This window comes from Carcharhinus amblyrhynchos, chromosome 30 (genome assembly GCF_965287045.1).
Source record: "Carcharhinus amblyrhynchos chromosome 30, sCarAmb.v2.hapA, whole genome shotgun sequence".
NCBI classification, from domain to species: domain Eukaryota; kingdom Metazoa; phylum Chordata; class Chondrichthyes; order Carcharhiniformes; family Carcharhinidae; genus Carcharhinus; species Carcharhinus amblyrhynchos.
Genome location: NC_137353.1, coordinates 22,166,007 through 22,269,289, shown reverse-complemented (window position 1 = coordinate 22,269,289; position 103,283 = coordinate 22,166,007). Strand labels below are relative to the sequence as shown.

General features: G+C 42.9%; 3 protein-coding genes across 6 annotated transcripts; 1 reads left to right on the top strand and 2 right to left on the bottom strand.

The window, feature by feature from the left end:
- Positions 1-824: 824 nt before the first annotated feature.
- Positions 825-21,818, bottom strand: LOC145360141 (adaptin ear-binding coat-associated protein 2-like). The gene is made up of 8 exons (XM_080215118.1): positions 21,600-21,818; positions 10,791-10,891; positions 9,803-9,907; positions 6,513-6,594; positions 5,434-5,542; positions 4,027-4,183; positions 3,388-3,484; positions 825-1,751 (listed from the first exon to the last, which is right to left on the bottom strand). Exons 1-8 carry the CDS (start codon positions 21,689-21,691, stop codon positions 1,703-1,705), a joined length of 792 nt encoding a protein of 263 aa, XP_080071244.1. The 5' UTR covers positions 21,692-21,818; the 3' UTR covers positions 825-1,702.
- A 2,176-nt stretch (positions 21,819-23,994) lies between these two features.
- On the bottom strand, positions 23,995-48,578 carry szrd1 (SUZ RNA binding domain containing 1). Its single transcript, XM_080215425.1, has 4 exons — positions 48,005-48,578; positions 41,225-41,274; positions 35,936-36,187; positions 23,995-31,436 (listed from the first exon to the last, which is right to left on the bottom strand). The coding sequence occupies exons 1-4, from the start codon at positions 48,194-48,196 to the stop codon at positions 31,334-31,336; spliced, it is 597 nt and encodes a 198-aa protein (XP_080071551.1). The 5' UTR covers positions 48,197-48,578; the 3' UTR covers positions 23,995-31,333.
- zbtb17 (zinc finger and BTB domain containing 17) lies at positions 48,333-84,860 on the top strand. Of its 4 annotated transcripts, none has more exons than XM_080215423.1 (15): positions 48,333-48,445; positions 58,235-58,441; positions 59,404-59,538; positions 59,734-59,913; positions 61,939-62,055; positions 63,581-63,846; positions 65,027-65,169; positions 66,716-67,016; positions 71,837-71,924; positions 73,142-73,258; positions 74,507-74,627; positions 75,316-75,446; positions 76,851-77,084; positions 78,127-78,216; positions 81,896-84,860. In XM_080215423.1, the coding sequence occupies exons 2-15, from the start codon at positions 58,237-58,239 to the stop codon at positions 82,171-82,173; spliced, it is 2,406 nt and encodes an 801-aa protein (XP_080071549.1). In that variant the 5' UTR covers positions 48,333-48,445; positions 58,235-58,236; the 3' UTR covers positions 82,174-84,860. The 4 variants fall into 4 exon arrangements, with proteins under 4 accessions (XP_080071549.1, XP_080071547.1, XP_080071550.1 ...); XM_080215421.1 differs by having other exon boundaries at positions 59,404-59,598; XM_080215422.1 differs by lacking the exon at positions 48,333-48,445 and adding an exon at positions 56,628-56,691 and having other exon boundaries at positions 59,404-59,598.
- Positions 84,861-103,283: the final 18,423 nt, after the last annotated feature.

The following is a 103,283-nucleotide window of genomic DNA, read 5'->3' as shown; positions in this document are numbered from 1 at the left end:
AAACTGGATATCTGAGCCAGTGCGGGGGACAGACCTAGCCAGAGACAGAGTCTTTGTTCTGCAGTTGTGATGGCAGGTAACCAATAGCAAACTCCTCCCCTAGACGCTAACAAACCATAATTCAGTTCCAGCTTAAACAACATTCTTGAGATTTGGGAACAATATGTTTTAATATGCACCTCTCTTCAATATACTAGTAAACAAATGCTCGTAAGAGGCTCGTCACCAAGGTAATAGCTGAATTCCTCCTTTCAGCAGTGTGCACATTATTGTACCTCTTTTCATTAATGAAATCACAGGTGTCATCTGTTCCTCTGGAGTACTGCTTTTCTGTATGTTGGCCCGGCCAAATTAATAACACATTTGGCTTGTCATTAGACAACGGGTCCAAACTCCACTCCTGATCTCAAGCACAATTTAGGTTGACCTGCCACTGCAGTAGTGATGGGAGTGCTGCACTTTTGGAGGTGCAGCCTTCTAGAGTTGCCTGTTGCACTGGGCACAAAAGGTCCCATTGTATCATTCGATGAGGAGCATGGAGTTCTCTAGATTCCTGAGCAATGTTCCAGCCCACAACCAACAGTCCAAAAAAAGTTGTTGGTCATTAAATTCCCTGTGGGATCCATACATGTACAAATCAGCTACCGTGCTTATCAATGTTACAGAAGTTGAGTAGTAGCCGATTAGTTAGGAGGCACATTGGAACATCAGAAAAACTCAACATTTCCAAATGGACATAATTTCAATAAACATTTTTATTTGGAACACTCTTCCCAACTCTAAAGAAATTCCCTGATTTGAACCCAGAGTTAACATTAACAGCTCCCAATTTCCAATCCCACCCCCCCCCCCCATTGCAGATTGCAGGATTTCCTCCCTCCAACCAATCTGTATAAATACTGAAATAGACAAACTCTTATTTACAGAAACTAATAGTTCACAGGTCAGCCCAAAAGTTAAATGTCACTGGCCAAAGCAGACAAAATTTGTGGAAAAGAAAAAGCAGATAGTACTTAAAGGCCTAGTATTCTGCTATCATACAACACATCCATCACCAGCCACATCAGTCTGTCACTGATTACAAAACCACCACTTAGAAGGAGTATGATGCAGACCTGTTTCCTCGTGTGGCACGTGATTCTGCAGAACTTCAGTGAATCATAGTGCTTTTGTTCTTTAAGTACAAATCAGTTCTTCACAGCACCCTCCCCCACCCCACTAGCTGTTACAATGGAAGATTATCACACATGGAATGGAAATCTACTGAACACAAGTGCCTGTGTGAAACAGTGTGATGTGATGTATTTAAGGAACGCTTTAGTGAGGACCATTATTACACATTACGCTCTTGTGTAAAAAAAATTCAATAAAACATGGTAACTCCTTTTTGATTTACATTTGTGTCCCATTGACCTTTACGAAATGGAGTCCAATCACTTGTGAAGCAAAAGCACTGCTACATGGCGATGCATGTCTGGGCTCCTGCGAACACCGTGGTTACATGGATGGGACAGATGTTCTGGTAGAGACGCACTATTAATGGAAATGAAAATTCCATGGCAGCAGCCTGAGAGTCCAGAATCCTGCTGGCTCTGGCACCATGGACTCCCAGCAGCATCGCACCTCCAGGAATCCATTCAAAAAAGAAGTGTCAGTCATGGTCTCTCAGGATCACAATTTCAAAGGAGAAGGATGCCCCACGTCAAAACTGAACCCAATTGGTGCTCTGGGCCACTTGATTTGTCGCAGAGCTGGAGGACAAAAAAGTTAAGAGTTATCAGAAGGCGTTTTGTGCATGTTTTTAATTATGAAGGTAGCAATTCCTGTACTATCCCAGAAATATTTTATCTTAAGTCTGGGATAAGTTCAGACCCAGTTTTCAGAGTGAAAAGACAGAATCCAATAACCCACTCAACAACAGAATCCTGAAATGAATTGTATTCAAATTATATAAAGCATAGAACAAGACAGAACCATTTAGCCTGACAAGCTGACTTCACCCAGAGTCAATGCATTCCATCACCTTCTCTCCCTGCCACCAACAGATTCAAGTCCTTTTGTATCTACACACCGACAAAACTAATACAAAAAAAATCTCATTGTTAATTTCTCTTTAAAACAGACTTCCCCACCTTTAATATAATTGATTCAGGTTTGTTGAAAAGTAAAGATTCACCCAGTTGCCCACTGTCATTTAGAAACAAAAGCTTTTCCTAATCCTTCAATTAGATGAGGTTTGTAACTCCAATTGTTTTTCAAAAGCTTTTGTTCAGTAACTATTTAGCAGAATGTGTAAAACCTTTTGAAAAGAGCAAAAAAATGTAAATAACGAACGTAATAAAAATAGGTTTGTCTAACAGCTTTGACTCACACTAACAGTAATAGATCTATTAGCATTCTAGAATGTTTCTTTACCAGTATATTGTGACTCCCTGTAAATTACTTCATTAATTATTTATTGTAAAACTCTTGGTAACTGCTGGCTATTTCATGCACTAAGTAAATGCAACCATAGTTGTTCTGATTTGACAAACATTATAATGCACATATCATATACACCTTTCTCTCAAGTAGTATGCCAGTGTTCCTGAAAAACAACATGCTAAACAAAAATATGTCAAACAAAAATAAATTTCCCATAATAAAAAATGTAATAAGGCTGGGTTACATTCCTAACCTGTAATCTTTGGGTTAAGCTTTGACCAAGCCTGTCGGACACAGGGAATCTGGTCTGTTCACTTGCTGGTGAAGAGTGGGATACAGTCGAAAACATTGATTGGCAGCAACGTGGGTGCAGAAAAAGTGAGGATTAAGCATCAGGCCTGGAATTCTAGATTGCTACTGGGCCCAGAATCTGGGCATCTTAACCGGCTGTGATCAAGCAAAGTCCCAGGAAGGCTGGAAATCCAGCTGTGGCTGGAGTTACTGCTGGTAGAGCCCAGAGTGGCAGCAGGCACAGCTCAAGCAGGGGGGGGGACAGGAACAGAAAGAGGCCAGAAGGTGGTCCTTTTCCCATCTGGAGTGTCAGGGGATCATTCCCGTTCCATTAGCAGGGACAGTGAATTCATCTTTGTACCATCATCAGAGGCTAGGAGGATGAGTCACCACTCACCAGGAGAGGCTGAAATATTTCATTGCTCACCAAGACAGACTGAAACGGAGAGATATATAATTAACAGGAGCTGTCCATTCAGTCCCTCAAGACTTGCCAAGTGCACTAAGCTGAAAATTGAGCTTGTGGCTGGCAGCATTAAATGAAAAGATTCCCTTATTTGAAAACTGTCCAAACCAAAAAACCAAACTGTTCTAAATGGGGGAATTACTGTAATTTGCTTTTATGCATTTTATCTGCGCTGATGTAAAGTTTAAAATGGATGTGTCACAAACCTGGTTGCCGTTGCAAACTCTCCCCACAGATCAGTTGAGGCAGTATGAGAAGCCAAAGGGGGACACGATTTAGGGGCATCAAAATCTGCCAGAATTTCTGCAAAAAAATTATAATAAAAAATCATAACTAATATGAAACCAGCAGGCACAGCCCAAAATGAAATGAACCAGCTCATCAGTGAAATCTGTATTTGCAGAGGCAGTATGCACCATAGAGATCAGGATTAATATGCAAAACCAGTCATAAAATTAATCAGATAACTAATTCAGCTTTTGCAATACAACTGTCTCCATCTTCTGATTATGAATACTACAATCATTGTCTGTAATGCATTTGTGATGTTCAGCTGCTAAGACAGAACTATGCTTAACCTGGTTAATTCCTTTAAATCTACTATTCAAGCAATCTCTTTGAGGAAGTGGTCTGAATAGACAAATTCAAGCATTTCTAGCTGCTCATAGACTCAAGAGGTCAATTGCAGCTGCTCAGATTATACCCGCAAGCAAAAAGAACCCAGCGTGAAATAACCAGATCTCTCCTTTTCAGATTATTATATCCAGAGAGAAAATGAATATCAGCCAGGATACCGGTTAACAAGGCCACAGTGAAACTCTCATCTTTCAATTGGAGTTCTATACCTGCAGAAGGCGATTGCGTAGGCTGCTGCATCACACCCTGTGACCCTGGCGGTGGGAGCAGGAATGGTGTTTTAGCTCCTGGAGGTGGCGGGAGGAGGCCTATTCCAGTACCTGGTAAACGAGGTTTGGTCGATGAGTTTTCCTTCTTCCGTACATTCTGAAAATGAAAACGTGTTGGGAATGGTTTCCGTTAAGCTAAAATTACATAAACAACATAAAATATTATCAAGTTCCAATTTTCACCCTTTAACCTTGCATGCAAATTCTGGCTTAAACTGCAGTATTGTAACATTATTGCCAGATGTCTTTTCATATCTGGTCCATTCAAACAATGTCTGCTATTTGTCTAATTCTACCCTCATCGATATTGATGCATTTATTTTTCAGAAGTCTCTTTGGACAGCAATCAACAGTAGGATTGCTGGTTAATATTTCTTTTCCTTAACTCAAGGAACAGTGAAACACCCCTATTAATAGCTCCACTAACAGCAGTTAACTGAGCACAGATCAGGGATCAAATCTGGTACCCTTCTTATTGGAAGATTTTATGAGGTGTATCTGTTCCCCACCCCAATTCCCCTTGCCTCAAGTGAAAACAGTTCATACTTTAGCACATCTATACTTGCAGTTGCCAACCATACCACAGAAATATTGCCAGAATTCTACTTACTGAACACTCTTGCCCTACCATATTGCTGCAACATAATTTGTGCATTTCAGAGTTCTTACTCGTATTAGAGCCACTGTTCATGGTTGCATGAATTTTCCAATCTCTCTCCATACCCAAGTTACCAACAAAACCCAGAAACTCTCCCACTGAAGGATCTATCCACCCTATACTTACTTGTTATACAGTGGCACAGTGGTTAGCACTGTTGCCTTACAGCAGCAGGGACCTGGGTTCGATTCCGGCTTTGGGTGACTATGTGGAGTTTGCACATTCTCCATGTGTCTGTGTGGGTTTCTTCCGGTGCTCCGGTTTCCTCTCTCAGTTTAGAGATATGCAGGTTAGATTGATTGGCGGTGATAAAATACCCCATGGTGTCAGCGGGATTAACAAGGTTACAGGAATAGGGCCTGGATAGGATTGTTGTTGGTGCAGGCTCGAAGGGCCGCCTTCTGCACTGCAGGGATTCTACGATTTCTATGAAAAGCATCTCCTCAGTACTCAGATTCTCCATCTTCCCAATTTCTCGAGCTCTTCCAACTGAATGTCTCCAGTATCCAAGTTTGCTCTGAATATTCCTAAAACCGGGCGTGTCTGATATCCCATGCATTTATCATGTGTGCGTGTGTGAAGAAGCTGCTTCTTTTGTCTGATTTAAATTTACTTTTTGCTGTTTTTTTTAACCTCTGATAACACAATTGTGTCTTATTTTGATTAACAGATAATCTGTTGTGCCTCACCCCAATATTTAGCTTGATGGTCTGTCCCTCTTTGAATCCCAAGTCCAATTTGGGTCCGGAGTCTGGATTTTGAGCTTGTTTGGCGAGTTCACTCTGTTGCTTAACCCATCTACAAAACAAAAGAAAAATGCACCTGTTTATTGGGAATTGCTGAAGTTTTGTAAATCACAATTTACAATTAAAATTGGAACCACGGAATCCTACAGGAGGCCATTCGGCCCATCAAGTCTGCACAGACCACAATCCCACCCAAGCCTTATCCCCATAACCCCACTCAAGCCTTATCCCCATTACCCCATCCAGGCCTTAACCCCATGCATTTACCCTAGCTAGTCTCCCAGACACTAAGGGGCAATTTAGAACGGCCAATCCACCCAACCCGCACATCTTTGGACTGTTGGATGAAACTGGAGCACCCGAAGGAAACCCACACAGACACGGGAAGAATTAGCTCTTAAATAAAAAGAAGAAAAAGAAATCTGGATGTTTAAAGTTTATTTATTAGTATCACAAGTAGACATTAACACTGCAATGAAGTTACAGTTAAAATCCCCTAGTCGCCACACTCTGGTGCTTGTTTGGGTACATTGAGGAAGAATTTAGCATGGCTAATGCACCTAACCAGAACATTTTTCAGACTGTGGGAGAAAACCAGAGCACTTGGAGGAAACCCACGCATACACAGGGAGAACAGGCAGACTCTGCACAGACAGTGACCCAAGCCAGGGATTAAACTCGGGTCTCTGGCGCTGTGAGGCAGTAGTGCTAACCAGTGGGCCACTCAACAGTCTTCATCAGTGATTTGAGCCATATGATTCATTCCAGGGTGTTCAAGTGTTAGGTTTACAGCATTTTGTAAGATTCCAAAATTGAACTATAATAGTGTGGTAGCTTCTGCCACTAGAGCTGAAAGATGGAAATGTGATCTTTCTTTAGTGGTTAAAAATAAGTTAAAATCCTACTACAATTTACTCCACGGACTTTAGATAAGTCTTGCAATCTCTTGATCTCAACATTTGATCCGTCTGTTCAGGAGCCATCAATCAAATTTGTCAGGACTATGACGCTAAGCAACTTACTTGAAGTGATCCTGGAGACCGACATTAAAATCAAAAGCATCGCCCCGGTCAACAAATCCAATGCCAATGAATGCGCGGCGCCCTGGAAAGTGAAATAGCTTTTGTCAAACGATACAGTATTTACAATTTCACATTCTACACATCCTCCTTCCAGCCAGCAGAGAGTGAACTATATCAGTGTTTTAAAGTTTTTTTTAAAAGTTTATTTATTAGTGTCACAAGTAGGCTTACATTAACACCACAATGAAGTTACTGTGAAAATCCCCCAGTTGCCACACGCTGGCACTTGTTTATGTACACCGAGGGAGAATTTAGCATAGTCAATTCACCTAACCAGAGTGTCTGTCAGACTATGGGAGGAAATTGGAACACCCGGAGGAAACCCACGCAGAAATAGGGAGAACATTCAAGCTAGGAATCGAACCTGAGTTCCTGGCACTGTGAGGTAACAATGTTAACCACTGCGCTGCCGTGCAATGTCAAAAGTAGGCTTACATTGACACTGCAGTGAAGTACTGTGAAAATCCTCTAGTCACCACACTCCAGCATCTGTTCAAGTACACCGAGGGAGAATTTAGCATGGCCAATGCACCTATCCAATGTTAAAGTGCCACCCATAACATGTTGACTCATAAGAATCTACAGCGAGCCAACCAGCCCCTTCAGTTTTTAGTCAGATCTTAGCTGATCTGTATTTCAACTTCATTTATCATACTTTGTTCCTGGTTAATTGACCCAGAATTCACAAGCTTTTGCGACTGAGTGTTCAGATTGCCATTACCCTTTGAGTGAGAAAATATTGCTTTATTTCACCCCTTAATAGACTAGTACTAATTTAATGATTATGTTCTCTTAATCTAGATTCACTCATCAACTCTCAATTCCTTAACCATTTTAAATGTCTCGATTAGACCATCCCTCAACTGTAAGAGCTTGCTGATATAAACCTAGAGGTTGTTGCTTTTGTGAAGTCACCAGTTACACAATACAAACTGAAGTATATATGCAGATATAACGTGTAGATAACTCTGTATTTAACATTCATATTTTACATGTGCGTATAAAGGACTGTAAGTTTCACGAATTTAAACTGGCCCAACATAGTTACACACTGACTTTACCAGAAGGTCTGAAGAAAACCCACTTTACCGTAGGTTTGACCACTTTTAGCTATCAAATTGGTTGATCTCCGCCTGGGAGGAGACATAGGAAAAAGAGACCCAGTGTATGCAGGCCTATTCACTACTCACTGATAAATGGAAAAGGAGGGAAATGTGTGAAATTATTTTGTTCCCCCAACGCCACATTACTCAATGATTTGAAGTAACAATGAAAGCTCTGCTTATAATGCTTTATCATGACAACCATCAACGTACTTTAAAATTGTCTTTAACATATTATTTGTTTCCTCTCTTTTGAAGCTCATGGGCTTGTAATCTCACTCCAGGGGTGGGGTTTTCCAGCCGCACTCGCCCCAAAACTGGAAAATCCTGCCCGAGGTCAACAGACCTGTGCATAGCCCTCCCGTCCACCCATTACGATTCCCATGGGGGACGGGATGCAAAAACACCCCCTCGGATCTTGGATACACATTCTAGGCTAAGGTAGGGCCACAGTATTGTAGAAACCCCTCTTCAGTTGATGCGTTCTTTCTGTCCATTTAGGTGGCATTAAGAAACTCATGGCACTATTCAAAAAAGTGTAGTAAGTCCCAGAGTCAAATCAGATTAACCAATCTATGAGTTATTATCTTTACATACAAATAGCAATGCACATCAGCGTTTCTAATTGCATGAGAATGCAGCAATTGCAACTGTGTGTGGAGTTTGCACATTCTACTCGTGTCTCCGGGTGCTCCAGTTTCCTCCCACAGTCCAAAGATGCATGGGTCAGGTTGATTGGCCATGCTAAAAATTGCCCCTTAATGTCCTGAGATGCGTAGGTTAGAGGGATAAGCGGGTAAAATATGTAGGGATAAGGGGGTAAGGCCTAGGTGGGATTGTGGTCGGTGCAGACTTGATGGGCTGAATGGCCTCTTTCTGCATTGTAGGGTTCTATGATTCTATGAAATGGGTTTTGTTGGAGTCAAACTGGAAAAGCCAGTGGTCCCTTTAATCTTAAAGCTAAAGTAAAGTTTATCTATTAGTCACAATTACGCTTACATTCACACTGCAGTTAAGGCACTGTGAAAATCTCCTAGTCGTCACACTCCGGTGCCTGTTCGGGTACACTGAGGGAGAATTTAGCATGGCCAATGCACCTAACAGTCATAGCTTTGGACTATGAGAGGAAACCTGAGCACCCAGAGGAAATCCACGCAGACACAGGGAGGACATTTAAACTCCACACAGTGACCCAAGCCAGGAATCGAACCCAGATCCCTGGCACTGTGAGGCAGCGACGTCACCATGCCGCCAATCTAAAGGTCTGTATAGCCATATGGTAAGTTAAAGCGACTGTGCAGTTCATAGAATCATAAAAACCCTACAGTGCAAAAAGTGGCCATCTGGCCCATCGAGTCTGCACCGACCACAATCCCACCCAAGCCTTATCCCCATATCCCTATATATTTACCCGCTAATCCCTCTAATCTACACATCTCAGGACACTTAGGGGCAATTTTAGAATGGCCAATCAACATAACCTGCACATCGTTGGACTGTGGAAGAAAACCGGAGCACCCGGAGGAAACCCATGAAGACAAGAGGAGAATGTGCAAACTCCACACAGACAGTGACCCAAGCTGGGAATCGAATCCAGGCCCCTGGAGCTGTGAAGCAGCAGTGCTAATCACTGTGCTACGGTGCTACCCAGCTTAGTCAACAAATGAACTGCACAAAATGGAGGGTTTTTGAATGCCCTAAAAAGTAACAATATTATTTTAAAGGTGATATAAATATATGATGTTTTTGAAATTAGAGGGAACACTGGGGCACATCAGGAAAGAAAACAATTCATTTTGTGAACCATTCAGCGATGCTCAGGCAGTCAATAAGGCACATTATAAATATAACGTTATTCTTTATGCTTGGCCTCTTTAGCCCTTACGTGATTTCCTACATGTAATCACACTTTAGACAGTCTTATAATGGAAGATAGAAGTATAAATTAATTGACATGCTGCTAAAGATGCCGTGAATCACCTACAGCCACATAATCAACAAAAACATTCACAGGTTATCCTGAATGTCAAAATCATGCAAAAATCCATGTATTTCAATACATTAGTGAAATGACAAAGAGTTTCAGACACCAGCCCTGAAAACCACCCCCCTCCCAGATAAAATTACCATTTCCATCTTCGATGCGAATTACAAAGTATCTACTTGAGTCAATAACACTTTCCACTGCAATCCCAGGAAACTGGTCCACTGGGGACTGTGCAAACAACTCTCCTGAGGACAAAACAAGCCAACAAAACATGGTTAAAATAAAAGCAAAATACTACATGCTGAGAATCTGAAATGAAAGCAGAAAGTGCTGGAAAATGCAGCAGGTCTGGCAGCATCTGTCAAGAGAGAACAGAGCGAAGATTTTGAGTGCTTATGACTTTTTTAGAGCTGAAGAGAGGTAGAGACGTGATGGATTTTATTCTGTTGAAGAAAGTATAACAGTATAAAATGCATCACAATTATTCTTCTCTTCAACTCTGATAACAGACATATGGACATGGGAAGTTAACTCTGTTTCTCGCTCCACAGATACTGTCAGACTTGCTGAGTTTCTCCAACATTTTCTGTTTTTAATACAGGGGTTAAACACCATTTCACGTAGCATTAGAGCAGCAACTGTGTCAGCCACAAGCCAACTTTCCACGGTGGTTAGTGTGGCCTCAAGAGCTCACCACAGAGCATGCTTGCTAAACACACCCATCCGGAAACAAATACTTTCCCCATACCCTGTTAGAGCAGGCATCTTTAATCATTGCATTATAAAAAATATTTTGATGTCAGGAACTTTGGCACTATCATTTCATTTGATGGTATTATGGGACAAGCATTACAATAGGAAGCACGTTTTCCTTTACAGCATGCTAAAATCACAGTCGCAATCAGCGATCTCTGCTGCCTATTCAGAAAATTTAATGTGGATGGGGGTGTTCACACCTTTGAGTGTCATGTGAACAGGGGGCTTCATTTGGCCTGAACAGTATGTATACCTTTTTTTAGGGTGGTGGGAGAAAACTTTCTGCACAGGATTCAAAATTATAACTGGGCTCTCTGAGTTGAACACTGTTCACCTCGCAAGCAATTTGAATGGCTGGGTTGAAGCAAATACCTGAAATCCGATCCTCCAACTTAATGTAGGCAATATTTCCTTTTGCTGTTATCCGTAGTCTCCCAGTCCAGTCAGGTTGGTCCAACTTCCAATCTGCAGCTCTGAGCAGGAAAAAGGGACAGTCTTATAACAGAGTTACTTAGAAACAAAACATGCTGTGCTCATCAGTGCTACTGCGCACTCCAACATTGATTTTCATACATCGAATGGCAAATATCACTGACTCTAGTCATAGTCAGTGGTCGAGGCATTCACATTAGTCAGCCCTTCACGTTTCTGACACACAAGGACACTCGTAGGTTTACATCTGAAATATTTTGCAACTTATATTGTTCTTCTTAGGCATGTTTGTGTAACAAGCAATCATCTGAGGCCAGTAGCTACACCATTACTCAGGGTCAATCTAGGCTGCTGGAGTTTATTCTTTAGTTAGTAATAAAAGCACATCATTCTCCCATCATGTGATGTGATAGTTTCCAAAACAGGCAGATTGACCCAGATATAATTCTGTGCATGGACTTATAGATAGGCCTATATCTGAACACGTCAGCACCCCATTATGCAGTCCATGATCTTAATGAGCACTGATGTTCATTTAAGGGTGGCACAATAGCACGGTGGTTAGCACTGCTGCTTCGCAGCTCCAGGGGCCTGGGTTCGATTCCCAGCTTGGGTCACTGTCTGTGTGGAGTTTGCACATTTTCCTCGTGTCAACATGGGTTTCCTCCGGGTGCTCCAGTTTCCTCCCACAGTCCAAAGATGTGCGGGGTAGGTTGATTGGCTATGCTAAAATTGCCCATTAGTGTCCTGAGATGCGTCAGTTAGAGGGATTAGTGGGTAAATACGTAGGGATATAGGGTTAGGGCCTGGGTGGGATTGTGATCAGTGCAGACTCGATGGGCTGAATGGCCCCTTCCTACACTGCAGGATTTCTATGATTCTATGATGATTACTGTAGGAGATCAATTCACATTATAATATTTCTTCCGCCCCAAAACTAGTTTAATAGTAACTTCATGTACTTGATTTGATCACCCAGAGCAAAGCACTGGAAAACATTGAACTTCCAGTGTGAACATCCTCTCTGACTGCATGCTCCTGATCTAGAGACATTGTCAGGGCCAGGGCACAGGACGCACAGTCTCTAGAGATCTCAGACAAGCAGCCATTATTCATGTACAACTCTAAATAACGCTACCAGTTTATTCCAACAACAGAGGCCGACACAGCCGAGTTTCACTCAGTCCTTCTCCAATGTCCACATGGATGCATTTTCCAGGAACCTTCATTAGTTAGTGATTAGAAATCCTAGCTAGTTTATTGTCTTCCTTAAGCTAGGGACGTCAAATGGCTGTCTTGGTCCTGATCAGATCACTAAGCAATGACCAGGGATCAAACCTGGGAGCTTGTGACTCTGACTCAATTTCTTATGAAATGTGCATAATAGAGTTTGAAAAATCCCCTGGTTGCTTCTCTAAACAATGTAGTTTGGGTACTTTGAGACCGATGTGTTTGTGTGTTTCAGTTATTGAAGACAAAGACAGAAACATAAGAAGATTTGGCAGTATGCCTGGATGATTAATTTTCAGGAGCTTGCACGGTTAAATAATTCGATTGTTCTATGGCACTGCTATCTATGCTTAGTTTTGTATTCTACACACAAAATTGAGTACAAAGACATTGAAAAAGCAAGATACAATCCTCTCCAGGGGCAAATAGGACATAATGAAACACGACCCAAGCACAACGGCTTTCAGTTTCTCTTCCTCCTTTTGCCACCGAGAACTTGTGATTCTTGAGTAAAAAGGACCTAGTCCAAAGGTCTGAACAAAATCTGACAGTGCTGTACCGTTGAAGATAGTGTTATTTAGATGACTACACTTCAAAAGAACTTAATTGGCTGTAAAGTGCTTCAGGATGTCCTGAGGGAATTTTTTTTTTAAATTTTAGAATTTGCAGTTATTAAAAATGTATGTTTCACACATGAGTAATACAAGAGATATCCCCAACATCTGTAGACAAAAACTCTGCCCACAGCTCATGCGGATGCTGACTTAGGACTCAACATTTCAGTGCTTTGAACCAATCTTTTCTTTTAATTAAAATGTCCCATCTCTTCTAAAGACATATTTAAATGACTTGGAAGAAAATGTAACTGGTTTGAATAAGTTTGCGGATGACTTAAAGGTTGGTGGATTTGCGAATAGTGATGAGGACTATCAGAGGATACAGATCGATTGGAGGCTTGGGCGGAGAAATGGTAGGTGGAGTTTAATCCGGACAAATGAGGTAATGTATTTTGGAAGGTCTAATAAAGATACAATATATACAGTAAATGCCAGAATCCTTAACAGTATTCATAGGCAGAGGGATCTGAGTGTAGACGTACACAAGTCACAAAGTGGCAATGCAGGTGGAGAAGGTAGTCAAGAAGGCATATGGCATGTTTGCCTTCATCAGCTAGGGCACTGAGTTTAAAAACTGGCAAGTCACGTTGCAGCTTTATAGAATCTTAGTTAGGCCGCTATTGGGATACAGTGTTCAGTTCTGGTCACCACACTACCAGAAAGATGTGGAGGCTTTGGAGAGAGTACGGAAGAGATTTACCAGGATGCCATTGTTTAAGAAGGGGAACAGAGACTTTGCCGGGAATTATAGACCGGTGAGTCTTACTTCTGTTGTGGGCAAGGTTTTAGAAAAAATTATTAGGGATAGGATTTATAGTTATTTGGAGTGTAATGAATTGATTAGAAATAGTCAGCATGGTTTTGTAGCAGGTAGGTCGTGCCTTACTAACCTTATTGAGTTTTTTGAGAAGGTGACCAAAGAGGTGGATGGGGGCAAGGCAGTTGACGTGGTATACATGGATTTTAGTAAGGCGTTCGATAAGGTTCACCATGGTAGGCTTCTGCAGAAAATGCAGATGTATGGGATTGTGGGTAATCTAGGAAGTTGGATCAGGAATTGGCTATCAGATAGGAGACAGAGGGTGGTGGTGGATGGTAAATATTCATCATGGAGTACAGTTACGAGTGGTGTGCCTCAGGGATCTGTTTTGGGGCCACTGTTGTTTGTAATTTTTATTAATGATCTGGATGAGGGTATAGTTGGGTGGATTAGTAAATTTGCTGATGACACCAAAATTGGAGGAGTGGTAGATTGTGAGGAAGGGTGTCATAGTCTGCAGGGAGACTTAGATAGGTTGCAGAGCTGGGCCGAGAGGTGGCGGATGGAATTTAATGCGGAGAAGTGTGAGGTAATTCACTTTGGTAGGAGCAACAGATGTGTCGAGTATAGGGCTAACGGGAGGACTTTGAATAGTGTGGATGAACAGAGGGATCTAGGTGTGTGTGTACATAGATCCCTGAAAGTTGGGAATCAAGTAGATAAGGTTGTTAAGAAGGCGTACGGTGTCTTGGCGTTTATTGGTAGGGGGATTGAATTTAGGAGTCGCAGTGTAATGTTGCAACTGTACACTACTCTAGTGCGGCCGCACTTGGAGTACTGTGTGCAGTTCTGGTCCCCGCATTACAAGAAGGATGTGGAGGCGTTGGAGAGGGTGCAGAGGAGGTTTACTAGGATGTTGCCTGGTATGGTGGGGAGGTCCTATGAGGAGAGACTGAGGGATTTAGGGTTGTTTTCGTTGGAAAGAAGGCGGCTAAGAGGGGATCTTATTGAAACATATAAGATGATTAGAGGTTTAGATAGGGTGGATAGTGATAGCCTTTTTCCTCGGATGGAGAAAGCTAGCACGAGGGGGCATGGCTTTAAATTAAGGGGGGGTAGCTACAGGACGGATGTCAGGGGTAGGTTCTTTACCCAGCGGGTGGTGAGGGATTGGAATGCCCTGCCTGCTGCAGTTGTAAATGCGTCTAGTTTGGGGGCGTTTAAGAGATCTCTGGATAGGTTTATGGACGAAAAGGGATTGGTATAGGCTAGTGGGTCATTGTTTTTGTAACTGGTCGGCGCAACATCGTGGGCCGAAGGGCCTGTTCTGCGCTGTAATGTTCTATGTTCTATGTTCTATGCTGCCTCGCATGGAGGGCACTAGCTATGAGGAGAAGTTAAAGAAACTTGGTTTGTTCTCATTGGAACAACGGAGGTTCAGGGGCAACCTGATAGAAGTCTACAAGATTATGAGGGACATGGACAGAGTGGATAGACAGAAGCTTTTTCTCAGGGTGGAAGAGTTAACTACTAAGGGGCATAGGTTTAAGGTGCGAGGGGCAAGGTTTAAAAGAAATGTACGGGGTAAGTTTTTTTTTTACATAGAAGGTGGTGGGTGCCTGGAACTCGCTACTGGGGAAGATATTGGAAGCAGATATGATATGAGTTTTGAGGGGTGTCTGAACAAATACATGAATAGGATGGGAATAGAGGGATATGGTCCCTGGAAAGATAGGGGGTTTTAGTTCAGTCGGGCAGCATGGTCAGTGTAGGCTTGGAGGGCCAAAGAGCCTGTTCCTGTGCTGTAATTTTCTTTATTCTTTGGCAGTGATCCTTTCAAGATGCCCTCCAGGAGATTGCTCAAGTGTTCACTCTTCATGTATGAACCTGAACCAGATATTTGACAGTAACGAAGCAGATCAACGATTCTTGTGACCACAGAAAGGAGGAATGGGTGGATTAGAATGAGGAACAGGGAGTCTAGCTGATTTCTCCTTTCCCATACTAAATGCAACACACCGAACCTTCAATGTCCTCCTACTCCTATATGTTTCAGGGGACAACCTCCAACAGGCATCTCAAACCCACAGAGGTACACAAGATCCTCCAAATCTGGCAGCAGAAGAGGCAGTCCAACCGCTGTGTCATCTCCAAAGTATCTGAATCGCTGATCATTCAAAACCAGCTCTGCTGGACCGGACATGGCATTTGTATGACTCCTGAAGCAACTGCTCCATTTGGAACTCAGTTGCTGCAGGAGACTTCAAGGAACAGAATTTCAACAGAAATGCTTCAAGGATTTTCTCAAAGCATTTCTGTAAAGTCAAACGCCAACTCTTGGGAGTCCTTGGCTTGTGATGAACCAAAAGCTTAGTTCAAGAAGACACCAAACACAGACTATGTCGGGGACTTGGAGGAAACACACAAACTCCCAACAACCAATCCGCATGACCATCCAAGCACCATCTGCCCAACATGTGGCAGCCTGCAGATCATGCTTTGGACTTATCAGACATTTCAGAGCTCATGGAACTGGAGTGGAAGCAAGTCACCTTCAATCCTGAGGGAATACTTAAAAGGAAGAGGAGAAACTGGAATTTCTGTGGTCTATATGGCTCATTTCTATCCTAGAAAATGAGTGAAGCAAATGAACCAGTGGAGAAATAGTCAAGAAATGTCAAAAATAAAAACTCAGCTACTCCTGACTTTTCAGATATGTTCTAATTGAATTGCAGAACAGGTTTTAGTCTGAATGGGCAATTCCTGTCCAATATCCTAAAGTTTAAAGTTTATTTATTAGTCACAAGTAAGGCTTACATTAACACTACAGTGAAGTTACTCTGAAATCCCCCTAGTCGCCATATTCTGGCACCTGTTCAGGTCAATGCACCTAACTAGCACATCTTTCAGACTGTGGGAGGAAACCAGAGCACCCATGTCAAGCAGACATGGGGAGACTACAAACTCCACACAGACAGTGACCCAAGACAGGAAGTGAACCCAGAACCTTGGCGCTGAGGCTGCACCGCTAACTACTGTGCTGCCCTAGAATAGACTAAGGAGTTTAGTCGGTACAACACAATTATTGGTATTAACTATGCCAAATTATATATAAGTAACGTTTTTAAATTGATTTTTTCATTTAGTTTTATCTTTCTCTGTTCCGGACTTGAAAAAAAATTGCTTGTGCATTTTACTACTTGTTTGATGTTTCCTTCCTGTATTTGTTCCAATTCTTCCTCCAAATCAGAATTCTCTGATCACGTGAAACATAGTTGGCACACACCTCCAGCACGGTTTAGACTGATTTCACCTTTCTTGGTAAAGCCACGTCAGCAAATAATCCCGTCATTTATTTGGTGTTCTAGAATCGTGTTGGATTCAGCAAATAAATTTGCAAAGTCAACATCCTTTAGGAAAACAAAGTGTCTAATAGCATGAACTCTACACCACCCAGTAAACAGACACTGCAAGTATGATACTGAACCACACTGACGAGGGTCAGCACCCTGGCTGTAGCATTGCAACTAACCCCAACATCTTTAAATTCGAGTGGAGTTTGAGAGACAAATAAAAGCATCCAAGGCTCTTGCTCCCTATTGTTATTCAGTGATCTCTGCACACGCAAGGGCATTAGGCAGACACAACAATTTGCATTGATGTAATTCTTTAAAATAGAAAATCATTCCAAAGCATTTCACAAAGATGCAATTAGTCACAAATGGACGCAGAACCAAAGGAGATATGCTGAGACATGGCACAAAGATAAAGGCAAGAGTGACAACAGAGGAAATTTTACTAAAGTACAAGCAGACTTTTTTTTAAATAGAGGTTGGAAGCTAAGCTCAATGTTGAATAAGTTGCCAAAGCTGATTCAATTCAACACAGTGACCAGCAAAAGGACTAGAATCAGTGGCAAGGGTTAAAAAATAGTTTTGACCTTTCCAACACTTAAAATCAAACGGCTGTGCAGGTCATTTAAACTGGACATGAAACTGATAGCACAAGAGGGGCAGTGAAGACCTAGAGGGCAGTGGTGAAGAGGAAGAACCAGGTGTCTATCGTCAGTGTACAAGGAGAAACTGATCCTACATCTGATAAGCTGTTGCTGGATAGGCTCTGGCTACCATACAATAGGAAGAAGTGGAACCAGGTTAACATAGTAATACTGAGCTGGGCAACAGATGAAAGGCAGTGAGGTAGGATGTTAGAGACCGTGTCCACCTCCAGAGTCAAACTGCCTGCAGCCGGGTGTTAGAGTCAGTCAGTGATTTCTGGCCCAGAAGATAACAGGTGGGTGGGGGGTGGTTGTTAAAACACATCTCGGTATTGGGGCCAAGACGCACCACATCGCAGAGACACCACTGAATCAACAAAGGAGTAGTTAGATAGCAGGGATCGATGCAGCAATTGCTTCAGTTTACTAACAACACATGCCAGCAGCAACAACAATGGCACTGAGTCTGGCTATCTCTTGTGTTCCCAGAAACATATGCTCTGTGGTTTCACACAGAGGGATCAGCAGCATGATGTTAACCAGCTGGTATGGCAAACCACCTGTGGATTTTGCTGACAACTGTCACTTACGATTTGTGTAAAATTACTAAGAACCTGCACATCATAATTATTTGATTTTTCCAAGTAAATATTTGTGTACAAACCAGTTGCTTTACAAATTTATGATACCTTTTGCCCACTTATCTTTCTCATCCAGCTTCCCTAGCTGGGAGGATCAGTGGCCCATGCACAACTGAAGACATATTGATGCCAGCATTGGAGCTGGGGAAGCAGAAGCATAGAGTGAGGGATTAATAAATGAGATGCTTGGAGTCTCATCATTAAAACATACGAAAGAGAAGGAACTTTCAGTTTGTAGTTGCCAAGGTTCTACTACAGAAACTATTTCTTATGTTCTTACTACTCCCTCAGCACATTCTCAAACAGAAATATAGGAACGAAGGCAGTAACTGACATTAATTTCAGCATGGCAATTCTGTTTACCTATAACTTAAACATGGATGGATAGTGCACCTTGCCTGCTCAGTTGATTCTCATCAAGCATTTCACACACATGCAATTAAATAGTGTGCAATTCAGTAAATATTTTCAATTACACAAAGCTTACAAATATAACTCGCAGAGTCTAACTGGGATTTCCAAAGCCCAAAACTCTCTCAATGAATTCCTGAAGTGTAATCAATTCCAGACTCTGTGTTTTATTGGAACCCATGCTGTTAAATTACTCCATGACAGGCCTGCTGTGAAAAACATAGTATGTTGCTTGGAAGTCAGTGGCTTTGTTGTGCTATTGTGGAACAATTCTACAGAGAGAATCCTTATTTCATTGGAAACTTTATCTACTGAGGCTTGGAGGATCCGGTTCCTCAGTAGCAGCTCATTTGGCAAAACAAGGTCAAACACTGCATTTGCATGAAAATAGGACTCTCTTTCTCTGCAGGCTTTCTCAACCTTGACTATTACAAGACACTGCTGGCTACCCTCCCATTTTATACCTTCCATAAATTGAAACTCAGAATTCAACTACCTGCATCCTAACTCATACCAAGTCCTGTTACCCATTGCCCCTTTGCGCACTGATCTATAATGGAGCATAGTAAAGCAACATTTTGATTAAAAAAAATGTCATTCTTGCTTTTAAATCCCTCCAGGGTTTGGCCACACCTTTTCCTGTAATGTTTTCCAAACCACTGGGTTATCTGCACAGTTCTAATACTGGCTTCTTGCACATCCCCAATTTTAATCACTCCACCAATTGCAGCTATACCTTCTGTCGCCAAACTGTACTGCCCTCCTTAAACCTCCACTGCCTTCTTTAACGTGTTCCTGAAAACCTATCTCTTTGATCAAGTTCTTGCTTATCCACCCTAATATCCCTGATGCCATTTTTAATTTGGCAATACTGCTGTGAAGCATCTTGGGGCACTTTTACTGTGTTATACAAATAAAAGTTGTAGTTGTTAATACATACAGCCTGAATCCAAATTCCAGTTCTTGCACTTCTGCTAGTTGATTCCTGTTACACACCCTTTATTACGAATGATTATTGAATGCTTTCTGAACCCGGAACCAGTGGGACCTTGCACAAAGTTCAAAATCCAGATTCTGCAGCAGCATCATCCTGTCTGACAACGTGAAACATTTCCTCTAAACACTGTTCTCAATAACAAGATCAAGGTCAATTTCTGGGTTCACCAACTTTTTTTTAAACAAGGAAAAGTACATTCTGTTATCACTCTTTAGGGCACAGTAAATTCTGCATTGGCCTACTAACCTAGTAGCAGCTACCTCCATTTACTGTTGCTTTTATGCTGCCATCTGAGCTTTCCCTAAACCAATCAGTCGCATCTCCCTTTACAGCTCTTCTAACCAACTTGTACCACACCTGTTTATAGTGCCCTGGTGAGCTTTTCCTCCTTTTAAATAATACACAATTTTAGAAACAGCCAGTCAGTCATTTATAGCACAGATGGAATTCACACTGTTCATTGATTTTACTGGAAAATGTCATGGTTAAACAGCCAATTATTAATGACAGTATCTGGAGGTTGTTTCTTGCCAGAAACTTGACAGTTTGGAGTATATCTGGTTGTGTGTACTTCCATTCATTTAACTTTACTTTTGAACGATTACAATATAAACGGTTGAGATGTGATCATTCTCATCGCGTCTATTAACACATGTTAAATAGGGTAGCATTTTTAGATGCAATTGGGAAAATGCAGGCAGTTTTAACAAGCAGGCTGGCCATAAATGCAAGAACTCATCAACACATATATTCTTCTGCCACTTTCTCAATACTGTCTGCACATTGTTAAGTTACCTTACTCACAATTGCATTAAGTCAGCTTTGGCCTTCAATGTGGCATTTGTCACTCCTGCAGCAATAATTCAACACAAATAGTTCAGGCAACAACACCACTTTTAACAGAGTTTCAAACTTGAACCTTGAACACAGGGCACATAACTAGAGCTCTAAATTGAAACAGCTAGCAGATCAGATCATTACAAATACAACAGAGTTACCCAAATTACCTGGGACTGGATATTATATTTTGCTTTATTCACAGCATCCTTACTCTTTGGCTGCTTATGATTTGGAGTTTGCTATTTTTAGTGATCAACAAATAGATTTCCAACTTGTCAGAATCTTAGTAGCATTCCTTTGGCAATGACCTGAACAACACCTTTAATAGCCATATCTTATTTAGCAACGGTTATGTTCCTGTAATCTGTATGACATAAAAGGCCATTCGGCCCAGAGTTTGCTCTGCCATTCAATCATAGCTGATATGATTCTCCCGCCTTCTCTCCGTAACTCTTGATCCTCTTATTGATCCAGGACCTATCTGTGTCTTAAAGACACTCAATGACCTGTCCTCCACAGCCTTCTGTGGCAGTTAGTTCCACAGATTCACCACCCTCTGACTGAAGAAATTGTTCCTCAGTTTTAAAGGAGCATCACTTCACTCTTGAGATTGTGCCCTCGAGTTCTAGTCTCTCCCACTGTAGATATATTCTCGTAAGGGAGGCACTAACAGCTTTCGACAATAATAGGCAGAGCAGAGGCGAAATGAAAATGAAGCAAATCCTGAATTACATCGCACTATCTCTTAGGACATTCTGCCTGATGCATCCAAAGATCTGCATATCGAGAATCAACCCTCAATGAACCACACGAAGATTCCTGACAGAAACTCGCGACTCTGTGTACATCATCGTCGTGCTGAGGAACAGCCTGACCACGTTTTCAGCTATCAGGTGTGTAATTACAGACATCTATGTTCAAAATGATCATTTTCTCCAGTGTTAATGTTCCAGATTCCAGGGCAGATCAGTCCCTCTGCCCCAAGGCTTGGACACATCTACTCCCATGAGGATCATGCCACTGTCCTCGGTAACTTTATCCCGTTTCCCCTCTCTCTTGATGATCTATCCATTCCCTTATTTCCCTATCTGGGAGTTATCCGTTTATCTGTCGCCTCCCTCAGTCAAACTCTTTACTCGAACACTTCCTTCATTAGAAACGGGAACTTCCACTGTCACTTCGACCGTGGTTCACCATCAATGCGATCTGTCACTCCGTTTCTGCCGAAGGCCCCGCGAACCCCACCCTACCCGTACCTGTAGCCCCGGTTCGTTGCCCTCGGTGGGATTCTGTAAACGTGAACCTCCGGTTTCACACACAGCACCGACTCATAATCACTTTCCGCCATCTTACTGCCCGCCGCACCGCCGACTACAGGAGGACCCAATGCAGACGCACCCAACAATCGCAGGGCATTACGGGATATTGGAGGAGGCGCCGTCAGCCGCCGGCATCCACTGCATCACGGGATGCTGGAGGAGGCGCCTCCAGGCATCGGCGCCCGCTGCATCATGGGATGCTGGAGGAGGCACCCCCGCTGCATCACGGGTTGCTGGAAGAGGCGCCACCAGCCACACAGGCGCTCCCCGCTGCATCACCGGACACTGGAGGAGGCGCCGCCCCACCCCACGCTGCAGCACGGGACGCTGGAGGAGGCGCCGCCAGCCACAGACACCTGTTGCATCACGGAGCGTTGGAGGACGCCTGGCCGTCATTGACTCCCACGGCATCACGGGATACTGGTAGAGACTCCCGCGGCTCCGAGGTGTAATTTCAGCATTTGTCCAGGCGAAAGCCTACTAACCAGGTTTCAATGGAAAAGGTGTATGGATTTACCAAGAACTCCAGAAAATGTATAAAAGTAGTAATATTGATCACTAGCTAAGGTTATAAAATACTTTTTCATTTCAGAGCTATATCAGAAGATTAACTCTCAATATACAACACGGATAAATTTTTAATTCAATCATCGGATTCCAGACCCACAGAACTTTGCCAAATTTAATCATAGGGAAGTGGATTTGAAGTGGTTAGGGTGTTAGCGTGGATAGAGGATTTGTTGTCTAATAAGAAGCAGAGAGTTGGAAGTGCTATTCTGGTTGGCAGTTGGTGACTAGTGGAGTGCTGCAGGGATCGGTGCTGGGGCCTCAACTGTTTACAATTTACATAGACGATTGGGAGGAGGGGGCTGAGTGTACAGTAACAAAATTTGCTAATAACACGAAGATGAGTGGAAAAGCAAATTGTGAGGAAGGCACGGAAAGTCTGCAGAGAGATCTGGATAGGCTGAGTGAGCGGGCGAGGACGTGGCTGATGGAGTATAATGTTAGCACATGTGAGGTTACCCACTTTGGTAGAAATAATAGTAGGAGGGATTATTATTTAAAGGGCGAAAAGCTGCAGCATGCTAAGGTGCAGAGACACCTAGGGGTCCTTGTGCACGAATCGCAAAAACCCAGTCTGCAGGTGATCAAGAAGGCGAATGGAATGTTGGCCTTTATAGCGAGGGGGATAGAATAGAAAAGCAAGGAGGTCTTGCTGCAACTGTTGACAAGAGGGATCTGGTGACTGGTTCCCACTGCGGGTGCACAACCCTTAAAGAGGGTCAAGCCAGAGGGCTTTCCCTGTGTCTATGGGGGGGGGTCAGGGGCCAATCTTGTGCCTATGGCTGTGGGGGAAATCCTTTTTTATTTTAAGATTAATGATAAAATTCCACCCCGTATTGCAGCTTTGTACCATACCAACCAGGTAAATGCTAGTATACTTAATTCATTGTGCATAATCCCACACAGAAGTTCATCCTGAATTCCTTTTATCTCTTGTCCTTAAACACTTCTTTGTTGAAATGTCACCTCTATCCTAATAATTCTGTGGCTTGGTGTCTATTTTTGTTTGAAAGTTGCTATGAAGTGTCTTGGGACTTCAAAGGTACTACATTAATGAGAACTGGGGAATAGATTTAACTCAAAGGATTGGGGAATATTGAACCCAGGAGAGGTGCAGAGGGGAGACAGTTTGGAAAAATCAGAAAGCTTCAGAAAAGCAGGTGTATGGAACTGACTAAAGATACAATTGCAGATCTCATCTAATTGCTACAGCCAATCACATAACTACGCTCAGTGGTAGTGGTCAGACTTTTGCTCTTTTCTCCACGTCTTGCGTTTTCCTCTTCAATTGCTTGAAGGTGTCTCACATTTTCAATTCATTCTCGTTCTTTTTAAAATAGTACTTGGGATGTTACTGAATTCAGACACAGCAGAAGCACAAATGCTGGATGTCAAATAAATAATGTCTGAAAAGTACTCTTGCATCAAAAAGACCAGCTAACATTTCAGATCCAGACTCCCATTTCAGAGTTCACATTTTTCCCTTTTCAGTTGCATCAGACCTGGCAGGAATTGGATCTATCGTGGAATCAGAGGGCAGAGAAATGGAGGTTTTAAACCAAGGAAGGAAATTAGATTGAGGTCTGAAATGAGAGAAAAAAGCCCAACAAGTTAAATATCCTTTTCCTATTCCCACTGTCTTGGGCTCCTTTTGAAATCTCTTACACTGTTCTGCTTGTCACAGAAAAATATACTGGAATCTTTTAAGAAACCTTCCTCAAGAAAGACAAAAAGAGCAAAACACACCAAAAATCAGACCAAACTGTTGAGGCTAAACTTATAAAATTTTACTCAAAATATAGTTAACTTTGCCAGTCAGTTATAAACAGAAGTTGTACAGATTATTCCAGCACTCTCAGACCAGAACTTTCCTTCTCTGAACGCTGTAAGAAAATGCTGCTTCAAGGGGTCCAGATGAGTTTGCAGGATAAAATATAAAACAAAAGAAAGACAGTAGCAAGAGCATCTATCGATAAAGATGTTAAACAGGCAATTAAAAACAATATTTGCACATCTTTCCCAGCCTTCATGCAAATGGGAAGGACTAGAATAAATTCAACCAAACAGCAGCTATTAACACTGAATCCCATTACATTGAGTACATTGCCAGTAAATAAAGACAAAATACAGTGATAGACATCTTACCCGACAATAACCTGCTAGTCAACACAATCAAGCATGGAATTTACTTTTGATTGTGTGACTGGTACCTAGCAATTGTTTACATCACTAACCACATGGCACATGAGTGTGCGCCACTTCCATTGACTTGAAGTGCAACAGCATGCAAGAACCTGATGGACAATTTCACAGAGAAAGCATTCTGCAAGCTTACAGGGGCTGTTGCTTCATAAAGTACTCCAAGAAACTGTCTTTTGTTTGGTGACAGGGAATAGCCACGCTGATCAAGAGCCCCACTTAAAACATTTACTCTTTCTTTCAGATGCTGACTGACCGATTGTGTATTTCTAAGATTTAATGGGACAAGCAATTTTTGTTGGAACAAGGTGAAATGAGTGATACAATGTCTTTGCATCATATGCCCAAACAAACCACGTGTCAAACATTTTTTTCCCCCAAAGAGTTTATGCCCTAAGAAGCCCCAACTATACTGCACAGTTTATAAATAAAATAAATTGAGATTTAATAGATCTCAGGATCCATGAGAAGTTCCTCAAGCTCTGGCAATATACAACTGTCTCACTGAAGTGCAATGACAGCATCTTTCAAAGCACTGATTTACAACTGCAAACCGTCCATGTGGACTCACCAAGACAATGAAACCTCAAAAAGAGTCCCAATGAATGGACAGCATTTAGCTTTTGCAAAAATCTATATATGCCAAGCATGAAAAGGGCAGGTGAAAGCTGCAGCACACAAAAAAATAAAATTTGTCTGCATTTATAACTAAGGTGCAAACTTATTAATCAAATCACAAATCCATGCAAACCAAGCCTGGCTCCCAACTCTTTCCTTTTGAATCAGGGCAACTCTTAAGATGTGTCAAGTTCCCTGGAGTAGCAGCTGGACTGACTTGGAACTCTTCAAAAAAGGGGAAATTGGGGCAAGGGGAGGAATCAGTGCTGACAGAAGGGCACCATTTTGCAAAAGTATGAAAAATAAACAGCATTGATAGTAATAAAGCAGCAGACTCCCAGCGTAATCCTCATACAAGCATAGCAACAAGCATAAATGCCATTTGTGAATGTTACTGGCTTGATATACATCCGTTGTCCTTTTGCTGGCTACATACTCAACTTTAAAAGAACCACCACACTCTTTACATCAGGGTGAACCGTTGCTTATGAGACAGATTTAGAACATTAAAAAATTTAGTTCACGTACTTATTCTCAAGTTAAGACCAGACACTGATTGCGCTAAGCCAACAAGTATAAACCCAAAGCAACTCTGCACAAAAGCGATTTTGTACACAAGTCAAGCTCTCTTACAAACAAGTCTGATACATTAACTTAGACCACCGAATAATTCCAGAGTTTTGCAAAATCTTCAGTTTGTTTTTGTCCCCGCCACTTTCCATTTACTTTTTTATCTCCTGCCAAGTCATGAGTACAGTTCAGTACTCGGGCATATAAGTACATTCTATGCAACACCTCAAATGGTTCCCTAGGATATTTACTTGATTGACGCAAGTCTACTTGCAAGTTCCCCTTTGATCTGACAGATTGCATACGAGTGGCATGTGTCACAGTTCAGATAAAACAAAATATGTTCAGACTGGGAATCCAACACATCAAAGATCCAACAATTCAATGTCTCAGATACTAAGTTTGTTTCTCCATGTAACAAGATATACAAGCTACAATGTAATGGAAATCATGACCCATTATTATTACACACTAACTGAATCCATCAAACACATCAAGTGTGGAGAGGTTACTATTTACATGACCTTCAGTCACAGTGACAATTGGAACGTTTTAAAAGGCCTACAAATCCTTTTTGTAGTCAGCAATCATTCGTTGACCCATTTCTGTTAAGGGATGGCATGGTACTCTTGTTAGCCATTTTGCCTTGTATTTTGGATATAGAAGTCCAGTAGCAATGTTAATACTGACAACCAATTCTGTACAAGTCCAAATTTCAGTCTGCAACATTCTGTGCAGAATTAAAAAGGTATGGCAAATGGAGCACACTTCCTCAATTTAGAGCTGGCTGTGCAGGCTGAACCTGCTGATCACGGTCAAGGGTAATTGCCAACATTAGTTTTGGGGGTTGAGGTGGAGAGCAGTGAAGAGGAGACATCAATGCCATTTTATATTTAAATTAACAACACCTTCAGCTTCCTCAGCAAATATGGCAACTCATTGCTGCAATTTGCATTCTACCATACATTAGTCAAAGGACAATGTGATCATTTTTTCAAAAATTCATGAGATTCTTACGTAACCAAGTTCTAATGTTCTTTAAAAGCAACTTCCAACCAAATTATATACCTGTCACATACATTGTACCATTCAAGCATCTGTAATGTCAATGATAATTGCAGAAGGACATTTAGTGTCCCTTATGACATTATTGGAGGTCCCTTAGTTCCAGCAGTTTCCAAATTCCACATGCATCACATTCCATTATAAACATTGAGGCAGAGCAACCTTCTGCTCTAGCACCCATTGCACACAATTCAGATGCTGTTATTTTTAGGTGCAATATAAATATTTATATATAAACCTTTATATCAACTTTTGAATATGAATTTTAACATGTTCATTTCGCTTTGCCATTTTGTGAATTTACTTCTGAACTTGCGAATTTCCTAAGAAAACAAAGAATCCCTTGAGCCAACTACTTCCAGAGTGAAGTCAGGTTTCTTGGGAGTGTTGGTACATTACCAATATCTGGCTGTTAGAACCCAGACCAGGTGGTGATTAAAGTAAATTGCAGAAGGAATTAAAATGAAGGTGACTAGCTTACTGTTTATGAAAAGAATGCACAAAGTGCAATCTGCAACCAACTGATTAGTAATCAGCTGTAGCCAAAGATAGATTTTAGCTTATTCAGTCATGAAAGTGGCCTTGATCAAGATGTATTAAAACAAATGGCCTCAACTCTGGAAGCTCTGGAACACACACAGCATACAGTTTCCTTCATCTATTCGTCAATCAACAAATTGATCTCAGAATAGAATTGGAGCCTTTTACAAAGCTTGAAAGGTAACTGGACCATTTTTGCATCTCTGAAATGATTTCATGTTTGTTCTTATGATATCTGTAGCGATGAACATGCGTAGAGAAATGACATGACTGGTTAGAGACCAGTTTCTGAAAATTGACTCTCTACTCATTTATCACATGACTGTACTAGCTTCAAACCATTATTCCTCAAATATCTATTCTTTATCCACGAACTGCCAAAACATTTTTACTGGCCAAATTGGATTACAAACCAGTCCATCTACAGTATTGTCAATTACCGTAAATTGTTAATTTCACTAATTTTTATATATTTTTCCTGAAATCCTGAATGGCACTAAAGTTGGCAACTATCATCACAGGTTTGCAGCAATTCTAAACATAATAAAAGCCTGATCTCAGAAAAGTTGTCTGAAAAGGTAAAAGGACAGGGGCCAGATATTAACCCTTATAAAGGGAGGCAGCACCATCACTCTGTAGCCTCTGGATTAGCAGAGATTAAAACATCAATAATTTCACACAGCAGGACAATCTTTGTGCAGACTTATTTCATTAAAGGTTTCCATTCAGAGCTTTGTACTTTGACAAAGACTTTGTAACATGCAGACAAAGGTAACAAGATTCACATCTTGGTACAATTTAGAAGTCACACTTAGTTTTATTGGACAGGCCATTTCCCCAATTCACCCTGGCCATTTTGTCTGGACCCCATTCACAACTGACAGTGACCTATTACTGAGCGGAAACTGGTCTGTAACCATTGCCTTCTCTACAATGATGTCAAGGTGCATCCTGATTTTATTCAGTATTCCAAATTCAGAATCTATGGTTATTTACCTTTTACTGATAATGGATACAGTGTATAATGTTCAAGCTCATTTTAATCCTCCAGTCCAAGCAAACTGAACATGACAACATTCCATAGTTCTGTTCACAAGATTGGTTTTGACTTTGCTAGTTTATTTCATTCTGTCCATACAATACCAGTGTTTGCAGACACGTGTCTTCCTTGGCAATGACTCTCAAGTCCATCAGACCCCAGAAAACATCAGAATGTTGCACAATTCATATGAGTGCTAGCTTTCAACTGTATTCTACTATAAGTTTGCTCTATTTGTAAACTAGCTTGTTTTGGCTTACCATTAGACACAAGGGCTTTGAAATCAATAACTGCAAGAGAAACAAAAAAAAAGCTTGATTAAAAAAAACTAGTTGCCTGATTGTAATTCTGGCCAGGAAACAAAACAATTACTTGCTTGATTAACCCAACTGTGCTTTAGGTACACAAGTACTTTTGTCTTTTTGTAGAAAGATAAATCCCCCAATCCAGTGATTACCTCCAATTTTCCATCTCCACCTTTCATCTTTTGAAGGCATTTAACTCGGGTTTGGTTTCATAGACAGTACCAAGTCCAAGTGACATGTGAGCTGAACAATGTGCATCAGTAGGTTATTTGACTGCAGTAGGGCAGAAAGAGGAGAAATCAAAAAGGAAAAGCAGCAGGATTTAAAAAAAAATGCGCCTATGCCCGTTCCTAATAATTACTGAATAACTATGTAGAACGAAAAACTTTCTGGATTTTCCTCTCCTTGTCCCAGGGGCACAGATGTCACTTGTAAGGGCCACCACTGCCTGGCTGATTGAGATTAGAATCATGACCTTCCAGGTGGTGTATACACCACAAGATGTAGCACATTAACCCAAAGAACCAGCAGTGAGTCAGCCATTTTATTGTTTACAGAACAAGTATTTCTGAAGAGTCTGAAGCAATTGTTCCAGTTGTGCCAAGTTCACAAACACCAGAGATCAGGTTTAGTGTCAGTCCATCGATCCAAGTGAAATGCTAGGTAGTGTGGAAATAACTCACTGACTGACAACCCAAACCTGGGAACAAGATACGCAGGAAAATAAAAGGATTACATTAACAATTGCCGGGGAAGCACTTTGAATATTATTCATTATAAAAGTTTAAAAATCTTCCAGGGCCTGACATTTTACAGTTTTCATCTGACCATGGAAAGCATTTGAAGCCCATTCAACCCCAGTCCAAATCAATTCAGTCATGTTTTATGCCCCAGGCAAATAATTTGATGGCTGGTGTATTGAGAGGCTGTGCTAGCAGCTGTACAGGAGTGAGGCGGCGAATATACTTTTCCCCAAGCACTGGTTGAAATTTACCAGCCTTCATCAATTAATCTCCACTCCAACCCACCCCACCTCCCCCCATCCCCGCAACACACAGAAGCAATATTTTGTTCGCAGGCAGACACATATACAGAATACACACGTACACAAACACATGCGCATTTGCGCAAACACAAGACAGATGATACATGTGCGAGCCACACAAAAGGAAATTACATACGTGCCCTTTTAACGTTAGATGGATCTAGAGACAACTTTTGTTTGAGATTCTAGAAAACAAAGGCATTGCCTTTAAAAATACTAAGAGTATGTACTAGTGATGGGCAGTAACTGGAACACCTCGCTTTAGTGTCAGACAGCAGGGCACAGAATGCACACAACCACCAGAAGGGAGACAAAAAAAACTGTACCAAAATCTCAGGCTCCACTACATAGCCTCAAACCTTTCAGCTTCTCTAAGCAACATATAATTTGATTGGAACCATTTTATTTCCCTTTTTATTAAAATAATTACATTTATTTCTTGTCCTTCTCTCTTCTTCTAATTTCTCCCCTTTGTAAAACTGGAAAGGTTCCAAACAGCACACGTTGAAAGCCTTCCCAGTTTCTGACAGCAATACTGCTCTGCACTGACCCACAATGGGAGCAGCATTAACTACAGATATGGCCTTTGCCGAGACATCCTCTTTTACAAAGAGATTTTCTACCACTGCAAGTTATACCTATCCTGCAGTTTATACCAAAAACCATCATGCACAAAGCATAGCTGGTGAATTTGAGCATAAGGCAGTGCTGGAATAAGATCACGTGACCACAGCATTATGCAGCTAGCACCCAAGTGCTACCCTATAGTATGTCATTTTTTTTGTTTTTAAATCACACCACCATATTAGTTCTTGATATAAAAAATAAATCCTGGTGGTTAGCTGGAATTTGGCCAATGCAGCCAACCACACTCAGGTGGGCGAGATACTGCAACATTCACGGCCACTATTTGCGCTTCTCTTTTCCTACCCCACACCGTGCCACCCCTCCCTCCTCAACTAATTCTCCGGTAACCAATGGATTTGCTCACTTATGGGAGGACAGGTAGCTGACAGGAATTAGTTTTATAACAGACCATTTGCACCACTGAACACAACCGCTGTGTACCCCTTGGCCTGCTGTGCCTGGGTTCCACATTCCTTTTGTGGATCATTTCATGTTTTTGGCCTCTTTCTCCAGATACGATGTTTTGAAAACATTTATTTTAAATACAGCCTACAATAAATAGCTAAAGATGAGCCAAACTTAAAATGGGTGCATTTCTGATGGATTTTTTGATGTACTGCACATAGCAAGATAATTACCCTTGAAGGGCTATCTTGCAGCAATGGGTTGGGTGGGAAGAAACCAAAACAATCCTGTGAAGTATGGGTTGAAAACAGACAAACAGCACCCATCACTAATACATAGTCAAACTCTTTTCTGAAATTAAAAGATAAACTATCGAACATTCTTGAACAATATTATTGCTGGAGCAAATTTCTGGTTAGAAATGGCACACAATGTATTCTTGGCCAGTCTGATTGCAAGAAACCTCCCCTTCACGGTTTCCTTGGAGAGCTCACAGCAGTGTGCCAACCACAGTGGGCGGAGCAGGGGTCACAGTGCGCAAGGAGAAAAGTCACAGTGGGCGGAGCAAAGGGGGATCACAGTGCAAGAGAAGCAGATCAGGTCCTCTGCTTGAGTCCGTTCTCTCTGTCCAACACTGCACGCTCGGTCCTGGAGAGTTCTGTTTTACAAAGCGCGCTTGCTGGCCCACGTTTTATCTGCGCTGTTTGAAGCCTTGTGTACCATCAGGGCCGAATGGCTGTCGAATTACACAGCTCTGCTGCCTGGTCTCCTCCAACTGGGTGATCCTGGTCGGCCTGAAAAATAAAGGCAATTAGCATTTGCTGGAGATAGTATCAGATTGGTGCTGAGAATATCAAGTTTCTTGATCACGATTACTATTGCGCATATTTAAGAGATGGTATTTATCCCAAAAACTATGACTAGCTATGACTGTAACACTACACTCTGTGCTCTATCCTTGCCTTCCCCACGTATGGCATGCTTTCTCTGTATTGCATGCACAAAACAATACTTTTCACTGTATATATGTGACAATAATAAATCTAATCAAATGGATTGAAGGTTAAATGTTTTTACATCCCTGAATGCATTTAAGTACGTTCTGCTCACAAAAGGTATGATCCTGCACACCAAGCGTGATAGGATTATCTAATGTACAAAAAATACGAAGTGTTCAACATGAAGTTCATCCAATACTAAAGCGTGCAGATGGATTGTCAACTGGCTTCATTGCTCAGTCTTAGCTATCTAACTGGATTGAAAGACTTTTTTTCTCTCTCAAAAATCTAATCAACAAGTACCCCCTTGGGGCTTTATTTTTACTAATCATGGAACAGAAAAATGTTTTTGAAACGTTTACTTCAATATGACACAGTGAAAGAGAAGAGACAATCTTAAAAAGCAGGCACTTTTGATGGAACATCAGCACAGCCTATACCTAGCGAAAAGGGGGAACCAACTATAAGCGGATTACTACAGATCACATTTAGTTGACAAGATGGTTTAAAAGGATAAATAAAAATATATCCATCTTCAAGGGTATTATTTAGTGAGAGATGGTATCCTACACATACCAAACAACTCTAACCTAGCAACACTGTCTCAGTCTGGTCGAAAGTAGACAACAGCCTGTCCAATTAAATATATATCCTTAGGCTTAGAAGGACAACTTGCAATATGATAAAGATTTTCTGTGTGCAAGCAGACAAGTGCATTTACTTTATCAATCAGCAAGTTTCCAGTTGCAAGCAGTTTACTCTAGTGCATATGTCCTATAAAGAAGCAATTCACATAACTTTACAAACTGACAGATTCTGTCAACTCAACTGGTGGCTCATTTTTAACCAACAAAGCATCAGGATATAAAGATGGTGTAGTGATTGTCAGTGGCAGGTGCAATTCTCAAATCACAGGAAGAAGATAGCCAAATATGTCATGGGCTCTTGTCCATAAGAGTGTCTATATTAAACAAATTCATCTCACTGAGGGTACAGTTACTTTAAATTCATTTATGGAATGAGTGTCACTGGCTGGCCAGCAATTATTGCCTATCCCCAACTGCCCTCGAGAAGGTTGTGGTGAACTACGTTCTTGAACCTCTACACTTCCTATGGTTCAAGTGCCGTAAGGGAGGGATTCTAGAATTTTGATCAAGTGATAATGAAGGAACAGCAATTTATTTCCTAGTCAGGATGGTGAGTGGCTTCGAAAGGAACGTTCAGGTTGTGGTGTTCCCACATGTCTGCTGCCCTTATGGGTTTGGAAGACGCTGCCTAAGGAGCCTTGGTGAGTTCCTGCAGTACATCTAGGCAAAGTTGAAGAGGACCCCTATATTCATGGGCCCCAAGGGCTTTGGGAGAGAAGGGACTGAAATTGTTTTAAAAACAAGATAATTATGGCATTACAAAGACAAATCAAATGTGGACAGATCTTAAAAGTATGAGGCTAGTGTTATGACCACAGCATACAATTGCTGAGAAAACCAAATTCCAGAGGGAAATTTGGCTTATAGGTCATTTTTGGTTTTGTATTCTGAAAAAGTAGAAAACTTGTAAATCTCAGCAGCAAGAAGTTCAGTAAAACAGTGATTTTAAAAATTAAAAGGCTTATTAACAAGAAAACTTAAGCATACGAGATTACAGTTACACAGTTAAAATTAGTTTACAAAACATTCTGCCCAAAAGGCAGACCCACATGCGAACATCTCCCAGGCAATACTCCCTTACAGATGTTTAACTATAAACATTAAGTAATATCTCCCATCGTAAAGCTGCTGTTATTTTAATAAGGTGTACCCCATGATCTTTCTTTCACTGTTGCGGAAATCTAGGAAGCCTTCAGAAACGAGACTGCTTTTTTCAACTTAAGACTTTTCTGGCTTGGCTGGATGGATGATTCAAACTTCATCTTTCCCACACAGCAACTCCAAAATAGCTTTCCCCCACTCTCATCTTGGGTTCCATTGTTCTTACAACTCAAACTTAAATCTTTCCAAAAGATAAAATCTCGTGTTTTATTTTGTCTCAGCTTTCAGGGCAATTAGAATTATATTCAGGTAATATACTTCCTTCTGTTTACTCATGAAACACATGTATGTTGCAAAATGCTTCTCGTCACCTCTGGCTTCTTTGATTTTCAAAAGAACCGTTAACTTATCAAAAAATACAGATGTTAGATCCAACCTATTTACTTGCACCTCAAACCCACCATACCTTATTATAAATGCACAAACCTTTCACGTCTTAAACATCCCAGAAAACCTGACTCTTGTAACCTTTCCACAGCTGGGGAGGCGACGATCTAGTGATATTATAGCTAGACAATTAATCTAGAAACTCAGCTAATGTTCTGGGGACCCTGGTTTGAATTCCACCACAGTAGATGGTGGAATTTGAATTCAATAAAAAAAAATTAAAAATCTACTGATGACCATGGAACAATTGTCAATTGTCGGAAAAAAACAGTCTGATTCACTAGTGTCCTTTAGGGAAGGAAATCTGCTGTCCTTACATGTGGCCCCAGAGCCACAGTGATGTGGTTGACCCTCAACTGCTCTCCCAAGGGCAACTAGAGATGGGCAATAAAAGTTAGACAGCCAGTTATGCCCATGTCCCATGAATGAATAATAAAAAGCTTTATTAAATTTACACAGGCACACAAGCACCTTCTTACAATATACCCCAAAACATATAAAAACCCCATTCTCTCTCAAACTATTTTACATGTACCTGTAAAATATACCTGTTGGAACTGGTCCACTGGAAAGCTTTGAAATCAGGAAATAAGCACTATTTCCTGATAGTGATTGAGAGGTTTCTCAAGCTAATAAAACTTTTAAAGAATGTGAACCTTGAAGTCACAGTAGCCTTTTTATCCATAGTTTCAACATGCATAAAAATGAAAGGCCATACAAAACTTCAGAAATATTCTATTATGTAGGTGAAATTTGCCACCTGAAAGGAAGGATTCTTCAAGTTTCTTCCAATCAACATCTTCAAAATACATGACTGCTTAAAATGAATTAAAATCTCCTCTGTGGCTAAGTTGAGCAGTAAGCATGGTTAGATGTGTCTTGGAGCTAGGATGCCTTCTTGAATCATGAAACAGGCTATCTTTTAATTTGACCCAAACTCTTACTCACAGCCATCCCCAATGCGACAACAAGATGGATTAAGCTTACCACTCCAAGCGTGAACGTTATAAAGGAAGAGAACTTGCGGCATTCTAAATTGTCCTTTGTGCTATTAGGTCCCATTGGTGAAAAAGGGTGGAAATATTTCCCCACCGAGTTACTTTGCGAGATGGGACAAGAAGCACCATTGTATACAAATGACCTAATTTGGAAGCAATGAATCTCTAGCCAGAAAATATTCTCAGAATTCAGACACCCAGGATCAGCAAATATTGGCAGACTGTTTGATTCTAGAGCATTACAGGCAAATTTAATTCTGTTTTCTGTTTGTACACTTTTCATCAGTGGTCAATGGCAGACAATTAGAGCTATTACAAGTTTCACTTATCCTCTGTGCTTCAGTAGCATTCATTGGTGGTCTTGGGTTCAGATGTAAATACTGTCCAGTATACAAATCATGCAACTGTTTACTTGTAACAAAATGAGAATACATAAAAAGTCATCTTCTTAAAAGGATATCTGCGAGAAACCTATAATCTGTTTCTCCGCAGACTTCTCCAATTAACTGACTAATCATATATGTTTGACCATAGTGGGAAGGATCTTCCCCAATGATCCAACAGTAAGCCAGAGGAAAGGTACTGCAGATATTGGAAATCTAGAATAAGTGAAACAGAAAATATTGGAAACAATATAGTGTATCAGGTAGCATTTGAAGAGCAAGAGAGAGAAAATAATGGAATTAAAGCCTCGAGTTAATGAGCTTCCCCCAGAACTGGAAAAAGTCAAGGGCTGTGACTGATTTTAAGTATAGGGACAGGTTTAGAGGATGATAAGGCTGGGAGAACAAAAAGAAAGGCCTGTGATGGAATTGAATGCAGAAGCTATTAAATGTCAAATGAGATGATGGTGCAAGTCAAAAGATGGTTGTAATGGGATAATTAAATTTAAAAAAAATGGTCTGGAGGAGGTGTAAACAAGATAGCATAATTACCAATAATTGCCATTAAATCGATTACAGCAAATATTGTTTTGAGCAACATTGGTAAATCCATACCCAATGGATGACTAAATGGCTGCTACTCTCAATTTGAGTCAGTTACGTAAATAGATCAAAAATGGAACTTTGGCAGATGAGAAATCCTTTGTCCTGTCATTTACCTGTCTGTATTAGCTTTATCTTCTTCTTCTTCAGGACTTGCACTTCCCAGGATACGCTTCCGTGCTTCTGCGTATTCTGCTTCTCTCTGCGCCAGTGACTTGACTTGTGGAGGTGGTCTTGTCGCAGAGTTCGGCGTGCTGACCACTCCGTTACTTGTCGGTCTCTTTAGTATGCGGATCTGTGGGGTGCAGGGTGTTGGATGGAGGTCATCCTGTATGACGATGGGAACTTTAGGCGCCAATTTTGATTTCCTGTTTAAATATAAAAATACTGTGACAGACATTCAGGAATGCCACTCCCCCTAAATGCTTTGTCAAACACACAAATATAAGGCAGCATCCAACTGGAAGACAGATCAGGAAGAGACTATGGCAGAACTTGAATAAAAGATGTGATGAGAAAGAATGGCAGCGGCAATGCAGAGTCGTGAAGAGATGACATAGTGCACTGCTGGCTTCCCATAAGGGTGTTAACCCACTCTTCTTGTCAGGCTAGACTAAAAGTAGGGGACTGGTTTCGTTTTAAAATTGCCATAACAAAACAAGCAGACCTGTTCAATGGCTCATCCAAGTGAAGTAGCAGCTTCCAGACCAAATTTAATACAGCTCCAATACAGATTATTGGCATTTCTTCATCTTCACTGTTATAACGCCAGATGGGGAACAATACATTGCTCCATGCAGCTGTCCCATAAAACTGTAATAGCTTGTGAATCTTAGCAAATGCACTCTCTACCCAAAACCACGTGGTCTCAAATAATTATCTCAATTATTGGTAGCAGTCATTAAGTGCATGGCAGAAGAGCAGAAGGAAGTGGAGTCATAAGTGATCGATCACTTGTTACAGACTTTAGTGAAACCTTATGATTAAAAGTAGTTTGCTGCTGGTGAACAGCAGGCTGTACTTTGCAATTTAGGAGCTCCCAGAGTCAAACTCATGGTAAGCTGGATAATACACTACCATAAAGGAAAGGGCTGTCTCGCTGCAAAATAGAGAACAAAACAATGTCCTTTAGATCAAATCCACAAGTTCCATTACTTGAAAAAAGAGGGAAGATCAAAGTTTAATTGTTCTTTGTGCCGCAGAATCCCAACATTCTTTTTAATTTCTCTTGTATTGCTGGCAAAGTACAGACTAACATTCTAGTTCTTCTATCATTAAAGATATTTTTGATGGATGAGTGATGTGATGATACTTTTCTATTTATATATTTTATGTTTAAGGGGATACTACTTTAAGAGGCAGTGTTTTCTAGTAAGTCAGTTTGTCTGGGAAGGAATGCTGAGAAAGCAGGCTAATTACCCATTTCAGCCACGTAACTTTATTTAACAGAAGGCCTAATGGGAGTTTTTATCTTAAGTAATGGAAGGTAAATTAGGTTAATGGGAGGAGCTACACTTGTAGCAGAGAATCAGTTTCATTTTCATTTTAAACAAAAGGCAATTGTTGTCTGGAGCTGGTAGAAAGAGGAGTCTCTCTCTTGGAAAGCTCTACGTTTGATAACCCAAGTCGTAGCACGTATGCCTGGATTTGCTAACCAGTTTTAAAGTGGCGTTCCGGCTGAGAATTGCTTGAACTTAATGTCTTCTGTAAGCTGCTGAAACTCATTTTCTCTCTCTCTCTGAAAGCACCAAGACTATTAATAAAAGTTAAGGCAAATATGCCTGTGTTTTATGTCTACAAGATAAATATTGCTTGATTGGAACTGACAGTCATAAGTTAGAAATTAGCATCATTTCCCTTCATTTTAAGTATTGTTCAACCGTTAAAGATTAGGCTGATTCATTTGTTATAATTAAACTGTGTTGTTAACACGCCCTAGTTTACAGTAAAAGTATGCCTGGAGGAAAACATACTTTCCTCACATTTATGCCAAAACAGAAAAATTGTTGGGGCCTAGACTGGCTTCATAATAAACCTGGGGCACGGATCTGGTACCCAGTGAATATAGATTGCAAATAACTGTTTTGTACAATATGCTATGGAGGTCACTTTCCTTGTTTGGATGGTACAGCTGCAGTTGTACACATCTACTCCAAAAGGACAAGTGAATACCCACCTTGGGTCACTGCATAGCATTTACCAGAATACTTTCAGCACAAAGCAATCCAGATTCCTGGATGCATGATTTCCACATCTTTTCCTCAGCCCAATCTTCCCACCTTTAAAGCTACTGAAAAGGCAAAAAAAGGAATAGCCAAGCCTGATTTTCTCCTGTCCCATTTATACACTTATTTTTCAACTTAGGATCACCTGTCAGATTTCTGCATGTTAGTGGTTAGCCCTGCTGCCTCACAGTGCCAGGGATCCGGGTTTGATTCCCGGCTTGGGTCACCGTTTGTGTGGAGTCTGCATTTTCTCCCCATGTCTACGTGGGTTTCCTCCGGATGCTCCGGTTTCCTCCCACATTCCAAAGCCAATTCTCCCTCAGTGTATCAGAACAAGTGCTGCAGTGTGGTGACTAGGGGATTTTTACAGTAACTTCATTGCAGTCTGAATGTAAGCCTGCTTGTGACTAATAAATAAACCTTAACTTTTATTTCTGTTGCTATGTACCAATAATAATTTTTTGCAGTTGTACAGGACTATTATCTTTTTGACCATCTTTTAGAAGTGGGAACAGGAATCTTGTCAATATTGGCACATTCTCCTCCAAACAGAAGAGCTCGAAAAGCACTGATTCATAGCAGACGTGGCGCTGATCATTGGATAACCAACAGGATTAGAAATCCCCAGCAAGTTTTTTGAAGCATAAATTAAAAACTAAAAAAGTCCCCTGTTCTCACAATTGTTCTGAAGTCAGACATCATATTTCTGCTGTGAACTATTGCCAATACAATGGCGAATGTTTTGCCATGCACTTTCACATCCTACCAGAAAGAGTGCCTGACTCAGTTTACAAGGCATAGTAGAGATGCAAGCATTATTACCTTCCCATGTTACTCACTGCAATGTTAGTTCAAAAATACAATTTTTCTAAACTAACTTATATGTGTACCACTAAATACCCTGTCTCAATGCACCTTGCACCACATGATGCATGGTCTATTGTTCAGTACATCAGCAGATTCCTCCAAAAATCACTTGTCTCATCACCTCAGAATTTCTCAATAATTTTACACATTAATTTCATAGACACTGGGTAAAACCAACAGCCAATTTGTCAGCAGCAAACGTCTTATTAATCTGTTTTTGTTTGTGTTGATTGTCGAAGTAGGTCCAGATATTGGAAGACAACATTGCTACCTCTACAGCCCTTCCTAACTTCCAGACTGGAAAAAGTAAAGATGCCTATTTGCCTTAACCTTGCCCATGAATTTGTCAAATTGAAGAAAACGTTTCCATACAATTTCCACCCCTTTCCTTCCTTAAAAGGTGGTGATAAGTGCTGGGTTACGACAACCAAGTTCAAGCAATCATTCTTCACCTGCAAGTATCAAAAGCTATAACTGGAAGAAACATTTCCTCTGAGCGTAATCCCATCATCAATGTTGGGCTGTACGTTCCAGCAGGAATCTGGAGATAAATGATGAAAAAGCATCAAACCTGAATGATTTCCCTCACACCGCTCCCCAAATGCAATTTACTGAAGCCAATTGCAGAGACTCTAAATGCTGCCACATTATAGAACAAAAGACCCACAGCTTAATTTAAAGGAAAATCATAGAATAATTACAACACAGGAGACCATTCTGTTTGTGCTGACTCTCTGCAACAGCAACTCAGCTAGTCCCAATCCCCTGGCTTTTCCCCATAAACCCTACAAACTTCTCTTTAGATAATCACAATTCTTTCATGAAAACCTCAGTTGAAACTGTCTTCGCCTGGACAATGTCCAGTCTTGAGCTGACAAGTGGCAAGTAATATTCACGCCACACAACAGTCAGACAATGACTATCTCCAATAGGAGAGAATCTAACCATGGCCCCTTGACATTTAATAGAATTACCATTGCTAAATCCCCTGCTGTCAATGTGCTTGGCGGCGGCGGCGGGGGGGGGGGGGGGGGGGGGGTGGTGGGGAGGGTGGTGGTGTCGTCCCCATTGATCTGAAACTGAATTGGATCAGCCACATAAATACTGTGACTACAAGAGCAGATCCGAGGTTAGGACTCATGCAATGACTAACTCACCACCTGACTCCCCAAAGCCTGCCAGCTACCAACAAAGCACATGTCAGGTGTCTTAGCATACTCTCCACTAATCTGGATGAGTGTAGGGACAACACCACAAGAAGCTTGACACCATCCAGAATAAAGCAGCCTATGTGACTGGCTTTCTGTCCACTTCCTGCACTACCGACAAACAGTGGCAGCAGCGTATACCATCTACAAGATGCACTGCAGCAACTCATCAAGGCTCCTTCACCAGCACCTTCCAAACTCATGACCAATACTATCTAGGACAAGGGCAGCAAATAGTGGGAACAGTTGTGCCTCCAAGCTACCAGCCTGACTTGGAACTACATCACTGTTCCTCACTGTCACTGGAACTCCCTCCCTGACAGCACCGTCAACGTGCCTACACTACAGGCCGCAGCAATTAAGGCGGTAGCCCCCCATCACCTTATCAAGGGAAATTATGGATAGTCAAATCCAGTACTTTAGAAGTCAGGGAAGCACAAACAAGGACATTAAGGTAAGGAAAAAAAAAATTAGAAAGAAAACCTTCACAAATTGGGGCGGCGCGGTAGCACAGTGGTTAGCACTGCTGCTTCACAGCTCCAGGGACCTGGGTTCGATTCCCGGCTCAGGTCACTGTCTGTGTGGAGTTTGCACATTCTCCTTGTGTCTGCATGGGTTTCCTCCGGGTGCTTCGGTTTCCTCCCACCGTCCAAAGATGTGTGGATTAGGTTGATTGGCCATGCTAAAATTGCCCTTTAGTGTCCTGAGGTGTGTAGGTTAGAAGGATAAATGGGTAAATACGTAGGGATATGGGGATAAGGCCTGGGTGGGATTGTATTTGGTGCAGACTCAATGGGCCGAAGGGCCTCTTTCTGCACTGTAGGGTTCTATGATTCTATTAAAGAGGGATAAATTAAGGCAGTAATAATCTAGATAAGGCTATCATGGCAAAACTACATTTGGATTAGAGTTGGCTGTGATGGCAGATTTGGAATATTAGTAGATGAGCTTTGAAAAGCTAAAAGATGATTTCTAACTCCTGAATGTGTTATGGCAGCACTGACTAGGGACTTCCTTCAATTTTACAGAGTGGAGTGCCTACCAATCGAGTCATCAAGCAAAGCCAATAATTTCACTGATATTTTTAAGAAGTTATAGCTCTTACTTTTCCTTCTGTTGGATCTTTAGTTTTGCCTCCAGTCGTCGATCAATTTCCTGTAAGAAAGGAAACAAACAAATATAAAAGCACATATACAGTTCCTCAATGAAACAATATTCACCCAAACACCAAACCATATGCAGAAACGCACACAAAGCAAGATAATGATCAACTTAAATGGATTAACTGGATTGCAGATATATTAAGGGGTCTGGTAAACGTGAAGGCAGAGTGAAAGCAATCAAAAGAAATTCCACCAAATAAAATCGGAAAAAGCAGAATGGGCAAATGCCAGTTTAGTGCACCACAAATCATACGTTAATTGAAACTGAAACCTACTGAAGTGGGATTCAGAAGCATGGCAAATGTGACAGAAGGCACACTGCATTTTGATTTGTGGCCATTTTAAAATAGAAAATGAAAGGCATTGGGGCGGCAAGGATGATGCAACATTAGTTGTATCAATGGGATTGACAAAATGCTGCAAATATCCTAAAGGCGGCAATCATTCCTCTCCCAGAAAGACGTTTGGCTGCAGGTACATTCACACTTCACATCACCACTTTTAAATTTGAATAAGTAAAAGGATAATCAAGCTCCTAAATGGGATGGAGTGGGGCTCTCACTTTGCTTAGTTTCAGAATGAAGTCTGACACCTGGGATCCAGTCTGCACGTAGAGTTACTACTCCCTCACAGCCATGCTACGCTGCAGGAAGTGCATATGTTCCCTAAAAATATCAGTTATCATTATGGCAGAGCCAAACATGTCTCTGGAAAGGTTACAATAGTTTCAGCAAGACACTGAAAAGGTAATTTTGAAGTTTAAAATATCAGATGTCAGTAAACCATTTACAAGCGAATTCACTACTGCATCAACAGTCTACTTGTAACCCACCAAACAGCTCTTATGTACATATCAGTTATCCAACTGGAGTTTGCTAAGGAAAGCCTAATTCTTTCCTTGCTCAATGTCTGCATGTGCATTGCCCTCTCCTTATCCCAGAAACAAAAAGGCCAATTACAGCGTTCCTTTACATGCAAGGAGGCTGGAAGACATTGAAGAGCTTAGATTTCAAACCTATAGTGCACACTACTATTAACAATTATTATTTAAACTGTACAGGTCTGATTTGTACAGAGACAAAACTACTAAACAGTATTGAATTCAGAGTTTCTGGATCAAAGACAAAAGTCTTTCCTAACCAAAACCAGTTATCCTGAATTAGCCTGCTGTTGAGGGGATCCCTCTCCCTGCTAATACCCAGGCATCAACACTAATGACTTTTACCACACAGTAGATATCTTCTGGCACCTTAAGTTTCTTTCTCTTGCTTGGGTGCAGTCCCATAGTACAGATGACCCTCTCTTACCTTGCCAACACATTTTTGCCATGTGTTCACAGCTATCTGGTGTTATAAGGTACAGTGTCATAGTACGTTTGCTACTGAACCTCTCTCTGATCTAGAGGACTGCATTAATGATCCAAAGACACTAGTCCAATTCCCCCAAAAGCCAGTATCAATAATGATGACTAGATTGCTAAACTACCAGATCGCTATACAAACCTATCTATTTCAATGATGTCCTTTTCATGAAGGAAATCCACCTCTCAAACCTACAGTATGTGACTCCAGATTGACAGGAATGTAGTCAACTTAATTGTTTTCTCAAATGGCCAAGCAGGACATACAAAATAGGAGCAAAAATAGCCTGTTCAGTAAGATTATGGCTGATCTTTGTGTTTTGAGCTTTACATTCTCCACCTATACCTGATAACCACTAATTTCCTAGCCTAACAAGAATCAATTTACCTCACATCTTTAAAATATTCAGAGATTTCCACTTCCACCGCCTTCTGAGACAGAGCTCCCAAAGTCATACAACTCTCAGAGAAAAGATTTCTCCTCACCTCTGTCTTAGAAGGATGACCATTAATTTTAAAACAGTTCGCCAAATTCTGATCTCACCCACAAGAGGAAACATCCTTTCAATACTGCTCAGGAACTCATACTTAATCAAGTTGCTCCTCAACTCTAGTGGAAACAAGCCCAGCCTTTCTAACATCTCATAAAGCAACCTGTTCATTCCAATTATCTAGTAAACCTCATCTGAACTGCTTCCAATGTATTTACAACTATCCTTAAATAAACAGATCAAAACTGTACAGTATTTGACATATAGTCTCACCAATGCCATGTATAACTGAAACATAACATCCTTACTTTTATGTTCAATTCTTCTCGCAGCAAGACACTCAAGGTAGCAAATCAACACCACCTTTCTAAGAGCAACCAGTAATGGGTAATAAATGCTACTACCCTTGCCAGTGATGCCCACATCCTGGTCTCACCACATGTTCATTTTCTCCTTTCCATTAACCCAGTTTCACCAGGGCACTGTATCAGTCTCTTCCAAGCACTATACAACCCTATTCATTCTTCTGCTAATTCTACATAACATTCCATTAATACCCTCAGTACTCAATTTCTACTTATCCTGCCGGGGTGTGCTCAAATTGCTACTTTGATTTCCGCCACATCCTCAGAGGTGGGGAGGAAGAAAAATCTTGCTTACTTCAATTCTTAAGACAGTTGTGTGTGCCTGTAGCAAGTTTAACAGCAGCTTTCACCTGTTCATCTGTTCATACTCCAGGCCTTACTACCTTGCCAAATAGTAATAGTAGCCCATATAGAAAAGCAAACAAGCCAGGGCAGAATTAGGCAAATGTGAATGCTGAAAATCAGAAATCAAAACAGTAAATGCTGGAAATACTCAGCAAGCCTGGCAGCATCTGTGCAGAGTAAATATTTCAAGCTGATGGCGTTTTATCAGAATTGACATTTGCCAGTCGTGACAAAAGATCATTGACCTGAAACATTAACTCGTTTGACTTCCTGCAGGTGCTTCAAGACGAGAGTATGTCCAACATTTCCTGTTTTGATCAAGGACAACTTGATGGATTCAACGGTCTGTTTCTGTGTGATCAGCTCCTCTGATAAAGCATTTTCTAAAAAGCTTGGTCACAACATTCATACCAAACTCTTTTGCTTTCAGCAGCTCTTTGGCACCAGCTTGGTTCAACTGGTGCACTCGCCGCAGGATCAGAAGCTTGGAGGTTCAAGTCCCACTCCAGAACACAAGCATACCTAGCACTGACATTACCAACACAGCAGTGAAGAAGCAGCTGCACAGTTGTGAGATGCTGTGCTGTCATTCAGTGAAAACATAAAATCATGGCACTAGTTAAACAGTAGCAAGCTGTGTATCCTGGCCAAAAGAACACCACCAAAAGCAGACTAACCATTTATTCATCCAATTGTTTTTTGTGGATGTTAGCTGCCACATATGCAGACGTAACAGTCACTGCCCTTGAGAAAGGAATCAATTATACAAAAAAAAAGATGGCTAAAAGGAGGGATAGTGAGTTGTTGCAAATCTTCCAATTCTACAAAGCCCAAAAGAGAGAACACAATCTTAATTCCCACAACAGAACTGGACAGGATAGAAGTTTGTAGTCCAATAGGCAACATTTTTTTATTCATTCATTGGACAGAGACATCATTAACTGGCCAGCATTTACTGCCCATCCCAAGTTGCCCGAGGGCAGTTGGGAGTCAACCATATTACTATGGATCCGGATACACACGTAGGTTAGATCAGATAAGGATGGCAGATTTCCTTCCCTAAAGGACAATAGTGAACCAGATGGAGTTTTCCAACAATGGTTTCACGGTCATCGGTTGATACTTAATTCCATATTTTTAAAAATTGAATTCAAGTTCCATCACTTGCCGTGGTGGGGTTCGAACACAGGTTCTCAGAACATTAGCTGAGTTTCTGGATTAATAGTCTAGCGATAATACCACTAGACTATTGCCTCCCCAACTTTCAACTACAATCAATTTCTCTTGGCACACTGCAATATTTCTTCTCTATTTTCAAGGATGCAGTCAGTGCTCCTCTAAACGTTCAATGCTTGTAGGGAAGTCAGGAACCTTTTAAAATGAAAAAGCAAAACACAAGTGCAAAATAAGAAATACTGAAATCACAGTCAGTCAATCAGCATCTCTGCAGAGAACAAAATGCAGTTTCAAGGGCAAAACCTTGATGGTTGTCAGTCCAGAGTATTTCCAGTATTCATTTTCTTTTTTTTTTACAATCAATTGCCATCTTCTCCAGACATTACACTCTCCGGCTTTCACCAACATAACTGTTCAATCTCCTAGAGTCCAGGTAATACCAAATTCTGCACATTCTGGGTACAAAAAATATCAATTAAATTGGATATCTTGTATAAAAAAAGATATTGCACAGTAGGGAACCATGTTGCCGTATTCTCTTTGCATCGACCTTGTTATGTCTGTGTTGGAACCTCAATTATCTACTGCAATGAGCAGATCATTCAGGCAGATAATCAAGAACGTTGAAAATAAGGTAGACTGCTTTGGCACTGCCTTGCCTATCCACACAGCTTACACCATTCCAACAGAACTTAGATCCAGCAAGATTCTTTCCAGCAATGGCTAATTATCTAGCTCCTTTTCCTAATGCTGTCAGCAACACCAACTCTAATGCCAAATCAAAACCATTCCTCTAAACCAACAGGTTCTTCTCCCCAGCTACAGGGATAATTTTAAAGACTGCACACACTCATGCTGACAGCCTCTACAATACTAGGTGAAGCTGCGAACTTTAAAACCCATATGGAGCAATCTCTGGAGTGCATTTAATCAAGCACGCTCTGTATTGATTTTAAAACTGGCAGCTGTACAGAGATCTTGCTGGCAAGATCACTGAAGGTGAACACACACTCCCGTTAGCACTGGACTTAGTTACTTGTTGCGGGGGGGGGGGGGGGGGGGGGCGTTGGGGGCATGACTGCTGTTAGGGGAACAAGATCAGCTGTCACATCCTAGCTGAGACTGTTTGGCAAACTGTATCGCTCCCTTTGAAAATAATTGTGAAAATACTTGCGAATAATCAATATGACATTGCACATAACACAACCTAGCATATTTAATGCAAATGTTTTCTTCCAGGGACTCCAACTTTGGAACTTTGTACATCCTTCTCTTTCCCTTCTAATTGTTTCTAGCCTGGAGGAGCTCTGCGCTATCAACCCTTATCCTTAATCTGGGCTTCTCAATTCCGAAAGAGCATTGGCCACTGAAGCCATTAAATGGGCTTTCCACAATATTTTCTGGATCTGATTCCTAACACAGGCCAATGAGAGGAATCGCAAGGAAGGACTTGTACTGGAAAATAATTCTGCTGTACTGGTTTTTATAGCTGCGACATCAGATAAGGCTCCCAGAACAAGTTTATAACTTTCAAATAATTGTGGCCACCACACAATATTCCTAAGCTACATTATGGTTTTAAATTGGTTGGGTAACCACCTCATATTACTTTAAATATCTAGAGCTTGCCAATTTCAAGTCAATGTGGTCAGAATTCAAGTCTGTATCTAGGGAGACAGTGAATTTCTTGGTTTAGATACCTTTTCTTATGGAAGATGGATGTTTTAAAAAATTTAAACCAGTTCATTAAAGAACATGTAAGCTTTGATCAATATTTAAATAACTGCAACCTGCCCGTTCAACAAGGGTTTTTTCTAAAAACTCTACTGCTTTGGAAAACCTTATGGCTAATAAACTTCATGCAACATCACGATTGACAATGGTGCAAATGAGCCAAAGTAGGCAATTATGTGTCCAATGTTATAAAAGATTAATTTCTAGGCTACCAGAAATACATTGCACATCTCATCTAAAATATTGACATCTGCTGTAGGCTGCTGGGCAAAATTCCTTGTCTCAACAATAATTATGTTTTTTGGGACATTGAAGAAGGACTGCTTACATCGAGTTTTCTTCCAAATGTGCTTGCATATAAGGCATTTTTTGGTACACTCTTCTCACTGCAGGAACATAATTCTTGTTCTATATGAAAAACCGTGCAATAAAACTTAGATCAATAAATAACATTGTTGGGAGGCGGGGGGAGATAAAAGTTAAAAAAACTTTGCTAAGGTATGTGGTTTGGAACCTAGAAAACGGATTTCAATCAAGTGAATGCCACAGGTTGTTGCATGACCCAATTTTAAAAATACCCTCACACTCAACTTTTTTTTAAAATTAAGTGTCCAAACGCCAAATGCAACAAATATTGTGTATCTGTGGTGGGAAGTACAAATAAATTGTCTCATTTGCAAGTACCTTTGATAAGAAATCAATCTAAACAGTTCATTCTTTATTCCGAGAGGTATTTATTTCTCTTCCAATCACATTCGTTGGAAAAGTCATGAGCATGACACCCCTCCATTCCACATCTTCCCCCCTCCCCCCCTCCCCCCCAGCCCGAAGTGGGAGATCAGTCGGTGTCCACTGTTGGGAGTTGACGAAGACAGCACCTCCTCTTGCTGTGGATATATTACCTCTGTCGCTCTGGAATCCGCATCACTCGCTCCCAATGCCTTTCCTGGCCATGTTAGGATATTTAGTCTCCCTCGTCTTGCCGACACCGACTACGTAGAGCGTGGCGGTTCCAAGCTACTGTAGACCTAGGCCTTGCCCTGCTCTATTGCCCCCTCTCTCTCATGCCGCTCCCCTTGCTGCCTAAACCCACACTTGTGGCCGACACTCACTGGGACCCTTTAACTGTTGCACACTCCACTCCCGCTTAACTCTCGGACCTTGAGAAGACTATTTAACCGCGTCGACAGACCACAAGGCCTATTTGGAAGAAGCCCCAGCCTCGTCGTGGCTTCGCCCGCCGCTCCTTACCCCACTATCGGCCGCTTCCTCCCAATTATCCGCGATTTCCTCATCTTCCATTTTAGCTTCTCGGCTCACTCGCACCCGGCCGCACGGCGCAGGCGTGCAGTCCTCCGTGCGCAGGCGCAAGACGCCACTGGCCCCAAACACGCAGGCTCCCGACACGGCACCAGGGTGCCGGCAGGCAGCGGCGTCACGCATGCGAGGCGCGACCCAGTTCCGATTCCGTTCTTCGGAGCGACCCGGCTCAGAGCAGGGCGCATGCGCTCTGGTGGCTGCTGGAAGCCCCGGCTATAGCAATCGATCTGAGAGTGAAAAGATGGCGGCGGCGGCAGGGCCCAGCTAGCCCGAAGCAGCGGCACGGCGAGCGCGACAAACCTCGATAGCAGGCCCAAGAGAGGGCGGGGGAAATCGAGCCGGGACCCAGCAACAGCCCGTGGGGAGAGAGAGGTGAGGTTTAGACTGAAGCGGGGCACTAGCAGCGCGCCTCAGAAAGTGACTGAAGGAAAGGGCGCTGTGAGGCAGAGGGGTAGAAGGAGGCCGCGGACTCGCCTCCCGCCGCCATCATGGAGACGAGGCAGGGTCCGCCAGGCGCGCTCAAACAATGCACGGATCAATAGATACAGAGAGGGTTAATGGAGCCCAGAGACGCCAATACACTGATCAATTGATAGACGGCCAATAAACGGAGGAGTAATAACGGAGGGACACCAGGTTACCTCTGTAGGAATGAAAGGAGGACAGATGATCAATAAATAGAAAGATGCCAAGGGAAAGCGAGACAATGAATAAGGAAAACAGCAGGGCTGAGTGTCAATAAACAGGGAAATATTTGGATAGAGTTCGGTAAACAGGCTGGCCTTAGGGTGGGGCGAGCCTATAATGGGGACACCGTGGGAGAGCAAGGGAAGATTGAAGGGAAACGCCAGGGCACAAAGAAGGATAATGTACAGGGAGATACCAGAACATTTGGGAAAATGAACAAACACTAAGGGAGAGAGAGAATGATAGATGTAATGCATAGACATGCCTTTGGATAGAGGTCAGATGAGGAGGCTAAACATATGAAGGTGTTAACCTATAATCTGTTAAATTTGAGGACTATTCGTATTGTGGTAACAAGTATGTTATGAAACCATGAATCTTTAGTTAGAAGTGGTTAAGAAGGAACTGCCATCTCTGCCACTACATTAAATGTACCGAGAAAAAACTTTGTCTATCAGGGTTCACAGCAGGGAATAGATCAGCAAAGATATTCCCGACCACAGCAGATCAGTTCTCTGCATTGAGATAAAATATCCTGCTATCAACAATGGGCTATGGTTGTTGGAGGTCGGTCATCGCAGTCCCAGGGCATCACTGCAAGAGTTCCTCACAGTAGTATCCGAAACCCAAACACCTTCCACTGCTTCATTCATGACCTTACCTCTGGAAGGTCAGATGAACACTGATGCTGACACAATGTTCACCATTCACAGCTTCTGAGATATTGAAGCATTACCCATATGCAGCAAGATCTGGACAACATTCAGGAATTTGTATGGGGTGACGGGGATGGGTGGGATTGTTGTCGGTGTAGGTTTGATGGGCTGAATGGCCTCCCTGCACTGTAGGGATTTTGTGATTCTATTCTATGGTGGGCTGATAAGTTGCAAGTCACATTTGTGCCACATATGCCCAGCAATGACGACCTACAACAAAAAAAATCCGAGGGGGAGGGTCGGTATGCTGATCTTCTCATGAACCTGCTCCTGGGCCTGGCAAGACGTGCCATCAACAGGTCTAGGTGGCGGGCAATCGGGGGGGGGGGCCATCTGTCCTGACTGTCTGCCCCTCTACCGCGGCTACGTTCGCAGCCGGGTGTCCCTGGAGAGGGAGCACGCGGTGTCAGTGGGCACAGTTGACGCCTTCTGTGCCCGTTGGGCACCGCAGGGGCTGAGGTGCGTTATAGACCCCGACAACCACATTTTGATTTGACGCGTCTTAAGTTTCCTTTGTACTTTTTGTTTCTGTTCGGGCTGTTCCCCCTCCTTTTGGGGAGCTGCCCCCTTTTTCTTTGTCGTAATGTAATTTGAGTTTGTTTACTTGGTTTGACCTGAAAGAATGACCTGAAATAACCCCCCCCCATGACTTTCAATGGTATTACCACTGCTGAATGCCCCACTATCCACCACCTGGGGGTTGCCATTACCAGAAACTGAACTGGACCAGCAATATAAATACTTTGCTACAAGGGTGGGTCAGAAGTTGGGAGTTCCTTGGTGAGTGAGTCACCTTCTGACTCCCCAAAGTCTGTTCTCAACCTGCAAGGCACAAGTCAGGAGCAGTGCAGCTCCAACAATGCTCATCCCGTGAAAGATTTTTCAAAAGTATAGGATTCTGCTTTTTTGCCAAGGCTAGTGCTAGACCCAGGCAGGGCGGGATGAAATGAAAATCTCAATAATCTCAGCTCTATATTGACTTACAAAAGCAAATGGGAAAGTGTATTTTTAGTATGATTTTAATGTTATAGAAACTTGAAACTGATTCATGTATTGTGAAAAGTTTTAACACTGGAAATAGATATCCCAAGTATTGTTATACTTGAGTGTTCATAGAATCCCTACGTTGCAGAAGGAGGCCATTTGCGCCTCAAGTCTGCACCAACTTTTTGACAGTGTCTTACCCAGGCCCTCTTCCCCTGCCCTATTCCTGTAAATCTGCAAATTCACTATGGCTAATCCATCTAACCTACACATCTTAGGACACTAAGGGGCAATTTAGCAAGTCCGTCCACCTAACCTGTACACCTTTGGACCGTGGGAGGAAACCGGAGCACCTGAGGAAATCCACACACACACGGTGAATGTGCAAACTCCACACAGACATTCACCTGAGGTTGGAATCGAACCAGGGCTCCTAGTGCTATGAGAGCCACGTTCCTTATAAGTATTTTGTCTATATTGAAATTAATATCAGATCCTGATATGAGTCAATAATGGAAACAGGAACTTTTGTATCTACCAATCACTGTCTTTAAAATTCCCACTCCACTTGCATTGTACAAATTTTTGTTAAATTAATTTATGGAATGTTGGCCAGCATTTATTGCCCATCCAAACCCAGGAGCAGTACCTGGGAGGAGGACCACCCAGGGGACTCTGGCAATCTCCAGACCTTCTGAATCGCCCCTTCCTGACACTGGTGCACCTTATGAGCAGAGGGCTGAAAAGGGTTGCATTGCTCCATTCATGATACCCGAAAGTGGGCTGGGGCTCCCCAGGTCCCGGCCTTCAGGGGATGCCCACCAAGGGCATCAAAGACCAAGGAGAACAGAACGCAGCAGACTGCTTCCACCTCCAACGTGCACCGTGGAGAATCATCTAGACGTAGCGCCAGATTAAGACTAAGGCTAAGGAGAAATTGCGTGTACCCTAGCAGAGGGAACAGTTAGGGTCCCCTAACAGCCACAGATGAGGTGCTTGAAGATTGGAGGGTGGCAAATAATGTGCCTTTGTTTAAGAAGGGAGGGGGGGAACCTGGGAACTACAGGCCGGTGAGACTAACACCCGTAGTAGGTAAGTTGTTGTAAAGGTATTCTGAGAGATGGGGTCTACAGACATTTAAAGAGGCAAGGACTGATTAGCGACAGTCAGGATGGCTTTGTGTGTGGAAAATCATGTCTCACGAATTTGAAGGGGTAGGCAGGAAGATAGATGAGGGCAATACAGTCGGCATTGCCTACATGGACTTTAGCAAGGCTTTTGACAGAGTACCTCATGGTAGGTTGTTGCGTAAGGTTAAATCTCACAGGATCCAGGGTGTGGTAGTCAATTGCATACAAAATTAGCTTGTGACAGAAAACAAAAGCTGTTTGTAGAGGGTTGTTTTTCAAACCGGAGTTTTGTAGCCAGCAGTGCGCCTCAGGGATCAATCCCGGGTCCGCTGTTAATTATCATTTATGTTAATGATTTGGATGAGAATATAGAGGCATGGTTAGTAAGTTTGCAGGTGACATTAAGATTGGTGGCATAGTAGATAATGAAGAAGGTTATCTCAGATTGCAACGGGATCTTGATCAATTGGGCCAGTGGGCTGATGAATGGCAGATGGAGTTTAATTTAGATAAATGCGAGGTGATGCACTTTGGTAGATCGAACCAGGGCAGGACTTACTCAGTTAATGGTTGGGGAGAGTTGGAGAACAAAGAGATCTAGGATGCAGGTTCATAGCTCCTTGAAAATGGAGTCACAGGTGGACGGAGTGGTGAAGATGGCATTCAACATGCTTAGTTTAATTGATCATAACATTGAGTATAGGAGTTGGAATGTTTTGTTGAAGTTGAACAAGACATTGGTAAGGTCACACTTGTCATATTGTGTACAGTTCTGGTCACCTGATTATAGAAAGGATATTATTAAATTAGAAAGAGTGCGGAAAAGATTTACTAGGATGTTAGGAGAAGTTGATTTGAGTTGTACGGAGAGGCTGGATAGACTGGGACATTTTTCACTTGAATGTAAGAGGCTTAGGGGTGATCTTATAGAGGTTATAAAATACTGAGGGGCATAGATAAGGTAGATAGTCAAAGATAGGGGAGTCTAAAACTAGAGGGCAAATGTTTAAGGTGTGTTACAAGAGGTGCAACTTTTTTCATACGCAGGGTGGTGAGTGTCTGGAGTGAGCTGCCAGAGGTGGTAGAACAGGTACAATATTGTCTTTTAAAAAACATTCAGACAATTACATGGGTAAGATTGGCATAAAGGAATATAGGCCAAACCTGGGCATTTGGGACTAGCTTAATGATAAAAACTGGGCAGTGTGGACAAGTTGGGCCAAAGGACCATGTTGTATACCTCAATGACTAAGAAGTTGTAGGATCTCTAAGAAGGCATGGGTAAAGGCAAACATTGTAGTCAGGGATAGAATAGTATGCACTGTACAGGATAACAGTTAAAAATATTACACCCCAAAGCCACAACATCTCTTTCTGTGAACCATCTCTCACAGGAAGTTTCGTAACCCACCTGTACCCTTAGAGGGAGAATGCGTTATACAGCACGGAAAAGGTACTTTGGCCCATCGAGTCTGCACCGACGATAACTACCTCCAAAGTCACATTAATACCATTTTCCAGCAAGTGCCATGTCCCTAAAGACAATAGTATTCCAAACATTCGTCCAAATCCAAAGAGTTGTAGGGTAACTGACCTCCACTACCATTCCAGGCAGTGCATTCAGATCCTTGCTACCCACTGAATGCAAAGCTTTCTCTCAAACCCTTTCTGAGACTCCTGCCCCTTACCCTCATGTGATTGACCCCTCAATCAGCTGCTTTCTATTCACATTGTCCTTACCCCTCGTGAACTCATGCACCTCAATCATGTCCCCCCTTCAGCTTTCTCTGCTCTAAAGACAACAATCCAAACCCATACCATCTCATAGCTCAAATGCTCCTAACCAGGGAGGTCCTGATGACCCCTCTCAGTATTTCCTCTGATGCAACTGCACCCTTCCTATACTGAGGTAACCAAAACTACACACAGTACTCCAGCTGTAACCTAATCCATATGCTATACATCTCCAACGTAACCTTGCTGCTCTTGTACTCCATGCCATGACTGATGAAAGCAAGTGTGTCATATGCCTTTGCAACCACTCTATTAACCTGCCTTACACCATCAAGGATCTGTGAATAAGTATCCCAAGATCAGTCTGTTCCATTGAGCTGCCCGGTGTCATGCAGTTCATTACGTACACTCCTGTCTTGTTACTCCTCCAAAGTGCATGACCTTGTGCCTGTCAAGATAAAATACCACCCGCCTCCTCCCTGTCCATCTGACCAATCTGCCTATATGTTCCTGTGACGTATCCTATGACCACTGTCTTCACCACGAACCACCTTACCAACCTTGGTGTCATCTGTAAACTCTTTGACCATCCCCCCATATTATCATCTATATCATTTATTTATATATAAACAATCAGAGATCTAGTACTGAACCTTGTGGTATGTCACTGGAGACCAGCCTTCAGTACTCGAACACCCTCCTTGTCCTGTTGCTAAGCCAATTTCAGATCCTTCTTGCCAAGGTTCCCTGACTTTCGTGTCTTTCGACAGGGCTCAGTTAGTCCCTATGTAGGACCTTGTCAAGGCTGTGCCGAAAGCCATGTGAAGTACATCAACTGTGCATCCCTCATCCCACGACTTTCCAAGTGGGGCCAAATGCTGTCCTTCTGAAGTTTCTCCAACAGTCCTCGCAATACTGATGTGAGAAGCCCTGGTCTGTAATCCTCTGGTCCATTCCCCTCCAGCCCTCCCAAGCAATCCCAGAAATGAGGCCTATGGAGGCCAAGATGGACCAAAGCCTGGAATGGCATCCTCGTCACCCAATTAACCCTGATTCCATGGGTCCTGCAGTACAACATGCACGCCATCTATAGTCCTCTGCACCTGAGGCATACTGGCAATGGGAGGTGAAGCCTGCAATGTGGATATCTTGTTAGGTTTGGCCCGGATCAAAATAAATGTAGTGGGATGCCTGGGCATACAGGGCATCCCACTACATTTATTTTGATCCGGGCCAAACCTAACAAGACATCTGTATGCCCTGTGGGTTGATGACTGGGACATGTCACACAAGTCCCCGCTTGAACCTTGGAATGATCCAGTGGTGTAGGAGTTCAGGGCTGCTGTGACCTTCACGGCCACCGGGAGTGCGTGTCCTCCTCCCCCACGAGGTGCCAGATTTGCAAGGATGTGGCACGGGTGCTGTACTGTCTCCTTGTTCAGGCGGAGTCTTTGGTGGCACACGGTGTCCAGCAGCTCGTTATAGGACGCGGAACTTGTACAGTCAAGGTCTCCTTCTTCACTGTCTTCTGGCCCCTTCCTTGGGCCGATGGGCAACTAGCTGTGATCCTGACCAGTGTCCCCCTGTTGTTCTGGGGCGGCCAACAGCCTGGGTTGGCCTTGCCACAGGTGGTGATGTCTGTCAGTTACCACAGCAGCAACGGGAGTTACTGCCAGTTCTACTAGCTGAATCTCGGGTTTGGGGAGGGGGGAGATGGTCTGTAAAATTATCCATCCTGGGCTCTCAACCCCTGCCAGCACCCTGTGTCCTCATGATTCTGGAAGCTGACAATCCTACACCAGCTCCAGTGCCACTCGCCACCTCAATTGGCCACTGAACGTTATCACATCATCGCCTCAGCGGCCCTAGGCACTGCCCATGCTCCTCATGGTCACTGGATGCTCCCTTCACGTGATGCAGCACAATGTCTTCTGCACCCTAGTACAGTTGCATGCAAAGCTGTCCCTCTGGATGTGGACCTCTGATACTACAATGGTGGCAGACTGGGCTTAGCGTTCTGGCATTCAACGTTAAGGCATAAGGGTGAATTTGGGAACATCCTCATTGAGGAATCTGTGCAGCATAAACCTGTATGAATATATGATATATGGTGCAAAGTGGCTTCCAGTTGGTGTGCAGTTCAGACAGATGGTAGAGAAGCACTTTCGTGTAATGGATGCCTGTTGTAAGGAGCACTGCAGAGTCTGTGCAGTGTGAGGAGCCATGTTAACATCTGCAGAGCTCCCTTAATGGGGGCGACAGCTGCCAGGCTTGGTGCTTGTGACTGTTAGTGGAGCTTGGGATGGAACGTCCTCAATAAACCACTCAGCCTGTCCAGCAGATGTGTGGCAGGGTAAACAGTGCAACGTTAGTGGGATTTAAACTCAACCTCACATTAAACCCCTCGGAGGTCTTTCAGCAGTCAGGAAGAAACCTAATCCACTGACAACCCCAGACCTCAGGAACCCTGACCCAGCAGTGACCCCCAGACCTGAGGAGACCCTGACCCAGCCCGAGATTCCCCAAGGCCCTGTACCTTTGAAGGCTCCCTCCACTTCACATCATGACAATGGCTGACCTGGCCTCTTGCAGCCTGGAGGATGATGCTAAGCAGTATGCGCCTCCTTGCTCGCCCTTGCAACTGTTGCGCCTAAACCACACTTCAAGGGCCTGGTAGTGATTCCCGGCCATGCGACATCCCGCTGGAGAGGTGAGAACATCCGGAAGAGGGGAGATGATTGTGTGCCAGGCTCACTAAAGAGACTGAAATCCAAACAATCTCATGCAAATCAGCTCTGCGCTCTTATGCCGGGATGATTGCAAACCGACTGCCGCTCCATGCAAGACTGATTTTTAGGCCCGATCTATGCCAGGTGTAGTGAAGTGGGAAAATCGTCCCCATAGTCTCAGGACCCTTTTTTCTGCTGTTTGACTCATAGCCTAACCCCAGCCTTACCAGCTTTCGTATTTCCCCAAGTTGAACATGTACCTTTATTGTGAGGGGCTGCCTCACCGGTCCATTGAGGAGCAAGCTATTTTAGAGAGCAAAGCTCCGTTTGTCTTGAGCCCCCAATTCCTCTCTCGTCCTTCCCACCATCCCAATGGCATTAACTTGTTGTTCATTTGGTTAGAAGGAGCACAATTCTGTTTCTGTGTGCCAATACTTAATGAGCAGGTGAAACGCTCTGTCATTATGTGTGAAGAAACAGAACTACAGGTTTGCTAAAAAGCAAAATACTGCAGATGCCGGATACTGAAACAAAAACAGAAAATTCTGGAAAATCTCAGCAAGTCTGACAGCATCTGTGGGGAGAGAATAGAGCCAACGTTTCGAGTCTGGATGACCCTTCGTCAAAGCTTGTAGTTGGTTTGTAACAGATTTGTAATTATTAAGCTTTTTTTGATGCTGTGATTTTTCAATGCAAGGGATGTTGCTGAGGAATGGAATACTTTCCAGTTTGGACACCAGTATCAGCGTCAAGCACTTAAGTTTAAGAATAGGATCATTAGCTACACAGTAAAGCTCTGTCTACAGTGTTCCACCAAGCAGTTGCAGGTTAGTGAGGGATAAATGCAAGGTGAAGCTTTCTTTGGTCCCAACCTCTGAAGACAATCCATTTCTTACAACTCTCATTCAGTAGTTTGTCTTAGAAAGAAAGTCAATTCAATGCAGAATTAGGAATGTTTTATTCTGTGGCACCTTTTTAGCTTTGAAAAGCAGTGAAACCTGCCAATCACACATATAAACCATCCAGTGAAAAAAAATTCCAAACAGATCTCTGTTTAAAGTTATGAATCTTGGTCAGCTCAAACATTTACTGTCAGAAAATTAATTCATTTGCTGCAAGTTAACTAGGTAGCCAGATATGAGTATCATGAATTCACACTTTGTAGCCTGAATTCATGTTGAAATTTCTTGCTTTGTCTAAACTGTGGCATTTCATATAATCTGTTAGAAATCAGTGCACTAAATAACGTGAGGGGATTCACAGGGTAAATAAGTAGGGTTATGATGATAGGGCTTGAGTGGGATTATTTTCGATGCAGGCCCAATGGGCCAAATGGCCTTATTTTGCACTGTAGGGATTCAAAGAACAAAAAGCACAAGAATAGGCCCCTTGGCCCAGCAAGTTTCACTGATATGTGGTTTCTATCCTTCCATTCAGCCTCCCGCTCATCTGTCTATCAAGATACACCTTGAGCATTACTAACATGCCTGCTTCCACCACCTCCACTGCCAGTGCGTTCCAGGCACCCACCATCTTGCATGTCAAAAACTTTGCCCTCACATCTCCCCTAAACTTACCGCCCCTCACCTTGAACCTGTGCCCTCTTATAGTTGACCCTTCCACTCTGGGGAAAAAGCCTCTGACCATCCAACCTATCTATGCCTCTCATAATTTTGTAGACTTCTATTAAGTTGCCCCTCAGTCTGTGTCTTTCCAGTGAAAATAATCCGAGTTTATCCAACCTCTCATCTAATACCCTCCAGTCCAGACAACATCCTGGTGAACCTTCTTTGCATGCTCTCCAAATCATCCACGTCCTTCTGGTAGTGTGACGACCAGAACTGCAGGCAATATTCCAAATGTGGTCTAATCGAGGCTTTATATGGCTGTACATAACTTGCCAACCTTTATACTCGACACCCCAGCCGATGAATGCAAGCACGCTGTATACCTTCCTGACCACTTTATCCATCTGTGTTGCCACTTTCAGGGATTCGTGGACCTATGGTATGTGGCCCAAATCCCTCTGTATGTCAATGCTTCTAAAGTTGTGTCCTTTTACTGTGTAATTCACATTTGATCTTTGATAATTCTATGAATGTGACACAGCCTAGATGTTGTGCAGCTTGATGGGATCTTTACTGTGACTATGGCTGATTTTTGATTTTCCCCCTTGTCCAGGGATGGATTTTCCTCAGCACAGTCACCAGGTTCTGGAGCAGTTGAATCACCAGCGGCATCTTGGGCTGCTCTGCGACTGCACCTTTGTCGTGGATGGCATCGATTTTAAGGCGCACAAGGCAGTTCTGGCTGCGTGCAGCGAGTATTTCAGAACGTTGTTCCTGGACCAGAAAGATGTGGTGCACCTGGACATCAGCAATGCAGCAGGTAAGAAATTGGGGATGCGAGCACTCAGGCTCACAGTGCAGAGGAGATGGAAAGCCTTTAGGATGAGCTTGGATTAAAGCCAATCTTATTATTAGCCTGGTGCCTTAATTCACGTCAAACAATCTGAACTAGAATTCCCCTGTTCTATTTTCAGAAGGATGTTATGGTTCTCTGGATATGTATACAGTCTGACTCTGAGCTCCACATGTTAGAAAAGAAAGAGGTTTTGCGTATATACAGCATTTTTACAAGCACAGAATGACCCAAAGCTCTTCACAGCTAATTAATTCATTTTCAAGTGTAATCACTGTTAAAATATAGGAAATGTAGAGCCTCTGTTTGCACAGAAAAATGGAAATGAAATAAGTCACCAAATGGTATGTCTTTGTTGTTGGTTTAGGGGTAAATATTGGCCAGGACATAAGAAGTAGTCTTCCGCTCTCTGCTGAGTAGCGTGGCGGGATGTTTTCACATTCACCTGAGAAGGGTGACAGGACTTCAGCTAAATTTCTTATCCCAAATGCTGCACTCTCTCAGTACTGCATTGCAGCGCAGGCTTACATTACAGCCTTGGGTTTGATCCCTAATCTGTCCAGGTTGCCCAGGTTGTATGAAGGGTGATCACTTGGATGAGGGAATCTGGCACATTTGGAACTATTCCCAATCAAGAAGAGGAAGGGAGGGAAAATATCTAACATAAAATTGCGTTTACGAAGCGTGCTAACAGCAACATGATGCTGGGCAATTGGATTGTTGAATGGTATAGAACAGTCTGAAGTACGGTCCCACAACAGCTCTGCTCAGTTCGATGAGGTGAAATTTCCAGCTTTAAGTTTGAGACTCACTGAGAAATAGATTCGAGCATTTGAAACTCATGTGGCTCAGGACTGACCAGCTGGGAAGTCTTCATGTGTTTACCAGGGATAGACTGAACTCCAGTGATCTGAGATACTTTCTCACAGGTCTCGGCCAGGTGTTAGAATTCATGTACACAGCCAAGCTCAACCTAACCTCGACAAACGTTTTTGACGTGCAGGCAGTGGCCGGCTTCCTTCAGATGCACGACATTGTCAGCACCTGTGCCACTTTCATCGAAGGTAAGTCCTGCACACTGTCCCTGGCTACCACCAAAGAGAAGTCTTCTCCTTCAGCTAGTGGTATGTATGAAAGAGACAAAAAGGCATTTTAAATTTTTTATCCTGCTCAAAATTTTAAAACTATTCAAACAACGAGTCAAAATAATTTGTAGTTTGAGACGGTGTCTGCATCTAACTGCACCAATCCTATCGCAGAAACAGGGCTGGAGACGCAGAGCAGTGATGGAAAGCAGGAGAAAGAACAGGTCACAGATTGTCCTGAAAAAGAAAAGAAGGAGCCAGCTGATGAAGTGAGAGAGGAAGCCACAGTGGAGTCAGAAGATGATGACACAACGATGGAGTATGAGGATGATGAAGACAAAGATTACAAGCCTGGTCAGTCAGTGTCCTCTCCTGTGCTCATCCACTTACCATGCTTGCCTCATTGCTGCCATGAATTTTTACCCCAGATAGTCAGAGGCTGTGAGTGGAAATCAGTGATCAAAGTTCAAGAGCTTCTGTTTTAAAGTTCATTTACTATTGTCACAAGTAGGCTTACATCAGCACTGCAGTGAAGTTACTGTGAAAATCCCCCAGTTGCCACACTCCAGCGCTGGTCGGGTACATTGAGGGAGAATTTAGCATGGCCAATGCCCCTAACATACGCATCTTTGGACGCTAAGGGGCAATTTACATGGTCAATGCACCTAACCAGCACGTCTTTCAGAGTGTGGAAGGAAACTGGAGCACCTGGCCAGGGGGGGTGGGTGGGTAGGAACCCACACAGACATAGGGAGAACATGCAAACTCCACATCTACAGTGACCCCAAGCCAGGAATCTGTATAGGGCATTGGTGAGGCCGCAGCTGGAGTACTGTGTGCAGTTTTGGGCGCTGTACTTACTCAAGGATATTTTGGCCTTGGAGGGAGTGCAGAGGAGGTTTACTAGGCTGATGCCGGAGTTGAGGGGGTTGAGCTATGAGGAGAGGCTGAATAAACTAGGCTTGTACTCGTTAGAGTTTAGAAGAATGAGGGGAGATCTCATTGAGACGTATAAGATGATGAATGGGATGGATAGGATAGAGGTGGAGAGACTCTTCCTGCTCAGAAAGGATAGTAGGACTAGGGGGCACAGCCTCAAGATAAAGGGGGGGCGGTTTAGAATGGAGTTGAGGAGGAACTTCTTCACTCAAAGGGTGGTGAATCTCTGGAATTCTCTGCCAGTTGAAGTGGTGGAGGCTACCTCGCTAAATAATTTTAAGAAGCAGGTTGATGGGTTTTTGATAAGAGAGGGGATTAAGGGTTATGGGGAGAGGGCGGGAATGTGGAACTGAGCCACGACAGATCAGCCATGATCTTATTGAATGGCGGGGCAGGCTTGAAGGGCCAGATGGCCTACTCCTGCTCCTATTTCTTATGTTCTTATGAATCGAACCTAGGTCCCTGATGCTGTGAGGCAGCAGTGCTAACCACTGTGCCACCATGCTCTGCAAGACAGATCTAGAGTGATTTAGAATGTTCTGCTGTAAATGCTGGAGTCTTCATGCTGTTGATGCTCGTGAGTTAATTGGCTTGGGATGTGTGTCTGACTCTCCTGAGGCAAAAACAGAAACTAAAAGGGATGGGGGGGGGTAAAAGCAGCAATTTTAAATCTATATTGTATTAGAAATTAACAAACTTGCAGCTACACTAAATTATATTGTTGTGATTAAGTGCTGAAACATCTGTGTAGAGCTTGATTCTCCACATTCCAGTATGCACTCTTTTTCTGTCATCTGTGCATAGAGAGGCCTCTGCCAGTCATCAGGAGGTGCAGTCTCTCCAGTTGTCTTGTTCTTCTCTGTCAATTGCCCGAACCAGGAGAGAAAGAAATTCTTGCATTTATATAGCACTTTTCACAACCATCAGAAACCGGAAAGTACTTTACAGGCAATAAAGTTTTTTTTGTTGCAATGTAGGAAATGTGTCAGCAAGTTTGCACTCTGCAAATTCCCACAAACAGCAATGTGATAATGACTAGGATTTTGAGATATTGAGTGAGGGGTAGTGCCATGGCATCTTACCCAAGCAGCCAACTAGGGCCTTGATTTAATATCTCCATCCAAAGGACAGCGCCTCCAACACTGCGGGGACTCCTTCAGGGTTGACACTGAAGTGTGAGCTTTGATTTTTGTGCTCAAGCTCCAGAGTGAGACTTGAATCCAGAACCTCAGGCAGTTTTTGGGAGCTCAGCCTACACCCCTGTGCCCAGTGTAACTGCATCAATGCTGTATTGTGCTGTGCTGTCAGCCAGTCACATTTATGTTCACTTTGGCTTCAAGCCATTTGCATTCCCAACTGACTTATCACCTTGTTGAGGGTGTGTCTGCATGGAGATTACCTCAGTCTCTGTGACTTATCTCTGGTTATGTTTGCCAATAGGGGACATGGTGAAAGATGCTGTCTCTAAGATATATGGTAAACGCCGACACCTTCCTGCCAGGAAAAACACTTCAAATGACACCAAAGAATGCAGTACATCAGAGAATCCCGATGAAGGTATTTTCTTCGGTCTGTAATGTTATCAGTTAGGTTGTAGCCCTTTCAGATGGGCATAGTGTCATTACTTATATTTAAAGTGTGCCCTTTTATACAATACTGACACTGGTTTAGTCTGGTTTGATCAGGTGAACACGATAAATCTGAGCTCTTGACTATTCAGTGAGACCCTCTTGTTGGTTGCCAATATTAGATTAGTACCAACCAATTAGACATTCAGTGGCTTCCAAACAGCCTGCCACTGATATGTTTCTATTTTTAAGAAAGAGAAAGGGAGATGAACAGGGAGCCAGTGCAAGGAAGAGATGTCAATTTTACTTTCTTTTTTATCCCCAAGCAATGTCTCTCTTTTTCTCCGTGCTGACTCTCGCTTAAAGTTCCACAGGTACCTCATCTAACTGGACATTCTTTATATGAAAGCCTAAACTGTGAGCATTGGCAGATATCTAACTATAGATGATGTTAAAGCCTGATTCTCTCTCTGTCCAGCATATAAACACACACACCTTCCAATAGGAGTCACTGAATGGGGGTCGGGGTGAGAACCAAATTTTTCCTTTCCTTGCCCCAAGGCTAATGGTATCCTTATTGCTGTCCCACCTGAGATCAGCCAACTCAACACAGACCAGGGATAGAACCTGCGAATGTGCAGCCGGTTACCTTATAGTCAACCATTTTGAAAGAATGTTGGTTGCTACAGTGGACTGATAAGGTTGTCCTATTTGGGATTACTTGCCTGTTGGTTTTGTTCTTTTCAGTAAGAACTCTCACAACACCAGGTTAAAGTCCAACAGGTTTATTTGATAGCACAAGCCACAAGCTTTCGGAGCATTGCTCCTTCATCAGGTGAGTGGGAGTTGTGTTCACAAACAGGGCATAGATAGACACAAACTCAATTTACAAGATAATGGTTGGAATGCGAGTCTTTATAGGTAATCAAGTCTTAAAGGTACAGACAGTGTCAGTGGAGAGAGGGTTAAGCACAGGTTGAAGAGATGTGTATCTCTTTAACAGTTAGAGATTTTGCAAGCCCAGGCAAGTCCTGGGGGTTACAGATAGTGTGACATGAACCCAAGATCCTGGTTGAGGCCGTCCTCGTGTGCGCAGAGACTGATGGCCAAGTTGCACACACAAGGACTGCCTCAACCGGGAACTTGGGTTCATGTCACACTTTCTGTAACCCCCACAACTTGCCTGGGCTTGCAAAATCTCACTAACTGTTAGAGATACACATCTCTCTAACCTGTGCTTAACCCTGTCTCCACTCACATTGTCTGTACCTTTAGGATTTGATTACCTGTAAAGACTCGCATTCCAAACATTATCTCGTAAATTGATTTTCTGTCTATATGTGCCCTGTTCGTGAACATAACTCCCATTCATCTGATGAAGAAGCAATGCTCCGAAAGCTTGTGGCTTCTGCTACCAAATAAACCTGTTGGACTTTAGCCTGGTGTTGTGAGATGACTTACAGTGCTTACTCCAGTCCACACTGGCATCTCCACATCTTTGTTCTTTTTCACAGAGACAACAGAAGATGAGTTCAGGGATGTAGATAAAGTGGAACAGGATGATGAGACAGAGATCAAAGAGAATGGGGATGTGATGGCACACGGTCGCAGAGAGAGTCAAACACATTCTGAGCTCAGTGAGAAGTTAGATGGTGCTTCAGAGTCAGACGCAACATTGGATGATCAAGATGGTGCTCACGATACCAGACGTCGCCGCTTTGGACCATACATCGACCGCACGGAATCCCGTCCCTACGGATCGATAACACACAAGTGCAAGGTAATAGTTCACTGCAGCAAACTTACTCGCACAGATCGGGTTCCTTCTCCTGCTGTAGAATACCTTCCACCGTTCTGGTCCCTTAACCTTGGGGAATCTTGTTGCCACTTCATGGACAGCTCATGCCAGTTAACTGACTTCTTTTGTTTCCACCCATGCCACCCGCCCCCATCCCCCCTGTCCCCCCTCCCCTTAATCACCACAAGTCTGCTGAAGATGCTGAGTCAAGATGGCAGCACAATGGTTAGCACTGCTGTCCCACAATGCCAGGGACCTGGCTTCAACTCTGGCCTCGGGTGACTGTCTGTGTGTTCTCCCCGTACCTGCGTGGGTTTCCACCGGGTGCACCTGTTTCCTCCCACACTCCAAAGATGTGCGGGTTCGGATCATAGAAGCCCCACAGTGCAGAAGGAGGCCATTTGGCCCATCGAGTCTGCACCGACAACAATCCCACCCAGACCCTATCCCCACATCCCCAAACATTTACCCCACTAATCCCTCGAACCTGCACACCCAGGGACACCAAGGGGCAATTTAGCAAGGCCAATCAACCTAATGCACACATTTTTGGACTATGGGAGGAAACCAGAGCACCTGGAGGAGCCCACACAGACACGAGGAGAATATGCAAACTTCACACAGGAATTCCTAACCTAGGAATTTGACCCAGGTTGTTTGGCCATGCCAAATTGCCCCTTAGTGACAGGGGGACTAGGGTAAAAATGTAGGGTTACGGGAATAGGGCCTGGATGGGATTGTTGTCGGTGCAGACTGATGGGCACCGCAGGGATTCTGTGATTCTGCTCACAGTCTTGTCACTGGTGATTACTTTCCTGCATCTGAAACAAATGGTCATTCTTTCGTGGTTGCGCCTCCCCACCCCCTCCCCGGACGATGGCAGGTTTGGCCTGGGTGAGCATTGTAGCCGAGGCTGTTCTTGTGTGCGCCTGAGGTGGACACATCCGCAGAGATAGATCCTGCAACTACACAGCAGGGCAGTTGATAATCAGTCATTTTGAAAAAAATATTGGTTGCTACAGTGACTGGTAAGCTTATTCTAACTGGGATAATGTGCTTCCTGGCCTTGTTCCTTTCCACAGCGACAGCAGAAGCATGCCCGCCACCTTGACTCATTATTACAACCTTGTTAACCCATCTGTATTTTCTTTCCTTTTTGTAGGATTGTGGGAAGGAGTTTACACACACGGGAAACTACAAGCGGCACGTCCGCATCCACACTGGAGAGAAGCCATTCACCTGCAGGGAGTGCAATAAAGCATTCTCCGACCCTGCTGCCTGCAAAGCACATGAGAAAACGCACAGGTATGGAAGGACCGCAGTGTTGTTACTCATAATCAATGTGAATAATTCCTGAGATATACCAAGCCAGTTGTTTGTCAGTTCACAGGAACAGGCCGTTTAGTTCCTCAAGCCAAAAACATAAAATGTTGGAAAATCTAAGCAGGTCTGACAGCATCTGTGAGGCGAGAATTGAGCCAATGTTTCGAGTTTAGATAACCCTTTGACAAAGCTGCTGATCTGAATAAGGGTCATCTAGATTTGAAATGTTGGCTCTATCCTGTTCTTATGTATCCTCTCTCCACAGACGCTGTTTGACCTGCTGAGATTATCCAGCATTTTCTGTTTTCGTTTCAGATTCCAGCATCCGCAATATTTTGCTTTTTATCTTAATCCCTCAAGCCTGTTCACTTATTCAATGAGGCCGTGGCTGATTTGTAACCTGACTCCATGCACCCATCGTTGCTCCTTATTCTTTAATACCATTGAAAAGCAAAAATCCGTCAAACTTGGATCTAGAATATATAATTAATCTGGCATCAATTATTGTTTTCAGAAGATGATCCCAAACTTTTACTGTCTTTTGTGTATAAGTGTTTCTTAATTTCACTCCTGAAATATCTGGCTCTGAATTTTAGGCTATGCTCCCTAAGGCGGAGACTACCTAACTAGAGGAAGTAGATTATTTTTTTTTCTCAGTGGCAGGAAGGTGCACAGACATAAAGTAAATGGGAAAGGAATCAGAGGTGTCAAGAGGCATTTGAAGATGAGAATTCTGAAATTGATATACTGAGGGACAGAGAACCAGTGAGGTTTGGCAGGAATTAAAGTGTGGTGACTAGGACGTGTCATGGGTTAGAATTTAGGTGGTTGAGTTTGGGTTGAAGTTAGTTTATGAAAAGATTTGTTGCAGAAGCCACCAGGGTGCGTATTTGAAAAGTCTAAACTGAAGATGGCAGGGGTGTTGTAGTAGTGAATTATAGACTCCCTAAATTGCAGAAGGAGGCCATTTGGCCCATTGAGTCTGCACCGACCACAATCCACTCAGACCCTATTCCTGTAGCCTCACACATTTACCCTGCTAATCCCCCTGACACTAAGGTTAAGTTAGCATGGCCAATCCACCTAACCTGCACATCTTTGGACTGTGGGAGGAAACCTGAGCACCTGGAGGAAATCCACGCAGTCATAAGGAGAATGTGCAAACTCCACACAGACAGTGAACCGAGGCTGGAACTGAACCTGCGTCCCTGGCATTGTGCCATCCCCGACAGGATGTAGCCCAACTCCAGATTCTGAATTCCAAACCTGGGCTGTGTTAGGAGGGAACAGTTTCAGCTGTTTGGCACGTGGTGGGGTTACAACTCACTGAAGGCTGGTAATAATTGGAAAAGATAAATTAAGGTGCAATTTTTTAATGCATTTGTTTCAGGACACGGATAAACTCCTGTGACATTGGTGAAATTGTTAATGATTCAATACAATTCTCTAAGAAGTCAAGAGCCTGTGACCATGTCATGTGCAACCTATAACTGGAGTTCTGTGCTGACTGCATTTGCTCTCTCCACAGTCCTGTTAAACCTCACTCTTGTGAAGAATGTGGGAAGAGTTACCGGCTGATCAGTTTGTTGAACTTGCATAAGAAGCGACACACAGGCGAGGCCAAGTACACATGCGACGACTGCAGGAAGACGTTCACCACCTCTGGCAATCTGAAACGCCACCAGCTGGTTCACAGTGGCGAGAAGCCTTACCAGTGCGACTACTGCGAGAGATCCTTCTCTGACCCCACTGCCAAAATGAGGCACCTGGAAATGCACGACGCTGACAAGGTTCACAAGTGCCCACACTGCGAGAAACGCTTTAATCAGGTAAGACAGACTGCCTTTTCTCTTCTCCCTCCTCTGAGTAGGTAGAGTGTCCTTGTTGGGATACACTCCCTATAGCCCATGTCAAGCTGTGGTATTTGTCCAGGGTGGGAATCAAATCAGCGAGTGTCTTGCAGGCTGTTGGCCAAGAGGAGTTTCACAGGAGATTCTGTGATATGTGTGCACCAATATTTTTTTTAACAAGAGTCACTGGGCCATGATTGGGAGTGGGAACCCTGACTGATTCTTCTTTAACTCTTACTCGCATTCTCCCCTGTCTCTGGATCACTATAACACTACTGCCCTGTCCAAGTGAACTCAGTCTAGAATGGGGCTAGTGTCTAAATATGAAGCCCTGACACTGTACCAAGCAAATAAGTCCTTACCCGTGAGACCAGGCCATTGAAGGGTGATATGGTGGCATAGTGAGCAGCATGGTGGCACAGTAGTTAACATTGTTAACGCTGCCTCACAGCACCAGCGATCCAGATTCGATTCCTGACTCCGGTCACTGACCGTGCGGACTTAGCACATTCTTCCTGTGGCTGCGTGGATTTCTTCCGGGTGCTCCGGTTTCCTCCCACAGTCTAAAGATGTGCAAGTTAGGTGCATTGGCCATGCTAAATTGTCGTTTAGTGGGATAAACACATGGAGTTACAGGTGATAGGGTTCGGGTGGGATTGTTGTCAGTGCAGAGTCGATGGGCTGACTGGCCTCCTTCTGCACTGTAGGGATTCTTTATTTGTTCTTTGATTCTTTGAACTATACGATGACACTAAAATGGCAACTCAAGCAATGGCTGAAAGCCCGTCACCTGACAACAAGCATGAGTTTATTTTCCGAAAGAATTATTTGGATTCTCGAATTGGTGTGGTGGTGAGAATTCCAAGGGGGAATTGTTCTGACAGGTGCTTCGTCACTACCACAATAATCAATCAAAAACCTGATACAGGGAGCCACATTGAAAATGATTCAATGTAATTGCCTTTTCGTACTAGAATTGTACTCGATCACAATCTGTAACCTCATGGCCTAGCAATTCCCCCACTCTATAATTACCACCAAAGCAGGGGATCAACCCCGGGTTCAATTAAGATTGCAGGAGAGCAAGCCAGGAATAGCACCAGGCATTCTTAAAAATGACATATCAGCCTGGTGAAGCTACAACAAAGGATTACTTGCATGCCAGACAGCAAAATCAGCAGGTAATAGACAGAGCTAACACAATCCCACAACCACCAGATCAAATCTAAGCTCTGCAGTCCTGCCACGTCTCGTTGTGAATGGTGGTGGACATTAAACAACTCACTGGAGAAGGAGGAGGCACCTCAAGTATCCAGAGCCTCAATGATTAGGCCCAGCACATTTGTGTAAAAGATAAAGCTGATGCATTTGCTGTAATCGTCAGCTAGAAATGCTGAGTGAACAATCATCCTGGCTTTCTCCAAAGGTCCCCAGCATCACAGATGACAGGCTCCTTATGGAAGATAAGGATTTCTTCCATGAAGGACCTTGGTGAACCAGTTATGCTTTTATGACAGTCGACAGATATGGCCATTATTAATGATATCAGTATCTGTTATAGAGTCATTCCGAGGTTGGTTGGTTTATTTATTAATTATTAATGGTGGAATTTTTAAGCCAGTGCAAGGGGGCTGGGGCAGGAAGGAAAGAAGAGGGGCTTGTGATTGTGTGGAGGGAGGGAGAGATTAAATAACTAAAGATTTCAGGGTGAAACGGTTCAGGAGAATAAAGGCTGTAGTAAAGAGACAATGGTTGTGTCCTGGTGAATGAAAGTGAAGGGATAGAGAGGAGGAAACACGCCGGTTTAAAAAAAACACACAACATCTAACTAGCTGGAGGCAGAGATTATGATCTAAAGTTGTTGAGCTCAATATTGAGTCCAGAAGTGTTTTGCTCCACTGATGCTCCCTAACTTTTTTTATTTATGAGTGTCACAAGTAGGTTTACATTAACACTGCAATGAAATTACTGTGAAAATCCCCTAGTCGTCACACTCTGGCACCTGTTCAGGTACACTGAAGGAGAATTTAGCACGGCCAATAGAGTTAAGCAGCATGTCTTTCAGACTGTGGGAGGAAACCAGAGCATCTGGAGGAAACCCATGCAGACATGGGGTGAATGTGCAGACTCTGCACAGATAGTGACCCAAACCAGGAATCAAACCCAGGTCCCTGGTGCTATGAGGCAGCAGTGCTAACTATTGTGCTGCCCTGGGAGATGATTCAATCGATCTAATCTGTGCTGGTGTTCTGTGGAGCAATCCAGTCAGTCCCTGTTGGTCTGCAAGTTTAAGCACAAGTAAGAGCATAAGGATTAGGAGCAGGAGTAGGCTATCTGGCCCCTTGAGCATGCTGCGCCATCAATAAGCTGATGGCTGATCTTTTCATGGACTCAGCTCCACACACCCACCTGCTCACCACAACCCTTAATTCCTTTACTGTTCAAAAAATTATCTGTCCTTGCCTTAAAAACATTCAATAAGGTAGCCTCAACCTCTTCACTGGGCAGGGAATTCCACAGATTAAGAACCCTTTGTGTGAAGAAATTCCTCCTCGACTCTGTCCTAAATCTGCTCCACTTATTTTGAGGCTATGCTCCCTAGTTCTAGTTTCACCTGCCAGTGGAAACAACTTCCCTGCTTCTATCTTATCTATTCCCTTCATAATCTTATATGTTTCTATAAGATCTCCCCTCATTCTTCTGAATTCCAATGAGTATAATCCCAGTCTATTCAGTCTCTCCTCAAAAGCCAATCCTCTCAAGTCTGGAATCAACCTAGTGTATCACTTCTGTACCCCCTTCAGTGCCAGTATATCCTTTCTCAAGTAAGGAGACCAAAACTGTACACAGTACTCTAGGTGTGGCCTCACCAGCACCTTATACAGCTGCAACATAACCTCGCTGTTTCTAAACTCCATCCCTCTAGCAATGAAAGACAAAATTCCACTTGCCGCCTTAATTACCTGCTGCACCTGCAAACCAACTCCTTAAGATTCTTGTACAAGGACACCCAAGTCCCTCTACACAGCAGCATGCTGCAATTTTTTACCATTTAAATAATAGTCTATTTTGCTGTTATTCCTACCAAAATGGATTACCTCACATTTACCAATTGTACTCCATTTGCCAGACCCTCGCCCACTCACTTAGACTATCTATATCACTTTGCAGACTTTCAGCATCCTCTGCACATTTTACTGTGCCACTCATCTTAGGATCATCTGCGAATTTTGACGCACTACAATTGGTCCCCAACTCCAAATCATCTATGTAAATCATGAACAAATGCGGTCCCAACACTGATCCCTGAGGCACACCACTAGTCACTGACTGCCAACCAGAAAAACACCCATTCTTTGCTTTCTGCTAGTTAATCAATCCTCTAGCCATGCTAATACATTACCTATAACACCGTGCACCTTTAACTTATGTAGCAGTCTTTGGTACGGTACCTTGTCAAATACCTTCTTGAAATCCAGATACACCACATCCACAGGTTTCCCATTGTCCACTGCACATGTAATGTTCTCAAAAAATTCCACCAAGTTAGTCAAACGTGACCTTCCCTTCATTAACCCATGTTGCATCTTACCAATGGGACAATTTATATCCAGATGTCTCGCTATTTCTTCCTTGATGATAGATTCAAACATTTTCCCTATTACAGAAGTTGAGCTAACTGGGTTATAGTTACCCACCTTTTGTCTACCTTTTTTTTAAACAGTGGCATCACATTTGCTGTTTTCCAATCTGCGGGAACTACCCCAGAGTCCAAAGAATTTTGGTAAATTACCACTAGTGTATTTGCTATTTCTCCCACCATCTCTTTTAGTACCCTGGGATGCATTCCATCAGGACCACGAGACTTGTCTACCGTTAGCCGCATTAAGTTGCCCAACTTAGTTCCCCAACTAATTTCCTTTTGAAATCATAAATCATCTCGCTTCCACCATCCTTGTTGGCAGTGAGTTACAGACCATTTCCACTCGCAACATAAAAAAAATTCTTCCTCATATCCCACCTGTATTTCTTTCCCAAAATCTTAAATTTGTGTACCCTAATCCTTGTACCTCGCCTGCCTTATCTAAACCTGTTATAATCTTGTACACCTCTATCAAATCTCCCCTCACACTCCTTTTCTACAAGAACAATTCCAGCTTCTTCAAGCTAACTGTGGAGCCAAATTCCCTCACCCCGGAACCATTCTGTAATCTGCTTCAGGACATCCTTCCTGACGTGTGGTGATCAGAACTGGATGCAGTACTCCACTTGTGGCTTCTTGTCCAAATCTCAACCATGTTATGGTGTGGATAAAGGTGCCTAACTTGGGGCTGGAGGTGAGGGAGGGAGACAAATGACTTTGTCTTTATCTGAACCTAGTTTGCCTCAATCCCTTGTCTCCTAACTCTCCACTCATTTATTTAATGTCGTGCCCACATTTTAGATCTCGCTCAGCAATGTGTCAAGGCTCTGCTGCTGAACTGACTGCTGTTGAATATGGCAGTTTCTTTTCTGGAAGCTCCACTTTGCTGTGCCTGAGGATAACAGCTAAGGTTGGAATTCACCTGATGATTGGGATCCAGGCCTACTTCTGCGTCTGTACCCTGTGCCAATAGGAGGTTATCTCACTCAGTTTCTTCATGGCAAGAAGCCTTTAGAACAGGAATGCTGTAATCAGGCGCACTTGTTGAGTTTTTAGGTGGTTTGTTCTGGATCCTGATCACTAATGCTTGCTGCCAAAATCTAAATACAGCATTGGCTGGTAATGAGGTTTATTGTCACTTTGGTCTGTTTTATAGCTGGGGAATCTGAAAGCCCACCTCAAGATTCACATCGTGGATGGACCCTTGAAGTGCAGAGAATGCGGGAAGCAGTTCACCACTTCAGGTGAGAACTGGGCTCGCTGTGACCTGTGTACACCGACATTGTGAAATGTGTATTAAAACACCGGGAGTTTCCTGACATTGCGGGCAGGTACAGCTGTAAGCAGTCAAGCAAGAAAGGTGCTAAACTCCATTTGTAGTTGGCAGCCAGCTTGGGAAGGATGGGGTGCAAATTGGCTTTTGCTTTCCAGGGTTGGAGAGTGGCAAACTGGCTAAACCTCCTGTTCAGTGGCAGCATTCTTCCTTCTTGAGTCAGATGTTTATAGATGTAAACCTCACTTGAGAGCCTTGAGCACATAATCCAGGCTGACACTTCACTGTGGTACTGAGTGAGTGCTGCACTTTCAAAGAGATTTTCTGGAAAACATTAAGCCAGCAACACTCTTGGGTGGATGTAAAATAATCCTGACACTATTCGGAGAGGATCAGGAGTGATCTCCCAGTGTCCTGGCCAATATTCCCCCAACTAACATCACTAAAGCAGATTTATGGTTATATTGCTGTTTGTGGGATCTTTCTTTTATTTCTCTCTCTGGGGCAATGAACTGGACTGTGTCCCTCTCTAGGGCAGTGAGCTGCACTGAGCGCCAGTCTGGAGCCCTCGGACGTGCGCCAGTCTGGAGCCCTCGGAGGTGTGCCAGTCTGGAGCCCTCGGACGTGCGCCAGTCTGGAGCTACAAGCTATACTGTCCTCCTCTCTGAAGCTGTGAGCTATAATGTTGGGGAAGTGATAACGTAATGGTATTGTCACTGTGTTAGAAATCTAGAAACTAGGATAATCCTGTGCGACCCAGGTTCGAATCAGAAAGGGAAATTTAAATTCAATAAATAAAAATCAGGAATTCAGTCCAGTGATGACCATGAAACAGTTGTGGATTATTGTTTAAAAAAAAAGCCTAATTCACTAATATCCTTTAGGAAAGGCAATCTGTCATCCTTACCTGGATCTACATGTGACTCCAGGCCCACAGCAATGTGGCTGACTTTCTTAAATGCCCTCTGAAATGGCCGAGCAAGCCACTCAGTTCAAGGACAAGATAGGGATGGGCAACGAATGCTGGTCCAGCCAGTGATGCCCAGATCCTGTGAAGAATAATACAGAAAGGTGTCTCTTTCCAGAGTTGTGAGCTGCAGCATGACTTTCCTGGGGCCGGAACCCATTTGTCCTGCAAATCGTTCTCCATTATTCAATCTCTCTTCACCCGTTGTATCTACTTTGCAGGAAACCTTAAACGGCACCTGAGGATCCACAGTGGGGAGAAGCCGTACGTCTGCCCACATTGCCAGCGAGCCTTTTCCGATCCTGGAGCTTTGCAACGTCACGTGCGCATTCACACAGGTAACCGTCTGAAAGGCGTGAGGAACATTGCCGGTCAGAAAGAACCCCCTGTGTTCACAACACCAGCACCTCCAAAAAAAAAGAAGACGGGTTTGAAAATCAAGTTTGAAGCTATTGTGGAAATTGTATTGTCTATTAATTGTGCCTTGTGGCGGGGGGGCACAGTGGTTAGCACTGCTGCATCACGGCGTCAGGGGCCCAGGTTCGATTCCCAGCTTGGGTCATTGTCTGTGCAGAGTCTGCATGTTTTTCCTGTGTCTGCATGGGTTTCCTCCAGGTGCTCCAGTTTCCCCTCTCAGTTAAGCACATTGGCCATGCTAAATTCTCCCTCAGTGTATCCGAATAGTGTGGCAACCAGGAGATTTTCACAGTAACTTCATTGCAGTGTGGATGTAAGCCTACTTGTGACACTAATAAATAAACTTTACTCTTCTTGACAGATGCCTCGAGAGCTGGCTGGTAATTGTCGGTGAGGGCCATAGGTGGAGCTGCAATGCCAATTAGAGAGTTATATTTGAAGCTGTTCCTGCCTGGGGCCCAGGGAATGTTCCTTTGTGGTTATATCAGGTCTCCATGGCTGTATTTTGTTTTCAAACCATGTGACCTGTGCAGCCAGCCCTGGATCTATATTTACCAAGTGCAGGCTGGGCCATTCTTTACTTTTGTTTTTCTTTTTAAGTTGTTTCCAACCCCACCCTAAGCCACAGTCACACTTTGGCAATGTGTTTGCTTACTAACTAGAGACAGCACAGGCCAGTACCCAGGCTGTACCCAGATCCATTCAGGTCCCAGATTCAATCCCCATAGCTGGCTAGAGTGGCGACAGAAATGCTACATACGACTCAGTGACCCAAGGAAGGGAGAAATCAGTCACGTCTCTTCCCTCCTCATATCTATTCTCACGTGATCCCTGCCAGAAAATCCCCTTGTGAGCAATGGACGAAGAAGACAGGGTCAGGATTGGCTTGGCTGCCATCCGTGTTTGCCATAACCTCTTGGCACTCATTGTCTCAACTCATGGGTGAGGGTCTGTGCCATTCAGGAAGAACTGGTACTTCCCGGAGATGAGGGTAGAGTTTTAGTGGTTTGTTGGAAGGCATGGGTGTGGGAAAGAGAAGAAATTCTTAAACTGGGGGAATGAGCAAGTAGCTGAATTGTTGTGACACTGCTTATGGACAAGAACACCTTCGCCTTTTCCATTGCCTTCCCCTGTGATTTCCTGGCTACATTAAATGAGGTGTTTTGCAGGTGAGAAGCCGTGTATCTGCATCATATGTGGGAAAAGCTTCACTCAGGCGAGCTCTCTAATTGCTCACATCCGTCAGCACACGGGGGAGAAACCATACGTCTGTGATCGCTGTGGGAAAAGGTCAGTAATAGAGAGCAGCCAGCATAAAGAATTATCTAGGGGGCATTCATTCACTTGACGTGAGAGGGAGAAAGTTCAAAAGAGATGTGAGGGGCAAGTGTTCTATACAGAGTGAATGGTAGGTGTCAGGGGTGGTGGCGGAGGCAGATACAATAGGGGCATTTAAGGAGTTTTTAGATAACATGTGAATATGTGAGAAATAGAAGGATTGCACCGAGGGCAGGCAGAAGGGATTAGTTTAATTTGGCGTCATGTTCAACACAACATTGTAGGTCGAAGAGCCTGTTCCCGTGCTCTATGTTCTATCTATTTGGATTACCGTTGTGAAGTTTGGAAATTAGAGAAAAGACCTAGGATCAACCAAAGACTGGCTGGTGACCAGTTATGATGTAGAGATGCCGGCGTTGGACTGGCGTAAACACAGTAAGAAGTCTCTCAATACCTTCCACACACCTGACAAAGGGACACTGTTTCTGAAAGCTTGTGGGATTACTATCAAATAAACTGGGTGGACTGTAACCTGGTGTTGTGAGACTTCTTACTGTGGTGACCAGTTTCCAGGGAGGGTTAGTTCCAGGGTGAGGGATTATGTTGAGGTAACCTGTAAAGATTATACAGAGTTGACCAGTTCTGAGGTTTTTTACTATGTCATGTTCACTCTGTTCATTGAGTTTTTCTCTTCCCTCAGGTTTACCCAGTCCAGTCAGTTGGCCAATCACATTCGGCACCATGACAACATCCGGCCACATCAGTGCCATATCTGTAACAAGGCGTTCGTCAATGCTGGGGACCTCGCCAAACACGTCATCATCCATACCGGTAAGCAGTGGTGGCTTCCATTGATGGCCAATGTCTGTGCTTGGGATTGGCAGATTTTTGAGTTCATGCAGCGAATTTATATGCTGTATAGAAGATTCCTTGTTATATCCTCAGTGCTGTCAGGATTATTATTCCCAATATTGATACCAAGATAATGTATTGCATGTGAAGTATAGATTCACTGCAATCAATTAGGCTGGGTACAGTGGTTCTGCCAATGGAGCAGCCTAGGGGTTGATGTCACCAGCATCAAGGGGAAATAAACATATAATGAAAACTATCTTTTGGTGCAAAAAACCCAACAGGTTCCCTAATGTCTTTAAGTGAGAGTGGCCAAACCCCTACCTACCCGTGCCATATGAGACTTCAGGCTTATCTTCTATGGTTAATTAAAGATAATCAGGTTGCTTTGTTGCCGATAAATAAATATTAGCATTTTCCAAATCCAGACAATAACTTACTTTTAAAAATCGGGTTAGTCAATCTGAAACTCCACTCCAGTTTCATGACGTGAATATGTACTCAACTCACCTGCTGTTGATGGACTCGAGGTGGATTGTTTCATTCCTGGAACTGGAGGACACTCCATAAGGTGTACAACCCTTCAATGTAAAGATTGGATCAACTGCAGTTGCCTTTTTCTGGAGCCTGGCCCGGGCATGATCTGGAGCCTGGTTGATGAATGCCATGTATAATTTGAAGCTTGTCCATGGTGTATTGGGAATAACCAGAGGCCTGGTTAATGCATATTGGGTATATGCAGGGGAGGCGATGGCCTAGTGGTACTATCGCTAAACTATTAATCCAGAAACTCAGCTAATGCTCTGGGGATCTGGGTTCGAATCCCGCCACGACAGATATTGGAATTTGTATTCGATTAAAAAATATCTGAAATTAAGTATCTGCCGATGACCATTAAACCATTGCTGATTCCCAGAAAAATTCATCAGGTTCACTGATGTCCCTTAGGGAAGGAAATCTGCCACCCTTACCTGGTCTGACCAACATCTGACTCCAGAACCACAGCAATGTGGCTGACTCTCAACTGCCCTCGGGCAACTAGGGATGGGTAATAAATTCTGGCCAGCCAGCAAACGCCCATGTCCCGCAAATGAATGAAAAAATATAATAACCTGGAACCTGGTTTAAGTGTGTCGGGTTTAGTCTGAGATTTTTGTTCAGTGTAATCTGGTGTGTTGGTAGAAGCTGGTTAGAGTTTGGCAGATATATTGTGGGGCCCTTTTAATGCTTGCTGGGGATATACAAGACCTGGTTAAAGTATGTTGGGTACGCTCTGGGGCCTGGTTACATAGTCCAGTGACTAGTTAAGACACATTGAGTATAATCTGCAGCCTGCTGAACTTATTAAGTGCTGGTTCTAATAATCTTTCACTTCCTGCACAGGCGAAAAGCCCTATCTCTGTGACACGTGTGGACGGGGCTTTAATCGCGTCGACAATCTGCGATCGCACGTCAAAACTGTCCATCAGGGAAAGACCGGCCTTAAAAAACTCAAAACTAAAGACGAAGATGAAGAAGAAGATGAAGAAGAAAGGAATATCGTCACTGTAACAACAGATACCATGGTTACCTTAGCAACTGAGGCACTGGCTGCTACTGCAGTGACCCAGCTGACAGGTGAACACCCTTATTACTGTGACCGCCAGTCAAGAACACAGCATATAACAAAAAAAGATAGATTTTAATTTATATAGCACTATCCATAATCTCAGGATGTCCCACAGTGGCTTGGAACCAGTATGGGGAGGTGATGGCCTAGTGGTATTATTGCTAGACTATTCATCCAGAAACCCAGCTGATGTTCTGGGGACCCGGGTTCAAATCCCGCCACTGCATGATGGTGGAATTTGAAGTCAATAAAAAAAAATTCTGGAATTAAAAATCTACTGATGACCATGAAACCATTGCCAGAAAAACCCATCTGGTTCACTGATGTCCTTTAGGGAAGGAAATCTGCCGTCCTTACCTGGTCTGGCCTACATGTGACTCCAGAGCCACAGCAATGTTGTTGACTCTCAACTGCCCTCAGGCAACTAGGGATGGGCAATAAATGCTGGCTAGCCAACGATGCCCATGTCCCATGAACGAATATAAAAAAGTACTTTTTGAAGTGTGGTCACTGTTGTAGGAAACACAGCAACTAAATTGCTCCCACACACAGCAATATAATATTGACTAGTTAGTCAACTACTGCAACACTCACTCTATACCGCCATGTCAGCCCTAGAGTTTTATGCCCACATCTCAAGTGAGATTTTAATCCACCACCTTGTGACTCAGAGGTAAGTGTGATACCAACTAAGCCACAGCTGACATCCATTGTACGTGCACGTACCTGTATAAACGTACCTTTGAAACAATGTAGGCAGCAAATTGCCAGATAGTGACTTGAACTGCCAAGCAAACCGTGGCTTTACAATGAAACAATGAACCATTTTGTTGTGTCCAACATGGCTGGTAAATCTAGAGCCAACACTAAGTGGACATTGATCTAAACCAGGGATCAACATGGTTGCATCATGTGAGTGTAAATATCACCAGCCAGATTTATGTTTGCTTTGCAGCAGTGCGTGCTCTGATACTTGTCACGATCAGCGATGGCCTTTATAGATCCAGTTGCACTGTTTCCTCACAGTGTTAACCATTAATTTCCTTTTAGTGGTCCCTGTGGCAACAGCGGTGACTGCAGATGAGACTGAAGTGCTGAAAGCAGAGATTACGAAGGCGGTGGAACAGGTTCAGGAAGCAGGTGAGGATCACCCTGACCATCACAAGAGGCGACTGGAGTTAATGACTGGAGCCTCAGTGCTGAGACTTCCTTAAACACTGACATAACATTCTACCAAGTAAACTACACAACTTCCTAGCCAGACTCGGTGTGTCCTTTGTTGAGTCTCCGTTATGTTCCTCTGCTCCCCATTTTGTCTCGTCTGTATCTGTGTATCCCCCCTTGTCTGTATCTGTGTATCCCCCCTTGTCTGTATCTGTGTATCCCCCCTTGTCTGTATCTGTGTATCCCCCCTTGTCTGTATCTGTGTATCCCCACCTTTGTCTGTATCTGTGTATCCCCACCTTTGTCTGTATCTGTGTATCCCCACCTTTGTCTGTACCTGTGTATCCCCCCCTTTGTCTGTATCTGTGTATCCCCCCTTGTCTGTATCTGTGTATCCCCCCTTGTCTGTATCTGTGTATCCCCCCCTTTGTCTGTATCTGTGTATCCCCCCCTTTGTCTGTATCTGTGTATCCCCCCCTTTGTCTGTATCTGTGTATCCCCCCCTTTGTCTGTATCTGTGTATCCCCCCCTTTGTCTGTATCTGTGTATCCCCCCCTTTGTCTGTATCTGTGTATCCCCCCCTTTGTCTGTATCTGTGTATCCCCCCTTGTCTGTATCTGTGTATCCCCCCTTGTCTGTATCTGTGTATCCCCCACCCTTGTCTGTATCTGTGTATTTTCCCCCCCCCTTGTCTTTATCTGTGTATTCCCCCCCCCTTGTCTGTATCTGTGTATTTCCCCCCCCCCTTGTCTGTATCTGTGTATTTCCCCCCCCCTTGTCTGTATCTGTGTATTCCCCCCCCCTTGTCTGTATCTGTGTACTCCCCTCCGCCCCCCCCCCCCTTGTATCTCCTGTCTCCTCTATATTCTCTTGTAATTCTTCTATGTTCCAGTATTCGCCCCCATGAATTCCACTTGTTTAAGTAGTTCCCAGTTTGTTATCCATTTTGAGGAAGACTTGAATGGTCCCCTGGGGTCCCTGTTGCTGATATTCAGCCAATCCAGCTTGGACTTGGTCAGTTGGAAAATAACACATCACCAAATATACAAACATATTTGTATTTGTATAACACTTTTTGTGACCTCAGGGCATTCTAAGAGTTTTGAAGTGTCGTTGCTGTTGCAATGTAGAAAATGCAGCAGCCAATTTGCGCACAGTAAGCTCTCACAGCCAGCAACGTGATAATGATGATCAAAGAATCAATTTTGATGATGTTGATTGATGTATAAATATTGACTAGAAAACAAGGGTGCCTCCTCTGCTCCTCCTCTGAGTCGTGCCATGGGATCTTCCATGTGGCCTGAGGCAGAGTGCCTTGGTTTAATGTCTCATCTGAAAGATGGCACAGTTCAACACTCCTTCAGTATTGAACTGGAGTGAAAACCTAGATTTTTAAGATGCATAGTTATGAAATTAAATAATAGACGTATACGGCTAAGATAGAGACAAACTGTTGAAGCTTTTCATCTTGTACTCATCAAAGCAGATGCAAGAATGCCAAATTTCAGAAGTATGTTGGCTGGTTGGCACAGTTGATTAGTCGGCTTGCAATGTGGCCCACTTGCTAGAAGTCACAGGAACCTGTCCTGCATAGGCAAAAGGGACATATCTAGGAATTCATTGAATCGTATAACCATACAGCGCAGAAGAGGCCCTTGAGCCCATTGAGTTGGCACTGACACATTAGAAACACCTGAACTCCCACCTAATCCCATCTGTCAGTACTTGGCCCATAGCCCTGAATGGTATGATGTGCCAAATGTTCATCCAGAAACATCTTAAAGGATGTGAGGCAACCCACCTCCACCATTCTCCCAGGCAGCAAATTCTAGACCTCACCACCCTCTGGGAAAAAGACTTTTCCTCACTTCCCCATTAAACCTCCTGCCCCTCACTTTGAACCTATGTCCCCTCGTAACTCAGGGGAACAGCTGCTCATTATCCACCCTGCCCATATCCCTCAATCTTATACACCTGAATCAGGTCTCCCCCTCAGTCTTCTCTGTTCCAATGAAAATAACCCAAGCCTAACCGACTTCTCTTCGTAACTTAAATATTCCATCCTAGGCAGCACCCCCTTCTCCTCTGCAGGAGAAAAACCTCCTTTGCACCCTTCCAGTGCAATCACATCCTTCCAATAATATGGCGACCAGAACTGCACAAAGTACTCTAGCTGTGGCCTCACCAAAGTTCTATACATAACTTCTGTTTTTGTAATCAATGCAAGTGTCCCATATGCCATTTTTACACCCTACTAACATGCCCTTCCGCCTTCAGAGGTCTGTGGAAAAATGGCCTTTGGTCCCTTTGTTCTACAGAACTTCCTGGTGTCCTACCATTCATTGAGTACTTTCTTGTCAAATTACTCTTTCCAAAGTGTATCACCTCACTTTTCAGGGTTAAATTCCATCTGCCACTCCTCTGCCCATTTGGTCAATCTGTCTATGTCTTCTCGTAGCCCAAGACACTCTGCCTCACTGTTAATCACCCGTCCAATCTTTGTGTCTTCTGCAAATTTACTGATCCTACCCTCCACATAGTCATCAATGTTATTTTTATAAATGATGAATAATAGGGGGCCCAACACAGATCCCTGTGGTACACCACTGGACACTGGCCTTTAGTCACTAAAGCAGCCTTCTGTTATCACCCTCTGTCCCCTACAACTTAGCTAATTTTGAATCCACTTTATCAAATTACCCTGTACCCCATGTGAATTTACCTTCTTTACAAGTCTCCCATGTGGGGCCTTGTCAAACGCTTTGCTGAAATCCATATAAATTACATCGACTGCACTACCCTCGTTTACACAGATGGTCACCTCCTCAAAAAATTCAATCAAATTTGTTAGGATGACATCCTTCTGATGAAGCCTTGCTGACTATCTCTGATCAAGCTTTGTCTTTCCACGTAGCGGTAGATGCTCTCTTTCAGAAGTTTCTCTAATTGTTTCCCTACCATGATGTGAGACTTACTGGTCTATAGTTCCCTAGTTTATCTCTACAATGCTTCTTAAATAGTGGAACCACATTAGCTGTTCTGGCACCTCCTCTGTTGCTAGACAGGAATTGAAAATTTGGGTCAGAGCCCCTGCAATCTCCTCCCTTGCCTGGGACACAATCCATCCAGACCTGGAGATATATCCACTTTTAAGGCTGCAAAAACCTCCAATACCTGGTCCTTCCCTCTGTCAATTTGCTCAAGAACTTCACAGTCTCTCCCTGAATTCCATACCAATGTCCTCATTCTCTTGGGTGAAGATGGATGTGAAGTATTCATTGAACACTCTATCAATTGCCCCTTTTTTAATTAAGAAAAAAGATATGGAGGACAATATTTTCCAGGTGCATTCGCCATGACAGTGCCTCAACCAGAGTTGACTTGCCAGCCAATCAGCACTCTTTTGTCATGCAGTATAAATAGTTACTGCCTTTGAAATTTAGCATTCTTGCATCTGCCCCAATGAGTACAGGACTAAAAGCTTTGATATCATGTTCCCTTTAGCAATACTCAAGTTCTGTGCTATCCAACCTTAACTATGAATCAATCCATAATTTTGCAGAATGGGGGGGATTATATCAACCATTGGATATACTTAATTTAATGTTGGCATCATTAGTTCATGGCATCTCTAACGGCTGCTTTCTCTTCCCAGATCCAAATGCACACATCCTCTACGCCTGTGATTCCTGTGGGGAGAAGTTCCTAGATGCCAACAGCCTGGCACAGCACGTGCGCATCCACACAGCCCAGGCCCTGGTCATGTTCCAGGCTGACACAGACTTTTACCAGCAATACAGCAATGGCAGCTGGCAAACTGAGCATGTCATCCAGCCGGGGGAACTTCTGTTCCGAACACGGGATGGGACAGATCTCCCATCCACTGTCGCCGAACAGACTCAAGTCGTGAGCTGCCAGAATCCCACGCAGTGAGGGGCATTCTATACGCACACCACGTACACTGTGCAAAGATATGTAGCATAATAACACAGAGATGTACTGCTGTTACATCGACCATGCTGAATGCAGCCACAACTCGCTCATTAAAGAATAGGAAGCTGCAAGACTGACTCTCTAACTGCTACGCTACTACATGTGAAGAGACCATGCATTTGTCAGATTGAATCGCATTGTAAAATGAGACTTAACATGAGCAACAACAGAGGATTTACAGCTGGAGAAGCAAGGAGGTCAGGACAATGGAAAACTGTAATTGATAGCACTTGTTGTTCAGCTGGACGTGGGTGCCCTGTTCCAGATATCTCTGATTTTCTTCATATTGAATGCACTAGGTCCAGCTCGGTAAGGGTTGGTGGGGAGGAGAGGAAACATGTGGTTTCAGCACCCCCATGGGTTTGAACCCACGATTGTGAAACTGGAGTCAACATTATGCACTACATGGGATCAGTCTAATGTATTGTGATTAGTACTAGGTGAGGGTACATTGTGTTGTGCACTCCACTGCGGGGGAGGGCTAGCTCCCACCAGAACTCCAGCTCCCTTGTTGCTGCACAGATTGTGCTTGGTTCTCCTGTGCTGGATGGCATATTCTGTGTTGGACGAGAAGTATTGGCTTTGTATTGTTGGCAATACAATGGTTCTGTATTGTGGGACAGTCCAGCCGCAGGCCCATTTTAATAATAAAAGAGAAAGTGGAGAGCCTACCTTGGGCATCAGCTTCTATTGCTGGTTGTAGGAGCGACACCCAGAAGCAAAGCTGTTGAGAATCCTGCTAAAGCACTTCAATGATTGGATCCATATTCTGCAAAGCGGATGTACCATTAGCATAACTTATATAAAAGCTAGACACTACTTTCAAACTGTTACCACTGGCTGGTGATATCAGTGCTGCATTGTTGCTGTTTGAGTCTTGCAGCTGATATGATCTTTAAAACAACATCTTTGCTGCTCTGAATCTGGGGCCAGTTCAGAGACTGGAAGTTGACGCCACCTGGTATTGGCTTCCAGTGGACTGTAAAGTGCGAGAAGAAAGCTTATTTGTGATTAGGGAGACACCTCCCCCACCTGCCATCCACCTATCCCAACCATCAAACCTCCAATTCGTTCCGAGTCACTGAAACTGGAGCGACCCCTTTTACAGCACATTGCAAACCGTGCTTTAACGTTTAAACTGTGCTGCAGCGTTAGCATTGTTAGCCAGGATTAGAGCTTGTATCTTTGGAATATAAACTGCTTGCCCCTTAAGAGACTTTTCCCCTCTAAGGAACATGATTTTCCTTTCTTTGGTCACACAGGTGAACTGCCATCTTTAGTCCCCCCCCCCGATGCTATCAATCACTGTGGTTTTGGCACTAGCTGAAATTCTCTCAACTTTTCAGAACTTGGGCTCTCAAACTTTTACTTATTTAACACAATTCTTGGGAACCCCATTAGATCTCAGTGTCTGAGGTTGCCCCAGTTTCAAAGGGTAATTTCTGCTGTGTACCCAATGTCTCTGTAACATTTCTCGGTCTGAATATTGACTGTGAAGTGGTAGAGACTTTGATGCTTCAGTGAATTGCGCCTGTTGAATTCTGAGCAAAGCAGGAATTTAAATCATGGTGCAGGGATATGAGGTCGCAAGTCTTTAATTTCCTTTCACATCCGTTTGAGCTCACCAATTGAGCAAAAGGAAGGTTGGGAGGGCTCTGAGTTGATCCCACTATAAAACTCCTGTTCTCGGGGGCTAAGACCTCTCTCGGAAGCTGCAATGTTGGTTTACCTCAACTAGTCCCACTAGTCCCTAATCTCAGTATTCCTGCCTGTATCTCCTCCTCACTCTAAGCAAGATGTAGGAATTTTCAGATTTCTTGAGGGGTTGCATGTTTGTGTCTCTGGCAATCAAAATGTTGATTGTTGTTGTCTGAACTTGGAGTAGATGCTGTGAGGAGGAATGAGATATGAATGGTGTAACAAAAAAAGCCCCTTAAAGGTTTTTCAGTAATTTCTCTGTTCCTCTCTCTCCCCTGCCCCCTCCAACCTCACACAAGTTGTAGTGACTTGTGTCCATGGTATATCAAATTTATTTGAAAGCTGACAATGATTAATTTAAGGTGAATATTCAATTCTCCACTCACTACCTGTCTTGAGCTTTTAAAGCTATCGGAATGGGCACTTCTGTTTCTGTAAATAATTTTTAAAAGTTTGGATCAATTCCAAAGAATATACTAGATAAAGTGATGCTGTTCTGTGTTTTATGAGTGAAGGTGTCAGGTTCCATGTCCTTTTCTCAATTCCCACACAAGGTAACTCTTGGACTGCCTTATTTCATGCTATGGTCATCACTTTCCCAGAGGTACCGCAGTTCTAATTTGAACAATAATCTTTTTCAAGCTGGGAAATTTACTGGACCCAGATACCTTTAGTTGGTGAACCCCTTTATGAACAGGGTTCCAAATTAATTGGACTAGTTGCTTCTGAACATGTTGTCTCCCCATGGTGTGGGCAACTTCATTGAGTACATCACCCAATAGGTGGAGGGTTCAGGATATCTTCCAACTCACCACAGGTTCAATACAGATTCAGACACTGAATATGGAGCAGAGTTAAAACAGATAGTTGGACATCCCTTGATGGTTAGGTGGTAAATATTATATAAGTTGAGTTATAACCAGACAAATCCAGGGTCAGCCATCCATGCTGCATTATAAATAGGTTGGACTAAAACCTGGTGTTGTCAGACTTTTTACTTGATCCGAATGAGGGCAGTAGTTGAAGTCTTGCATATGGTTTTTTTAAAGTTTATTTATTATTGTCACAACTAGGCTTACATTAACACAGCATTGAAATCACACTGAAGATCCCCTAGGCGACACATTCCAGCACTTTTCGGGTACACTGAGGGAGAATGGAGAGGCCATTGATGGGGAGATGGGATCTGTAAAAAGGGTAGTGAGTGACGTTGCAAAGTTTAAAGTTTATTTATTAGTGTCACAAGTAGGCTTACATTAACATTGCAATGAAGTTACTGTGAAAATCCCCTAGTTGCCACACTCCAGCGCCTGTTCAGGTACACTGAGGGAGAATTTAGCATGGACAGTGCACCTAACCGGTATGTCTTTTGGACTGTGGGAGGAAACCGGAGCACCCGAAGGAAACCCACGCAGACGCTGGGAGAAAGTGACCCAAACTGGGAATTGAACCCAGGGTCCCTGGCACTATGAGACAGCAGTGTTAACTGCTGCACCACGGTGCTGCCCAAGTAATCATCAGCAAGGGAATGAAATAAAAATCATCCAAGGTTTTTTATTGTTGATCACTACCCAGGAATCTGCACAGAATTATTGTGTGGATGTTTGGGTGTGGATTATGATTGGTGTAACTAATGTCCACAGTCAAATTCCTATTAATCTTACTTGGTGCAAACCTGAGAAACAGAAAGATTAAATTAATCCAGCCAGGGAGAAAGCTGGGGATTCTCAGTTGCATGAATTTTCTGTTTGGGTTTCATGTTTTTTTTGTTCCATGTTTAAAAATACATTGTTTGATTTTAAACACAACAAGTTATTATGCAGACTGCCTGAAAAGGTAGTGGACACAGTTTTAATCATAACTTTCATTAAACGATTGGATATATACTTTAAAAGGAAACATTTGCAGGGCTGTGAAGTGGGAAGTCACAGGTCTGAAGGGCCAGATTGCCTCCTGCTGTGTTGAATGAATTCCTTCTAATCAAAATTGGAAGCATGGGGCAGCACAGTGGTTAGCACTACTGCCTCGCAGTGCCAGGGACCCAGGTCTAATTCCTGGCTTGGGTCACTGTCTGTGTGGAGTTTGCACGTTCTCCCCAAGTCTGCATGGGTTTCCTCTGGGTGCTCCAGTTTCCTCCCACAGTCCAAAGACGTGTGGGTTAGGTGGATTGGTTAAGCTAAATTGCCCCTTAGTGTCAGAGGGACTAGCTAGGGTAAATGCATGGGATAAAGGGGATGGGGCCTGGGTGGGATTGTGGTCGGTGCAGACTTGTTGGGCCAAATTGTCTCCTTCTGCACTGTAGGGATTCAATGATTCTATAAAATAGCTGGGTGGCCAGACAGTGGCGCTGTTACACAGTATGGAAAAGGAGACAGCAAAATCTTTGGGTTTGGGAAGTTTCAGAAATTAGGGGCCTGCTGAATTAGTTATCAGATTTTCCTATTCTGTTGGGGTAGTTAAGTAAGATCATTTATGTCTTCTATCTCTGAAGGCTAATGCATCAGAAATAAGGCAAATACACTGAAAATGCCTAAAACGTGTTTTTAATTCTGGGCTTTTTTTTGGTTTGTACTCGGACTGTAGTTAACGTGGGACACGGTACTTTCCAGCAGTGAAACACAACCTCAGACAGAGAGGAGATATCCCACAGTGCCTGCTGCACAATGACTAATCTGTTTTGTTTCTGTGCTGTTGATGGAGTCTGCTTGTGCTGCCTCTTTTTTGCCACCAGTAGATGCTGCAGGACTGGATTTCAATGAACTGATAAACGCCACACACAGCTGGGGCTGTGTCCCAGAAAGAAGAATGAAATGCAGATGACACAAAAGTTGGCTGTGTCCTTGATTGTGAAGAGGATAGCTGTGGACTCCAGACTATCAATGGTTTGGTTGCGTGGGCGGAGAAGTGGTAAATGGAATTCAATCTGGAAAAGTATGAGGTAATGCATTTGGGGAGGGCAGACAAAGCAGGGGAACACTCAATAAATGGGAAGATGTTGAGAGGGCTTGAGGAACTGAGTGACCTTGGAGTGGAAGTGACAGGACAGGTGGTCAAGAAAGCAGATGGAATATCTCCTTTTATTGGGTGAGGTATTAAATACAAAAGTGGATGTAAGATGGAGTTGTATAAAACACTGGTTAGGCTGGTGTATTGTGTACAGTTCTGGTCACCACATTACAGGAAGGACATTACTGCTGTGGAGAGAGTGCAGAGGAGATTTACAAAAACGTTGCCAGGACTTGAAAATTCAGCTATAAGGAGGGATTGGATAGGTTATGATTGTTTTCCTTAGAACATAGGAGGTTAATGGCTGACCTAATTCAGGTGCTTAAAATTACGATGGGCTTAGACAGGATAGAGAGGAATAACTTGTTTTCCCCTAGCTGAGGGGTCAATTAGCAGGGGACATAGATTTAAGGTGACTTGTAGGAGGATGAAGGGGACATGAAGAAAAACATTTGCACCCAGAGGGCAGTGAGCATCTGGAATTCACTGCCTAGGTTGGTGATCAAGGCTGATACACTCAACTCATTTAAAAGGTATCAGAATCTGTGTCCCAAGTGCTGGAGCTTGCAAGATACAGACCAGCTGCTGGAAAATGGGATTAAAATGAGCAGCTAGTTTCTTTTTTCTTGTGTTTGATCGGAACGGACATGATGGGTTGAATGGCCTTTTTCTACATCATTACATTTCTATGGTTCAGAAGAGTTTACCACAGCAAGGCATTTAAACCTTAATGTTGTTTATACAAAATTCCATGAACTATTAAAAATAGAATCTAATTAACTTTCTTCTATCCTTGGAGGACTGAGAACTTTGTCATTGGTCTCGAACACTGGTGTTGGGAGTTCTATACGGACATAATTTATTACTGGGAAGGGATTCAACAGGGAACAATATCTTTCATGCTGGAGAGCTTTCATTGACCTTTGAAAACAATAGCTACGGGGTTTACATATCTGGATTCGCCTCAAAGATTAGATCTGCAGCTAGGACAGTGATTTGGCACGTGTAGATATCAGATGGCACAACAATTGCCCCCTGCAACAGTTTGATCATAAAAGTGGATCTCAGATCGTTGGTGCATGCAGCAGGGTAGAGATGAAAAGCAAAACTGTAAGTATTGGTTATTTTACACAGCAGGCCAATCAGTATCTGAAAGACAGGTCATTTCCAGGTGGGTGGCATGGTGGTTAGCATTGCTGCTTCACAGCACCAGAGACCTGGGTTTGATTCCCAGCTTGGATCACTGTCTGTGCGGAGTCTGCACGCTCTCCCCGTGTCTGTGTGAGTTTCTCTGGGTGCTCCAGTTTCCCCCTCAGTCTGAAAGATGGAATGGTTAGGTACATAGGACATGCTAAATTCTCTCAATGTACCCAGACAAGGGCCAGAGTGTGGCAGCTAGGGGATTTTGACAGTGAGAACATAAGAAATAGGAGCAGGATTAGGCCATCTAGCCCTTCGAGCCTGCCCCGCCATTCAATAAGATCATGGCTGATCAGTTCCACTTTCCCGCTCTCTCCCCATAACCCTTAATTCCCTTGGCTGTCAAAAACCTATCTACCCATGACTTTAATATATTTAGTGAGGTAGCCTCCACCACTTCAACAGGCAGAGAATTCCAGAGATTCACCGCCCTTTGAGTGAAGAAGTTCATCCTCAACTCCGATCTAAACTGCAACCCCCCCTTATCTTGAGGCTGTGCCCTCTAGTCCCGCTATCCTTTCTAAGAGGGAAGAATCTCTCTACCTCTACCCTGTCCAGCCTTTTCATTATCTTATACATCTCTATAAGATTCCCCCTCATCTTTCTAAACTCCGAGTACAGTCCCAGTCTATTTAGTCTCTCTTCATAGTCCAACCCCCTCATCTCTGGTATCAGCCTAGTGAACCTCCTCTGCACTCCCTCCAAGGCCAAAATATCCTTGCGCAAGTGCGGCGACCAAAACTGCACACACTACTCCAGCTGTGGCCTCACCAGTGCCCTGTACAGTTGCAGCAAGACCTCCCTGCTTTTATATTCTAGCCCCCTCGCTATTGTATAATAGGGATACAATTCTACATTGTACATCCCTTCTACATTGTAGGGATTCTAATGATTACTGATCAATTTAATATCGTAACACGTCATTGCAGTGTTAATGCAAGCCTACTTGTGACACCAATCAGCTGGAAGGAAAATAGATTATAATCTCATAACTGCCTTCTTGGTTGGGAAGTATTGGAAACTTTACTAGGTCTGAGTGAGCGCTATTTCTGGCCATAGAGATTCTGATGACTTCTCTTAAATGGACAGAACTCCTTTTGAAATTTCCTATTGTGTTATGTAGATAAAGTCTTAAATCCTAGTAATGGCACATATCAACTTGAAATCTTTGTGTCTGAATTAATAAATCAGTGTTTGCAGATAATGGTAGTAAATCTGCCTCCTACTTAGTAAATGTTTTCCCAGAACAGATAACTTATTCTGGTGTACCAAAGAGCAGTCAATGCCTGTGATTTTTTTTGAAAGAGTCCCTTGTTTTTTCTTATTTGCACATTGCACTAACTGTGCAATAGATTGTTTGTAAGGCCTCTAACTTGTTGTCAATGTTTCAATCTATTACCTAGTTCACCACCCAGCCCAATGATTCATTGTCTAACAGTCTGCTCAACATTGCAATGTCTAGAGCAATGTGATCAGAAGCCAACAGTGCATCTCACACTTGGTAGGAATCAGGAAAATGATTGGGTTACCCCCTATTTACTGTTTTAAAAGCTCTGCATTATGACAGAGTGCAAAGTGGTTAGCACTACTGCCTCAAGGTGCCAGGGACCTGGGTTCAATTCCGGCCTCTTGTCTGGGTGAAGTTTGCATATTCTCCCAGTTTCTGTGTAGGTTTCTTCCCACAGTCCAAAGATGTGCAGCTTAGGTTGATTGACCATGCTAAATTGCCCCTTAATGTCAGGAGTTATTCTTAAAACAGAACAGGAACTGGATCCAGCCAAACTATATTGGACCCAAATTAATCTAATGGTTGATGCTGTGAATTTCTCTGAGCTAGTATGAAAGCTTGACTTGACAAGCTGTTCACTGTAGCTATTGTTTCTTAAATCCTGTTTTATTAGCCTGAAAATATTATAGTGTCCTATTCATTTGCATTAGTTAATTCCTCATTAACCCTGCCTAACTCAGCAGATAAAAATATGGTGTGATATGCAGTCTTACTGACCAGGAAGCTCACCAGTTCGACACAAGGTCAGTGCTGTTAGCTGATAGTCTGAGTAATACGAGAAGTGGTAAGATTGGTCTCTATAACTCCAGACCACAATTCCCGATCACCATCAGGTGATCTATGTATGTCTGATATGTCATGAAGGCAGCAGATGGTTTAACTGAAATGGCCTCCATTGAATTGCAGTACTAGCACTCTCACAGGTGAGTATTAGTACTGCAATTCCATATAGAGTTGCAAAGGACTGCTGTCACATATGGAGCAATGTGTTGGTATGTTCCTGTCTTCAGGGAACAAGGAAATAGAGGGAGGAAATTGAGAAAGGGAGGAGCAGAAAATGTCTTTTTATTGTTCTCTGTAGCTGTGGACTCTGGAATTACTAACCACAAGATCAAATTTGGTGCCTATTGCTGTTCCTACCCTGCCCATGTTAGTGATCTGTAATTGTGAATGGTAGAACGTACCATATCAAAGATCAACGGAAGCTGTTATTTAAAATAAAATTTTAGCACTGATGAACATTCCCCCTTCAGAGATACAGACTATAGGGACTGTCAGACTATTCTTAATTCTTAATTTCTAACAACAGAAGTAATCATAGTGGCACAGTGGTTAGCACTGCTGCCTCACAGCACCAGGGACTCAGGTTTGAATCCCGGCTTGGGTCACTGTGCAGAGTCTGCATGGGTTTCCTCCCACAGTCCAAAAGACGTGCTGGTTAGGTGCATTGATCCATGCTAAATTCTCCCTTGGTGCACCCAAACAGGTGCTGGAGTGTGGCGACTAAGGGATTTTCACAATAACTTCATTGCAGTGTTAACGTAAGCCTACTTATGACACTAATAAAAAAAAACTAATCACAAAACTGTCTCCTATTTTGGGAAGAGGGGTTGGGGTAACATTCTGAACACCCGACAATGCATCAAGGTGTTTTTGAAGGTCATATGGTCAAAACGTCCTTCTGGAATTGGAATTATATCAATTCATGCTTCTACATAATTACAGGTGTTCCCTTGTGAAGATACTGTTGATTCTGAGGAGCTTCCAAACAAAAGGCTACTCCTTTCTAACAAGGAAAACCAGTAGCTCAGCATCCTGTGCACTACTTTACTGCTACTGACAAAGCAATGTGTCAAGACGGGAGCAGGTGTGCTTTCTGTATACCAAATGGGTGATGTGCTGTTGTTTGGGAATGATTGGGGAGGGAGGTGGGATTCAATGAGGGAAACGTTGTTTAAAAGGTGTAATAAAACCACTACATTACGCTTCTGAAACTCTAGAAGAGTTTCAGCTGGCTCCTCATTGTGTCCAAGGGCCACTAGTATAGTCTCTAATCTGGCCAGGCATAGCAACATTTATTAGTATACTTATTTTATTCGTTAATCATCAAGGTCAGGAAGAGATTATTAATGAGTATACTTGTTCATTGATGAATATGTCCATTTTGGTTGCCACTTTGCTCCAAACAGTGTTGCTGTCACCATGGAACACATCCAAGTAACCACTTTGCACATGCAAGTCTAGACAATGAGATGCAGCAATTTAGGCAGGAGCACAGTCTGATATCCATGATTGAGCTTTCTTATATGCGTCACTGGTATTGATCGGGATGGACTGTGCATATTTCATTCCTTCTCTGCTTTCTACACCCACTGACAACACAGAAGCCAACTGAGACACTCCCATTCAAAGCAAATTTCCACATAGGCATAGATCAAAATGCGATCTTTCACGGTCTTTGTACTCAGTAACACTAGGCCATGTCATAGAATCAGAGAATCCTACAATGCAGAAGGAGGCCATTCAGCCCATTGAGTCTGCACCGACCACAATCCCACCCTGGCCCTATCCCCATGCATTTACCCTAGCTAGTGCCCCTGACACTAAGGGGCACTAGCTAGGGGCACTAATTTAGCATAGCCAATCCACCTAACCTGCACAGCTGGATAGGCACATGGAACACACCAGAATGATAGGGAATGGGATAGCTTGATCTTGGGTTCGGACATAGAGTAGTGCAGCACAGTACAGACCCTTCAGCCCTCATTGTCGTGCTGAGCTATGTCCAAAAACTCTGCACTCATAGAACATAGAATAGTACAGCACAGTACAGGCCCTTCAGCCCTCGTTGTCGTGCTGAGCTATGTTCTATGAGTGCAGAGTTTTTGGAGGATTGTCGGATTGGAAGAACTTAGAAACAAAAGGAGGATAGAGACCATGAAGAGATTTGAACACAAGACGGTAGTTCTAAAACAAGGCTTTGGTGAACTTGGCACTACTGTAGGACAGTGAGTACAGATTGATGAGTGATGTCTGCTTCTCGTTTTCATGATCTTATTCTCACAAGTAGAAGATGGCCCAGCACTGATCTCTGTGGTACACTGCTGGTAACTGGCCTCCAGTCTGAAAATTTTCCCTCCACCCCACCTATGTCTTCTATGAGACAGCCAGTTACTTATGCAATCGGCTATATTTTCTTCTATCTCACACCTTACTTTATTCACGGAGCTACCATGGGGAACCTTATCAAACGCCATGTATATGACATCAACTGTCCATCTTTGTCTACAAAATGAGTCACTTCCCCAAAGAATTGAATCAAATTTGTGAGGCAGGACTTACCCATCACAAAACCGTGCTGACTATCCCAGATTAAGCTGCATCTTTCCAAATGGTCATAAATCCTATCCCTCAGGACCCTTTCCATTAACTTACTGACCACTGAAGTAAGACTAACTGGCCTATAATTACTAGGGTCGTTCCTATTTCCTTTCTTAAAGACAGGAACAACATTCGCCACTCTCCGGCACAATCCCCGTGGACAGTGAGGACTCAAAGATCAAAGCTGAAGGCTCCACAATCTCATCCCTTGCCTCCCAAAGTATCCTAGGATGTATCCCATCTGGCCAGGGGACTTATCGACTCTCAGGTTTTTCAAAATTGCTAATACATCTTCCCTCATAACATCCACCTCCTCCGTCCTATCAGCTGTATCACACACACATCCTCAAAAACACGGCCCCTCTCCTTAGTGAATAACCCCTCTCACTCTAGCATCTTGTGTATCTTCAGCTCATTTCCCCCACTATGAGTGGCTATGCTGTCAACCGTCTGGACTCTGAAATTATCTCCCCAAATATCTTTACCCTCTTTTAAGACACACTTTAAAACATAACTGACCAAGCTTTTGGATCATCTGTTCCAATATCTTTGACTTGGTCAATGCCACATTAGAAATGTAAGGTGACCAATTGTGAGGGTTGAGAAAGAGGACCTAGATCATTACCACAAACAGCAAAGTATCGCCACAGCTTGTATTCTCATCCCTTGTACATTCTTAATAAGGAACCAAAACACAGGCCAAGCTCTGAAAAATTAAGGAAATATTTTGCTCTGTGTCCTTGTTGACAGTCACAGTTGGTGAACACCTGAGCCTCTGAAACGCAAAACCCTCTTGTCATTCAAGCTTCAGTTTCTTGGCTGTTTGTGCAATGTCTGAGTGAGTGAAAAGCACAGTGTGTGCATTGTCTTCAGTCCACTTACTGGCATTCTGCCAAGAATCCCTGCTACACAGCATTCTTTGTACCAAAATGATTCCAGAGTGGATCCAGCTGTGGAATATGGTTCAACTGCTTTAAAGAGTCATTGTCACCCTGTCAGGGGAATGGGAAAACATGGCAACAGCTCTGAAAGCAAATCAGCACAAACCAAATATGATAGGAGATATACTAGCAATTCTGCTGGAATCTTTTCATTGGAACACCTTGAAATCCTGCTACAAGTTAAAATGACTACTCTGTTCAGAAAATTCCACACATTGTGCAATTGGAAGAGCCAGGTTGACACAATACTGGATACCATTTTGAAAAAAGATGACTGTAATCCAGAATTTTCAAAATAAAATCCCCTAGAATAATGCTCCCATTATTAGATATTTCTGCACAAATCTCTGAAATATAGCACATTTTTCTTCTGTTTAAATAAATGCTGAAAACATTGGCCTACTAGGAAAGTAGGGCTACACTGAAGGAGAAAATGGTTTTAAATTAGCCTACTGAGTTCCAAGGAACAAGACCCTTTGCACAGAAACAGTCAGATACTAATTCCAAGTCATGCAATCAGTTCAATAACCTTTTGAAGAACTTAATATAAATTTTTCACCCCAAGGGTCCCCACTGCGCCAAAAAAATGAGAGTCGGATTGATTTTGGATTTTATTTATGGTGGTTCGTTCCAATTTCAATGGTGGCCAACACTAAAACCAACAATTCTATTTTTCATTCTGAGGGTGTCAATTCCTTCAGTCCTCTGGTACCTCATCTAAATGGCCATGCATTACACAAGAGACTGCAATAGGCTTTGTTGGGCTATTTGGTCTTGGTCAGTGGGCATCAGATGTTATTTTCAGTAGACTTTTAATCCAGAAAGCACCCCCCCAATCCCCCATGCACAGCAAATAGTGGAATTTGAATTCAATATGATATATTTGGAATTAAGAATCTGCTAATAACTATTGTTAATTATCAGAAAAACCCTTTTGGTTCACTGCTATCCTCTAAGGAAGGAAATCTTCTTCCTTACTTGATCTGGCCTACATGTGACTCTCAAATGTCCTCTGAAATGGCCTAACAAGCCACTCAGTTATTTAAGAAGGCAGCTCACCACGAGCTTCTCAAGGGCAACTAGGGATGGGCAATAAATGCTGGCCAGCCAATAATGCCCATGTCCCACAAATGAATTTTTAAAAATCTACATACACCCACTTTCCAGACAATTCAATTTTTTTGATGTTACTGCACACATTCTAATCTCTTTATACTGCTTAATCTGCAATTGCTTCCATTCCACTCACATGTTAAAAGATCTTTAGCAAACCGCCAATAATGAAAGACAGAAAAAGATACCCTGGTCTATCCAGCCTGCCCCATACGATTGTGATAGCTTGTGCCTCACAATTTACACACTCCCCATTTTACCTGAAATTAGGTGATTTCTGGGGCGAATTGAAAAAACAGATTTAATAAAAAATCTAGGAAATTCCTCTCTAAGCCTCTCTTTAGCAGTCAAAAACAAAGACCAATCTGGTCTTTATATGCATAAGTACTTGCCTTTAAAAATCTTCATCCCAGTTCTCACTTGGAAATTCAACACTTAACAAGCACTGAAAAAAAGGTTAGCCTATTCCAAAGGTCGACCATTTTCTGTGAAAGAAATCGCCTTCTTGGCGTCAAGCTTAGACCTAAAATCTCAACCTAAAATTGTGACAGCCCTATATATTTAATTAAGAACATAAGAACATAAGAAATAGGAGCAGGAGTAGGCCATCTAGCCCTTCGAGCCTGCCCCGCCATTCAATAAGATCATGGCTGATCTGTTGTGGCTCAGTTCCACTTTCCCGCCCTCTCCCCATAACCCTTAATCCCCTCTCTTATCAAGAACCCATCAACCCGCTTCTTAAAAATATTTAGCGAGGCAGCCTCCACCACTTCAACGGGCAGAGAATTCCAGAGATTCACCACCCTTTGAGTGAAGAAGTTCCTCCTCAACTCCGTTCTAAACCACCTCCCCTTTATCTTGAGGCTGTGCCCCCTAGTCCTACTGTCTTTTTTGAGCGGGAAGAGTCTCTCCACCTCTATCCTATCCATCCCATTCATCATCTTATACGTCTCAATGAGATCTCCCCTCATTCTTCTAAACTCTAACGAGTACAAGCCTAGTTTATTCAGCCTCTCCTCATAGCTCAATCCCCTCAACTCCGGTATCAGCCTAGTAAACCTCCTCTGCACTCCCTCCAGGGCCAAAATATCCTTGCGCAGGTGCGGCGCCCAAAACTGCACACAGTACTCCAGCTGCGGCCTCACCAATGCCCTATACAGCTGCAGCAAGACCTCCCTACTTTTATATTCAATCCCCCTCGCTATGAAGGCCAGCATCCCATTCGCCTTCCTGACCACCTGCTGCACCTGCAAGCTGGGTTTTTGCGACTCATGCACAAGGACCCCGAGGTCCCTGGTTTGAATACAATTAATTCCTTTTAATCATCTGACAAAACTTAATCAGATCACCCCGATCTATGCTTCTCTGAAATGTAGATGTCCTGACCAAAAAGGCAAATGCATTTTGTTTCAGGAGTGCAGAAAATTGACAATCTCTGAAATATATTTTCAGGCCAAGCAATAGCAGAAAATTACTTCAAATGGAAAGATCAACCTGGTAACCATAAGCCTATTGGTCTAATGTTGGCATTTGGAAGACTACTAGAGCCTACTATCAAGGAGTAAATTAACTGTTACTTGGAGAGGCATGGGTTACTGACAGGCTGCCGCATTGTATGCAAATAGGATATGACTGATCTGGTTGAGTTATTTGAAGAAGTAACAGAGAGGATTGATGAAGGTAGTGCAGTAGATGTAACATTTAGATTTTCAAGACATCACTTATTGCACTCAGAAGTAAATTGTATTCAGGAACAACAATAACTTGGGTAAATAATTGGCCAATAGTTAGGAGGCAGAGGGTAGTGCATGTTTTTCTGACTGGAAAGGAACGGGGACTCCCAGTATTAGAACCTCTGCATTTTTGGTTATATATGAATAATCAAGACATGGCTACAGAGCGTATAATTCCAAAATTTGTGGATGATACAAAATTTGGCAATGTAGTAAACAGTGATGAGAACAGTGGCAAAATTCAGGAGGACATGGACAGGTTGGTTACATAGGCAGGTACATCATTTAATGAGGTTAAGTCTGAAGTGACACATTTTGAGAGAAATGAAGTGGTGAGGCAGTATAAGCTAAATAGCACCATTGTCATAAGTGCAAGAGCAGAAAAAACTTGCCCTGATGTACTGCCTTTTATGACCACTGGCTGCCCCAAAACACATTACACTTTTTACAGTGCAGTCACCAGAGGACATATAAATCCATATATAGAAATCTTTGAAGGTAGTGGAACCAGATTCCATACTTTCAAAAGACAACTGGTCATGTACTTGAACAGGATTAATTTAAAGGGTTATGGGGAAAGGCACCATTATAGGAATACGCCAGCTGTGGCTAAGAATTGTATCAAATTGAAAGAAATTATGTACAAAAGATTAGCAGATTAGTGGCAGCCAAGAATGTTGGGATAATTTTAGAAACCAAGAGATGACTAAAATAAAATAGAGAGAGAAATTGGAAACAAGAGAAAACCAGCAAAACATACAACAAGACAGTAAAAGCTGGTACATAAAAAAAGTAACCAAAGCGAGCACTGGTTCCTTAGAGGGGAGACTGGGGAATTAGTAATGGGAAATGGGGGAGGCGGTGGTATAGTGGTATTGTCACTGGACTAATAATCCTAGAGGCCCAGGATAATGCACTGAGGACCTGGGATCAAATCATCACCAAGGCTGATGGTGAAATTTAAATTCAATTTTTTAAAAAATCTGGAATTAAAATCAACTGATGACCACGAAACCATTGTCAATTGTTGTAAAAACCCATCTGGTTCACTAATGCCCTTTAGGGAAGGAAATCTGGTTGACTCTTAACATGTCCTCAGAAATACATTCAGTTCAAGGCCAATGACACCCACATCCCCCTGAATAAGTTAAAAAAGAGGAAATAGCAGAGATTTGAACAAACATTTGAATCTGTCTTCACAGTGGAAGTCACAGAAAACCTCTCAAATATAGTTAAAAATCAAGAGGAAAAAAGGAACAACTTTAACCAACTGCTGTCACTAGAGAACGAGTGCAATTAAAAATTAATAGCATTAAAGGTTAAAAAAATCCTCAGAACCTGGTCTTATAGAAACAACAGCAAATAGTGGATGCATTGGATTATTATCTACCAGAACTCCCTAGGTTCTGATCAGGTCCCAGCAGATTGTAAAACGGCAATTCTGACACTATTCAAAAAAGGAGCGAGGCAGAGAGCAATAAATGATAGACAATCTAACATCGTCAGTGGGGAAATGCTAAAATCCATTAGTAAGGAGGTAGTAGCAGGACACTTAGCAGATCAGAATACAATCAGAGTCAGCACTGTTCAGGGAAGGAAAAATCATGCTTAACAAATTAAGAGTTCCTTGAGGATAGAACAAGTAGGATGGGAAAAGGGGAACCAGTAGATGTAGATACGTATTTGTATTTCAAAAAGGCATTCAAAAAGTGTCCAATTGTCTTTTGGAAGTATGGAATCTGATTCCACCATCTTCAAGAATTTCATGCATCCTCCAGTCCCCCTTATTTTGAAATTGTGTCCCTGGTTTTAGACTCTCCAATCAGGGGAAACATTTTATCTGCATCTACCCTGTCTATTCCTTTATTTTGTAGCTTTCATCGCAGGAACCTGTTTGTGAACCTTTGCTGCATTCTATGAGAATATCCTTCCTGATGTAGTGGGACCAAAACTGCATGCAGTACACCAGGCGCAGTCTAAACAAGGTTCTGCACAATTGAAGGCAGAGTTTGCTACTCCTGTACTCAAGTCCCCATGATAAACACCATACCATTAGCTTCCCTCAATTGCTTGCTGCACCTTCATTTTAGCTTTCACTGATTCATTTACAAAGACACCAGGTCCCTTTGTACATTTATACTTTCTATTTTCTTACCATTAAAAAATAATCAATTCCTCCTACCAAAGTGGATAACCTCAAATTTTCCCCGTTATGTTCCATCTGCCATGTTCTTGGCCACTCAGTCTGTCCATATTCTGTTGAAGCCACTGTACACCTTCCTCACAACACACACTCCCACCTAGCTTTGTGCTATCCCGAATTTGGAAATACTATACTTGGTCCCACATCCAAATCATTGCTATAGATTGTGAAGAACTGGAACCAAGTACTAATCCTTGTATACCCCACTCGTCACAGCCTGAGATCGCAAAAATTACTAATTTATTCATGCTGTCTGATTTCTGCCTGTTAACCAATCCTTAATCAATGCAAGTATATTATCTCCTATTCCATGTGCTTTAATTTTGCAAATTAACTTCCGATTACCATATGTCCCCTTTATCAATTGTAATTAACATCCTAAGGCTCTCCCAACATATTTGTCAAGCATGATTTCTCATTCATGCATTCTTGTCAATTTTGCCAATCAGAGCATTGTTATCCAAGTGTCCATTTATCATATCCTTTAGAATATATTGTGACACTTCCCCTACTCTGATGGCAAGGCTAACAATTCTGGTTTCCTCTTTTCTCTCTTCCTCCCTTCTTAAATAGTGCAGTGACATTTTATACCATCTAATCTGCAGACGTCTGTGTGGCTTTTATGGTGTTTGGAGTTTGCACATTCTCCCCATGTCTGTGTGGGTTTCCTCTGGGTGTTCTGATTTCACCTCTCAGTGCAAAGACGAGCAGGTTAGGTGGATTGGCTATGCTAAACTGGCCCTTAGTGTCAAGGGATTAGCATGGTAAATAGGTGAGGTTACAGTGATAGGGCCAGGGTGGGATTGTTGGTGCAGGCTCAATGGGCTGAATAGCCTCTTTCTGCACTGTAAGGATTCTAAATCATTCTGTATTTTATAGAATTTTGAAAAATGAAGTCCAATGCACTCATTATCTCCATAGGCTACCTTGTTCAACACTCTGGGGTGCAGACTAACAGGTACCAGGGACTTACCAATTGAAATCCATTAATTTCTCTGATACAACATTCTTACTAATAATCTCCTTCAATTCCACATTCTCCCTAGTTCTTTAGATTTCTAATTCCAGATTTTTTGAATGTTCCTCAGTGAAGGCAGTCACAGAATAATCATTTAGACTTTGCCACTTCCCTATTATAAATTCTCCTGACTCTACCTGTAATGGATACACATAAGCATTTACAGTCCGTTTTTATATTTGTTGCTCATTTACATTCATATTCTATTCCCCCTTTATCAGTTTCTTTGCCCTCATTCATTGTATTCTAAAATCCTGCCAATCCCCAAGTTTACTACTATTAACAAACATTAAATAGGAGCAGAAGTAGGTTATTTGGCCCCTTGAGCCTGCGCTGCTATTTGATAAGGTCATGACTGATCTGTGCTTCAAGTTCTACATCCCCATCTACCCCCAACATTTGTTTCCCTTGCCTAACACCCTATCCACCCCTGCCTTCAAAATGTTCAATGATCCCGTCTCCACCACCTTCTGGGCAGAATTCCAAAGTCACACAAGGCTCAAAAGAAAAAAAATTCTCATCTCCATCCTAAAATCCCAATTTTCAAACAGTGCCCCCAAGTTCTCACCCACAAGGGGAAACATCCTTTCCACATCCACCTTGTCAAGCTAATTCCAAATCTTATTTACTTCAGTCAAGTCATCCTTCACTATTCCAAACTCTGTGTAAATGAACCCAATCTGTCTAACGCTACCTCATAGGTCAATCTTCTGGCAACATTATAGGCCCTTGTGTTTTACACAATCTTCAACCTTCTTTGTTAGTCAAGGTTAACTGACTCTACCTTTGGGTTTTTGTGATGTGAGGGAGGTAAGGTTGCAGTAAACTGTGTAATAACTCTTTAAAGACTATTCATCATCTAACATACTTCGATGATTTCCTTCGTTCAAATTTAACAACCCGGCTTCAGATTAAAATCATTTTCAAGCATAACATAAAATTCTATCATATTATGGTCATTCATCCCTGAAGGTTCTTTTGCAAGATTATTAGTTATTTCCCATTATATAATACTAGATCTAAAATAGCCAGTTCTCGCATTAGTTCCTCAACATACTGCTCTATAAAACCATCCCTAACACACTTCAGAAACTTCTTCTCCAAAGCATTAGTACTCATATTTACCCAGTCTATATGCAGATTGAAGTCACCCATGATTATTTTATTACTCATACTAGATGCCTTTCTAACCGGTGGCACATCAGTTAGCACTACTGCCTCACAGTGCCAGTGACCCGGGTTCAATTCCAGGCTTGGGTCACTGTCTGTGTGGAGTTTGCATGTTCTCCATGTCTGCGTGTATTTCCTCCGAGTGCCCCAGTTTCCTCCCACAATCCAAAGACGTGCTGCTTAGGTGAATTGGCCATGCTAAATGCTCTCTCAGCCTACCAAACAGGTGCCAGAGTGCAACTAAGGTATTTTCACAGTAACTTCATTGCAGTGTGAATGTAAACTTACTTGTGACTAATAAATAAACTTTAACTTTTTCCCAATTAAAACCATGCCCTATAGTACCACTACTGTTTGGCAGCCGATAAACAACCCTTACCAATGTTTGCTGCCCTTTGCTGTTTCTTAGCTCCACCCAGATTCTACATTATAATTTTCCACTCTGTACTAATGTACTGATTTCCATCTATTTTGTCAGTAAAAACCACCTCCTTACCCTTCTTGCCAGTCCTTCTGAAACGTTGACGCTCCTTGAATATTCAGGTCCCAGTCTTGGTCATCCTGTAGGCACATTTCCATAATGGCAATTAGATCATGCCCACTTACCTCTATTTGTGCCTTTAAACCAGCATTTGCAACAAGATATGTGACTTACAGAAGTTTCACTTGGCTAATTCCTGGCATGAAAGGGTTGTGTTATTCGGAAAGGATGAGTTGATTGGACTTATACCCTCTGGAATTTAGAAGAGTGAGAGGTAATCTTATTGAAACATAGATTCTGAGCTGGGTTGACAGTGTAGGTGCTGACAGGATGTTTCTTTTTTCAGGGGAAATCTTGAATTAGGGGGCACAGTTTAAAAGTAAGAGATCTCCCATTTAAGAAGACATCAAGGATGATTTTCTTAGAGAGTCATTGGTCTTTGGAATTCTTTCATGGACAGCACTAGAGGCTGGGTCATTGAATATACTCAAGGTTAAGACAGATTTTTGATTGGCAAAGGATTTCAGGCTGAGGGAGGAGAGACAGGAAAGTGCAGTTAATCAGATTACCCATGATCTTATCAAATGGTGGAGCAATCTCAATGGAGTGAATGGGCCATTCTTCTTTTATGATCTTATGGAAAGTTTGGGGTGTGGGACTAAATTGTGCAGCTCTTTTGAACAGATATGGAAGGCAAATGATCTCCTTCCATGCCAGGTATGACTCCAACCCACAAAGACTTTCCCCCCGATTCCCATTATCTCCACTTTTGATAGGGCTCCCTAATGTTACACTTGGTTAAATGCTGCATTGATGTCAAGGGCAGTAACTCTCACCTCATCTTAGGGGTTTAGCTCTTTCGTCCATGTAGTGGTTATATTAGTGGGCTAGCCATCGAGGGAACAAGAGTTCAAATCTCACCAAGGTAGTTAGAGAATTTGAATTTGTTAAAAAGCTCTAAGTGAGAAGTTGGTATCATTAATAATGGCCATGTAAATATTGGGCTGTCATAAAAACATAACTGATTCATTAATTGGGTGACACTATGGCACAGTGGTTCGCACTGATGCCTCACAGTGCCAGGGACTCAGGTTCGATTCCCAGCTTGGGTCACTGTCTGTGCGGAGTTTGCACATTCTCCCCATGTCTGCGTGTGCTTCCTGCAGGTGGTCCGGTTTCCTTCCACAGTCCAAAAAAGACATGCTGGTTAGGTGCACTGGCCATGCTAAATTCTTCCTCAGCATACCCGAACAGCTGTCAGACTGTGGCAACTAAGGGATTTTCACAGTAACTTCATTGCAGTATTAATGTAAACCTACTTGCGACACAGATAAATAAATAATGATTTTTAGGAAAGAAGTCCATATCCAATCTGACCTATACATGACACCAACATGCAACACTGTTGACACCATTCAGTTGTATCAAACCAACCAGTGGTTCACAAAGGCCTAACATCATCTTCTGACAGCAACTAGCAATTCACATTTACCCATGTCATGGATGACATCTTTTAAGAATTGGAATTCACTAGTCAAAATATTGGTAAAACATTCAATGAAATTGACACGCATCCTGACTGTATTGATCACATTAGCTTTCATTTTGGAAGCAACCAATACAGGGAGACTGGCATGAAAGAACTATAACAACTTTAATGGTTGTAATCTTTGGACTGATTATGATGCTCCTGGGTCTACTTCAAGTAAAATCAATGTGATCTCAAAAAAATTTAATATGGAATGCATCAGGCTGTAGGCAGCAAGAAGTGAAGGTGGTAATGGGATAACGATGGACAAATCTGTAAATTTGTATGGT

Bases quoted from the DNA above. Each gene is read 5' to 3' on its own strand.
- LOC145360141 (XM_080215118.1), bottom strand. From the start codon at position 21,691: ATGGCGGAAAGTGATTATGAGTCGGTGCTGTGTGTGAAACCGGAGGTT. The intron at 4,184-5,433 runs GTGAGGCACAAC...TTTCATTTTCAG, and splicing joins CCATCAAGCTAAATATTGGG to AATGTACGGAAGAAGGAAAA. The intron at 1,752-3,387 runs GTTTGTGACACA...TTTGTCCTCCAG, and splicing joins GAGTTTGCAACGGCAACCAG to CTCTGCGACAAATCAAGTGG.
- zbtb17 (XM_080215421.1), top strand. From the start codon at position 58,237: ATGGATTTTCCTCAGCACAGTCACCAGGTTCTGGAGCAGTTGAATCAC. The intron at 59,599-59,733 runs GTATGTATGAAA...ATCCTATCGCAG, and splicing joins GTCTTCTCCTTCAGCTAGTG to AAACAGGGCTGGAGACGCAG. The intron at 73,259-74,506 runs GTAACCGTCTGA...GGTGTTTTGCAG, and splicing joins TCACGTGCGCATTCACACAG to GTGAGAAGCCGTGTATCTGC.
- szrd1 (XM_080215425.1), bottom strand. From the start codon at position 48,196: ATGCGTGACGCCGCTGCCTGCCGGCACCCTGGTGCCGTGTCGGGAGCC. The intron at 36,188-41,224 runs GTAAGAGCTATA...ATATTTAAACAG, and splicing joins AAGATCCAACAGAAGGAAAA to GAAATCAAAATTGGCGCCTA. The intron at 31,437-35,935 runs GTAAATGACAGG...TTTATTTTTCAG, and splicing joins GATAAAGCTAATACAGACAG to GCCGACCAGGATCACCCAGT.